Source organism: Halichoeres trimaculatus, unplaced genomic scaffold, assembly GCF_033239565.1.
Source record: "Halichoeres trimaculatus isolate MK-OKI-2021-1 unplaced genomic scaffold, fHalTri1.1 fHalTri1_scaffold_11, whole genome shotgun sequence".
Classification (NCBI taxonomy): Eukaryota; Metazoa; Chordata; class Actinopteri; order Labriformes; family Labridae; genus Halichoeres; species Halichoeres trimaculatus.
Window position 1 is genome coordinate 22,790,710 of NW_027437189.1, and position 103,223 is coordinate 22,893,932.

The following is a 103,223-nucleotide window of genomic DNA, read 5'->3' on the forward strand; positions in this document are numbered from 1 at the left end:
TAAGTGTTACTGTAAAGATTATGAAAAGAAAAACTGATCTCCAAGAAATATTTACACAACCATACAAATATATAGTATAAAGACACTGATAACCGAAACAAATATACTGAATATCATATGGCTCCGACTTGATTGAATATAACAATATTTTTGTAACATTTGTTTTTGTGTGGTATTTCTTTATACTTTATTATTAAAAAAAAAAATGAAAGCAATAATGGGAGAACTTTTATTTTTTGTATTGTAGTCTTCAACTCTGTACTTCAAAACAGATTGTGTTTTAATTTTCCTGTGAAGTTATAATTTTTGCACTTATTTTTCTTTACAAAAGAATTACACACATAATTTTTTGAGAAACTTTTTTTCTTTAACTGTTGTATTGTTTCTGAACAAAAATGTTAATCATGGCACTGAAGTATTTTGTAGTCACCCTTAAACTTTGCCCAAATCCTGGCCTAGGTTTTAACAACATAATCAAAAGAAAAAAATCACTAAAACACCCAAAGGTCAGCAGTGTGAGAATACATCAACCTTAAATATTAAAAAGCATCAGTATCAGAATTGGCGATAATGGCCCTGCATTTACTTGATATCAGATGGATACCAAAATTCCCAGTATCGCCCACCTCTTGTTATTATACAGAAAGAATTTTAAAATTTGAAATATGCATATACGTTTTATTTAGTTTTAGTCTCATCTGTTTTGCAAGATGTTAGATATTATACATCAGTGCATAAAGGAGACTGGACCTCAAAGTTGAGGCTCCACCCTGTTTTAAGTTTGGCTTCTAGGTAGAAAGAAAACTGAGTGTACACATATTTAAAATGCATTTTATTTTCCTTTACAAGAAACAAAAGCAGACAAAGAAATAAGATGAAAGGGAGGGGGAGTGGGAAAGCCGTATATAAAGAGATGCAACCTCTTGCGTCCTGAAAAAAATATGTACAATTCAAAATAATATCCATACAAAACATGCCACATACAATAAAAATGATCATTATATTTATTATTCATATTCCCTAAAAGTATCTCTGCTGTACAGATGCAACATCTTTTTAAAAAGTAGGTGAGGTTAAAAAAAACCTTCAATTTTGAGCAAACTTTATTAAATTATAAGATATGCAGAGAACTTAAATTAAGATTCAGAGAAGTTAAAAATTATTCAGGCTAAAATCCAGTGAGCGGCATAATGTCTCCTCCTCATGGTCTTCCCTTGAAATAGAAACATACCAAAAAATATATATATATATATTTATATCACTGCTTCGGATACTTGATCAATATCTACCACTTTAGAGAAGATCTCCGTTATACTATGAGAGAGTGCAATTCATTACCAGGTTAAGTATGGGGTTAACTTTGAGTATTACATCATAACATACATTAGGCCAAGTAACCATTTCACAAGGTTTACCAACACATTCACTTCTATAGGGAAGATATAAAAAAGGAAAACACTAACAATAGTCTAGGGAGTTCAAGATTTTCCATTCAAGAATATATCAATCCAATCGTGACCAATTAAGGGACAGGTTTTGGTAATCAACAAGCAGTAGCATAAATAAAAAGAGAAAATAAACACGAACAATATTACATAAATACAAATGCTATGCACCATTGTACTGCTGTACTCAAGAAGTGATTTCCATATCTAATAATCAACGACCCTCCACATGAATCCAAAGTTTTGTTGTCCCGCGGCTTCTCGGCACACTTGATTGGAGAAGTCCGGACATTTTTCTCGTAGCTATTTTAACAAACTTGTCTCTGAGAGCTTATAGCAAAAAACACTAATAGAAAAAACAGGTAAATGCAAAACACTCTGGTTCATATACATAAAGATATTAGTTTGCCATTTTACATATATTTATATTTATATTTATATACAGCTTTATCTTTGTTAAAATGATATCCAGTGGTTGATTTCTTCTATTTCATCTCTCTACACTTTGACTTTGTTGATTACAAAGGGGCTGGATAAAGAGTTGCTGTCCCCCTAATGCAAATACTATATATACAGTTTGTACAACTTTGCATTTTTAAATCATGTGAGGTCTTAGGTTAGGGGAAGGAGGAAACTAAGTAGTATGGGAAGGAGGAGTTTTTTAGTAAAGCTCCCTTTAAAGACTTTTTTTTTTTTCATTCATCTTACATAGAAATGAAACAAATGCCCTTTTTTCCAATAAGTCTTTCCCTGCCATCAGTTCAGCCTGGAAGAAACAATAACAGCACTAGAAAAAAAGCACACTACAGGGGAAGTAGAAACACTGCAGGCTGTACTCAGGCAGAGGAAGACTTACTACAGTAAAGTTTAACAACAGTCCACTAAATAATACAGAGAGGAAGAGGCATGATTTAGAAAGTTCAAGGTTGAGTTGTTGAGGGGTGTAAAAAGCATCTCATGGGACAGTAGTCATGCATCCACCTGCTGGTTTCAACAAGTGGAACTTCAATGTATGAAGCAAGAAGCAAAATGTGTACTTGATGTCTGACGACGTGGTCCTCTTTGAAGACCACGACGTGCTCGAGCCATTCGCTCACATTATTGTCGTTTGAAGCAAAACTGAGAAGGTGGATGTTTTTGTGCTTTCACACAGCTAACACCTGACGCATAAATAAAAAGAACAAAAGCTACATTAATATCCAGGATGATTTGGTGGCATATAGGACACCTGCTAAGCTTCTGATTGTGATTTTAATGCAATATCTTATCAAAACTGTCATATATTTCCTCTGTATAAACAATTCATGAAGAAGAATAATTATGTTGGCTCATTATTGTAAATCATCATCAGCATAGAGTAGATAGAGCAAACCTGCTGCTTAAGATTCCCTGCTTGTCCGAGAAGGCTAAGCCAATAAAAACATCCCCCCTCTCCCCCCCTCCCCCGTTCCACAGTAGCAGTTAACAGTTTTTATACAAAGCAGTCACTTCCCGCTATATCAATGAGGTAGACTGGGTCCAGTAACCCGCCATGGGACCACATAGTCACAACATCTGGTGCCTCTGGAGCCACAGATCAATAGCATTTCAGTTTTTATATTAACTTACATCTTTTTTTATTATTCCATCGATCATGAGGTTCTTACACAGAACCACATCGAGATTGTCTAGCTAGCCAAATATCCGTGTTGTCTTCATTGATGACATGATGGGAAAGTGCCTTTTCCAGAAGGTTGAGGGGGAGGTGTGGTCAGGGGGGACAGGCGATAGGTCCGACTTAAAACATAAAAAATGCATCATTAGTTCACGCTTAGTATTTTTAAAAATGGCTTTTTGTCGTGTATTAATATCAGAGGGTCAGAATCTTTTGGTAGATGTTGAGGATTGTTTTCCAGCCGCTGTAAGCTTATCGAGAACAGTCGAGGGGGGGAAGGGGGGAGGGTTTGGCTGAGGAGAGGGTGAGTCCAAACATGAAAGTTAGTGCCGCCGCCAAGTTGTTGTTGACGGAGACGGTTGCTTGCTTTTATTAATTAATGCTCTTCAAACCTTTGGCTACGGGTGTCAACGCTTTTAGTCTGTTGTTTTTTTCGATGAAGGAGACTAGCCTTCCTCCTCGTCTTTCAGATCAGCTTATGCACTGGCTATGTAGGATTCAAAGGCTTTGGCGCGAGTGTTGTGGCACCAGTGAGAGGGGAATTCTCCACACTCCTGTCCGTCTTCTGGTTAGTTCATCCACTTTCGGCAATTCCACGCTCCACAGTGGCAAGGGATCTTGTGCTGATCATCTTCAAAGTCAAACTGGTAGTCGTAGGTCAGCTGGAGTTGGAGAGAATATATATATAAAAAAAATTACCCTCAAAATATGTTAAAGATACAGGTGCAGAGTTTTCTGATGCAACGTACCTCTTCTCCCTTGGGGATCCTGCGGCTGGAAATAATGATGATTTTGTCTTCCTTGTCGAATGTTACAACCTCCGCAACACAGTTGGGGGCACAGGAATGGTTCACGTAGCTGGGAAGGAGAAAAATAAAACTCATTGAAAATGAAGACTGATTTAAGAGATTTATTCTAAGCAACCAATCACATGTGAGGTCTTACCGAGCCGGGCCACCTGTCAGAGTGGCATCAATCACTTGCTCGTTGTTGATGCGGAACATGTAGATCCCTCGGTTCTACCAGGAAACAAAGTTTTGAGGTCAATATTAACATTTTAATGCAGAATTCAATTTCTCCAACTTGTTTCCTTCCTGAAGTTCAACCCACATTCTTGTTCTGTGTACTTAAAATAAAACCCGGTAGTGTAATTAACTTACCTGGGACTCATAGATCTTCTCTCTGCGATTTGCAACCTCATTGCGGATGACCGTTCCAATGTACTCAATGACCATGGTGTGCTTCTCCAGATCTTTTGCAGCGTACAGACCCAGGCCCTGAATACGTGACCGTGCCAGGTACACATTATTCTTCCACTCAGTCTTCAGGCGGCGGTACTGGGACGACTTGGAGTGGACAAACTGCTTGCTGTATGGTGTGTTGAGTTCTCCAGTAAAGGTGCTCTGGTAGGCCTTTGATACACTGGTGCTATTTAGTGTGTGAGGCCTGTAAAAAACAAACAAACAAAAGAGATCATGTGAGCAGGTATGTGGTTGTTTGGAAGATGTTTTTGAAAAACACAAGAAAAAAAGATGCATTACAATGTTAAAACATAAAACACCTTAAAACTGTTCTGTGTGAGTACAAACTTTGTTTTTGTTTTTCCATTTGCTTCACTCATAATGATAAATGATGTTAAAAAAATCAGTTTGAGCCCATGGTGGTATGTTACAGATGATTTTAGAAAAACTCAAGTTTTACTCTGCTTCTTCATGAGTCTGCCAGAAACCAGCTAGTGATTTATTGCTGAACACAAACTGCATCTTTACCTCTTGCACTGTGTGGCAACTTTGGGCTCAGAACGAGCAGAGCCTGTGGGATTGATCATGAGGGGAAGCTCCATCAGAGGGTGGCGGCCATATCTGAACTGGTAGTTCTGGCAGCTCTCCACTCCAGGCAACTGTAAAGCAACAGAGTCCCAAAATCATGTTAAGTATTGCACTTTGATTTACAGTTAAATCTTTATCACAGCAAGCTTGTGAAGTTTGCCTGACTCGGCTTCAAGGCTGCATTCCAGCAACTCCAGGTATTAATAAAAAATGGCTTGTAAACACCTCATTATGAGTAAACGTTATAAATTTCTACTAATATAGAGTCTATGTTGATTCTTACCGACTCAGTGATGCGCATGACAGCATGAATAGTGAGGCCATACATCTCCTCCCCCTTAACATGCTCAGTGAACAGCTTCAACATGGAGGACTCATCTCGCAGTCTGGCCACCTCTTTAACCACCCGCTCCCAGATTCCTTACATCAGAAGATGGAGAATGAATTTTAATCAAAGATTCAGTAAAACACTTAGCAACTTGTTACAATCATGTTTGAGTGGTGTTTAAGTGCTTACCCTCTGGAGTTGATTCCCGATAGTGCAGATCCTCCATGCCCTGCTCCAAAACTCGCACCTCAAACAGCGGCCGATTTCCATCCTCGCTAATGCGGCAGCGATAGCGACAGCGCTTGTTGGGCACACGTGTGCTCCAGTAGATGCGTGTGGCCTCGTACCCAACAGGGAAAATAGCGGTGGGTGAGTGGAAGTTGGCCATTTGGGAAGGAAGCAGCTGACCAACTGCATGAAAGATGAGACCACCAACTCTGAACAGGTGGATTCGGTCACCTCGCTGCAGAATGCTGGCAATCTGCTTCACCTCATCGCGCTCGATGTAGACGCGTCGTAAAACAGAAAATGTGATGAGTTCGTCTTCACTGGGGCCCTTCAGCTTGTGCTGGGTGCACAACATGGTCTTGTCTTTGAAGAACATGCAGCGTGCTCTGATGGCACAGGCAAAGTGGTAGACATTCGGGCAGCGTAGTCTGTTGCAGCTGTTGGTGGCGCCAGTTTTCTGGCAGTATGCACAAAGCGTCCGCAATCCACGACGCAAGGCTACCTCCACATTGATCAAGGCCCCGCCCTGTGTTTCATACACTTCCGTAGACCACAGGGCACAGTTTAGATGCACCCACAGGTCCACATCAATGTTGAGCAGTCGGGCTGGGCCATCTGTGGCTCCGTCACCTTCGTCGTGGCAGAAGCAGCATTTACGTTTGTCCCGGGGCAGCTTATCCGGTCGAAGAGTGATGCGCAGGCGTTCCATCAGCTCCGACACCTCACGGCTGCTCTCTTTCTTCGAACCACCTTTACGTATTGAGATGACAATCTGGAGACGTTTCCAGCGAATCCCCTTCCATTTTTTCACTTTGGGAAGCACCACCTCCTCATCGGGGGACAGAGGCCTTCGCAGCTTGATGGCTTTAGGAGAAGACGCCATGTCGTTGAGAGAGTCTTCCGGAGGTTGAGCAGGTGCAGTTGCTGACTCCTCCTCCTCCTCCTTGGTGACAGGGCCTGGATGATCCTCAGCAGGAGCAGTTTGATCAGATCTTTCAGGGGTAGGTGAAGGATCTGTGACTGACTGTGGAGCAGCAGTGTCAGACTCTGAGACATCAGCAGGTGGAGCAGCAGCGTCAGGAGGAGGAGCAGCACTTGGTTCAGGCTCAGTTTTGATCTGGACACAGGTGGGACTAGCAGTTGTTGGGGATGGAGGGGCTGAATTTTTTGAAGGTTCAGGTTCAGTAGTTGGTACTGGGTCGGGTTGGGGGGGATCAGGAGTGGATGGTGATGGAGGTGGAGATTCCTCCACTGGTATAGCAGGAAGATGCCGCACATCCAGGTCACTGACATTGGTTGTGTAACAGTGCTGAGCTGGTTTGTCCTCTTTTTCGGGGAATTCCTGAGAGGGAAAAAAAATCACATATGAAATCTACAGCTTAAGAAAAAGTATTAAAAAGGTAAATAACCGAAAGAATATAAACAGATCTCAAATGACCTGTTTTATGAGCGCCAGAATGTCCACTTGTTTCTTGAGTGTACAGCCTGGAAGAGACACGTCAAACTGTCTGAGCCACTCATCCTGGCTGGGCGAAGGGCTGTCCTTTGTACACAGCACTCCTAGAAAACATCGTCACCTCATGTGAGTTCAGGATACTTGGTTTGTAACGTTGCAATTTGGAGACATACACCAGTCATATGAATACAAACCTGACTGTCCAGGTCCTTTCCCGGCCCCATCAACTCCAGACATGTCTGAGTTCTGTGGAGGGAAAGTCACCTCATAAGAACCTGGCATCCTGATGTTCAGCAGCTGGGCCATGGTCATCATCACATGGTTCAGTTTCTGGAAAGAAGAAAAATCAGTTCAGGATTATGTTAAAAAAAGATTCAAAACTTCAAGCAGGCTGAAAGAGTTTCTGTTGTCATACCTTGGCTGCAGCAGAGGACAACATGAAGGTAACAGACACCTCGTTGCTTTTGGCCTTGTCCCAATGGTTAGAGGTAGAAACTACCTTGCCATCTACACCTTCAAGTGGCTTGTTTTCTGGAAATGCTACGAAAGAAAATATGCAAATAAACCTTTAGTTTGTAACCCAACAGGATTTAATGGTAAAATAAGATAAACAAGACTTGATAAAAAACACAGAGGGTGGATTTATGGGAAAAAAGCAGCTTTTCTTTTAGGGGTCGGAGATTTGATTGTTGTGTAATACCTGGGATTGCAGTGCGAGGTATGACAGGGATGATGGGGGATATTGCTCTTTCTGTCTCCTCCTCTTTGGGCTCCCGTAGGTGGGGGAAACGTGGATTTGCATCTCCTACGTTACTTTCAGGGGAGGATGCTGGGATGATGCTTTCTGGGGCATCCTCGTCATCACTCTCCATCCTGTTACAAAGGAAAAAAGTAATTCCTCTATTCAAAAACAATAAATCTAAGTATTGTGGTTTGCAAAGAACTCTAGGGATTTGTTCTGTCATACCTGATGTCCTCATTCTGATTATGTGGTGGGGTGGGGAGAGCTGCTAGAATGTCGACACTCTTCACTTCCTCTGTAACAGAAAGCAAAGGGGAGAAATGACATATCTCCAGATATATGCGTGCAAGTGCACATCTCTCTTTCCTTTTTTTAATGTTTAATCCCTTATCATTTACCCATTGGTTCTTCTGTAGGGCCTGTGTCTTTCTGACCTTCAGACAATTCCTCCCCAGGTGTCACTCCATTTAGCAGCTTGTGTTGTACTGAGGGTGGGGGTGTTGGTGGCAGGGAGGACGGGGGTGTTGGTGGGTTGCTGAGATTACTCTGTGAAAACACAAAACATCAGTGTCATAAAGACAACTCCTCCAGCCTACAGGATACTGTACAAATGTTGTACCAGCTCACAAAATAAAACATTGGTGCATGTTGGAACTTGTGTTTACCTTGGTGAGCAGCTGAGAGTAGTAGTCTGGGATATTGTCCAGTACTGCATTTCCAAAACAACCTTTGAGCTGAGCTTTGCCATTAGCTGGGCTACTTCCAAAGGGGGTGAACAGATCCAGACTTGCAGTTATTGAAGGCTCCATCAGAGGCAGCAGAGACAGACCCTGAAATGTGAGTACCCATCAGATCGCATCATTAAAAAAGTGTTTTTAAAAAATAGACTTACAACATAAAAGGCAAAAGTAGTTCAGCGTTTTACCTGTTTGAGTTGCTTAATCAGGGCTTCTGCACTTTTCCCGACTTCTTCCTTTTTATTCTTCTTACGGGCATTGAGCCCTCGGTCTCCAGGTGTCTTATTAGTGCGCCTTGGCTTCTGAGCTGGGGGCCTTTTAGTCAAAGACTGTAAATCCTGCAAAAGTTAAGAAAATGCTGGTGAAATTCTTTCCTCTCAAACAACATGACAAGAGTAAAACCAATAAATGGACAAGATAAAAACATACCTCCATGTTTCTTGGAGTTCCCTGAAGTTTCTGTTCCAACATTGCCAACTTGCTGTTGATGTGGCCATTGATCTCATTGTGGATCCCTTCAGAGGGCCTCTGTGCACCAAGCTGGAGGTTTTTTGTTCGTAAGAGTTGCTGTAGAAGTTGTTGTCCAGTCTCAGATCTGGGGCCTTGACTTTCAGGGTCTCCAGCCATGTTCCCAGTATTAATAAAGCCAGTGTTGTTCCCAGAAGCAATTGTGTCAACCCCAGCTTCTCTCTTTATAGCCCCAGGATGAGCCTCAGCCACACCATCACACTGAACCTCTCTTGGTTCCTGTTTAATGTTCTGTAGAGTCATCTTGCACAGCTCGCCTTGAGAGGCTGTGTCTGAAACACTGCTGTCTGTGACATGCTGTGGTTGTTGATGAACGTCCATGCCTTTTTGTGGACCATTTGGAATACCTGAGGCTGTCTGGGATGTTTCAGTGCCAGATGTCTGAGCTTCTACCTTTAGACCTGGACACTGAAGTGGACTCTTGGCTCCAGGTGACCTGAGTGGGGAGGCTTTAACTTGGCTGTATGGACTCCCCCTGCCAGCTATAGGTGAGGAGACATGGGATGAATGGGGCGAGGCAGGGTGGGCTGGGCTCATGCCAAAGGGACCTCTCGGAGAATATGCATGGGATGGAGAGCCCTGCATGCGGCCAGCTGCAGCAGCCATCAGTGCCTGTGGGTTCTGATTAGGGGTGGGTGGACGTATTCCCATGGTTTGATTGAAGGTATGTCTTTGTGGATCCCCTGGAGAGTTGGGTAATGGCTGACGAGGAGATGTTGGCCTTATCATGCGTGCCTGGTCCACAGGGGAAGGTGGAACAGGTACCTGACCCCTCATCATATGTTGCATAATTTCCCCTGCTTGTGGCTGCTGTTGCCCAGGCATCATCATCCCCTGATGTATCTGAGGAGCAATGCCAGATTGCTGGCCCATCATGCCTGGTTGCTGCTGAGAGACAGTGGCTCCTGGCTTCCCAATGGCTCCATATGGCATCTGCTGGCCTTCCATCCCTTGCATCTGATGCCCAACCTGCGGCACCTGTCCTTGTGGCATGTGAGGTCGTAATTGGTTTTGCTGGCTTTGACCCATTGACATCCGAAGCATCTGTCCCTGTTGGAGCTGCCGCTGAGCAATCATGGCTTGGATGTGCTGTATCTGCTGGTTAGGGGGGAGATTGCGGAGCTGGGGATTTTGAGCAATAATGGCCTGTATATTGATAGGAGTACGGATCTGGCCAGGAGGTAGTCCAGGTCTCTGCGCCATCATGCCTTGCTGCTGAGCTCTCATCATGCCCATCATTGCCTGTTGTTTCTGTTGCTGGGCCATGAGAGCTTGCTGTTGTGGACTATGACCCATAACAACAGGCTGAGGCTGGCCAGGGTGGTTCTGGCTTTGGATCTGCTGCTGCATGCTAGGATCTTGTGACTGCTGTATCGTACTTTGAACCATTTGCTGTTGTTGTTGCTGCAGAGCCAAAAATTCTGGTTTACCTTCCTCTTTAACAACTATCAAACCAGGCTTGTCCACGCTGAGTGAACCTTGCCTCTGAAGGGAAAGCTGAATTTGCTGCTGCTGGTGTACACCAGTTTGTTGGTTCCCAACCACACCTGTTTGTTGCTCAGGTATAGAATGCTGCTGGGCCATGCTGACCTGGTTTAGCTGCTGTTGTTGCTGCTGTAACTGTTGTCTGCCCACGTCAGTTTGGTGATCATTCGATGAGCCTTGTTGGGAAATTTGATTTGAAGAGGAGGTCCCAGTCTGCTGTGGTGGTGTCCTTGAATCAGGGCTGAGGATCCCCCCCTCTTTGGAGCCTGTGTTAAGGCTATCAGTGGCTCCCTGTGGCTCCCTGTGGGGTGTGAGATTTCCAGCTGACGGTGAGGAGCTCATCTGTGGGGTTGAGGGTTGGGAGTGCCCTCCTTGCTCTTGACTTGTCTGACTAATCAACTGCATCATTGGTCTTTGCTGTGCCATCTGCTGTTGCTGCAGATGGGCCAAATTCTTTGCAACATTTTGCTGCTGCTGTTGTTGCTGTTGCTGAGATGCCAGCATGCGTTGGGCCAGAATGTTCTGTTGTTGTGGAGTCAATTGGGCTTGAGGTCCCCTGAGGCCAGGATGACCCGGAGATCCCACCATCCCCTGCTGTCCCATCATCATCTGGGGCCTCTGATGCTGTGGTACACCTGGATGGTTCCCCATAATTCCTGGTTGCGCTGCCATCATGCCTTGAGCATGGTTAATAGGCTGTCCTCCAGAAGGGGTCTGTGGCAGAGGAGCTCCAGACTGACCTCCAACCATACCTTGTGGAACCTGACCAATGCTTTGTGGATTTGCCTGGTTAGTCAGCATTACTTGTTGTGGGTTTGCTTGTTGTTGGGCCATAAGTGGATTCTGGATCATTCCAGACTGAGGCTGAGTGATCATGCCTGACTGCTGATTTGGGTGTGGTAACTGTTGCTGGCCCATCATCACCTGCTGTTGTTGTTGCTGTTGTTGTTGGAGTTTTGCCATCTGCATCCTGTGTTGAAGCTGTCTCTCATGGAGAAGTCTTGGGTCTGCACCTTGCATTCCAGGCCCCTGTGGGAAAAATCCTGTTTGAGCACCAGGCGGACATGGGGGCCTTACACCACCAGGTCCAAGAGCAGCAGGATGCTGAGGCTGGGCTCCACCCATGAAAGGTTGCCCTTGTGGCATTTTCATGGGCATTCCACTGTGGGGCATCATGCCAGGGTGTTGACCCATTTGAGGTGTTCCTTGCTGGCCCATGACCATCTGACCAGGCATCTTGGGAAACATGTGAGGAGGCCCCACCTGTGCGGAGTGACCTGGAGGAAGAAGACCTGAGCCCTGTTGATGCTGCTGCTGTTTGCTCCTGTACTCTGCAATAAGGTTTGTGTGCTCCTTCTGCTGCTTGCGGACCTACAGCAAAAAAAGGTTTGAATATGAATAGAAATACAAAGTTGCCTCTTATCTTTGCCATGAAAAAGTATGTAACAAAGTAATGTACACACCTGGTCGAGCTGTTTCTGAATTTTGCTCTGCTCCTCTGTAACCAACTTCAGCTTTTCTGCATCTGCCTCAGCAAATTCCCTGCCAGCCTTCTTAGCAGTGCGTTGCTTAGCACACAGGGCTTTACGTGATTTGCGATGAACCCCAATCTGCTCCTCCAAAAATTTTAACTGCATCTGGAGTAACTGCTGAGTGTGAAGGAGCCACTCTTCATATTGATGCTGCTCTGCATCATCTGTAACAGAAGAGTTTAACTTGATGCATGACATGCAACAGATAGGGGGTAATTCATTACATCCACAAAGAGTATGAGTTAAGTAAAATACATATTTTAAAAGAATTATATTCAGTTTATACAAAGGCAAAAAAATGAGACTTACTGATAATTCCTTGCACAAACTGGGGAGGGTTGGGTCTGGACTGGGTAGGATCAATTGTTTCTCCCTCCTGAAGAGAAAATGAAGCATACAAATAAAGTGACTTGGAAAAAAAAACTCAAGTGTTTATTAATAACTTCTGACTGGCAACAAACATACCTTTGATTGTCCAGATCCAAGCTGAGCTGGATCTGTGCCCGGAGCAGAGGCCAGCCTCTGAGCAAGCAGAGAAACTTGTTGCCTGAAGGGAGAGCCAAAATTCAAATGTGTAATAATAAAACTAAACAATCCTATTGACCCATAGTCTTTAGGCTGCACACATCAGATGAACTTGCAAACACAGATAATACACAAGTTATCCTGTATGATTCTATTCCTGGGTGCCAGTGGTGACGATGACAACTGTGTGTCAATAGAAACAGATTATTTGTTTTTCAGCTTTGTGCTACCCAAACAGAAAACTTAAAGATATAATTTAAACAACAACCTTACAAACTAAATAAATACCAAGATTTAAAAAATCCTACCTATTGATGCCAGTGGGAACGACCATTGGATCCTGTGCCAACACCCTCTTGATTCCCTTGAGTGCCACCACCTTTGCTTTGGCAATTGGGTCCATGATATCATCAGTGGCAAACTTGTCTAAATCTGCAAGAATGAGAAAATATTGTTGATATGGACAAAACACATTTTTGTACTGTATCTACTAAAAGAATATAATCTACTGAATGCCTACCTTTATCTGGGAAGAAATTGTTTGCCAGTGGTGACTGTTTAACAATTTGCTGAGGCTGCTGTTGATGACTGATACCTGGATGAATCCCTGGCTGCCCCATCCTCATCATTGCTTGCTGCTGAGTCATCACCATATGAGGAGGAGGTGCCATTCCACTTCCCATGAGCCTTTGCTGCTGTTGCATCATGTGGGGTGGACGAGGCACTATTCCTGGCTGAGCCATCATTCCTTGGTGTGGTGGTCGATGGTGCTGTGGTAGCATTATTTGCCCAGGAGTTGGTGGGTTTGGCTGTTGATTTGAATGGACAGGAAAATGAGACGGCATGCCTCCTTGATGGAGAGAACCGAGCTGTTGCTGTTGTTGCTGCTTCTGTTGTTCCTTTTTCTCATGCTCTAACAGATCTTGTATGAGAAGAGGCAGTTCACCATCTAAAGAGCTCTCAACCTTTGCCAAATCTACAGCAGGGGAGTGTTGTCCCCCAACATCAGGCAGTCCTAGTGGATCATCAACAATAGATGGAGCAGCTGAAGGAAAAGGTAACGCATCAGTTTGTCCTGGCAGAGGGTACTGTAGCCCCCCTAGTCGAACTGAACTGAGAGAAGCTGGCTGGTGTTCCGACTGAGTAGGCTTGGCTGATGATGTGTTTCCTCCAAGAACCACAGACATGGCTTCCCCCAATTCATCTTTAACAACAGTCTGTCCTGGCTGTTGTTGAGCTCTGTCATCTACTTTGGATGTATCAGCAGGCTCAGCAGAGGATGGTTGCTGGGTAGCAGCTTCCTTTGCATTGCCCATGGGTGCTGTAAGAGAAGTCCTCCCTGGTTCTGTCTTAATTTTCTCTTCTACTTTAACATGAACTGATCCAGAGGAAGATGAAGGTGCTTCACTCTCTGCCTCTACCAACCGCAGTTGATCTGAGAAGACATCCTTGGGGTCACCTTGATCCAGTTCAGGGTCAGTATAAGCCAAGAGGTCAAACTCATCACTGTTAAGCAAATCATCCAGATGTGGATCATTGGTCTCAAGGTTGTCAAGGTTACCCAATTCATCATCTCCTTTATCAGGGTCTAAATCTAAAGCTAAATCATCTTCGTCCTCTACACCACCATCTCCAGGAGCATCCCCAAGTCCTTCAAGGTCTGCCTCTGGCAGTTCTTCGTTGTTTTCTCCCGTGGAAGTCTGGGACCCTGGAACTAAGCTTGGTTGTGGGAGCTGATGCTGCTCAGTGCCAGGGATGTTTGGAGTGGAAGCAGTTGTCTGAGGATGCAGGTGAGGTTGTTGCGTTACTTGTCCTACAGACTGCTGAGGCAGCAAACTTGACAACCCACCTTGCTGTAACTCAAGCTGTGGGTTGCTTCCCCCTTCTGTTTGAATGCCACCAGTCTGTGAGGTGGGATGTTGCTGGACATACTGTGTCATCTCTTGTTGTGGGACAAACAGACGAGGTCTGGGCTGGGGCCCACGAGGCATGAATTGTGGTCGTAGTGGAAGCCTCTGTGAGTTGTGTCGTAATTCGATGAACTGTGGCGGGGGTCCCTGACCCATTGGCTGCATTGCCTCCCCTCCGTGTCCTTGTATCATATTAGGGTTAGCCATGCCTTCCATACCCTGGATGTTGACAGCAGGGTTTAGGTTGTGCCTCATGCTCATAGCCTCAATGCCAGGCTGAGGGAACCTCCTTGGACCTAGAGCCTGACCCTGCCACTGTGCATGGAACGGTGGACGGGGGAATACGCCTTGAGGCCTCATTGCTCCTGGTGGCCTGGAGGATGGACACCCACAAAAGAAGACATAATTTATATTCTTATATTATTCATGTTTACACGTTTTTGGCTTGTATGGATGGGGTCGATTCAAAGTCTTAATTACATCTTTAAGGTCAAGTAGGCATTTTGTTTATCTTTTCTGTTTGTAATGATTGTGAATCAGTTAAGGATTATCTTAAACTTAATACAGATACAGCTACTGACATGCCGTCTCTTTAACTGCATAAAATGTTGAGATAATAGAAACACTTTGTTCAACAAGTTTTCTAGCAGCTGGCATAAAAAGAATCTGTGAGAGCAGAAGCATGTCCAATTTTTTAACACAAATTGTAAATTAGCTTTTCTGAGCCTCTTACCTTTGTGCATTGGAATCCAAGATGGCAGGAGTTCCTGTAGGTGGTTGGCGATTCAATTTGTCTTCCATACCTCTAACAGCCATGGGAATCTTCCCTACAACAGAAGCCTGAGCTCCAGCCGTAACTGCAGCAACACGCTCCTGCACAAAGAGCAGTGAAATTAGTTTAACATATTATTTGTTGTAAATGTTGAATGTTTAGATGTATTCAGTGGTTTTTCAAAGCTGCCTACAATTTGTCTTAACTCAAGCACTTAACAGTTTGCTGACACTGTAAGGGTGTCTACCTGTGGATAAGGAGGTGGTGCTCTGTGGGCCTTGTCTTGCTGAAAGGCTCCCATATCCCCTCCAGCCCAGCCAGGAGACACATTGCCAGCAGCAGCAGCAGCAGCAGCTTCCTTCTCTTGACGAATAGAATTTCTTTGCATTTGTTGCCTGATTAAGAACTCCCTCAGTCTCTGGCGCTAGCAAGAAGAAAAGCACACTACATTAGCAACCACTTTAAAAGGAGAATGTAAAGATTTAAGAACTCTAGTTGGATGGGGTTTTTTTTACAACAATACCTGTCTGTGCTTCTCCAATTCAGAAGGGCTAAGGCCGACTAATGCAGGGTCCTGCACAGCTGAAATATCGGGCATTTCTTGAGTGCCTGGTAAAGCTAGCTGAGGGGGAACATCTGGTGTGCGTACAGCTTGAACATCTTGAGATCCAGAGGAGGGTTGCAACCTGGAGTTGAAATTGTCTGTCCCCATTGTCTGCTGAGGCTGTTGCTGTAACTGCTGAAGCTGACCCTGTAACATCTGACTCTGTTGTTGTGTTACTTGGAAGCCTCCTGTACTGGGGCTGCGGTTGAAGGTAGGAGGTGCTGATGGTTTCCCAGAGAGAGGATCCCCAAGGGGAGTGTTGGTGGGATGAGGTGGCTGGTTAGGATGAGGTGAACTTTTGTAGCTCGTAGCTCCCTCAGGGGCAGCAGAAGAGGGACGAGATGGTTTATGGACATTAGCAAAAGGGTCTCTGGATTGTGGCCTTGAAGGTGGCTGAGAACAAGGGTCTGGGGATTGAAAACGAGGAGTTGCAGGAGACTGGACAGAGTAACCATCATTAGAAATGCCACCAGGAGTGTGAGGGGACTGAGAGCTGCCCTGGGACTGTGGGCTGGAGGGCACTCTAGTACATATCTCTTGTTGACCTCCAGGGTGTCTTTGGGACCCAAGAGAATTATTATCACCTGACTGGGGTCTGGGGATTAGTGATGGCTGAGCATGTGCATCAGGGAAAGGGTGGGATGGAGACTGCCTGTAGCCTTCAGATGGATGGCTAGGGGAAGCTCCAGGGTGAAGTGCCCCACCCTCTCCTTGGTGCATTCGAGGTGTCATAGGTGCCTTAAATAAACCATCTCCAGACTCCAGCATCCCAGCAGGAGAGCCAGTTGATATGTCAGGTCTTCCCACTGAAGATGCACGTGGTGAAGGCGCGCTCATATCAGTCCTGTACTGCCCTGTGCTGACAGGTGAGGAAGCCATTGCAGATGGAGATGGAGATGAACCATAATCCGGCCGTACCATCCCTTGCTGGTTTCTGAACGGATCTCCATAGTGGGTACTGTGGGATGGAGAGAATATCGGGGACTCCGCCATCACTGCACCCCTTGAATGAGGGCTTTCTGGATGTCCTAGGGACTCCTGAGAGCCCTGCTGTGACTGTGGTAGATGACTCTGTTGCTGCTGCAGCTGTGATCTGAAATAGGGGTCAACCTGCTGAGCCCGTCTGGGGGTTCCAGGAGTTCCTGGTTGCATGTCAAAGGGGCCAAGACTGGCTGGCCGTCCCTGAGGAGGACCCTGTGGGCCGGAAGCGGGATAACCTGAGGAAGAGGCCTGCAAGGGGCTGGCCCCAGCGTGGGAGAAGGGGGTGGTTGGGTGGGAATGAGAGCGGGGTGACTGAGGAGGCAGCTTGGTCAAGGGGTCTGTCTGGATTTCAGCTGACCCTGGGGTCTTAACAGGTCCATCTGAGAAAAAGACTGAGGATGATCCTGAATCTGGAGGGAAGGGATATGGGCTCTCTGCAGAGCTGGGCTGGGAAGAAATCGATGCGGAGCCTGGTGGGGGGATCTGGAGGTGTAAACTGGGCCGTTCTCCTTTCACACGCCCAGACTCCAGTTTGACTGGCCTGCAAACCTGACTCTCTGCCTGCTTTGAGAAGAGAACAGACAGTACATTGTTTTTCAGCACAGCTACTATTAAAAGCATCAATTTTTCAGTTACTCAGACAAAACAAACGGGAAACTGGTGCTTTAATGTACCTTCTGTGCCTTGTTGATCCTCTGAGCTGCCCGGTTATCTTTGGCCTTTTGCTACAGAAAGAAATCAGGATGAGCAGATCAACAATTTAGGAACAAGTGTTTTGCTTTTGAATGGCATAAACTAAGTTTGAAATTCCTGAAGGGGTTCTAACTATTGCTAGACAATTTTATTTTCAAAAAATGTTCCTGTATTTATGCATTAAGGTGAGGGTACTGTAATACATGGCACAGTACTCTATCAAACAAATGTAAATAACAAACTGGCTTGAAGTTTAAGATGAACAGGCTGGTAGGAAATGATCATGTAGATAAAATAACTTCACATTTTTTGCTAAAATGGGAAACCTACCAGATATGGAACCTTGTCAGCAGCTGACACCTTCCTCCAAATCTTCATGATTTGCTTACAACGACTTGCCCAATCTGTGATACGAGATATGTCTTAACAACTGCTCTGTAACTCAATGACAATACTCATTTGCAGCATTTGTTTGACAATAGGTGGACAACATTGTTCCCCTGTACTCACCTGGGTAGTCTTTTTTGAGGGTTGGAAAGTTGGTGTTGGCATATAGCACGGGGGAAATGGTTGAGAGTTCTCCTAGCTCTTCATCTTTCTCCCAGCGTTGGAGACTGCGCTGGTTATAAGACAGCCCATCACCCTCTACCTCAGTAGGGGTGGGTGGGGACGAGGGGGTTGCTGGGGTTGAAGGGGTGGCCCAAGGACTCTCATCGCCTCCATCTGGACTGAACAGTCCCCCTCTGTCCCTGCATATCAGAGAGCATTGTTTCTTCTTAGGTTATGGCATTAAACAACTGGGTGAAAACATGACTGACAATTGAAGTAGAATAAAATTTTCCAGATGATCCAGTATTGGCCCTACCGCATGTCAAAGAACGGTGACTGAGAAAGGCCAGGAAAAGCATCCATCATTCCAGCTGAGGGCAGGGACCCTATAAAAGATTTCATACCTTGAAATAACTCCAGAATTTCACAATATCAGCTTTGATCTCCCAAAATGAGCCAAAAGCAGGATTATTTCATAAGTAAGCACAGACCTGAGAGGAGAGCTCTCTGTGGCAGAGCACTACGACTGAGTTCTCCCTTACTGCCCTCCAAAATGGGTTTTATTCCACCCAAAGAGGAGCCCTCTGATACTCCCAGGACCTTCCTGAAGAACTGCTCAGAGTCCTGACTCTCCACCCCTTGCGGAAGACCTGTTGCAACAGAACACCACCAGGTAAGGCATTAAAGAAACATCAGGTTATGAATAATACTACATACTGTGAATGTCAAAATGTTGGCTTAAAGAGTACCTTCACTTTTTTCTGCATCAGAGTCTTGAGGATCTGCTGAGGTCTGGTCCTTCAGCGATGAGGACAATGTGCAAGCTCCTAAAAATGTGTATTTTTAAATCAATATGCTGTAAGTTTCGGACCAATATAGAAACCAATAATATAAGTGTGACCAGGCTCTTACCATCTCCTTCGTTCTGAGCCTGGGGGGCCTCACCCCCTTCTTGCTTGACAGGGAAATCTTTTGCTGTTCGATCCTTGGCATCGGCTATTGAGAGAAGAACAAAAGTCATACAGCCTGCACTGACCTTTTCCACACCTAATGTCAAATGAATAAGCAGTTTTCTAAATGACAAAATTGAAGTCTGTGTTCTTACTCTCAGCAGCAGTCCTGACCCCTGACAGTGCTGGTAACGAAGGCCTGATCAGGCATGGGCCTGGTCTCTGCCCTTGGGGCATCATTGCAGCTTTCTTACTCAAGTCTATCAGTGTCTTCCCGAAGAAAGCCTCCTGAAATGAGCATAACAGATAATGACATTGTATTAATAAGAACACAGAGATCCAAAACTTCAACAAAAATAGGAGAATAAGGAATAGAAACCTGGAGGTAAGCTGGAAACATGTCCTCTAGTTTGCTCTTCTTCCGGCCCCGTCGTTTCTTGGCCTGTTCCTCACCTTCCACTGGTTTAGGATCCATTATGTTATCTATGTCAGGGTGTGGTCCTACACACATAAACATTAGATTCACTTTCACATGGTTACAGTATTCAAGACAAAAAATGCTTTAAATATTATTACAAAAAATGAAGATCCTCAAATCTCTAATGAAAGGCTGATGTGGTTTAAGTAGAGGCCCCATCAGTCAAAAGCTGAAAGATCGGTTTAACTTTCTGTAGCTTAAAGATGCTATGAGGAGGATCTGTTTCAACTGAAATGTATCATCTCCTTCTGCCAGAAGTCTCATGCACACTGTCGTGAAGATGTCCCTTTTACCCAGGCGTGTTTGTTTTTGGAACAAATTTTCTTTGTTTGCGACGGGTAAGGAACTTAGCAATACAGTTACATAGCACTGTTGTTTGAAACATGATGACTAGCAAATGTTCTAGGTTTGTGCCGTACATGAGTAGCAAGCTGTAGCCCTAGCTGCCCAATGCTACAATGTATTCAGAGGCTAACATGACAGCAACATACTGTCAGTTTGTACAGAAGTTTAGCAGCCGTCCACTGCTGACTGTTGGTAGGCATGAACATTATCGCAAACAACTTAGACCTTTTAGCCTTTAGCTGGGGCTGTATCACTCTCCAGTTTAGCTTTTTTCTGTCCTTATTCTGTCTGACAGTTATGGGCCGTTTACACAACAACGGTTTTAGGGTGAAACACATAAGTTTTGTTGCATTTCAGCCTCGCTTGTAGACGGAAATGGCGTTTAACCTGACCTAAAACGCAAACTTTTGAAAACAGCCTCCAGAGTGGGACTTTTCTGAAACGCTCCCGACACTGTTGCCGTGTAAACAGTAAGCCGGCGGTTTCAGTGGAAACGCTGACATCACACTTCGCCACATGCGCGCGCATACAACAGAACAACGGTACCGTTGTTTCAATCGTTGCAAACTACCGTGTTGTGCTTGTGTTGCTCAATCTGCTGTATCTGCTGACTGTCTTTCAACAAATGTGCATCTGTTGCTCCACTTCTGCACTTAGTATTCCCCAATACACCAGATGATCAGCTTAGCTCCACTTCGGAGGAGATCTCCCAAAAGCGGCTTCTGGACAAGACAGTTAAAGCGCCGATCACAGGCCTGGCATGCTTGATACAGCATTTTCAGTTCCTCTGCGTTTTTGTGTAAACTCAGATTTTTTTCACTGTGTTTTCACTGCTTTTTAGCATTTTCAGATGAAACGTTGTCATGTCAACAGGGCATTAGGCTCCTGTGTCCACCATCACTTCAAAATATATCTGAGAAGTTTTTTCAGCAGAGAAAAACCCACGCTCACTTCTAAACTTCATCAGCTGGCGTGATGTTGTCAAAGAGACTATGACGTGCCATAAATCAATCTGGTCCTGCTCAGCCTGATCGGTAAACTACGAAGTATGAGCTAGGAAGCATTCTGAAATAATCTACATTGGTGCAGATAATCTCATTTTAAAATGTGTATTACAATCAGACCTATATCTAGAAGGGAGACTTTTTCAAGATCACTTTGGAACTCCTCACAGACCCTTTCAGTAGTGTAATTTTATTACTGACTAAGACTAAATAATCAGAATCCTTGAACCACTTCATCATGTATCCATGAAATAAAAATAACAGCTGCACCGACCTTCATCAATGGTTCTCTCAATAGGTTGTCCATCAAGAGTAGTCTCTCCAGCCAGCTGGGCAAAAAATTCTTTCTTCATACGTGTGTGACACTTCCTTTGGCGCACCATAAAGCCTCCAATGCCTGAAATAATTCACCAATTGATATTTTGTCCACAATCAATCTGAATACAATAATTGATTTATTCATCTTATTATTGGATGGTTTACCAGGTCTGTAAGGTTTCCTCTTTCTCTTTTTGCTATCCTCCGTGTCCTCCCCTCCTTTTAGACCTTCACAGTCAGCGATCCCCTCAGTCCCTTCTGCACCTGCCTGTCCTGCACCGCCATCTCTGTCAGGGCTCCCAGGATTCTCCATCTTGGTTTCACATTCCATGGGCTCCCCACAGCCTACAAATACAGATTACAATTAGTTCTCATTAAAGTGTTGAATAAAAATGGCCCAAAAATGCATTTATTGTTGCTTACACACAAGAGGGTGAACAGAAAGAGAGCCCACCTTGTCCAGCCTCACCTTCTCCTTCAATCTCCCTCAGATCCATTCCATCATGAACTCCTTCAAGACACAGAGTGCCAAGACGGGAACGACGCTGCCGTCTCTTATGTAGGGGAGACATTGAGATGCTCCGAAGTAGGGACATACCCGACTCTGTCAGCCACACACCCTCCAACCGATAGAACTGGGGCTCTGTCAAGCGATAATAGCCAATCAGCTTGACCCACACAAAAAAGTACAAGACAAGACAAGCATAGATTTTTTTTGTGTAGTACATGAAATTGTAAGATCCACAAACCTGGCTCTTTGATCTTTATTGATGCCATAATGGCTGACTCTACTACTGTGAAAAAAGGCAATAGGCATAGGGAGAAAGAAACAGAAGAAGATATCATCAGTACATATAATGCCCTGGGTTGATATTTGAAAGAACAGTTTTCATGTCTTCCTTTTTTTGTGTGTCATTCTGAGACTTACCCACAGGTTTTGGAACATATGGGGTGCAGAATGTGCATGCAAAGCCCTCATCAGAAGCTTGTTCCACCTCATCCTCTGTGTACAGACTCTCACAGACAGCATGGACCCATCTGCACACACACACAGAAATATGTTGGTATGCATACTTTTCCTGACGAATCACACCGCAAATCAAAAGATGTTATGGAATAATTCATGCTGTGAAAAAAACATAAATAATCCATTCCCCTCTTGTCATCATTAGCTGCAGTTTCATGAATACCTAAGTCTGGTGTGTGGGTGTCTGTGTGTGTGTGTAGTTCTAATGAGCAACACCCACCTATCGCAGTACTGACACTGCAGCAGCAGCTCCTCCTCCATGAAGTTCTCCCTGCACACAGGACAAGTGACGAGGCTGGCACAGGGGCCACAGTGGGTATAGTTGTTCTGCCACTCACAGTGGAACCCTGGTGAGTTGGAACCGCACTGCACACAGCACACACACCTGCACAGACAGAGTGAAGCAAACTTTAAGAATTGTACAGCTTTAATCAAAGATTAAAAAACCACAGATGCCAAGGAGAGTGGTGTAACAAATTTTCTTTGCCTAAGGAAGCAAAAGACAGCAGGTTGGGTCTGTGAATTGCTAATGCTGGGCTGAGGCATGAGTGTTTTACATAATATGCAAATTTTAATGTTTTCATTTTCATTTGACCTCATTCAGAGCAGCGAAGTTGAAAGAACCTTTGTGCTTTCAAGAGTTTAAGATTTTAGGTTCTTTTACCATTTACACTTCCAACCACCCTTGGGAACGTTGTGCAGGGGTGGGTCCAAGCAGTAGGTGTGATAGCTGACATCACAATCATCACACAGCAGCAGTCGAGAGGGGTCTGAAGCTTTTCCGCATATCTCACACACGATACATTCCAAACAGCGCCAGCCCTTACGGAGCATCGTCTTGGTGATCTGTGGGAGATATCATGTTTAATTCTTCTGAATTAACAAAAAACATTGATGCCAAGTGATGTTCGATATCTAAAAAGTACTTACTTTGCTGTTAACACAGTAAGGATGGTAACACTGAGCACATTGAGCACAAGCCAATAACTGTCCCTCCATGCCTTTTCCAAAGCTGCCACACACGACACACATATCCTTGAGAAAGAGAAGGAAAAAACGTCTTTAAGTTCTTCTATCAAAAGTAACATCTGTGCTGCAGAATGACTTAAGATATTCCTCTACAACTAGAGCAGTACCTGTAGCAGGACAAACTTGTCAGTGTTTGAGAAAAGAACCACTGTGTTCTGCATTGTGTCATCTTCCTCATCCTCTTCCTCTTTACTAATTCCAGTGTCTGCAGTCATACTGAGCTGTAGAGGGAGGGATAGATAAATAGTTAGAGTATAAAAAAGAAGATTGAATTTCGCTAACAGACTATGTGAAGGCTAACAGACTATGTGAAGGCTATCATAGTGCAGCTTACCAAGAATGCATCTATGCAGGAAGCCATGGCTTTGAGGCGCGACCTTCCACCCCGTCCCCTTCCTCCACCACCGCCTCGGGGTCTGCGCTTCCCAGGAAAACTATTGCTTCGTCCCTGCAACCCAACAAGATACCAGCTCAGTCTCAATGGATCTTGTGGCCACAGCAAACTGTTGACCGGTATTCACATGAGTTTTTAACAAAACATACACGGTGTGACTGTACCTGCTTGACTCGTGAACGGCCCGGGGATCCTCTGCGTTTCACCTTTTCTCTGTCACTTCTAAGGGCTTCAAAGGGCAGTGAGTCATCAGTCTCAGTAAGCAGGTTATCCGGGTGAGAGTGACCAGCAGGAACAAGGTCAAGGTCCATGGAGAGCTGAGGATCAGGCTCTCCTGGAGAGCCCAAAAAGCCACTACTGCTCTCATCTCCATGGCTCATATTGGACATCTCATCTAGCAGCAATTCTGGCTTGACGTCTTGATCCTGCTCTTTGTCTTCATTTTGTCCTTCTTTCATCAGCTCATCGTCCTCCTCTTCCTCATCCTCCTCTTCAGACTGAGGTAGTGACCTCCCTTCCATGTCTACAGCAGAGAGGGCCTCCCGAGTATCCACTGATGAAGAGAGTGGAGGGGAGGACTGGGGATTGTGGCAAGGGTTTCTTTCCAGCTGGTTAGCCATGGGCAAATGTTCAGAGTTGTCCACAGGGGCTGGTAACTTTGGTGGATCCTTACTTAATGTTTCGGCAGACGACATGACAGAGCCACTGTGTTTTAACTCAGGCAATACTTTTTGCTCTGCAAAAGGAGTAGCCTTTTGTTTCTCAACCTCTTTCTCCATATCTTGCAGGCTCTGCTGTGACGCTAATGTCACTTGTTCTGAGGAGTTTGCCTGGGAGACATGTCTGACTGCATCTTCAGCTCCCTCCTCCACGACAGGTGAAGAGCCCCCCTGTCCTGCTGCTTCAGGTTCTAAATTTAAGATGAAGGATTTTTTTTGTTATAATCACCAATATCTTCAAATCTATCATTACTTACAATGAAAGTTTCTTGGTGTGCATTTTGAAATGGGCGCGTCCAAAATGTATTTAAGTTTACCTTTAGACTGATGAGAAGCAGTGAACACCTCAGAAGTCATTTCTTCAGCTGCTGCCTTCAGGTCCTCCTGCATGGTTTCCTCCCCAACATCTGGTGTCTTAACAAGTGCAGACTCCACCCCTGAAGTCAAACCATTTAAAATGAAATGTTAAAAACTGATATAAACAAGTCAAATTGTTTTACTGGTCAAAAACATTAACAACTAAACTTTGCAATGTTGAGTTCATTCCATGCACAAGTCATACTCACCAAGGACCATGGGTGACTCTCTGTCAGCAGTTTCTTCACCTGGGTCCAGCTCTGATGTGCATTTTTGTCCCTGTGTGTGTGTTAAGTCTGTGTGCTCTTCTGTCTCCATGTCTGTGTCAGTTTGGATTGTCATCTCCACCAAGTCCATGTGTCCAACAGTCTCTTCAGACACCTCTCTGGTTTGTACCTCTGCAGTGAAAGGTTGAGTGACAGGCTGCTGCTGAGCTTCCTTGCAAAGCAGGCAAATGCACTTTGCTCCTGGATGTTCCCTTGGTAAAGAACATTCACTGTGCATCCACCTAAGAAAATAAAACCAACATCAAAACATATTAATGAAAGAAGGGGGTCAAGTTTCAACTTAGCAGACAGAAAAAGATTCCCATCTATAGAGGCTACAGTCCTTGTCCTACTGCTTGCAGGATCTGCATGTGGTTCCTCACACTGTCCCCTCATTTCCTGACTATCAAGGTCAGTCAAAGCTGTCCAATTAAATAAAGGCATAAAAGCCCAAAGAGAAAGCTCCAAAAAACTTTACAATGACAATGTCTGTGACAAGCCCACACATAGTAGTTTAAAGTTCAATAAAATCATTGGCTCTTGTACGTTAAACTAACCTGTGGCAAACGCTGCAGCACTGCAGAGTGACAGATGGGTTGGTAGCTTTGCTGCACACGCCGCACATAGTGCTGCGGTGACGTTGGCAGCCCTCACATACGGCATAATTGTCATACCACTGGGCTGAACCTGGCAGCGTTAGTCCATGAACACCGCACTCCGTACATACACGACATCTCTGAAATATTATTAGAAGTTTATGTTTACAACATGCCAAACTTAAAAATCAAAAAGAATATAAAGCGATTCATTTTCAAATATCTAATAAAACATCAATTTCTGCCAAGAAGAGTTGGCCTTTAAAAAATGATGAGATGAGTAAGCTAGCTCTAACCAGCAAGTTAACTGGTGGAAACATCATCTTAGTACTGGCATGAATGACAAATCTGACTTACTCTGCATTTCCATAAGTCGGAGGGAAGACAATCCATAGCCGGCTGGAGACAGAAGGTATGGTAGCCCTTATCACAGGCATCACAAACCAACATTTTGGAGTCTTCTCCTGGTTGCCTAAGATTTGAAGATTCAAGATATTCAAAACTTAGAAAATTTTTTCTTCAGAGTTGACAACCTTTAAGCGCAAAAGTATATTACCAAAAAAGGTAACATTTTAGGTACAATGACTGAAATCCTCCATTGGGACCTAGTTTGTCTCACAAAGGTGTACACACCTGCAAGTCTGGCACACTTTACACTCTGGACACTGCCATCCTGCCCGCTGGATGGGCGTTGCACCAATCTCAAGGCAGGCTGCATGATAATGTAGACCACATCCCGTACAGAACAGCAAGTCTGTGAGCTCTCCTGCAGAGTCACATACTGCACACCAAGACTCTTCACCTGCTTCACAAAAAAAAGAGATGAATTAACTTTAAATAGAAAAACACTATAACAAAATACAGTGTTAAGGTTCATCTTATTTTTCTTATTTTAATTATGGGGAATTTCCTAGGGTTTGTAGCTAGATAAGTAGGCACCTTTTACAGTTTGTCAGCAAAAGGCCTCTACTGTGAACATGTCTTTAGTGTAGCATAAAAACTGACAGAAATGTTCAACCCTCTTACCCAACTCCTCTGCCTTATCTATGTGCTCTGGACAGAGGAGAACCAACTGCTTCATGGATTGGAAGGATCCACTGGCTGCTGAGCAGGGGAAGTGGTAGAACCGTGAGCAGCCCTCAGCGTGGCATCGAATGGTTGCACCCAGTCTTTTGCAGTATTCGCAGAGCTGAAAGAAAACAATCATAGCTAAGAATATATCTGTAATATATCTGTGATAATTCAGATATTAATTCTGAATATCATCTAATTTAGGTATACCAATGACCAACTTACCCGCTGTGTCCCTGAGATAACGGCCTTATCCACACTCTCCAGCTCCTCATTCTCCAGCCGCTTTACTCCCTCCGACCATGCTGCACACCAGTGGTGAACCCAACAACTCCCTGTTTATTGTAAGTCCAATCATCAGTATAATTCCTGATCATTAACAACTGTCAAATAACTTAACATCGCAAAAAAAAAATTATAAACTGTATTATGTGCTTTACCTGAGTCATCAAAGAGTGCTGCCAAACTGGGGGGTTGGGAAAATCCAATGGAAGACAGGTCATCGTTCCCAGGCTGTGGCAGTGGGGAAGTTGATGGCTTGAGGGTTTGCTGCTCTGAAAATTGCCCAAAATGTCTCAATTCTCTCTGTCCATGCAGGCTCCGCTCCGTGCAGTTACAAAGCACACATGCCCGGATGTTTCCTCTGTCACACAGCAAAAAAAAAAAAAAAAAAGCATCTGGGTTTAGTTTTTGCCAGGACAACAACAGAGTGCTCAGTGGGATTTACTCTTTGTGTGAAAACTTACATAGGTGGACTAGAAGAGGCTGCAGTAGCACCTGACATAACCTCAGCAGCAGGAGGGGCTTTGGGCTCCTCTTCAGAGGAGAAAAGCTGCTTTGAAGGGGCATTGTCATCAGCTGATAAACAAAGAAAGAAACCCAGAGTTGAGGGCAACAGTGTACAAACCTATGAAAATTAAAACCCTTTAACAAACCCAATTTATTTTGTAGTGGGGGTATAAATAAATAGTAATCTGTTCCCATTTGTGTCAATGTTCCTGATAAATTACACCAATAAATCTTTAGTTTTCGGGTTGTATGGATATCATTCACTTTTCTGCAGAAAAGAGTTTAATTATAACAAATGAAGCTGGGGCATGCATGAGGAGTTTATACACAGGGTGTATTACCTGTTGGTTCAGAATCATTCTCCTCACAGTTTGATTTCTGCTCGTCCATGCCCCGCGCAGATTTTGACCTCCTTGGCAGAGATCTACAATGTATAGAGTTAGAGCATCAACTTGTTAACAAAGCCATAAAAATAACTGTAAAACAAAGTTATTTAACTAACTGTGGCAGAGACAGTTAAATGAGGTTTAATATTACCTCATAAGGAAATAAAAACAACAGGAAAACTAATATCACCATCCAGTTGCATCTTTGATACTATGCCACTTGTGTTTTATATAGGGTCCTGTTTTCAAGAAAATGGATTTAAGCTCACAAATGGTTGCTTATCAAAATAAACAGAAAAAGCTTACAACAAGCCCTCTGGTAACCTCAAAAATACATCAGCTCTCCTACAAGCTGACAACACTTGGTATTTAAAATATGATTAACATTGGGGTGGAGAAACACAAACTGCTGTCTTGTCTTCACTTTGACGATCCCAATGAAAACCGCTCTTCAGCTTTAATGTGGTTAGGCTTTTTCTCAAACTCAAGATAAACACGCAAGGATTACAGGAGAGCAACCACTCCGAATCTGCTCCAACAACTCAAGTTAATATTTACCAAGCAAGGCATAATCCAAATCAAGGAAATTGTCGCATGAAATAGAGAAAAAACAAGAACTAAATTGATGTTTTCCTTCGTAAAACAGCCACAAATCGGGATACACAAAGAAAACACAACTTCCGTATGTAGAACTTCCTGTTGCAACGGGACTCCTCTCGTGCAGAACCTTTGTCTCTCGTATCATAGTTCCGCCATGAGATTTACGCCATTAACAGAAAAATAATAAATCAAACAATGGAAGACAGAACAGGAAGGGCTCACTTTTTTTTCCTACATCCAACTAACAACAGAAAGTACGGTCGTGTTTTGTACCGTTTAGCTTTGTAAACGTGCGATGCTTGTGGTATCCGTGTCGGTTGTTGGGCCACGATTGTCACAGCAAAATGCACTCGTGGTATAAAGAGCCACACTCCATTTTAATGTATTTCATCCTATTTATCTAAAAGTAAAACAATATAGCAGCCACGCGGGAAACGTCTGTGGCGTAATGCTTCTGCTGATAAAATACAATAAAGTGCGTTCAAATAATGCAAATTACAGGCCCAGCAAGGAGTCATGCTATTTGCAAGTAGATAAGTGAACGGTGCAACCATAAAATAAGCAATATAAAAAAAAAGGAGAAATTCCAAGTCTCATATTTTCGCAGTCATGGAGGCATTGTAAATAAATGACAAGAACGGCATTCTGTCGTAATGAGTGTATTTAGTACCCGATTTATTTGCAACTCACACACCAATGTTGCATGATATCTTGTGAAACCAAAGTCTGTGGAGATACATCTTGGTCTAAAACCACGGTAGTGTTTTTTTCGCTGGTTCAGATAGTAGTTATTTAATGCAACAAAAACTCATCAAAGAAAGTAAGTCACACCTTCACACAGCACAGCTCGAACGTGCACAGCGCTACATAAGCAGGCTGTACATAAAACGCCATCAAATATAATTAGCGACGAATTGAGCTGATGAGCAAATTGAATTCATCTTTGTAACGATGATCTTAAAATAAAACGACTGAAACTGCTCTCTCTTGTTGATTACAAACTAACCTGGGATCCTATTATTAAAATAAATGTAAGTTGTATTACGCCACAACGAACAAGAATCATAAAGAGGTACTCTAAAATGGAGTTGATAATGTCCTGATCAAAACTGGTGACATGATTGCCAAGTTAACATCTCCACATCCCGGCTAGCAAAGTCAACGTGCAAAGTGTTAAAATTAACTTCCACATAGCACGACATTGTTTCTTTTTGCAGCGAAAAAATCGACTAACAACATTCGCTTTTAGCTCTAGTGTCACGGTGAATGCTGTTAAGATTTCATAGCACAAGTGTTTCAAAGCTAAGCAGTATTTCTCGATGTAAACATCGACTTCAAAGGGAAGGTTCTGCCCAGCAATTAGCCTGGCCCATGTTGATAACGACGGACTGATACATAAAAGCTAACAACTACCGATGGTGACGTAGCAGCAAAGTGTCCCAAAAGGTGAACAAACTACGACAAATGTGTCCAGTGTCATGCACAGCCACTTGTGCTATGTACAATATCAACCGACCACTTGGTAAATAAAACATTGTAAACAACCACAGTGGAACATTTTCCAAACCAAGTTAGCATCCAGGTATAACGGCTAGTTCTCCAGCAATTACACATCCCCATCTGGTTAAAGCTACTAGCTAAATGTTGCCGAAAGCAGAGCTAACATTACCCGGTCTAAGGTCAGCGTTGGTGTGTCTTTAAGTATTTTTGTTGCAGTAAGTTCAAAGAGGAAATGCGAGTAACAGCTCACCTCAAAAAAACAATAACGTCTCCTCATACATCAGCAAAATCCAAAGAGCCACACAGCCTCCCGAAATGCTGCTGGTCGCTTCATTTTCTGTAGCGGACTATCGCTGCGGCTAGCCGGCTAGAGGGAGAGTGGGGGAAGTGCACGTCGGCGGAAGGCAGGCTGTGCGGTGCTGCTAGCTAACTCTCAAACAAGATAGATAATGCCATGGTTAGCAAGACAACCAGCAACTTGAGTGTGTGACGAGTGGTCGTAAGCTGTCGGGGGACTGCTAGGCTACGAGTGAAGTATTTAACAAGCCCCCAAAAGGATCCCGGGGTTCATGCAGCGAATATTACTACATCCATGTCTGTCTCCTTTTCTTGTGGATTTAGCCTAACGGCTAATAACCTAACCGTTCAGAGCTTCTGCTGTGTTCAGGAATCTAGCTCGCGGGGTCGTGAAAGCTACTCCAAGTTTGCACATTAAGTGTACTCGAAAATTACACATCCGGACGTTTATAATGGGTCATAAACATTTTCTTTCATTGCACTTTAGAAGGCTGCAAATATTATTCTACCTAAAATTGCTGCTCAACTTTGCACTGGTACCCTTGTATGGGTCACTAGCATCTTCTCGCTTCGTTGAACTGCGTTGCGTCTGAACACGGCTCCTCGCCAAGCACCTAGCCACTGCTACTGCTACCATTGCTAGCTAATAACAACTACGTCAAAAATAATACATGCAAAATAATAAGGACATCTTTTAAGGCGGAGGGTACATTACAGTGTGAACATTTTTTGCGCAACAGTAGACACGTTTTGTGAGGTTGATTATATTTTGACACACCTCGAGGTTTAATCCAGGGAGAGGGCAAATGAAATATGGTAGGTATTAGGTCATTAGATTTTCGGATTCATGGCTTGGAAGCCATTTTTCATTTGATTGTTTTGATTGCAAGACCGAAAGTTGCTCCGACATGCATGTGGATGATTGCACTTGTTCTGCTAATTGTCTATTGCGATCTAAGGGAAGTTTGAGTGGAGTCGTTAAGTGTGAACTTGTTGTTAAATAAAATTTAATGTGCACTTTCTTATTATTACTGGTCTTCCATTTGTGTTTGTATGTTGCTGTGCATTGCGCAATTCACAATAAATGAAAACGACCGGATCATTAATCTGTCATGTTCAGACATAAATCGTCGATAGCTACAAACTTGTTGAAAACGAATTTGTTCACTTTTAGGCTTTTTAGGCTTTCATCCACACATACTTTGTCGTTTTGCAACACATTGTTCATGGGCATGGGCTAATACCATTGTGAAAGCAATGAACGTCAAATAATATAGAGACTAATGGAATCGACAAAATCTATTGTTTATGAAAACGTTTACTGCCCAGGGAAAAACTTATGGTCAAAATATTAATAGAATGGTACGAGCTGTTGCCAAATTACTTACAAAGATTGTATAGATGACTCAGTTATTATTAAGATATATAATTAACGAACCCACTTCACCTCTTCTCTGTTGTCAATCTTGTGCATTGATCTTAAATCTCAACAAAAATTAACAAACTGGCAGTACAGTAAAGCTTGAATGTCATTGAAATGTTCCTGAGTAGCACTTACACAAAACAAGGTTGGGCAGCCATTTGAGAGGGTGAAAAGGTCACAGGATTACTCCACAATGTACTGTATTTTTTGTTTTGCTCTTTTGCAAACTGTTGCAGGTAAGTATCTTACTTTAGCAATAACTCAACTGTTACACTTAACATAGAGGTAATGTCAGCTAACCTCATATTGTCAAACTTCTATGGGACAGAATCTGAATGCCAGGCAGGGGTGTATTTAGTCGTTTGGGGGCCCGATGCAAACCCAGTCAATGGGGCCCTCCATGTCCTTGTAACTCATCTTCCTCAGAGCTAGACTGGCCTTCCCTGGGGGGTCCACTGTCTCTTTCCGAGAATCAAGGCATGAGACAGTGCTAATCTTGTACATGGTAACTTAACGCAAGTTCTGTACTTTTCTGTACTTTAGTTTGATTTCGAAAAAAGTGAATACATAATTTAGTCCACTTTGTCCTGGATTTGAAATCTTATATGGTCTATTGACAGCTTATTTGTCCCACAGTGGGGAATTTACAGAGTAACAGAAACAAGAAAGTATGAAGTGAAAAACATTACAATAGGTAAATATTGAAAAAAAATAATTTAGTAAAGAAAAAATATGTAAATATCAAGCACAACATAAAACTGGAAAAAAAAATCTACTGAAAGAGGTGATATTTACAGTTACCAAACTTGTCGGTACTAATATTTTAAAGTTAATGCATTTTAATTGGACCCACTGTCCAGTGAGTTATGTATCAAAAAAAGAGATTTTGAACAATTATGTAAATCAGTGACTCAAAAAGTTTGATTTTGAGAAAATTATCCTATTTCCTGGGCTAGATAAAGTCCTTAAAATCCTAAAAGTCTTTTATGTTTATCTCAGATCTCAGAGCAACATTGTTTATATTTCCAACTTGGTTGAAATAAGAAAAAAATGGGGAAAAGGGTGTTTTTTACCACTTTCTTCCTGAATCAAATTCTCAGATGTGTTGTAACATGGAACAGTCCATTGAATAAGAAGGGAGGGGGAGTGCCCAAAACGATCATTAAAGATTAAGCCTTTTGATGTATTTTGAAGCATGTGAAGTAAGATTTAGAAAAAAGAAATGCTTTCAATTGAAGAGAACTTCATAAATCAGTTTTTAAGAGATGCTTTGGGGGGCCCTGGGAATCTTGAGGCCCAAGGCATTTGCCTGTGTTTACCTAATTGTAGCTACGCCCCTGATGCCAGGACACTGCTAAAAGCAAGGATAGATTAAGAGGAACTCAAACAAGGTTGAAACAAGATCGGGTGCTCAAGTTAATAGAAATAAATTCCAAACTGTGACCAAGTTTTCGAGAGTTATGTATGTAGGTCATAAGAACCAAAGGACCTATAAAAATGACATACACAATGAATTTTGTTACCAGATTCAATGTCAAGCAGGTGTAAAGACAAAAAAATATTCACAATTATTATGAGTAATTTTGTACACCAAACTCTGAATATCTGCTAACTATTCACTATTTCAATAGGCAAGATCACCAACCTCTGACCTTTGGACCAACCAAATGATAACAACAGTATAAGTAAAAATTAAGTGGGCCCTTTGAGCCATATATTTTATTATGGTAAGGATGTTTTTCAGGGTTTCCAGGGAATGGCCGTAACAAAGTTTTTCAAAAGACGTGTCTGTGTCTGTCCTCATACTAAAACTAGACCCACTATGTTCAAAAACCTTGGTGAGGAAATAATCAACTGTTAATATGGATTTTCAGTGTAACTCAAAAAACTTTTATTGCCAACATAGAAAAATGAATTCATTCAAGCAGCATAATGTTTTTAATATTACCATATACAATATTTATCAAGATAATGAGAGTTATCTGTGTTTTGTTTTTGAAAACAAAGAAAGTAACAATACTGCAGTGCTTTGATTCCAGGTCAAGCCCTGATGTTTAAGTAGGCCTGCTGCCCTCAGTTTGGATGTGCATGTTTCTCTTCTTTTTTTTATTTTTTATTTTTTTAACTTCTTTTTTTTTACTGGCTTGAATTTTAGCAACACATTTTAATGGTAAAATAAATTTGGTCATGTACATTGTGTATCAAAGCTTGTAAGTGCAGTGTGCAAGTTTTCATTTTGAAAATAGGTTGTTACTGGTCCCACTGACAGGATTAGTTAACTCCCCATTCAGCTTTAGCAAGATTGGATTAGATTTTTTTTTTTTTTTTTTTGGGTGGGGGGGTGGGTGGAATGGTTAAAAGGCAGACACTGATTGGACGATAGATGTAAATAGAGGGTGGTATTAGGACCACAAGTCTTTCCCATTGGCCAGTGAGCAGTGTGGTTGTTTTCCCATCTGCCTCCTGCATCTCAAGGATAATCCCCTACAATACCTCCACAGATGTTTACAACAGAACATAAACACTTTGGGCTACTTTTTATGCTCATAATTTTTCTGTTATAGTTAGTTTTCTGGACAATGTGTGATTTACAAGTCCTAAAATTTTGACTAGAGATGCTAAATTGAAATATTTCTTATAAGTACAGTTGTATAATATTTTCCTTGGTAAAACTACCATTGTAATGTATCCAGTTGCACATGGATGGGAACTTGAATCACAAATGTAATCAGAGTCTATCAATATATGTTTTTTACTTCTCTAGTTACCTTCTGTAAAGATATTTTGGAATGTTTAATCACAGACGCAACATGTGTTCTTCCACTAGGGGGAGTATAACCCTGTACCTTTTTTCATGCATACAGACTAACATGCTACAACATGTCCTTTAGAGTGTAGATATTTTTGAATTTTTTCGTTAAATATGCTTCATCATTAACAGCTGACTCGATGTATGATATACAGAGTGAAAGATGGAATGCAATTAAATCCAAAGCTTTGTAGACAGTAAACAAAAAGATGTTGTCCTGAATTTATTAACAGATTTTTGAAAATTTACCTTTTAGATTTTAACGAACGTAATTTAACCCCTGATAAAGTCTGAGGCTGACATTTAGTTAATGTAGAGGCAGAGTGTGAGGAATATCAAGCATGTCTGGGTCCCTAAATCCATGGGTCTTTACATTGAGATTTCAAAAGGTGTGTAAAAGTTAAACAAACAGAATATTTAACTACAACCCCATATAATTTTTCTATGTATATTTTACCAAACTGTAAAAACAAACCAGTGTCCCAGTCAAATTTTATGTACAAGTTAAAATAAAGACATGGGTTGCTTGTTTTAAAAAAATCACGCTTTAAACTGTTTTATTACATAAGGGCAATGTAATACATGTAGTGGAACTATTAAAATAAAATGAAAATAGAAGTTATATATTATGATTCAGATAGTACAAAAATAAAGATTCTGTTGTGGGAACAATCAATTCTAACCCAGTAGAATAAAACTTTCCACATATAAACTGAAATAATTAAACAAAATATTGTGTTGTACATGTTGACTATATTGCATTTTATATGAACACTATACATCAGTCTGCTCAAACAGTTTTCTCCTTATTTCAGAAAACATTACATCAGTTCTTTACACGCAAGTCATTGTGCTACAGCAGTGACAAAAACAATCAAGCAAGCCTCTCCAAATCTTTGGATTTATTGAAGAAAAGAACACAAAGTGCCATTGTAAGTTTATCAGAGTAGTGTAGTTTATTAGTGCAACATGTAGCTCTAAAGTTAAAGATTTTTAAGGATGAAGAGCATCTAAAAAGAAGCAGCCAACGTTGTACAGTAATCTAGCATACCAGTGCACATCTGATGTCTGTCTTTGCAAAGAGTGCTTCTCTTTTATTGCCGTCCTTAGAGGCTCACTCGTATTGTCTCTTTTGCTAACAATGCCATTATAGATACCTGTTTTGTCCTTTGTGTCAAAAGTGCTACATTGCAACCGAGTCTTGGCGTATTTGACTTCATTGTCTGTGCTGTACTGTTGTTGTGTTGTCTCCCCCCAGAAGAGCAACTTGAATGAAGAAAAGAGTCGCACAGGTCCAAATGCCCAGTGAGCAAGTCTGTGGTCCTCCATCAGTGCATAGCTGGATGCCAGCACTCCATCAACAAACACAGTCCCAGCTTCTGTCAAGGGTGCATACACTCCCACACTCTCCACCACTGACACTGAGACGATTTGAGATGGACGTACTTGACCCTCTGCTGTGTGGATGAGAACACAGCCTCCTATTTTGGCTCTGCTTGCAAACTGAGCCTGGTACTCATTCCTGTCCAGTCTGCAGTGGTTGTTCAAAAAGACCAAATGGTGTGTAGTGAGGGTCAGTCTTTGGCCTTCTTCTGTCTCCAGAGACAAAAAAGTGGACCAGCTTTCATGGTCCCGGTGCAGAAACAAGAGGACTTCACTAAACACGACCTGGCCTGTACCGGACAAGGCCATGACTCTGTCCCCAGGAGCCAATGAGGACAGGCTCTTTTGCAGTCCACCAGCAACAGTCACCCGGGCCCAGCCGGGAAAACAGCCACCCTTTTCCACTGCGACAGAGTGATCTACAGGAAGAGAAGGAGAAGAAAAAAAGGAGCTAAGATGAGCAAAAATAGACTGCATCTCTTCACAATTTGGATTTTCTGATAGCATTTCCCCCTAATATCATACTGATAAATATTTAATAATACAAATAACTTCCATAACAATGCACTTCAGTTATAGATAACAAAAGTGTGCTGATATATTTAAATTTCATCTAAAACTACTTTTTCGTGTAAAAATTGGTTGTTGATTAGGATGTTCACGACAATGCTTCTGAAACATCCACTTCATCAGTGTTTTTTTCACAAAGTTATCCGTGCGATCTTCTACCAAAGCTTCCTCTTTTCACTTACCAGCTTTAACTGAGCAGTGAATGTGGTATTTAGACTCATAGTGCACCCAGTCAAAGCCAGCCTCCACAGCCAGCTGGGCAAGGAGACCATATTTCTCGGTCTCTCTGTCATCCGTGGTTATATCCACTGCCCGGCCTTCGTAGTGCAGAGAGCCAGAAGGGTGGTGACCGTCCTCGTCCCAGGCCTCCGTCACACGTAGGTGCACCCCAGGCCACTGGTTCATCACTGCAATGGCTAGCCTGTTCAAACAGTCCTTGCATCGCTGAGGAGAGAAAAAAACAGAGGAAAGGAATTCATTTTGAGACATCGTTCACTCATAAATCAAACAATATGGAGGACACTGGCTTATATCTGGCTTAGCTTTCACAGCACAGATGCTGAGAACATATCTTAAAAATAAAAATTGAGAAAATGTAATAATTTTTTCACTATGAACTTCTTAGAAATATAAATTATTTTTTCTATCAAACATACATTTATAATAACTGATACCATTTGGGAAAATCTAGTTAAGGGAAAGTGTAGGGCTACTACATTGAGGCTTTTACACTCTTCCTCTTCCATCCTACAGTACAGAACATCAAGATGGGCATTTAGAAACATAGAAAATGTGCATATGCTCAGATGTTTTGTATCATATCTGACATGACATGAACAGGACTATTTAAAATATTTTGCTCAGAGTTTCACTTTGTAGAAACTTGAAACTTAATTTCTTTTTCATGAGCATTAAAGGCAAAATTAAGTAAAAAGCTTTCAAATGAAGGTGAACTTCTCTTAAACTACTTGGTCTACAGCAGGTGCCATGTATGGAAAAGTTATGCCTTGATTTCCACAAGCATAAGAGATACTCTCTGTCATTTATTAACAAGGGGCATTGCACTTTCTAAGTGTACCACAGGTATGTGGAGTATGAGCGCCTTCTGTACACCTCAATGCACAAGCTAACTTAAGTGCAACTCAGAGGGAAATGGTTACAGTGTTTCAACTGTCTCTGTCCGTCTCTGTCCCCCAGGTTTATTTGTCTGCTGGCATTACCACACAATACCTCCTCTACTCTGCTTAAATGCCATCCCAACCTTGCTCAGACAATCAAGGCACAAGAACAAAGCTACTGTAGCCAGTATGGCACATTCCTTGGCCTTTTCGACAGAGTGACAGAATAATCAAGGCCATTCTCTGTCTTTCCAGTTTGTTCCAGGCATGAGTGTCTCCGTTTCACCCCTGAGACATTTGATCAAAAATGTGCACAGTGACTCTTAACAGCACTGTGGGCTGTGATGTTATGGTGTCAGCATTGTCGCAAAGTAGCAGGCTAGAAAAATGAGGACATCAGCAACCAAGGTGATACATTCATTGTCATCTCCTGTACGTGTGCTCTCTTTCGACACATGGTGTGACGGGAGCTGAAACTGATGCAATGAAGCTTATTGTGCAGCTGAATTTACAACGAGTAGGCTGGGAAAGAAAGTGAGGAGGGATGGAGGCTTGGTGAGGAGAAAGCAGAGGGTCGAGGTTGGGACCAAAGACAGAGGGCAGAGGGTAAGAATGTATGGGCACGGACTTGGGAATGTGACAGCAAGAGTGAGAAAGCGAGAGGGACAGAAAACAAACTGGGCACAATTTTTTTCTTGCAATGCCATTGAAGAGAGGCGTTTCATTGTCAGAACTACAATAGTTGCTTTTCCGACGGTGCCATTACTTCAGCAGGCGGGAATTTTGTATAGGCGACCCCTCCGAGCCTCCAAATGACACACAAAGAGTGTCTTTCACATCTGGGTGAAAAAAAGAGGGGCACATGCACGTACACACACTCAAACTGAGCATCAGCAGAAGTACACATGTGCAGACGCAGATTTTAAAGCACGTACAATCACTCTGGAAGAGGAAGGGGCACAGATTCATATCTTTATCACTCACATAAAGCCGCAGCATCTGATGAAGCTGGACATCTGAGTGTCAGGAAAAACTGTGGTCACATTCAGCAAACAGGCATTCGAGGCATTAGAGATGGATACCTACCCCTGGTAAACATTAAGAAACTTGGGTTCAAAGGCCATACCTGGTTATTTCTCAAGGCGGGCACAGTAAGAATAGTTTTATTTGCAATAACAAAGACTTTGGTTAAATATTAAAGGAAGTGTTCCTGAAGGGGAACACATTCTCTTGTGGGCTAGTGTTGAATTACACCCTGATCTTCTTATCTCAAGAAAAAGGGAGGGGAAGTTTAGTTAAAACTTACACACTGTGTTGAACACTTGTTTGTGTGTAAGGGCCTGGTAAGGGCAGTTAGTGCAGAGTGTGTGGATAACAATGAGTGAGGTAATATGAGTTGATTTGGGGGTGCCATGCCAGGTGGCAGAGTATGAGGTCTGAACCGTGGTCTGCCCACTTCACCTGAAAATGTACTAACACGCTCAACCTGGGGAGATCAAACAAGTCAGAGCATCTTTCAATCCATCAATCAATCTCACTTTCCCTCCCTCTTTTTTAATTTAAGGCTTCAAGAAACCAGAGATCTCAATCTATACACCCTGAGCACATATCCATCTCACCTTGGTCATGAAGCGATCTGCATTGGTGTTTTCCTCATCTTTAAAAACAATATCCGGGTTGTAGTTGCACACAAGCTCATTGAAGCGCTCTGAGTTGCGAGTGATCTTTCCCTCTGCTCTCCCGCTGGCCCCCAGGTTGTTTTCAGAGAAGTTGGGGAAGAACTGCTTGTAGTGCATGGCTGTGAGCTTCCTGGACCTGGGTCTGATCCCATACCCAGGACCTGGTCCGCATCCCTGGACGAGCCATATGCAGGTCCACACAGCGAGCAGGCCAAGCTGTGCCAGGCGGGCCCACCAGGACTGCTTCATTGGGGGGGAAGGGGAGGGGTTGGGACTCCCAGGGGTCAGTGACTCAGGGTGCCTGTGGGAACACCAAAGGTACAGGTGTGAAAAAAGTGATGAGGTCAAAGGTTAGCCCAGTCCATTAAGTATGAGCTTTAGATGTAGCAAACTGTGATGCTGGAGCACAGAGACTTCTTTTTAATTATAATCACACTTAAAAAAGAAAAATAAACAAATAAAGTGGGTCTGACTTGGGGTTTATAATTTTTGGGTGATTGCTCAAGACAAACAGTTATCCCAATAAATGATATGATTAAGCTAAAAAAAACCAACAATTTGTTTTAAGCTCTAAAATAATGACAAATAGCAGGTTTGAGCTAAAATGTTTCGTCAAATTTGCCGCCTCAAAGCCTCCTGTGTCGTAAAAGTCATCTTCTCCTCAGGCACTAGTCCTGACGCAGGTGTTTTTCGTGGCTTTCTACTCACCGCGTCCCTCCTCACGCATTTCCTTCAACGACACACACCAAAGGGCTCCCTGCAACTCCTACGGACGCTGCTGTGACGCTCCCATCCTCTCTGTCCATCCACAAATGTTTCGTGTTTTTTTTCCTTCTCCTCTCCTTCTTCCACCGTCTTCTGTCGCGTTTCAGTGCTCCTGGCCACCTTGCACCAGCCATTGGGTCTTATTAGCGTCCGGACAAGATTGCCCTCCCTTCCTCTGCGCGCTCCCTCTGCGACAGCACACGCCTCCAATTCAACCTGACAAAGGACATATGATTACCCCCCTCCCCTCCACCCCAATCCTTACACCACCCTCAGTATTAAAGAGCAATACAAATACTATTACTTCTGACAACTTTTCCGCTTAAAATCTCATGTTAAATCAGTGACACCGGGCCACCCTACAGTTTGTACAACTTAAGAGTCACGTGACTGCACTAAAAAAACTGAGTTAAATAAACAGATCTTTATGCATGTTCCAACATGCCCTTGCTGCTGTTTGCTCATCCCACCCACCAAAGCGACAGTCAACTAAAATGACTCTTTACAAATGCTATTAATAGAAAAGTTGAAGGTGAGGGGCTAAGAGGGAACACATCATCCAGCCTTGACCCCCTCTGACTGTGACTTACAGTGCTGTCTTCCTGTGTTTTGGGAGCCAGCCTGACCCCCCCTGAACCCTTAGCAAATGAGGATCTCTCTGCTGGAAACACCCATGGCGATATCATTATGTTATTATTTTTATCTGTCTCAGAACAATAGCTGGGAGAGTCATAAAATGTGCCAGAGACTGCAAAAGAAGACACAGAGATGAAAGTTATCACCGTGTGTCTGTGCTCTGACATGTGTAATCTCATACGGAAGTGTAAATTAATGGCAGGTGAAAGGCTGAAGTGTGTCACCAGTCTATCTATGGACTCCTGGAAGAGTTGGACCTGATGTATCGCAGCCACTTTCTCCATAGTTACTTCAACTCATTTTAAGCCACAATCCACCCACAAAAAAGTTTAAATAACTCCACTGAAAAATGCAAATTCATGGAATGCCTGATCTAAGCAACACTTACATTTTTACTTTTGTGTTTAGTTGAAGCAAAGGTCACTGAGCCCCCACAGTGACCATGGAAAGGCGTCCTTGTAAGGGAACTTTCCAGAAGATCCCAGGATGTTGTAGGGAGGGGTGGTGAGGCGAAGCTGCATCTTCCTGTCCTTATGATAAACATGGAAGAAGGCAGGAGTTTGGCCTGAGCAGCACAGATGAGAGATATCAAGCTTCTTGACAAATGCAGGGAGCGACTCAATCAAGAAGAGCAACAAACACTTTCATATCTCTTGTCGCCCACACCGTGTCTCTTTTTAAAGCCGTGCAACAGAAGTGATTTTCATCTTACATGAAAGGGAAAGGAAGGAAGTAAACATCTGCTAGTTAGAGATGGAAATAAAGTCATTATTATTGGGTTTTATTTTGGTGGCCCCATCCTCTGGCTTCCTACTGCCTGCCTCTGGTCTTAGCATTTTACTCCCACATCTCAGGATGGGAGTACATGGCCGGGTGAATGCTTTGGTTTCCTGCAAAGCCAAAGCACAGAAAGGGAGAACTTTCCTGCCTGGTTTAGTCTACACAGCTTTTTTTCCCCCCCTTAAGAATGGACGCCTTTACTTTGCACCTGGGCTAGTGAATGTCAAGAATTTCAGAATCAAAATCCCTTTTATTTGCCAAGTGTCTTCAAGAATACAAGGAATTTGACTCCGGTTTAAACTGCACTCTCTCAGTACAATTATTGTGAATAAAAAAACACTAAATGTTACAAAAGTTTAAAAAAAAATAGAGCTTAAGTAGTAGAAAATACAGGGAGGATAATATTGGATAAAGAAATTTGTACAGAGTAGGAAAAAAATGTATACACATTTAAGTTAAAATAGTGCACTTAATAGATGTCAGAGAAAGATTTTTACCTAGTCTGTAACCCTAATTTTCTTCCCCTCTGCAATTTTATGATGACTGGTTGTCACATGTATGCTTTCTTTTTGTGGACAGTGATGGAAACTGACTTGCAAATTTCATCATGAATGATACAGTCATGCAGTCTAACCCTAACTCTTACCCCAAGCATACAAATCCTAACCATAACCCTATCCAGCACTAACCCTTACCCTGAAAAGAGAAAAATGAAACTTTGAGACAATGCTGGTTTGACATTTCAAGTGTTTCTCTTGTCTCTTGGAGCTGAATCAACACTTTGCATGATTGACTTCCTCAGATGGAGGCCATTAAAAGGGCTGGTAGAGGGAAAAGGAAAGTCAATGAGCTGACACATAGCCACCTTCCTCTCTTCTTTCAAACACACACACTGATATACACATATGTCCTTTCTTTCTGCCAACTACTGTGCCGCCCATTTCACTGTCTCCCAGCATGTTATCAGTGCAGGAAAAGGCAGGGTGGTGCATACTGATGTGGTTGCACACTCTGGATGATTCTTGGCCTATGCACTGTAACTGCGTATTTGTACTCGCTTTGCCTTTATAAGAATCCCCCTAACTGCATGTGTTATGTTATTAGCTCCATTTGCACTCCTACAGTAATGTAAAATATCAAAATAAATAAATAAAATCAATTTCTTTATGTTGATCTGTCTTGAATTATTCTCTGAAAAGATCTCAAAAGAGCTGAGGTTGAGGCATTGCTGCACTGAGGTGGACAATGGACTGAATAGGGTGGGACTTCCTGGCCCAGACAAGCAGGTCAAAGGTCAGGTATGATGCTATACATTGTTTTGTTGTCATGACCCAAAATAAGATAACAGGCACTATATAGATTACATACTACAGGCTCAGGAATGTCTCTATTATATTGGATAAGTTTGGCCTCAGAGGTTTCCCGCCCCAAGTTATCCATCCTGTAGGCCTATGCCAGTCAACTGTGTGAAATAAGTGTGCCGTGAGTGTGCACGCAGAACGTCAGGCAGCTATGGCAAACGGACAGTGTGACCCATTATCAGTTGATTAGCGAGCAAGTCTCGCCTTTTCCTGTGAGTGCTTCTGTCTTAGTGAGCGTACAAACAAGGGAATAACAGCTCCTAATGCACTTTGGCATGAACTTCAAACGGCTGACTGTCAGGAAAGCTAATCTGCGTCTTTTTTCCCCCTTCATTCTTATGTTTTGACAATAAAGATAGCCTATCTCATCCCGTTGCAAGCTGCCCGTCTCCCGCCTTGTACCCGATATGGCTGACAACCACTCCAACAGAGTGTGTTACCCAATGGGACTGCTGGGACACTTTGATTGCGACTGCTATCGTCCTTTATATTTTGCTGCAGGGAGAGGTGCTGTCGTTGTGTTTCTCCAACCTAAAACAAAGATCAATGTATGTAAAGTGGATTAACCATGTGAAAATAATAAAATCTACCACCTACGGCAAATACTCTGTGACTAATTTTGCTCAAAGGAAAGAAAGTCTTTACAGCGAGAGATAAAACTCAAATAACTCTGATTGGAATGGACGATGCTTGTTTGTATTTCTCTAGAAAAGGGCTTATGCTTCCTTTTTCTCATTCAGCACATGTCTAAGTGCTACCCTTTGTGTCTCTGCCAAGTCCTGTTCATGGGATAAAAGTGAATAATGCCTCTGAACTGCATTTCTTAGATGTTTTTTGAAACTCTGAATCATCTACCAAAGACCCAACTTGTGACAGCTTCTGTCTGGGTTTGTTCAAAATTAGTCACAAAATCTTTTTCCTAATGTAGGAATCCCACTCACACATGAGTTAAATGTGGCCTTATGTGTCACCTCCTCCAAAGGCAGGCAGGCAGGCTCCAGATGTGCCAGCAATGCTGCAGCAACATTTGTGTTCATTTCCTTTTAGTGAAAGGAAACGCAGAACAAAACAAAACCCAAACCAAATAAGCTTGATAACAGCATCCAACAAAAAAGAACAAGAAATGCAAACAAAAATCAAGCAGGAGAAATTAATCAGAGCTGAGGTTTCCTCTTAAAAAAGGAGAGGAAATGAACAGTAGGCATGAAAAAAGGGATGTAAGAGAGGAGGTGGGTGGGTGTTGAGGACATGAAGGAGCTGAGTGAACGTTGCTTTTCCGCCTGATTTGCTGACTTTTTATCTAGGAGTTACATCGGATGGGGGAAAGCGTGGGCTACGGCTGTAGTGGCGTCTGTGCTGGATGCCGCTGACAGACAGGCCAAAATAAAGCTTTCTTCTTCTGCTGATTAAAGACGTGCAACAAAAGGGTGGGGGGGGTAGAGGGGACAGACGCCCTGACCAGACACACACACACACGCACACATCAGATTAGTCTCAGTGGAGACAGAGTTCATAAAATGTAACAGACATGTAAAAGCATCAAAGAGGAGGGTTACAGTGAGTCACCTTGATGTGTATCGAAAAAGAACACAAACGAGTTAAAAACACATGACCGCTTTTATTGCTTTCTGTTAATGAGGATGATGACGGTTAAAAACTCTGCTCAGAGAACCTAAAAGGTAAACAAACTTTCTAGCTTTGAAAACAGTTGGTAAGATATTTATGTCTCATCCCATTTAACATTTCCATGCGTATTTACTGTTCATGTGATGTAGGGATCCCAACATGCCTATAAATAATGACACAACCCGTTCATAAAAATGGGTGTTCCCAAAAACAAAAAGAAAATTCCCCATTAGAGTGAAATGGATGAACCTCAGAGTGCTCCATGTAAATTAATGACAAGTTGAAGAGGGACTCACAACACAGAGGTTAGTGTTGGGTATAAGAGACACTGTCCCCTGCTGGTCAAACCTACAGCTAATAACCTGCTGATACAGCAGCACAGGCAAACGGTGACGCAGCATCACCCACAGATTTAAGATGAGAATAAGATTCAGCTGATGTACATGATGGATTTAAAGTTCTGAAAGCTGAAAACTTTCACGACACCAGAAAAGACTGCATAGGCGCGTTGTCACATTTGCTTATTAGAAACATCTTGAAATGACTCTAAACATCTTATGTCAACATCACAACAGGTGGAAAAATTCTACACAAAATTTAACAGAAAGCATACAAAAAAAGAAATTACTTTGGGTAGTTTAAAAAGCGGAATGCTGCTTATAAAATATTGCACTTCCCCAAACAAGTTCTTAATAATTCACAGTTTGATTGGTCAAAGGCAGAAGTTCCTCTGATTTGAGTGTCAAATGGCATTCAAAAGTCTTGCATAAGAAAAAGTGTAAAGCTTCCTTTGAGACTATTTTGTAAATCGTGAGTAATCCTCACTCATTATCTGACATCTGCAAAAGTAAAAACCCTGTTTATCAGAAATCACCACAGAAAGTTCTATCAATTCAACACGTAAACTCAGGTCATAAAAGCTCCAACACCGACAGTATCACCTCACTCTCACATTCCCTGTGTAATATTCACAGCGACAGATATACAGGCTTCTCTGAGTCCTTTTCTCCTGCAGCTTCCTCTCACTAACCAACCAAACACTGGAAGAGAATGGACCACATGGAAGTAAGATTCACAATCCTAAAATAGTGTTACAACCTAAGAGAGGAAAGTGCGAGGGGAAAAAAAGGGAGAGCACTCAACCAACCTGAAACAGGAAGAGGAAATTATGTCACAGCTACAATGTAACATTTCAAAATAACTCTGCTGATTTTCCACGTGTGTCAACAGAGAAACGGCAGTTCGCTGGATCCTCTTTTCATCAGGTGTCATGCTTTGAGGGGGATTGCTCGATAAAGTCTGCTACAGCAGGACTGCCGCAATGATTCGAATCCCCTTTCCTCTTGTTCTAGTTATAACCGTGACTCAACTAAATGCTTGAACCAGCATTTTCCATACAGCCATAGAAAGTCACACGATTCAACCCTGATATGTGGGTCACATCAGGAACTTTTACGGGACATCACAGACACTTAAAATTTTCTCCAGTCTCGACGTATGTACCAACAGGCAGAGAGACTGAATCACGAATGCCTTTCATCCAAAAGGTGCAGGTTTGAAGTGGCTCAGGATGGGCAGTGGGAGCTTGAAAAGTCACTGGATTTTAGACAGTCCACTGGCCAGGAGGAGTCTGAAGGGGACCGTGGAGCGTGACACAGTTAGAGGCAGTCTGTGGAGACCTGCAAAAAGGAGAAAAACAGACTATAATCATTCACAATCACAAGGCGGAGCTCTAAACCTGCAATGCTAAGAAAATAGTTTTTAGATGAAATAAAAAGTCTATTAATCACAGAACAAAGGTGAGTTGTGAGCAATGGGAAAGTGCATGAGAGCTGCCATGGTGCACAGATGCTATCTGTACTGTGAGGAAGCCGACTGTGTGTATGTGCGTGTGTGTTGGCGTGTCCATGCTATGAGTGTTGTTTGTGTTTGGTGGAGGGGTAGAGGGTGTGTGTGCTGCGAGGGGTCTAGGGCGGTGAGCTTGAAGGTCCCTAAGGAGACCCGACTCTCCTCATGTCCCTTTACACTTTCCTGAAATAATTGTATTCTTTCTATCTGAGGAAGAGAGACCAGCCCACAGGGAAATGGTGCCAAAGGTGAGAAAACATATGACACAGCTACCCAAGAGCTACAAGTTTTAACACAACTCCAGTCTACAGACACAAATATAACTTTTTTTAAAAGGAGAAGTACTTGACCTCACTTAAAAAACGAAAAAGTAGACTTACCAAAGGCACGGATGAGCTCTCTCTGCACAGCCCAGGTGACTGTCTTGATTAGGGAGGCTGAGGTCAGACCAGCAAACAGCATGTTGTACAGGAAGACGATGTAGAAGTTCCCAAGCCAGTTATACCGACCAAAGTCTCCCAGTAGATCAAAGCGTGTGATCCCTAACACAAAACAAGAGATGGAGGCAAGAGAACATGCTTAACTGGAGGAGGAACAGCTGACGAGAGGCCTTACCTGCTGCTGCTGCAGTCTCCATGGCACATGCACACACACACCCTCTTGTGGCTGTTACTAAAACTACAAGTGAAATGTTGATTCAGCAACTCCCGGTGTCACACAAAATGAGTTGTGGCACTGTTTCCACACAAAGTACCTTACTGTGCATCAAACAACAAACAATCAAAGTAGATTGCCAGGTAGTTGTGCTCATTTCAAAGTGAAGTTTCAGATCACTTTTCTAGATTTCCATGGCCTCCTTTAGGCTGAGTCATCACCATCCACAGGATTACTTTTAAAGATTCTCATTTGGAAGTGATTTATGTTTTCATTAGAGTAATACTTCATGGGACAGCAATGTGGGGTGAATCAACATCATAAGTGTAACTCATTCATTTATGTTATTGAGCCTGAAATTCAATACAAAAAATCATACACCAAGTTAAGTGCTACAACTCGCAATCTTTTGATGAAGAACAAAATTGGCTAATATCTTGAGTTGTGGTGATGAGGGATGTAAATTATGACATGAAATGTTTTAATGATTTTCAGACCATACTGCATTCTTACCAAGTGTGCGTGAAAAGACTGGCAGTGCTGAGCTCAGGATGAGCAGTGAAACACAGTTTGCAATCATCTGAAACAAAAACACAAAAGGTAAACAGATCATAGGAATTTGTGCCTCACTCTGAGCTCAGATACCTGTTAAGTTAAGATGATCAGGTACCTGTGTAAGATTGGTGTCCTGTGCTCGGGGCAGGAGGCCAGTGAAGAGAGGGGAGCTATAAAAGCCCACCACTGAGGACACCATCAGATAGCTGACATTTATTATCAGGAAAACATTCAGGAGGTGATAAAAATAAAAGTGAATTCATCCACCATTTCTGAAAAACTTTTAATAAGCATAGAACAATATCTCATACTGGTCAGATTTTAGGGACAGTCTGAACTCACAGTTCATGTCTGACTCAGCAGCTTGCACACACTCATACAAAAGGTGAAGTGGCTGAAAGGATACAGAATAAGCACAACTTGAACTGCAGCACCCAGTGAGCCGAACATAGAGAAGGAGGCCATCCCGAGGTGAGGGTCCTGCAACACGGGGAGAAAAACATCAGTGTAAATAGCTGATTGCCTGAAACTCAATGGCCCTCATTTATCAATCTTGGTGGGAATTAGCGCCGATCTGGGAGTAAAAAGAAGCTTACAGCAACGTTCACATGTGATTCATGAAACGTGGGTATCAGGGCAAATCACAGTGTGCGACTGATCAGGTACTGATAAACGTGGCAGCTGAAAACAATCGTATTAACGCCCCTAAATATTCAAGGTTCAGATGGCCGAACCCACAGCATTTACGACATGGAGGGATGCATTACGGAAAAAAAGGTAACTTCTCGGTGCTCAAGATCCACAACGCCATAGCAACAGAGGTAGAGAGAAATGACGCCGTGTTGTTTGCCTGCAAGGAAATCACTGTGGTGATTCAGCAGCGTGGATGTGACAAACTAAAATACAGCAGAGTTTTAAACATTTAATTTACACATCTTTCATTTATATCTTAATTTATCAACCCTGATAACTGACTATTAGAAGCCAGAGTATTGTTATTCATTTCCGTTCAGGTCCAGAAACTTGAAAAGTTTGCTTTTAAAAATGTGTTTGAGCTCTGAAAAAAGCTGCAGACTCCAGCCTGAATCTGTCACAGACCAAGGAGGGAGTGGAGCTCTTACCAGGTCTGCGTCAGTTTCAGACAGAAGTGACAGACCAACCTGCACCGTGTCAGATACAGATAATGAAAAGCTTTCAATACTGCAAACTAGTTCATCTAAAAACTGATCTAATTAACTTCATTTGTGGTCGTTTTGGTGCCTGGACAAGATGTGTGTCCATCATGCCCAATTACCCACGGATAGACCGGGGTATAATGATTATTTGCACCACGAGGAGAGCAGGTTGTTTGTGATCCCATAAAATGTGATTCCTGTAAATGAATGCCTTTTGTTATGAAATAGTCACTTTTTTACACACTGTTCATGTTTTTTATGATATAGGAGTGAAATAATCCTCTTCACAGTAAATCCTGTAATCAATATGACTTCCTTAAAAACTCCAAGCTAAAAGTTTGATCCAGCGTCCTCTGAATGTTCTCTGCAGAGACTATATCTTGGACATGACAGTGTATTGAAAACTAATAACAGCCTCACTATTTTTTTTAATAAACTGATAGAGGAAAACACGATTTTTTATATATAGGAATTAGCTGACAGCTCACACTGTTCTTTTATAACGATGTATTATATCAATTGGCAGAAGAAGAGTGAAATGTTAGTAACAGTCTTGGTGTCATATCTGATTCAACGATCTGAATATTGATCTAACAACATCAGTTTTTCTGTCTGAAAATGTTTTGCACTCATGTAATCTAATAACTCTCCTCCATAGACAGATGTCTCTCACTGCATCCTGCTTCCCACTGACATGAAAGTTGTTTACGCGAACTCAGACCTGGCTTGGGATTTGAGCGTACCAGACACCCACGTTCAGATTAATAAAAGACAATCTGTGCCTGGAAATGAGCGTACACCCATTGTTGGGCACATTTGTTAAATGAGGGTCATTAAGTGTGAGAAATGTTTTTGGCAAAATCCTCACCTCCATCCCTCTCGGCATGGCCGTCTCATCCAGGAGCAATTCCAACACATTGAAGCAAACCATCAGCACACACATCACCTGGAAGAAATAAGTGATAACGATTAGCTGTGTTTATAGAAGGGAGCTAAAACAGCCATTTAAAGAATCAGTAAGTAAGTCTATACCGTCAGAGCAAGGAGCACCAGCATTGCCAGAGGATAGCCCAAGTTTCTCTGCCAAGGGGACGCTTTCCTGCGTGTTTCTGTCAGGAATAAGAAAACTCATAAATGAGTGTAAAAAGACACGTGACAATGTTATTGTTGAGCAGAGAGCAGCTTGCAAAGTCAGTCTTACCCAGGGCAACACGCTTGCTCCGGACAGCTTGATACTCTTTCTTCATCACTTCCAAATTTAGCTTTACCCAGCATGATGTACGGCTGCCTACATTTAGACGGAGCACATTGTAGACACAAAAGGTCAATAAATCAGCCTCAAAGTGAACATTATAATATGGAAATGGACTTTGTTCACAGTGCTGCACTCACAGTTTAGCTTTCTGGAGAGGGCGTCCTCCTCAAATGTAGCGCAGTTCAAAGTTTCATCAACATCTTCCAACAGCTGGAGGAAATTGAGAGATCAATTTGAGAACCACGGTACACAGTCATAGAGACACAATGACAGGAAAGGCTGATTTAGATTCAGTTGGATTGTTTTTTAATTATTAAGTTGATGACTGACCCGGGGTTTGACCAGTAGGCTGCCAGTCACGCTGAACATTCGAGACAAGCCAAAGGGAGTGCACACTGAGGATGGAAATATACAGGTGGTGACTGAAAAGTTGCATTTACTTAGTGCCAAGTATTGAGCTGATCATTTCATTGTAATTGAGATTTACTTACACAAGAGCATTACCACTCCAAACAGAGAGATACCAGAGTACAGGTAGGGAAGGTAATACTCCCACAGGTCTGAAATTCATAAGAGGGTGTAAGTGGTTTTATTAAGACTGTAAAACCGTTTATTCATTGAAGGATACCAGTATCATACGTGTGACTCACCGTAGAGACTTTTCCTGGCTACGTTGTCATGGAGGAGGGCTGATGCAACCCACACAATGCCCAGCACCAGCAGAGCCAGCAGCAAAAGCAACACAACTGCTTCATAAACTCTTGCCATTACCCCCTTTGAAAACAAAAAAGATACTCAACCATCTAATGATAAACTGAGAGTCTTTTGTAAAAAGTTTTCCTGTGTTGGGATGTTACTGTGAAGGGATTTCAAAAGGCGTACCTTTTTGGATCCAGCAAATCCTTCAGATTCAGTGAAGAAGTATGCAAAGGGCATGAGGAAGACGAGGGACAAGTTGGAGAAAAGGAAAACAAGGTTCCACAATCCTGAAGAGAAAGAGAAATATATCAAACACAGAAGTTTTAAGAACAAAAATCTCTTAAAATCACAGAGAGGCATTTTGCGAGTACCGCTGTCCTCCACTGTGAGGTGTAGTCCTTCCATACAGTGGAGCAGGACCAAACTGACCATGTATTACGACAAAAAAATAACTTATGACTTCTTAAAGAGACAAACGTCTAAAGTTATGTTTAAATGCAGTCATTAACCTTTCATATTCAGAATATTAGCAATAACCCAGTTGCGCATGGCCATGTTAACACCAATAACCCTTTTTAGAAACCAGTAAAGTGCTCATGTTCCAGTTTTCAAAAACCTGAAAATCACCCCTGGGTTACTCCTTTTCTAACCCAAATATTTGGTCATGTATACGCCTATCAGGATATCCCCATCTAAATCAACATTAATTTATGTTTTGCGCATGTTCTGTTCGCAAGGAATCTTGGTCTTTTGAGTACAGGAAGTCTGCCGTGCTGCTGCTGCTGTTATTGTCGTTGATGTTGGTGCTATTGATACAGAAAAAAAGAAGCGGAAATGATACACATTGACATTGACACACATGCATCATGTTTTGATCAGGGTACCATGGAAACCAGGGCTGAACAATTAATCAAATTTAAAACGACATCCCAATGTAAGACAATTCAATTTTCAAATCGCAAATGCTGCAATTAAAAAAAAAAGAAAAAAAATGCATTTTAATATGCATTTTCTTTAGTTTGTGTTTTGTTACTGATGAGAGATCAGCAAGATTTTTAGACAATTTCTATTTAAATTTATGTTCACACAGTAATCCTTCTTCATTTCATAAAAAAGTGCGCTTGACATGTTGAAATATTTCAGTGGTTGAGCCAGAAATTTGGTCTTATTAACAATTCTGCACCTTATTTTTTGTGAGATACATGGAAGAGAGGATTCATATTTATTTTTTATTTCATTGTTCATACCAGGCCTGTCGTTCTGCAGCGCTCTTTTTCTCCTTTTCTGATTTTATTTAAGGAAATTTATCATAATTTTATTACACGTCTACATGGCTTGAAGTTAAATCAGTCAATATTCAACTGTGATTGTAATAGTTAAATCAAGATGTGTTATTCTTATCAATTCATACTTCAATTCATCTCATTTCATCATAACACGCAGGTTGGTACTAGTATTCTTTGTTGTGTTGGTCATACTATAGAACGGCGTATTGCTTGTGTTCAGTAAATAATGTAGAAGATAACCCCCCCCCTCCGATAAAAAATGGCATGCTAAATTGCAATTGCAATATTGGTCCAAAAAAAACGCAATTAGATTTTTTTCTGAAATCGTTCAGCCCTAACAGGATGAACCCTGTTTTCTCACGCATGTAAACAGGTTATTCAGAATGTTTAAGAAACCCGAATATTGACTTTAACCCAAATATTGACTGCATGTAAACATAGCCAATGTTACAACCCCAGTCATGTAGGTTTTGTTGTGTGTGTTAGCATTTGTTTTGTAGTGGAAGCTTGTTTAATGTTATTTAACAATTTGTTAAATCCTTTCCTTTTACGTATACTAAATTCCATTCCTCTATATCCTGGGTTCAATTTTTGTTACTTCTGTTTATAATACCTTTAATCATCTTTAGGGTTGTAACGGTCAAAGATTTGATTCTAACTAAAGGCCTGGTTAACTCTTTAGTCTTGGAAACTATCGACTTTTCCAGTTAGATCATTTAAATGTGTTACAGTAAATAAAAATTGCTGTTATTGGAGGGACCGGATGAGGTAAACAGCAGGTGGTGAACAGTTGGACCATTACTAGAAATACATGCAAGGTCACACTGATGTGTCTATAATAGTGATCTGTTTGGACACAGGCCTGTATTGTATTGATTTGGAGCTTATTACCAGTGATCCTCATTTAAACTGAGCTAGTTGCACAATGTAATGCCCTCTGGATCTTTTAAAGTCATCAGCTGTTTGGTGTTGTGGATGAATTAAAAAAAAAGTACCACGAATAAGAGATCCATTGAGCCACTGCATGTAGTAGCTTTGTGGGAAGGTAAGCAGAACCTCATTGGATAAAATGGAGATGGGGAGGAGGAGAACGGCACAGACTGCGACTGACAGGGTGAATGTGCACATCCACAGCCTGCAAAAGGAAGAAACACAAGCAATCAGTGAAGTCCCATTTGTGAATAATGTTTATAAACCTGATCCTGAATCACATTCTGGGTGAAAGGCTAGAGTGACCCAGGACGAGGTAATCCAGTGCCAGCGTGTAGGGACAAAGGGCGCGGTGACACTGGTGTTCCCTCATCCCAACAAACGAGCAAATAACAACACAGGTGCAGAAAAGACAGAGTGATAAATCCACAGAAGAGCGGCTTCAGGGCGCTACACATGTCAGGTTAACGTGAGGTATTCACACAGACACTAATCATGGTGAGAGAGTGAACACAGATTCCTGTGGGTCGGTCAATCATTACAAGTTTTCACTTACGCAATTTTGTTGACAGTGGCATCTTCAGAATCATCTGAAAGAGGGAGGAAAAATATGATTAAAGATGTTATACAACAGATTAAGACTTATTGGTTTAACATCTGTGGGGTTTCAACCAACAAAACCAACTTATTTTCTGTGACTACTCAATAGAGAAGCCTTAAAGACAAATAATTCAAAGGGCAAACAGGTTAAGAGTTGAAATGTAAACATACAACTGTGAAAACATCAGCACACACCGAGAACACAGTGCACATCAAAACTCAGGACAAATTTTAGCCAGGGTTAGTTTGAGACCCAAAAATAAAAATAACTCCTTTTTTCATGAATGTTTTTGACTGTGCCTGCCCTTCTCCACCTACTCATATTTTCTTCTTTTGCTACCACTACTTATTTAGGCTTTAGTTTGCTCTTTTTTGTACACTTTTGTGTAGGTGTGTATTTATTTGACTCTTGTTGGTGTAAATGTGAGCCTGCCCCCAAAGGCTCGGAGAGATTAAATAAAGGTAGAATGGATAAAAGCGTCTGTTGTTTTTAGAAAGGTAAAAGATGGGTGCACTACAGCAAAGATACTGTGTATATGTATGAGAAACCTGTGGTGGGAGCCCATGTGAGGAGGAGTGAAGTTTCTCTGGCAAGTATGGACTGAATGAAGGGAGCTCATGTTAGGAACAACATGTTCAGTAAGACCCTCATAAGAAGAGAATTTGGTGTGAGGAGAATGACGCAGTATGAGTGCCAGAGAGAACAACACCCTGATAGTGTTACTCTACAGTCCAAATACTTCCTAAATCTCTCAGAATCTGTTAAGTTTTAGTCAACGTGCAGCTGTTGTTTTCTTTAACTCTGCATGACACTGAAACTTCTTTTTGTGCAAAGTTTGGCAAAGGTTTTAAAGATGAAGTCAAGCCTTAGGGTTAAAAACCAGTTCTAGGCTTTGAAGAGTCAAAAACAACTCTGTCAAAATATTGCACAATCATCATTTAGCTAGAGGGCACAACTGCTCTGCTGTTTCTGATGCACAGACAACATCTACAAGAGGCACATGCACAGCAGGTTTCCCCCTTTAAAAATTAATGACATAACAAAGGAAAAAAAAACTGCTGTCCCTCAGATTCCAACCTAAGAGAGCATGCAAGTCAGAAATCCAACATCTGGATTCAATTGTGTAGTTATTGGATTTATTATGTAATGGTTTGGCAGTCAAACTGCAGAATGTGGAACTTATTTGAGGTCCTCAATTAAATATAAAGTTGTTCCTTAAAATTTAAGAAAACAGACACATTTTACATAGAAATGCATTAGGGTAGTTCAACTGATGAAAAAAAAAGAAAAGTCAGCTATCAACTTTGAAACTGCAGTTACAAACATACTTTCAACATGTTCTTCAGACAGCACTAGTGTCTGAAACTGAGGAAAGTCAGATTTTCTGTGGGGTGTATCATGTATGCTTGTAGGAAAGAGCTCCTTAAACGTGTTTTCAGCTAACTGGAGGGGCCCTGAAGCTACGAGTCAAAAGTGAACCTCTGTTTGTCTTGTAACAACATTCTTGACCACCCCTCCACCACCCTGATCCATAGAGACACTGCTTGAGGAGGTGGTTATGTTACATAACATGCCTTCTGCACCTCTGGACTGCGACAGTCAAGGTCCACAGCCCTGGGTTGAGAGTTGTACGCCCGGGCTTTGTTTACATGTATACAAGCAGACAAGATGGCAATGGTTTAAATCCAAAACATAGATGTCTTGGGAAATCTCTTTGCCTTTCAACTATTAATACATAAGTTTAATACTTAGTGCACTATACTTATGCAATGACTGGGGTTTGTGAAAAGGCAAAATTTACCTTGACTGCAGTATAAACTACAGAGCTTCAGTGATGCTTCAATCAGATGATATCACCCCACGACTTTCTTTAGCTGAGCAGACTTGATATTCACAATACTACAGGGAGTTTCAGAGCAGCACCTGTTCTTGCTTGAAAAATGCGGCCTACATACCGTGTGGTTAAAAAAAAAAAACCTGTATGCTGTCTCTAAGCTTGTCAACGCCATCAATTCCCCTCCCGGCAATTCTCCATTCTAAGCCTCTGATGCGACTCTTTCTCACAGAGTAGTCTTTGTGTGGTGCACCCTTTAAAATCCAAGAGAGTAGCTCTCAAACTTACCCGTGACAAACTCTGCAGCTTTCCTGAAGTGGGTTAGTATGAGGTAGGAGACCATGTAAAGACACGCAAACAGGAGTACACAGATCTGCAGAGAGAAAGGAAACAAAACTTGTGTTTGACTCTTTCACATTTCATAGTTGGAGGAAATGGATAAAAAGTGGTTTCTTGTATTAGTAGCTGACTGTGTTGAAAAACTGTTCTGTCCTGTCTTTTTTTAGGTTGGCTCTCAGCATACACAAACAACAGGTTGCGAGTTGAAAAAACTGCAAGCTGCCTAGATGTTTTGAAAAAGAAAAGAGTGGCAGATGGAGTCTGAAGATGACCAGTTTATTCCCACAGAGAGCAAAATAGGGGACAGTGATAAACTAGGAGGGATTAATACGACTGACAGCTCCCCCTTACTGGGTGTGACCATCATTATCCGACATAACACTTAACCTACCAGCAAATTTAGGCTTAACCCATATTCACTCAGCAATCTGTTGTCTGATCTCAACATATGACCCCTTAAACAGAAACTCATCCCTCAGATGAATTCTGTTTCTGTACACTCCATTCAGCTTGCTTCAGTTAGTCAATGCTCATACACACAGAAGAACGCCAAAACCCGACGTGACTCAAATGTTTGGACCTTCCAGGAGAAAACAAGTGACGTCACAGCCAAAAAAACAAAAAACAAAAGGCCACATCCTTAAAAATGCTGTCAATGTGTTTTAAGAATTAGAAAAATAAGTGACAGAGAACACAAGTAATACCCTCTGTCACAGCATGATAGACTTTAAGAATACAAAGTTCCCAAGGCTGTGGTGTTTTTTTTGTACAACAGTTAACATAAGAGTTCCCTGGACTAACTTAACATGTCTGCTGTAAGACTAAAACAAATGCAAAGGCTGTTTTTCTTTCCTGTGAAAATGGCTAAAAACAGCTAATGAAATTTGTGTAAGTCCAATCACCAACTCTTTCGGAAGACAAGGGTACATGATGTCGAAATGACCCTGTGGTAGTCCCTGTGACATTTACAAAGCTTACGCTCTGGTGACAGATTGCACCATCATATGACTTCCATGTGTTATTGGACAGATTCATTGCATCAGCTAAAGAGTGGAAAGAAGATGCTCTACCTGACATGAACAAAGACTGCACCAATCCCAAACCAGTTGCATGATGTAGATTTCCTCCCCACTGATCGTTGGCTTGCAGTGAATTTTCCTGAACATAACCTGCTGCAGTTACACATCAGATCACCCCTAACTTTTTCTGAGGAGTGTCACAATAAGGCTGTCAGGATAACATCTTCTTCGAGTGAAACACTAAATTGTGAAACCGTGTTTCACAACTAGAAATCAAAGAAGAGACTGATATGGATTCAGCCTTTGTTTAGGATGTATGCCTTCTTAAGCTAGGAGTGTGAAAACCACTGGGTCACCAAAATAATTAAAATTCGTCTTCTACGGATTAATATTGTCTGATATTAATTTTCAAGTTCGGTCATTCGTTAACAGAGAGATCAAGTGTACCATAGTGTCGGGCTGACAGATGGGGTGATTATGTTTTAAGACAAATACATTGTTCAAACGTTTCTGAGTGGTGGCTCGCAGGGAGTCTGGTAAGAGGGGCAGGATGTTTCATTTGTTCCTGAGGGGAGAACATCAACAGAGAGATTTTTTGGAAAATGACAGAAATGTGACAACAGACTTATGACCACAAAAGAAGTGTCATGATGCTGACAAGGGCATCAAGAGTGCAATGAAAACTGAAGTACTAAACTCTACTGAAGTTATACAGGCCTCTATGTGAACATCAATACAATACATGGACCCAAAACAACAGAGACCCTTAGGTCCGTTTAGGGATGGGTACCTTTCACATTTGAAACGATACGGTACCGATGCCCTGTACCTGGCATTCGGTACTGGTACTCAGCGGTACCAATTTTCGGTACTTTTTTGTGTTTCTGAGGTAATAAATACCAATTTGTTTAGTAATAAGATTTTTTTTTTTGACTACACATATTTATTCTTCATTGAATAACCTTGCAATGCTGTGTTCATGTCCAGCATGGAAAATTGGCTACCCTTTCACTCCCTCACAGTAACAAGTATGCATTTAGATACCTAAATATGGTACCTTTTGATTTTACATGAACCGGTACCCGGTACTTTTGACAGATTACGGTCGGTACCTATAAAAGTACCTCATTTGGTACCCATCCCTAGGTCTGTTTCTGTATCGAAAGACTGTATTTCTTTGTTTCACCCCCCAAAAAGCATAACAGGGTGTTTCAAATGAGATAATAGGATCCCTTGGACACAGCAGAATAACAAATAACCCCACCTCAACACACACCCTCTCTTTGTATTTGTTCCCTGTATGTCTTGTATTCTCAAATGCATTTAATTCACATTTTGTTCCAAACTAACACAAAAGTTAATCCTTAAGAATTTGCATTTTTCATTTTGTTAACAGGAATGTTAATTTGTCACACACACACGCTGCCTCACATACCAATTATAGCCTGTTTAACTAATCTGCTTAGTCTGCAAAATTGTTTGATCAATTCTGCCTTGTTTCGCAAAAGCTTGCAAGGGTTTATCCGAAAACCCTCCAAAAAAGAAGTGGTGAACAAAGAATGTGTATTTGGTGAGAAATAGGTGGCGTGGCAGATTAACACCCATGTAGACCACAAGTATACAAACACGTGCTCATTGGCAAAGCTGGGAGCTGCCAGCACACAACAAGCCACTGAAAAGAAGGTTTAACGTAGCCCTCAGTACAGAGAGGCATCTTTGTATTGAATGGAGAGTCCAAGGGCCAGGAGTTCAGGCTGAGTGTTTAAAATTCGCTCTGTTACCTAAACATCATTGTGCTGATTCAGGCACAAAACAATGTCTCTGATGTTTTCACATCTTGCCTAATCTTGCAGCTTTTGCACCGATTCAAAGAAGCAGGAGGTTGGCAGTGGCACAGTAAATCCCCTGGAAATGTCAAGTGAACTCCCTCCCTCAGAGTGGGCTAATTCAGGGGCACCCAGCCTCTTGTCCAGCTGAACACGTTCAGAGCAAAACATGATATTCTTTGTTTACAAGTAAGAGGATAGATTAGGCAAGACTTATTCTAGATTTATTGACCAGCCAGAAATAACTTAAAATGTTTCATGGGCAAAGCCATCCTAATCCAAGAGCGGACAGGCAAGAAGTTTGATCATGGTACTGGAATGTGTGAGCAAATATTTGATAACTCAGTTGTACATGCAACTGAGTGAGGTAGTCTGTTCTCTAGAAAAGATATTAAATGACTTCAGAACCAATGTGCTTGGATTGCAACCTTAAACCACAGCCGTTTTATAACCTTTGCTTTAAGAGACAACAACAAGGCGAATAACTATGATCAAATAAAATGACAGACACTTAATGCCTGTTTTTTTAAAGATACTGCAGAAAGTGACTGTAAACACAAAGTATACTCGTCTTAAAGTGCTCTGAAGCTTGCATAATACCCAAACATGTCTCCTCTTTGTGCAGGTGTGTTAATGTGGGAGGATGAAGGCTGTTCCACTTCTTTATTTATCATGAGCTTTTATTCTGCAGATCATTGATCCTTCTTCATCCCTCCAGGCACAGGGTGTAGGCTCTGGGTGTGTACTCCAAGCTCTACTGTTTATCTCATCTCTTGTGGGTAATATCTGTAATCTATCTGGCTACACTTGCCTGATGTGACCAAATCAAATGGTTCACAGTGTTTGCACCAACAGTTTCCCAGTATTTGAACAGGTAATTTCCTTGCCTGACACACTGCAGGTTGCTCAAATAATGTTAGAAATTGAGACCAACACAGATATGTGTCTTCCAAATAAGGCGAGAACTGATTTGTAAAGAAACACTGTTAACATGATCAAAACGCCTCTCAAGCTCAAAGTTTTTCCATTGTTCTGTCCTGCAACAACAAACTAAATTGAGTAGCATTATTATGTAAATGAGCTCTGATGTCCCCTGGCCACTGAGATTACTGCAGGCCTGGCCTTTGCAAAGTCACGTGACTCTAGAGCAGGAAGCCCAGACTGTCTCAATAACATTGTATTTTAATGCACACACTACTTTGTTTTCCAAATATTTTTTAATCCAAAGACCTTTGAGCAGATCCCAAAAACGTCTGGATACAATGAGGCAACTAGAAAAGAAACAAACATGAGAACATGAATTTGTTCAGGGCTGACGTTTTAGATCAGTGTCTTGTATAGGATATAGTGTTTTAGATGAGCCTTCCTTTAATGTTGAAGAGTCTTAAGAGAAGCCTAGTTTTTAGGGATGCACAATATTATCGGCTAAATATCGGTATCAGCTGATAAAAGCTTAAAAACACGTTTATCGTATCCGCAGATATGAAAATTCCTGCGGATAGTCACAGCCGATAAGGTGCTATTCAGTTAGGATTATTATTATTTTCCATCTGAAAAATAAGCTCCTTAAATAAAATGTAGCACTTCATTTATTTGCACTGCAGAGCTCTGTGTCTGTCACCAGGTTGTTACAGTGGCTCTAAAATAATCAAATGCAACTTGGTTATGTTTAAAAATGCATTGTACATTTAAAGTTCATGTGATGTAAAGAAATTATTTTTCTGTATTTCAATACTGAATGTCATGAGTTTGAAAAAATAATACATTTCTTATTTATGGTAAAATCAAATGTTTTTTGTCTTGTATTATGTGTGTTTCTTAAACAAATAAGACCGTCACATTAAGAGTAACATATAAATTCCAGTACAGGATAGACTTAGCTTTCTTTACAGTGAAAAAAACAAACAAACTTGTGATTATCGGTATCGGTATCGGCCAAAAGGGGTTTCGATATATCGGCATATCAGATATCGGCAAAAATCCAATATCGTGCATTCCTACTAGTTTTGCATTTGGAGAGTCCCTAAAACAAGTACTTACAATGTTTTAATACTTAGCCCAATTATTTACTTAGAAAAGTTACATTACTTTGCAGGTTTGACTTTTTGCTTACATGCTTTGTATCAAAAGCAGTTTAAGTGGGAATGTAATATTTAAAGAACACACTATTTATATTTATCACTCTGGATGTTGCATATTTTCATCAAAACTGTAAGCTTAGATCTTAAGTATCTGTACATCTCTTCTGTCAATATGATAGATTTGTGTAGCTGTAATCAAAATCAAAAAGAACCTGTCAGCAATCCGGGCTCATATTCTTGAATTCTAAATGAGATTATCGATGACAGGCTAAGCCTGAAGCCCTAGAGACGAAGGGCCAGATGATCAGCATGAGTGAGTGGGTGCGCTGAGAAGTGATGCTGAGCGTGGTCAGCCATAGGCTTGAGAAGAGCATGTCTTAACAGCATTAGGTCAATAGCAGAAAGGGACGATGACATTTTAACAACATGGGCCTTTTATAGGGCAGTAAATAGTACTTCAGTAGTAGTATTTCAATGTAGAGTGTAGAGAACAGTATCAGAGCCCTGAAAGTGGAAAACTGGAATATTACAGGGTATGACCTTTTTGAAATGCAATAATGCAGAAAATGCCAGCAAACAGTCTGTTGGCCTGATCTACACAGCTTGTTTCATCATCTCCTACTGTACTATTACTTTTTGGACTTTATTTTGTCTTATCTATGTACAGTTAAGCAAAACCAGGACAAAATGATAAGTCAAACCCCTGTTCTGAAGAAGTACCTAACATGTGTAGCCTAGTTTGTCATTGCTGCATATGGTACATGTTATCAGTAATATCTCTGGTACTATGTGGAAAACTGTCAAAGAGATCTGGCTGTACTGTAAGGGTCTAAGGTCAAGATCCATGTGTCATGCTGTAACTTAGCCGATCTTTCTGTACAGTCTGAAGTACAACTGGCCCTCAATGTTAAGCGTCAATCGCTGCGAAAAAAAACAGCACGTATCATCACTGGTGTAGTAAAACTAAAAATTGTGAAGCAGAAAGATTAGTACTATGATAAAGAATGATAGTGTGAGACCAGGAGGATTCAACGGATGTACTCCACTCAGATGCTGAGTAAGTTGTTTGATGTTCTTGTGCATAATGACCGGCTGTATCTGTGCGATAATTAACGTCCAGAAGAACAGCTGGCTTCAACTGCAAGAAAGAGCTCATTTCAAACAGTCAATACCCAAAAGATACGTTGAAACTTCTGTTATGGGTACTTTGGTAGATGTTGAAATGTTTAACTTTGGCAAATGACATTAAAGGGTTAAACTAACGATTGGACACAAAAACAAAATGAGCAAGTTGCTAATTTATTAACGAAGTGAAAACATTTGGCCCACTTCTCATGTGACTGTTACAGGCGACCCTCATATGCATATTAACCGACGGTTTACAATAGCGCAGCGTTACTTACTATTGTCTCCCTCACACGGTTGTGGAAAAGTTGCTCTCTAACCGACACGTCCTCCGTTTCCATTCTCCAAAACCATAACCGTATCCTCAGGCTTAGAGACGCTGGTGTGACTGGGAAAATGTTAGCAAGTTATTAAAACACGGGTCATTTTCTTAGTACCGCCGTGGCAGCGTACATGGTTAACCCCCGCTGTATTACATCGGTAAAGCTCGGCTGCTGCTTCACTCAGCTCTGATAACACAGGAAGGAGGGGCCTGAAGGGGGCGGGGCCACAGAGGAGAGGAAGGCCGGGGAGCCGGACAGGTAGCTGGGTGTCAGTCATCACAACAATTATTAGTTTAGCGTCATCATTCTATCCATGTCATTCATGTACAAAGGTGTGTATACATATTAAACATACCAGGGAGGCTAATAAAGGGTTAGACTGTTCATGACGTGCGTATGTATTCCATTACTTTGTGCTCGTTATGGAGGCCCATTTTCATTTATCCAAATGCTGAGGAATAAATGAGTAAATCCTGACCAAGGAACTTAACCTTTTTTTACTCGATTACGTCCATCATAAGCCACTTGATTAATCATAAAGACACACTCAAGGTTGGGTTTATTCAAGACAGCGTTTTATCACAAAAAATAACATGTAGGAGCTGAGTTACAGTGCAAAATATTTCAAAGCTTCTAACCACCATTTTGATACACTTTATGACATCAGTATTAGGTCACCATAACACACACACTAAAAGACTGAAACCCTTAAGGCCTTATCTGTCCTTACTGCAGGTACTTCTCATGTCTATGGAGGCACACACTCTCCTAAAAATACATTTCTATTCTGTTCATTTCAAGAAAAAACAAGTCCTACTTTTAAGTTAAAATACTATTTCCTTGTTCGGGATATATATTTGTCACACAAGTAAGGTTTGTTGGGAACTTGTTTTATGGCACATGCTTTGATTAATTTTCGTTCAGTTTATGCTTGTATGGCAATTTTTTTCCATTTAAAGAACAAAGAGGCATCAAAGTACTATGTGCTATCCCTCCTAAATGTCCCTTTAAGGCGCTATCAGCTCACATGATCAAAGGGACTAAATGTTGATGTGAGCTGTCCATGACTTGACACTGCAGCATAATTTCATGATCCAAAGTCCAACTGTTGCAACAACGTGCACCAAAAGCTACACGGAGAGGATTGGAAAGGATTAATCGTTTATAAGGATTGAAACTGTGTTCTCAGTAAGTAACATAGTTAATTTTATACAAAACAGGTCATGATGAACATTTAAAAAAAAATTACATGAACAAATTGCTGTTAGATTAATCAAAATCCAGTCTTTTAAGAAGAGTTGTTATTAATATACCAGTTTTGTTCATATTTTGTCTCCAGAATTGAATATAATAACATGTAGACTGACAGCCAGCTAGTTTTCATACCGTGTAGTGACTTAAAATGACAATGTCAGTAAAAAACAGAAGAGATAAATCCCTCTTATATAATGTATTATTCAACCCAGGGAGTGGATCAGAGAGATTAAAACTCCCCTTGAGTGCCCTGACAAAGATGCCAGCAGCACACAGGAAATAAAGAAGCTAAATCAAATATGAGATGTGATGAAATTTCTAAATTTTATCTAACAGATGTCAGCAGCTATTATGCACCAATAGGCTCCTCCTTAAAGTACTCTAAAAACACAGACAGCTTTGTTTTCCCTGAATATTCAGTTGGTGTATTTTGGTTTTATATTTCTCAAATTATGAGACAAGACTCATCTTTTGAATAACTTCATTGCAGGTACTCTTTAAGGATGATGAGTATACACCTTTATGAAGAGGACTGATCAACAGGAACCAAAGGATGGGAAAAAGTGTAATGGTGACCTATGCCTTATGGGCAGTAGGTGGGCCGTTGGGTCTACATCATTTATACTTAGGAAGAGATAGCCATGCTCTGCTGTGGATGCTAACCCTGGGAGGATTTGGATTTGGCTGGGTCAGAGAGTTCATTCGTATCCCTGCATATGTTGCAGAAGCCAACCAAGGCACAGAAAAAGAGAGAAGGAGGCAACCATCTATTGGCCCTGTCAGATTTGCTGGACAGCTGTGTGTCGGGATTTACTTTGGCACCGTGGCTTTGATAGGGCTGAACTCTCTCAGGTTCTTCTATTTGATCGTTCTTCCTCTATGTGTGGGTGCAGGGGTGCATCTAGTGTCCAGTGTTGGACAGCAGACCTCTGATCTTCAAAAAACATTGACCACTTGTCTCTTGACATCCCCAATATTCTATGGCAGCACCTTTTCACCTCTTCCTATAAGCCTGGCTGCGAGTGTGACTGCTGCTCAGCATCGTAGGTTCAAACCTCCACAGACACCTGGAACGACACAGGAACTAGGTGAAATTATCATACAAATATAACAACACTGTGATACTCACTTGTTTACAGCTGTCTGAACTGTTAACACTTACATCAGTAACCCCATCTGTTTTTTATGCAGGCCCAAGGCTTTACAAGCTTGGACTGGCCTGGCTGGCTTTCTCTGCTCCTCTGGGTTACTGTATTTTCCACAACACCACAGCCACATTGTACTACCTGTCTGACTGTGTAGCAGCACTGCTGGATATCTTCTGGTTTCTGCCTTGGCTCAGAAGTGTATTAGAGTACATACTTTTGATGCCATATCGGATATTGTGCATTTTCACTGGAGGGGGGTACTATGAGGAGGCCTGGAGGAAGGTGCTGGAAATATTGCTGAAAGAATACACTGAGAAGGAAAAAGAGGCGCTGCAGGTGAACAATATAACAACTCTTGAATAGAAAAAAAGAGGATAAGACATATTTCCAGGGACTGAAGTTTCAATTTCATGTTGCAGGTGTTGTCCCTGGAAGTGGAGGCCTCTCCAGAAGAGATATCCCGCACCTACAGGGAGCTGGCAAAGAAATGGCATCCAGACCACAACCCCAGCAAGGATGCTGAAGCAATGTTTATGAGGATCCAAGAGGCTTATGAGGTCCTTCTTAGACACCACAGGCCTCGACGTTTCAAATAACTGCCCTTTATTCATTACTGTTGTATATAATAGTTTCTAGGGGGCAGTGAGGTTCATAATTGTATTATTTCCTCAGTTGTTATTTTTATGAAAACATACACAGAAAAAAGACAGACAGACAGACAGACAGTACTTGCATTGTGTTGACATTTTCACACAGCTGTCTGATTGGTTACTTGGCAGAGCCGGTTTCAAAGAGCAATAGGCTGCCATCTTGTGGTGCTATGGAAGTATCATCACCATAAATATTGTCATCACAAGAATTTTACGCATAATTTGATGTGTACTTGCTTCTGTAGTACATACAAAAACAATTTCAGAGCCCGTTTCCTTACAGTTTGCGTAGTGAAAACTGAATTTTATTATTCAAACATCTTGTTGTGATGTAAAGGACAGACGTCAAAGAAAGAGGGAAAGATGTTATACTAACACGCCCACTGCACTCTTATCTTGCATTTCCGGGAGAGGATTTTTTAATCATAAATAATATCTTAATCCAGAATTGACTCAACTAAATGTAACATGCTTCATGGCCTGTGTTTTCTAATAAAAATGTACATGCGCAGTATACTACGTCAAGTCCTATTCTGTGCCTATAAGTTCTTCTAAAATGGAATAAATGTCATCTAATTTCTGCCACCTGTTCCTGTAGCTGTCATGCATCGATGCATTCGACGATCATTGAATCAAGAGCTCTGTTGTACAATTATTCGGTCTGTATCCCAGCATGGGCCCGGAAGTTGTTTGGGATTCCCAGGTAAAAAAAAAAAAAAAAAAAAAAAAATCCCGGAGATGCTGTCGTCGCCTGGGAAAACAAACAGCTATCCAGACAATTAAAAAAGAAAACACCAGTCGGTCGCCAGGTAGGGAAGAGGCTTGTGGACTTCGCCGCAACGCTCGGTAAGACCATCAATCTGCCTGAATTTGAAAGTACGGCATGTTTTTGAGTAGTTGGTCGGGTGAATGCCATTTGTCGTGTGGTCGGGTGCCATAGCAACGGCTCATGAGAAACATTGTACAGCTCAGGCCACTTTGACGTGCTCGATGCTGGATGACAGCAGCCTTCATGCGGATCATTTGGACAGTGGCAACTCCTGCAACAAATTGCCGTTATGTCTCGCCGCTGTCTGGACCGTCTACGAGCCGACTGGTGCTGTAACGGAGCTTAACCGAGCAGCTAAAACAAGTAGCCACTCACGGAATGAATAGTTATTTGAGAATGTAATGCTATACGTTTTTATTTTTTTAATATTTGACCATGTCGGGCAGAAAATGTTCATATCGGCTCTTGGAGGCGCACGTCCCTTTTTTTTTAAATCGCTGTGCCCTGGTTTGACTGGCGCGTCTCCCGGCTGCATCAGCGCCTGTTGCTCCCCATGCGGGGCCAATGCCAGGATATTAATTCTCCCTGCGAGGTGTTGTCTCCGCCCCCCCTCTCTCCACTGTCTCCTCTGCTCATTGTTGTCATCCATTAGACCAAAAGGTGCAGCAATGGACATCTGGGTCTTTCTCTTTCACCATAAAATCAAATAGAGCCCAACCTGAACTACTGTCACACAAAATGATGAATTTTATGTCTGTAAATGTTACTTAAGACCGCCTGAGTCTCACTTTGTTGTCTGCTGGGTAACCTGGCTGTGGAAACTACCGAGAATTTTCCCTCTAAATGTTTTATTGCTTCACATGCAGACAGCATGGCTGGGGTTAAAAAGGATCTAAATGATCTAGACTTAAAAACACAAAAAGGCCGTATCAAAAACACACACAGAAGCACACACGCGCGCGTACACACACGCACACACACAAACACACACACACACAGGCAAAGAAAAAAAATTTAAAGCATACAGACAAGCAATTTATATATATATATATATATATATATATATATATATATATATATATATATATATATATACATATATATATTTGTGTGTGTGTGTGTGTGTGTGTGTATATATATATATATATATATGTATATATATAAAGCACAAATAGGATAGATAGATAGATAGATAGATAGATAGATAGATAGATAGATAGATAGATAGATAGATAGATTTGCCAATGTTTATATCCCTTTAACACAATGCTTGAGAGCTCTTAATTGCAATGGTGCTATCTTGCCCTGAAATCCTTTCCAGTCCTTTACCACGGGTTCTAGTTTAGATTTCTACGTGGGAAGGTGTTCCAGTAACTTGTCTGATGCTTTTAGTTTTAACTCCTCCTCTGAAACTCTTGGTTGTTAACTTTCTCTTCCTGGAGCCTCTCATATTCATTTTCTGACCATGTGCTGAAGAAAGTACATGAGACAAAATCAGCAGAACAGAGCCCAGGGTGACCAGATTACTTCTGTATAGTGAATGTATTATAAGAAGCTTGAAGCTGAAATTGTTAAGTTGTTTGTATCCCAATTCTTGTACCAAACAACATCTGGTAAGTATATGTTACATGGTTGATATCAAAGTCAAGTTAAAAAGTTTTGAATATATTATTTGTTATTTTTCTGTGACAAATATTTAGAGAATCAAATCTTTTTTTTTCTTTTTTTCCAAAAGAAAGAGAGTACAAAAGACTAACTTTTTAAATCATATTTCCTCAGGCATCTGGTGAGAGAATGAATGCTGATGACTGCAATGGACGCTCATTTGCACAAGGTAGGTTGGTGTCCAACTGAAAAACTACCATAGTTTTTTGTGTGCAGTCTCAATAATTCAGTGTTTGCTTAAATAATGTGAGAATATTTATGTTTCAGGTAATGAAGGAGAGTTGTCAACAGAACAGGATTTTTATGGTGGATTGCAGGGCCCTGCAGTGAGGTCCCCAAACAGTCAGCAGTCTTCACCACATCGCTCTGTCAGTGGTCAGTCATCATTACAGATGTACAATCTGCACAGATTCTTCATTAAAATGAAATAAGGAAGTAAATGAGTTTACCTTCATTCTCTTTCTACACAGCCAACTCCATCAAGGTTGAGCTCTGCAGCGATGATGAGTCACCGGGTGCTCCTCAGGCAGAGAGCAGAGAGGCTGTGAGGGACGAGAGCAAAAGGGATGGCAGAGGGGATCCCATGGAAGAAGGGGTGACTGAGTATGCTGGGCCTGGAAGGGAAAGAGCAGGTATTTACAATGAGATGATCAGCTCAAACCCTGCTTCACCTGGACCCATCCGGCTGCCCAATGGGAAGCTCCAGTGTGAGGTGTGCGGGATGGTCTGCATTGGTCCCAATGTTCTGATGGTGCACAAGCGAAGCCACACAGGTGAGCACAAACGAACACAATGTAAAGGAAAAATTGCTATCAAATTTGATATCAATAACTAAAGGCACTGTTTCTGTGTGATCCTCTGTTCATCCAGGTGAGAGGCCATTCCAGTGTAACCAGTGTGGGGCTTCCTTCACACAGAAAGGGAACCTGTTGCGTCACATTAAACTGCATTCAGGAGAGAAGCCTTTTAAATGTCCCATTTGCAACTACGCTTGTCGTCGGAGGGATGCCTTGGCTGGACATCTGCGCACACATGCAGGTAAAATGAGGCCTTGATTGCATTACAACACAATATTGTTCCTTAAAGAAACAAGGTATAGAGTATGTAAATGATGGTGTGCCATGAAAGTAGGGATTAATTAGAGCGGTCCATTTCTCACTTCTGTGAATCACAGGGGAAACAGACCTACTTCACCACAGTGTAGGGTAAAGCACGTGAAAAATATGACATTTAACTGAGAAACAGGAAATCCTGTTTTTGTGTTTTCAGACCTTGAACACACTTAACAGGTGTTCAAGGTCTGAATTGTACAGTAAGTCTTTGATCGATCTTGGCGGGCTTCATAGGTTCAATTTCAGAGAAAAGATTCTTACCGATTCGGATTTCGGTGAATTGACGTCAATCACTCTGACGGGTTGCCAAGATGAGATGTTGCGGTTAAGATGAAACGATGGGGTTGAGGGTTTGGCGTTTCTTTTACAAGCAACAGAACAGTTTCGGTAATTGCTGATCAATGGGGAAATCCATTATCTCACCATTGGCAGAATTTTCATATTCCCACTCATTCCCTCTATTTATGTGTAAATAACCATCAGCAATGAATTCAGCCACATACTCCACACACGATGAAATCTTTGCTATTTTGTATCCCCAAAATGAGGCGGCTAATTATGTTGCTCTTGACTGCAGTGTCTTCTCCAACGGTGGGAAAACCTTTCAAGTGCACCTACTGCAGCCGCAGCTACAAACAACAGAGCACACTGGAGGAACATCTGGAACGCTGCCACAGCTATCTGACCAGTCTGGACCACCAGGCAGCACTCAACTCACAAACAGCACATGGTAACAAATCACACAAAGATTAACTTAACATATCCTCAAAGTACTGATGAAGGGCATTCAGACTGAATTACAAGTCACACATAATGTGAGGGTCAATAAATCAAGGTGATGTATGTTTACAGGTGAAGAGCCAGTAAAAATAGAGGCAAGCATGAAACCAGAGCTCCAGCCTCCAAATGACAAATTCCAGATTGTGGACAGACTGGCTATAAGCATCACCAAACGCAAGAGGTCAACACCGCAGAAGTTTTTGGGTGAGTGTTTCTCTTTTAAAATAGGTAAGGTGAGGCGCTGACATGACCAAGTAGTTAGGTTGCGTGCCCCGTGAGGTAAGTCCTTGAGCACTTAGCCAGTGTTTAAGTCCAACCTGTGGTTCACTTCTTGGGTTTTACTACCCATTCTCACCCTGAATGAAGGCACAACATGCGTGATAATTTAACTTTAAAAAACAGGGAAGGTGTATTTAAAAAAGGCACTTACTTACTTTTCATCCTTAAACTTTGAGTTGTTCATGTTTTCTTTTTTGTAGGTGAAAAGCACATGCATCTAGACCTACCTGAAGCACCTTATGAATTGTCCTCTGGCTCTGAGAAGGAGGGGGACCTCATGAGCTCTCAGCCTGCTGGAGAACCTGCTGGTCTGGCTGGTTCACATCTTAAAGGTGAAAGAGTCAAGGGGGAGAACCATGAGCCACCTGCACTGTCTCACCTCCATCCTGCCTTTCTGTCAGAGTTACGCACAGTTATGGGCTCCATCAGCAGCAACCTGCCCTCCCAAGGCTCCCGAGTCCACAGCGGAGGAGGACCAGCAGCAATGATGCCTCTTGGCGTGGCTGGTGAAAGCCGTGATGACCAACCCCCAGCCCACAGCCACACCACCTCACCTAACGGCTGCCCCGACTCTACAGACACAGAGAGCACAGCAGAAGAGCAGAGCACAAGGGCTACTGCCCCGACAAGTACCTCCAACAACCACCACCTTAACCACTACCAAACCCCAGCACTTCCCCGTAACCATTCCAGCCCCAGCCAGGCCAAAGACTTGGACCCTGGGTGGGAGAGGGCATGTCCTGTACCCACTGTAATGAGCAAGAGAAACTCCAGCTCCCTCCTTTCTTCTGGGGAGGTCATACAGGTGTTGGACAGGGATGGCCAGCCAGTGCGCTCCTTCCACTGCCGCCACTGTCGCATCCTCTTCCTGGACCATGTCATGTTCACCATCCATATGGGCTGCCACGGCTTTCGCCAGCCATTTGAGTGCAACCTCTGTGGCCACCGCAGCCAGGACCGGTACGAGTTCTCGTCTCACATCAGCCGTGGGGAGCATCAGGTGGGCTGAGGGGAAGGGTCAAAGGTCAGGGGAGGTGAGGTGACTGCTTCTCCTTAAATGGGCTCACGTTTGTTCTGCACCAGGTCTGTTGCTTTTAATTGCTAGCTTAAGTACAAATGGTTTTATTTTAAGATATCTATTAAACTCAAGCCGATGAAAGATTTAACCCTTTCACTGCAACATTTAAAATTAGATAACTAATTAACTGAAATTACATCCTATTAATGATTGCACTCCCTTATCTAATCATCAAGCAAAATGACCAGTTTTGCTTCAAAAGTGCCTTCTTTGAGGATTTCCTCTTAACTTTGAAAAAAATGGAGGGGGACTGGTGCTCAAAAAACTTAACTAGCCATCTTTTCTAAGTGATTTTAGCTAGTACTTTTGACGAGGGAGTTAAGAAAAATACCTGCATACATTTTAAGGAGGATGTATGGAATGTTCAGTCTGCACTAAGAGCTTGTTTTTGTGAATGGAGATGGTATTTTGTACAGTTTGTCAGGTAAGTTTAATATGCACTGAGAGCTTTGTGCCTCTGGGTTAGGGTTGGGCTTTTGTCACGGACAAAGCACAGGAACGGATTGCCTTAATGCCTACAGTAGCAAGCTGCTGTAGGAAAACATTGTTTACAGCCTGGTGGGGCAGTGTGTGAAAATGTTTGCAGCTGCTCAGAGAGAAAAAGACAAAAAGGAGCATTTAAAGGGAGAGAAACTTGAAGAAAATTGCCAGAGGGTAAACTGGTTAAGATCGATAGTAGGGTTTCTGGATTTTAAAGCAAGCCTTTAGGAAACTGGTGCAGATCAGACCCTGAGCCAAGTAGTGTACAGTAAGAGCTGACCTTTATGGCCCAGGGTGCTTTACCTACATGGGATTGAACATTTACCTGCTTATATATGAACATCTTTGCAGAAGCACTTGATGGCTTTACTATTTTCTTCTCTGTAATTCTTCTACTGCACTGATAAATTGCATAATATTAACAACAGTTGATCCGTCAATTTGCAACACCGGTGAAATTTGAATGGGACTGGCCTTCTACAAAACCTCACAGCTTTGCACTGGTTCTGTAGTCTACACTCAAATTATTTTTGTAGTTTTGTGCTCAGCAGTCAGTGCTGAGAATTTAATCAATCTGCAAAATGTAAGTGATTTAACAAAATAATTATTTAAAATAGATCAACAAATCAGTTGGGATCTGTTCAGTTATCACTTGTGATTATCTATTTTGTGTTGTTTGTTTCAGCCTTGGTGTATTTAATCAGCTATATTCCAAATCTTATCCAGCATATTCCTCAAGTCCATGAAATGTTACCTCCTGCTTCTTTATAGCACCCAAAAACCTTATTGCTACCGTACGGTGAGTTATCAGATAATGTTAATGTTGGGAACACGAATGAGACCAAACTCAGTATTCTTACTTGTTCTTGTGGGTTTGCTGCTTCATAGTTTTTATTATTTTTCTTTAATTGCAGGCAAAAATATACTTGAACTGTTTGAGAAAAAAAGCTATTTGAAATGCACTTGGTTTGATAAGTAGAGACGTGTGTGTGAATGGAATATAGCATGTGTGCTTGACATTTTCTGCTTTTCCCTGAATTGTGAATTATTTTTGAACTGTGAAGTAATTTTAAGAAGTGGAAACGAGGCATGGGTTTTTGTCTCCTTGTGTGAACTCTCAATGTCTCAATGATATTTTTGTGAATGATGTAACATGACAAAACACTTTACCTCAAAGTTAAAGATGTTAAACTGCCTCATTACTGTATTTCAAAAAAAGTCACGTTGCTTTCCAGGATGTTACTGCAGTCAGACTTGTGTGCCCCTCGATATTCTCAAAACTTTTTACTGTCAATAAAGTTCAATTTATTGTAAGAGTGTTTTTCTCTAATTTAATTCCGCTTCTCTGTCCTCGTGAGTCTCTGTCCCTCCAAACCCCCAAAATGAAAAAAAAAAAAAACAAAAAACAAAAAACAATAAGCCTAGGTTTTTGTGTTTCCAAAAATAATATTTTTGATAACACATCATGAAGGGAAGAGAAAATACTTTTTATCTCTGCCAAAAACCTGCAGTACAGTTAAATCAAAAATTACACTTTCAGATGTGGAGCTTGTTGAATTTAAATAGCCATGAGTGATAGTGATAGGGTGCGCCTATAAACCTTGGAGTATAACATTGTATAATAATTATATTCGTTAGAGAATTATTTAAGTTATGTACAAAGGTTTGTATGATGGTGTATGTATGTAATATGTATGTAATTGTAACATTTAAATCACAACTAATATCTAATGCATTTGCAGCAGTAGGGTAGCCCACAACTAAAGGATGGATGTATATCACTCTCTTGAACTTTAACTACTCACTGTTTAAAAGCTGACTTATTCTGTTTTAATAAAACAATTATCAAAAACATCACTTTTCCTGGATTTCAGAATTTAGAAAGATTAATTTAGAGCACAGAGCATAAGGGTAAAAAAGATTGATAGTTTCCCCGTATAACTAGATTACAGACCTTTTAAAAGATAAAGAAAACAAATTTTAAAGACATTTTAAATTAAATAACTCTGTGTCAACAATCCAGCTGTAAATAACTCCACTCATTTTGTTACATGTTAATGCTCACTTTTCTGTATTTATGAAGGGTTATTTTTTTTAAATTCTGTGAATCTTTATTTCCTGATACAAACCAGTGTGAATGTGCAAAATTATATGAATTTTTTTAATCATCATTATGTAAGATGATCGTTAGTGCAAACAGGGGACCCCTTTCCCATTTGAAATTAACATAATCATTCAAATACAATATTTTTTCTAATTTTATCAGATTATAGATACTTAAACAATACAATTTTCAGGTTGTGAAGTTTTCACTTATATTATATATATTGTGAGCCCGATTCAAAAAATGAAAAATATGCTCAACTAAAATCTGAAGTAAAGGTGTTTAATGCTGAATTTTAATCACTGGTCAAACTAGAAATAATCTTAATCTTACAGACTAACATACTTAGTGAGGAATCTAAATAAAAACCGACAGGTGACAAACAGCACCACCATCCTGAAACTTTGACTATTTTAAACATGACCTTTTGTGCTGTGTCAAAAACCTTTGTTGTGCAAGTTTTAGGAACATTGTGACCTTTTCCCTGTCTGCAGTGGAAAACCTGTTGTGTTTGCTTCAAATTCCAGGTGCAACATAAAAAGAGTAGAAAAAAAACACAGTGTAAATAAAATATTGTGGCACAGATGACAGACACGGTGCTGCCTGAATAGTCAGTGTCGGTATAGATTTGGTGATTTATTATTTTATTCAGTTCTCTCTGTTGTTCCCTTTAGTTGAATTGAGTATCTTTTGTTTTGTTTTTATTCTCTTCCTTTACTGTTGTTGTTACTCTTGTTAAGTGTGTTATTCACCCCACCAGTGCTTAAAAAAGAAAAAAATTAAGATTACGAACATCAATAGTGTTAGAAGGTTGAATCAATTTCAATTTGGTTTTAATAAATGCACTCAATAAAAGAGGTCTTTAATTCCAACTTGAAGGGATTTATGAAAGTTTTGAACCTTAAGGTATATGTTTTTTTCAAAAACTCCTGCACCCAACACAAGCTTTTTATTTTATCTTTATTTATTTTTTTTAATTTGCAGCCTTGACGTTAACATTTTATGAACAATAGTGACACCACACCAAATGCACTTATTCTCATTGGGTTTAGTGATTTAGCCAGTGCAACAAGCAGGCTTACTGTGTGAATATGTGGGCTAAGGAACCATTTCAAAGATTTTTATTTACCACCAGCTATAAGAAGTCATTGGTCTTTGACTGATTCCCTCAGAAATCTGTTTATGCACTCCTCAAGAAACAATTTTGATTATTTGTCAGTCAAGTGAAATCCTTGAGGAGTTGGAATTGCATTTTTTTTTCTTTTCTGTTTCCATACTTTTGTTGAATTTTGAGGGTTTAGTAATCTTGCCTTTGGATTTTTGGAATCATAGTTGAAAATCTGTTTTCTTATTAGATGAAGTGATTCAAAGAAGTAAGGGCAGAGACCTAAGTAAGACCCTCGGTTAATTGACCAAATTTAATCAAAGAAATGGCTTTACATGATGTGGGTTTACTGTTATAGTTTGTTTTGGTTTTGCTGCTTAATTTCTTGTAGTGTGTTGATGATTTTGCTGCAATGTAGCCTAATTCACACTCCAAAAATTGTGTAAAATGCTGATCATTATTTTAGGATATAGCTGGGTGCCAGATGCAAACAAGGGGATAAACTGTGAAAAATAGCGGCAGTCATCTTTTGTTTTTGTTTTTCCTCTTGTCTTCGTATGAATCAAACTAAGTTTATAACACTATATCTTCAGTTGTTAGTGTTTTCTTTCTATCAGTGTAAAATCAAAAACATTAAACAGAATCAACTTTAGAAGTATGAATTTTTGCGGGGTATATGATATCTCTGTTTCTAGTTACTCTTCAGCTGCATCTGGATTTTCCGACTTTTGACTAGAAAAAGTGCGTTCGGAGAAAAAAAAAAAAATCCATCCCGTTTCCACAAGGTTTGGTTAATCTTACATCACTCAACAATGGCAGCCTCTGCAGAAAAGCCACAAGTGAATGATAAACGTTGTCTAAAATGATTTTCAAGATTAAGTTATACGCATACAGAAAAGCTGGTTCTGTATGTAAGAAGAGTGGTGCTTATTTGATTAGCTAATATGTTAGTGGTTCGGCAGAGAGTCATTGCAAACAATAGCCTATCTGAAATTAAGTCTATAATTTTGATCTGTCACAAGAGCTCTCACTCAGCGAACCTGGTCTACTTCATTTTAATGTGCTAAAAGACTGGAGTTGTCACTGTTTAAATTCCTCACCAGTTGCCACAGCATTACCTTGTCACTGACAGCCATTTTTATTCACGGCCGACGCTGTACATCTGTAACGCTCTGAAGTCGGGGTTTTCGACTCGGGAAATCCTGACCTCCGAGCTGTCTGGAACGCAGCATTCACCCTCCTCGCCTTCTCGTCTTCTTCTCCTGTTTCCGGTGGTGAGTCAACAAGGAAATAACCTGCTGCACTATAGCCTCCAACCGGAGTGCTCTGTGCTGGAGAGCATACATGAGCCTTTTCAACTAAAATCAGAATTATTGTGTTATTCTTGTAAATACGTAAAACGTGCACTTAAGACCCGATAACGTTAGAGCGACCGAAACATTTGTCTAAAGTGAATGAAAAGTTACGAAGTTTCTGCTAGCCGCTAAAGCATCACTGGTACTGGTGTAACAGCGATAAAACAGCCACAGCTTCGTCGTATTGAAACAGAATGACAACAAAAGCGTTTCAAATTAATATGTGTTAAAAATGGACAAAGTGAACCTTTCTATGTTGAATGCAGAAGACGATAGCCAACTGTTTACTGTAAGACACCATATCTCTAAAGCACTGTAGGACACATGGAGAGCTAGCATAAAACCTAGCACATCCAAAATGCAGCAGTACACGTCTGACACTGAAACTTTAAATTCTTACATTTTTTTACTTAAAACTAAACTGATTTCTCTTCCACGAGTCCATTGTTACTATTTCCTTAAGATGAATAATGAAAAGTTTGTAATTTGAGTGTAATGCCACTAGATGGCAGTAGTCTACAGCTATCATGTCTGCAAATAGGTTTCGTGAAGAATTGAGACAGAACTGTTGTGATGATGATTTATGGTCAAACACACGATGTCTACTACACAGTATCACTTATTTAAGCTTTTACATTTTATTTTTTATGCACCATGGCTCCTGAAGTCTGTATGAGTGATCCAAGTTAATTTGACAGCTGCTTATGACTGACATTTTGTTTAAGCGTTTGGGGTTGTTGTATTATTATTTTTTAACCCTCTTTGATGTCATAAAAGTTCATAAAGGCTCATTATTATCGCTATTTTCTGGCTGTTATGTAGATGGCATTACTTCCTATCATACTATCTGAACTTATTTCCTTCAGGATCTCAGTGAAAGAAACCAGCTGAAACAAGAAGTCCCAGTGAACAGAATACTACATTGAGAGGACACCTCAAAAAGTTTACCACAGACTCCTGCTATCTGAACACAAGTGAGTACTATTATGCATTTCTACCTTGAGTTGCATGCACAAAATACTGTTCTGTTCAGATGACTTCTATCTGCCTGTTTGCCCTGTCTCACAAGCCATTCATAAGATTTAATCATTGTGAATTTGCTGTGTAAAAGAAAAAACCTGTCTTGAACCCCAAAAATTAAAAAAAAAACACAAACACACTTCCAAGTTGCTTGAAAATGTGTATCTGGTAGCGTATCATAATCAAGACAATTATCCTATCAGGCTTACACACCCGTTTGTCTTTTAGAGGTTCCAGATGCCAGTAAATATCACGAGTAACAGCCTAGCGGAACAAAAATGACATGCTTGGTGTTCAGAGGAGCTGCTCAGTGCAGCTGTACCCTGAAAGGCTACAACGTGCACATGATATTAATTAATTCTGTTAACGGTGCCATTTAAATGATACAAAGAATGTGTTTATTTCCCAACAGCTAAGTGTCAACCAAGGACACACTCAGGTGCACTCAGAGTACAAGTTATCTTTCACAGTCCCCTCACATGATTTTTTTAATTTTTAACTTTGTTATCTGCTAAGTTGTGTAGTACCCACACAATATTTGTTTAGGAACTTTTTTTAGGGTGCAAAATGTGCTGAAAGGTTCCTGGCACAGTTTTTGGGACAGTCAAAGCTCTGGAAGCAATTAGCCCTCAAAGCCAGGGTGAATATATTGCAGAGAGACAAGGGTGGATTGAAGGTTTATCGTGTGTGTGAGTTGGTGAAAAAATTGTGTTTTGGGAGCGAGAGAGAGGGAGTTTGGGGTGGTTCTCTTATGCAAGCTGTTCTCTGTAGAGAGCTGTAGATTGGAAGATGTGTGGCTCCTGTGGTTGGCTGTCCCCTGTGTCACTGCCTTTAAAAAACACTTGCCAAGAGAAATGTCTTCTTTACAGGCTTTGGCTGCCAGATGCTGGGGATAATGGATAGGACTGCAGCAGGAAAGATGGAAAGGTGTGTGTGTGTCTGCAGCCAGACACACAGATATTGAAGTGAGCGTACTCAAAAAACTGTATATGCACACACTCACATGCACATTCACTTGCTTTGTGGACAGGGATCACCATCATGCTGAAGTAAGGTGTGAGTAATTCATCCTCGAGTCGCTGTTTTACAAACTCCCCACACACACACACACACACACACACACACACACGCAGAAAGTGACACACAGGAAAAGTATTAGTTGTAATAAGTCGTGTCACACTAAGCTGCCTGAATGAGCGTACATTTTCAGCACGTCTACAGATGCCAGAGGTGCCACATTTTGTGTGAGTGCGCAAGACGCCTTAGGAGGGGATAGTAGTCTGTGGAGCTGTGAACCAACACATGGGGCGCCAGTGCGTGAATGCGATAGTGTGTCTGCGAGCGGGAGAGCCAGTGACACAGGAATGTGTCATAGTTCCTGCAAGCCACTCAGCTCCTAAACTGCAGCAAATAAACATTCCTCCACTGCTGTGTCAGTGCTGAGCCCTCGCCCACTGTCGCTGTAAAACACAGCTTGTAATTAAAACCATAAACTGAGCGTTTCTCCCTTTGTCTCCAACGGTATTACTACATTAGAGATAATGATCCATCCTTGGAGAATTTTCTCAGTGCTGTTTATGGTCTCAGAGATGGTATGTTGTGGTCCAGACGATGTCAGAGTGGGCCAGCAGATAAGAAAACAATCAGAGGCATCTTTATGTTGCAAAACAGATTCATTTAATTTGATTTGGTACAGGGAGCTGGCTCAAATTATGTTACATTTAGGCAAGCCAAACAGAACATGATTTAGTACAAACCCTTGTTTCCAACATTTAACTGTTTAAGATACATCATTTGGATGAAGAGTGTGAGTATTCAGTAAAGTCAGACACAGATTTCCGCAGTCTATCTCAGCCTGCTCTTTATGAAATGAATAGAAGTAATTTTCATCCTTGCTGACAGGTGAAATCATGCACAGACTCATGGTTCCACCACAGTTCGTGGTTTTGTTTTTTTTCATGTGGATCTTAGAGCTGAAACGTCACTGTGCTGTACACATACATTGTCAGATGTCTGTAAACAAAATCCACTGCCGGTTGTCCTTGCCCTAAAATCTTCCCCTGTCATTACAGCTGTGTTTACAGGAGGACTAGCACTGTTTGCTAGCATGTGATCTCCCCAACAATGTATGGTGGTTTACAGTCACACTGTGACGCACAGTTTTCCACCTGAAATGTTCAAACCGAGTGGGACCCTTTTGGACATGTGACTATCTGTTTGTTGTCTTCTGTCTAGTCATGCCAGGTTAACCATTCACAAATGAGTGATTGGGGAGTTTTCTTTTTGGATAATTGTTCTCACCAAAATACTGCCTTCGCTTTCCAATTTGTTTGGTACTTACAGCTGATTGCGCAGTGCTTGAAATGGACTGTTGATTACTTGTAGGTCCTAAATTAGAGGCGATGCTTCGTGGTGATGAGGTGTTTATCTCTGCAGCCTTGGGATGAAAAAATGCCTTGTGTGCACAAGGGTGTGGGAAAAAGTACTGATTCAGCAGTGTAACGTTGTCCTGATTTGTATGACCCCATTATTGTATTTCCCACCAAAAATTGATAATTTGATTTGATAGAAGAGCGGCTATGTGAAAAGATCTTCCTCCTAATTTAAATCACTGAGTTTCTTCTACATGATATCTTGTGGTACCAAAATTAATTTGAAACTTTACCTTCCTGGGGTATTTTGTACTTTTCAGAGTGTGATTAAATGTTATGATTGTCCAGTAGTTTATCAATTATTACAGTATCAGTATATCACAATTTTATCTTTTTAATGGGCCATGTGTTGGGTATCGTGGGTTTTTTTTTCATAACACACCTGAAGTGAATCATGTTGTAGCTTAGTGTATGGCAATTGTGTATCATATCATATCAAAGCAGAGCAGATCATATCATATTAAAACATAGCATAGCAGAGCATATCATAGCATGTACTGCAGCAGACCCTGTGTCTCCTATCCCTCATGTGCAGAGTTGCATGAGCTGAATATCCATCTATAATATCCCCATTCATATATCGTTATGCTTGTGTTAGGGAAACTTAGCAGGGATTTACAACACATGTATTCTCATGTGAATGGTGCTGGCATATCACAACCGCACACACGCACAAATACCACAAATTTATATCCCTCCCACCTTAACTGCAGGCCTCGCGCTCTATCTTGCTCCACAGGGGCACAGAGCCTGACCACAGACATCACACTGATTGCTCACCATGGTAGAGTGGTCTGTCCACATTCCCACCCTGATTCACTATGTGTAGAAAACCCAACAACGGAAAACAGCGGTTTGAGAGTGTCTGGAGGTTTGCGGACAACGTCAAGCGTCCGTCGTGTCTCTCCTAAATCTATCCTCCTCCGCATCCTTTCGACTGTTCTGCTGCAAACATGGAAACAGTCAAACACAGACCCAAACTAATGTCTGTGGAATGTTTCAGACTGAAGCAAAGAGGGTTTAGAAAAAAAAAAAAAAGAGAGGACACTTGAAAGCATTTCTGCATGCTGTGATAACCTTCCTATTCTCCTGTGTGACAGGTTGTGGCAGGTCGGTGGATGATGAAGTGATGGAGATGTTAGGAGGCCATGGCCATTGTGATGCTGGGTGGCTGTTACTCTGGAACTGCCATCTGCCGAAAAGGTCAGTTGCTAGGGGATGGTTCTCTTGGACCGTGTCTGCCTCCCAGCTGCCATGCTCACTCCTACACACACACACACACACACACACACACACACACACACACACACACACACACACACACACACACACACACACAATCACTCAATATGTATTCATTGTTAGCTTGAATCTGAACTAAATTTGAGTAAATTGGATCCACAGTTTTGTCCGCCTTTAATCAACACAGTCATTTTCTATTACTTTAGGTGAGGTTAAGTTGATTATCATTCTTCATAAAATATGTGTGTAACCAGGCTGTAAATGCATATCTTATTACATAATTGCCTTGCGGTCACTCAATGGCACCAAACAAATACTTCTTATTATTACATGAGCAGTGTGAGGGTGTTCCTGTCATAACAATACTCTAATCAATTTAACCTTGGCTCATAGCTGAGTGATGGGATTACAATAAAATGTTGATGCAGCTTTGAAAATCAAACCAGTGTTGTGAGCCAGATCTCTGCCATGCCTCAACAGCCATCGCAACCACTGTGAGCAGCCTATCATTCAGTGTGGTGATCCAAACCCAACGCTGAATTCTTTATCATAACACCCGTCGAACTGAAGCTAACTCCACCCGTACGGTGGAAATTTCCCAACAGCTGAGGAGGAGTTTTAATATCCGTTTGCTTTGCCTTTATTGTGCCATATCACGTTTGCTGTGTTACTTTTATTCTGGCAGGTGGAAACTTTTTGTGTTATAAGTGTCAATCATAAACCCTAGCAGGGTCAAACATTGCTGCTGTGTTTCTCATCAACAAGTTACTCAATTAACCAAATTTTGACCCTGCATTCCCTGTGAGTTATGAGAGAAATTAAGTGTGCCATAAGGACAGGTGTAACTTCTTGTATTTGCTTTCAAAAAAGGGGGAAACATTTGATATGAAACAAGATTTAATATGTAAAAGTAATGCAACAGTCAAAGCTAAGGCTCTCATTACAGTAAGTATTGCTGCATTGTGCTTATAATGTTATAGATAAGATCATCTGATCAGTAGTAGCCGGATGCTAATGGTTGATTTTATTACGGTGTCAGGAATACAGCAGCAAATGCAAATCAAATCTAAATAGATTCTAATCATGACCATCCCACCTCCTTGCTCTCCTTCCTCCCCTGACCTGATTCTCTCATCTCCAGCCTGTGCATCTCCACCGCTCTTCCACAGGCAGTGACTTTTGTGTAGTAGAGCAGTTGTTTTTGTTTGTGTCCTTCTCACCATGGCTGCCTGCTCGCCGCCTGGCAGCCCCGTGTGTCAAAGGTGGCTGCAGCAGAACAGACTGTGGGAACAGCCGGTTAGCCTCCCCTGGTCCCCTGCTCCCCAACCAGAGGGGCAGCCATCAATCCAGCTCTCCCCCTTGCTCACTGCACACACAAATGCCCAACCAAACACACACTCACAAAAAAAAGGCCTACGACGCTCACACCCTCTCCCAATAATCCTCGGAAGCAATTTCATCTCGACTCGGGTGGCGGCCCATTGTCGCCAGCCCCTTCAATCTTTCCTTATTAACTCTCGCTTTGTCCCGCATCCGAGCTTCTGGACTCATCTCTCCTACATTCCGATCGGTGCTGCTCCCAGCACTCCCAGGCAACCTCCATTCGCTAATCCCGCTGCCTCCCCCACCAGCCGCCCCACCCCGAGGAACTCTTACTGCTTTTTTTTTCCAAACCTGCCGATCACCTACTTACTGAGTAAGGTAGGGGCATTAACTCTGTGGGTTTTCTGAAGGCAGAGTGTGAAGGCGGGGTGGGTGAAGGAGGAGGCGGCCACAAAGTGACTCCAGCCCAGACAATTAGAACAATGAGCCGGGCCTGTAGGGGGCTAACTCGCTGCGTCACGCCTGGACGGTGGGGTATTTTGTCAGTTTAATGAATTGTCCGTCAGGCCAGGGCCACATCGCAGGCTGTGCAGGGAGAGGCCAGCAGGGACCCAGACACTAAGTCGGTATTTATTACACTGCCTTTGTCACTAATTGAGCTAATTATCACTGACTCCTCAGCACTCCCACAGGCAGCACCCCCTCCACTCACTCTCCACCAGCTCATCCACATCACTCTAACTCCTGTTATATGAACCCTGCCTTCCCTCAAGTCCTCTGAAATCTTGCCCTCGACTTTTTGAGAACATCTCTGTGTCACTGCGATCATCTCCACTCTGTGACTCTACAGGTTAATGTCATCGTCACACTCACATATTCAAGCCGCATCAGGTGTTCCCCACTGTTATCTAGTAATGTTAAAGTCTCTGATCATCTTTAGTCCTCACCACCCCTATAATCTTTTCCAGACTGCAGGTGCACTGTTTCACTTCCTTTGAGATGCTGATCAACCTCTTTAAAGTTGATTTATGACATAATTTAAGAAGATTTCAGATGTAGCACCTTTACCTTCCAACATTTTGAATATCATCTCAGGAAATTCCTCATCCTCCCTCTTCCTCCAACTTTTTTTGCTCTCTTCACTGCTCTTTTGGTTGCCTGGGTGTGTACCAGTGGCCTCTTTTTGCACCCACTGTGCTCTATCTGGATGACCCTGCCTGCTCCTGTGCTCCTGTGGGTTACAGTGAAATCCTTCCAAACTCTAGTGGTTAGCAAGATTGCCAGGGGTCTCTAGGTTTTCGTTACTCTTCATACCATTTCTTTATTTCTTTTTTTGACATTAAGCAAATGAAGCAAAACATCCAATGCAGTAAATTTCTATAGTGTATGGAATAAGTGGCTGTCTGGGCTGGATAAGCAGGAGCCAACTCTGTGGTGGAGGGCACAGATGCAGGGATGTTTTGTGAGCTGAATAAAACGGCCTCTTTGGTGGTGTTAATAGGATTAAGCAAAGGACACCCAGGGACAGGCTTATACGTTCACTTGGTTGGTTGTCAAAACCTTCTCGAACACAGAAACTACAACAGACATAATGGCATCTTTTGACACATTCACACTCAGGAGGGCAACTTAATTGAAAATATAGACTTTATTGTTCTATCATACAATACAAAACCAACTGAAGCCTAAACTTTTGATTTAAATCTAAAACCTTTTATCTTACATCTCTCTCTATAACAGTATAAAATCCTCAGAAATAAATATTTTATATTTACACTAAAAGAAAGGTAGATATTCAGTGCATGAACACAAGTGTTTGTTCTTTTTTTTTACAGGAAACAAGGAAGGAAGTGAGTTCTGTTTCTTGAAAGAGTTGGTTTTGTGTCAACTACTTTATACTTAAAATAGAAAAGGGCACAAAATCAAAGCATCTCCTGACTTGACACTAATGATAGAGTATTCTCCAACCACTGACAGGTCCATAAACCCAGAAAACTTAGAAATGACATCATTATAAATATATTCATATATTTAATATTTACAGCATTTTGGTTCTCTTAGCTGATTTACAGTAGCATTTCTTTTGCAGCGGCTGCACTCTTAGACCTTTTGCTTATTTCAAACCTGCTACGTTTATGTGTTTACAGTTATTTTGTGTCTTTTTTGAGAATTCAATGCAAGTGTTGGCATGGCACTCATTTAGAGATCACTGTGAGGCTGCAGAAAACGTTTAGCTAATTCTTAAATACTGACTCCTCACATTGACAATGTACATCTAGCTGTGCCGTGGTATTCAGTGTACTGATAATACATTCAGATTACGTCGCCTCGGTAAGATTTGCTCCATTGTTCTGTTTTCCTTGGTGAGGTCTCATCCCCGTCATACAACGTCAGGATCACCCTGCGGTGGCAAGTCAGTGTGGCATGTCAGGGTGATGTGTTCATCTGCAGAAACCTAAATAAAAGGGTGAGTGTGGTGAGGAAATTACATGTGGAGGGGCTGTGTTCATGTGCTGCGTACACACGTGACGAACAGACAGCCCATCCTCGGAGATAAACTACACACAGTTTTAGAGAGTAGCCAAACCTTAGCAAAAACTACATGACTTTTTGTAAATGTAAGCTCCTTACAAGGTTTACAACCATGTTTGTGGCTGCCTGGCCCCAAGAAATCTGAGTAACTTTGTATCGAGATGCTGCCCTCTGTAGGGAGAGGAAGAGGCTCTTTACTACCCTGACACGGCAGCTGATGCTCCACTGCATTTTTCTCTCCTACCCCTGCTTTTTTTTTTCTTTTTTTTTAAAACAGTGTAAACTCTTAAAGACACAGAGGATTTTAATTCTACATGGATGGTTGTGGTTTTTAAATAATCCCTCAATACTGTCCAGGATCAAAGGCAGTTAGCAAGCACATATACTTCCTCTATACCCTGTTCACATATTTGTGCTTTTCATCACCTCGTTTTCCAAAAACGCTGATTGATTTTTGTGCCAGAGAATTCCCTGTATCAGTTTACCCGCCTCGAATCTTTCTATTTTTAACCTAACACCTCCAAACACCTGCTTGCTAGTGGCTTCCTCAGCCAGCTACCTGTTTAGCTAAAAAGCTCTTTGCAGAAATACCTGTGATCATAGACACTGGTGTAACGTCCGTGTACTGGTGCAGTTCAAGCAGCTGACATGGCAGCACCAGTGGAAGGTGCAGTTACAGCGTTCGGTCACACTTTCAGTCCGGGTCTTAAACCCACGTCCACAGCAGAGCAGCTCACACCCGTCCAGGCCTGGAGAGGAGCTGTTGCATGTCCTCCCAGAAGTTCCCAAAGCGCCTGTTTTGCCGCTGTTAGAGCAAAAGTTTGGTGACTTCTCAAAATAGACAAGGTCCATGGCAGAGGGTGGTTTGTGGGCAGGGTTTTCAGGCTCCAGGTGTCGAGGGTCAGCTCTGTGAGAGGCACGATTGCTCCCCTTGTTTGCGTAAACAACCCGGGATGCACCATCAAAGCGGTCCTTGAGGAAGTCTCCCACTGTGCGGAAGCTTGGCAGGCGCATCCAACAGGTACGCACGGTGCAAGAGCCGGACATGCCATGACACTTACACTCCTGCCGCATCTCTGACGACACAGTCTGTGAAGAGGAAGAGCAGAAACTTGTAAAGAAATCTTCCCAAGTTAAAACCAGTTCTGATCCAGATCACCTGACTATCAACCACTCACCATTCTTCCAGCCTCATTGTTGTGTAGGTTGGTAAGGTAGCGCAGATCTCTGCCTCTCTCGCTGGAGTCCACAAACTCACGGCTGAACATTCGTCCAAAGTCCACATTGTCACTGCAGCCCCCCCAGTGCCAGTCCGGCCCCCCAGGACCTCTGCGCCGATAATCACAAGTGCACGATTCAATTGCCCCTTCTGAGCAGGAGCGGGCCACAGCATGGGTCACTCCTGCACTGGTAATGGCAAATACAAATGCTGTCTCTCGGCAACCTGACAAAACAAAAACAGAACACATCAGAAACTTATCCAGAAGCAAGCCGTACTTTGCCAATTATTTGCCCCAAATTGTAAGGTATTTGCAAACAAAGCCATTTAGATGTGAACAAGAGATTCCATTACACCGGGCTCTAAACAGTCCAGATATCGCCTGGCAAGACAGAACACTCACCACGATTGATAATTTTGCCAAAAACTGCCGGGCTGTGGGTGGTCGGGCAGTTCCAGCGCCGGTTGCGGAACTGCCACTTGCACTCCTTTATGGCGGTGTGCAGTCCAGCGGCGATGGCATGCAAGATGCCAGGATTCTGCCGAATCAGCCGGCGCTGGCGTCGACTCAGTAGGGCCAGGCTTGGGTCCAGGACCAACTGCACGTTCTTGGAATTGGTGAGGAGGTTGGATGAGGAGGCCACATTGACAATGCCCCTGGCACAAGAAGAGGACAAAGGAAATCAGAGTCAAGGAGCTGGAAGTTTATTCTGGCAGTTTAAGAGGATCCTTCTGTGACGCTCTTAAATGGATGCTCCTTGGCATCTCATGAGTGTCTGTGCCTTTAAAAGAACAGTTATATCCAATATGAACAACTACCCATGTTGATCAGAGTTTCTATCATGGTAAACTACATATAAGTATAGTGTTACTCTTTATTAACCACTTGGATCAGACTAAATGTGATGGATCCATGATTAAAATATGACACCGTATTGTTTTTGATATACAGAATCTTTCACTCTGTCTTTGGATGAACAGGGTATGACACATCTGAGTGGCCTGAGTGCACAGGTAATCCCACTGGACAGGTTAGCGTCTCTCTTCTCCTGTGGAAACTATTTTGTGTGCCGTGATATGAAAGCAGAAGAGTCAGACTCGTGCATAGAGAGGCCTCATGCTTAGAAATAATATGAAGGTCTAGTTTAACCTGCGAACAAGCTGGTCCAAATCTCTCAAGGGATTTAGCAGGAGGGATGTCAGGTGGATGTTGAAGTCCACCCGACAAAAGAATTAAAAAATCTTTCTGTTTGCTTGAGTTTTTATAGCTTAAAATAAAACACAGGATGATTTTCAGAGAAATAATAGATCTATTATTTTCCTGCATAATAAATGAAAAATATTCAAGTTGAAGGATTTGTTTCTTGGCAGCATCTGTATCTAAATATGGCTCCACTGTGCTTTTTCTGCAGCTGGAGTGTGCTCATTTGTGGAGATAAGGTTGCAGAGAGTGTGACTCTTAGTGCACATGCTGTATCATTTTCGACTTGATGCTTGGAGATTTTTTTTTCTGTCGAGCTCTGTGTTAACCGCTTTTAAATTCTCGTGCAGTGTAAAGGCTGTGTCTCCTGTTAAGCATTATCATCCGGAAAGGCGGGCAAGTCTTGGCCTGTTAGAGGGCTGACCCAGACAGTTGTGTGGTGAGGCCTTAATAATATAATAATGTCGTCTTCTGGGTGTTTTCTCCATTCCTCAACTCCGCGGTGTCTCCTTCTGTTTCTGGATGTTTTCATGATTTTCAGCTGACAATTTAAATATTTGGAAAGCTGTGCCTTTTTTGCTCGTATTCTGTCTATCTCATGCCACCGCAGAAACGACAGGATCTTTCGTTAAATCATTACGTCCACAAAACCCAGCCCACAGTTTATAGATTTTTAAACAAGCGAGACAATGCACCCACTGACGCGAAACCATACAGATCCGAATTTAATTTTGTTTTCTATAACAAAGAATTGCAAAATTGGCAGTTGTAGGTCGTTGTATTGACAGAGGGTAGTACAGTATTAAATTAACAAGACCCTGGATAAGACATGGGATGGGAATCAGCTATGTTATGAATCCATATTAAATTTATCCCACATTGCTCAGAAAATGCAGTATCGCGTTCAAACCACACCGACCCAAAGTTAGAAAAGTGGAGAGCAAATTAAGTTTACCAGAAAAAAATGGTAAAACTGTAATTATTGAAAAAAATATATAATTCGTTCATTGTTTAACAGCCTGTTGAAGCTATAATGTCTCGGAGTGGACGATAAATTAAATAATTCACAGCTGAGCTCACGTGGAGTAATTTGGAAACGAGTGCGAAAAAGCCACAAGCCTTAATATCATGCGGTTGCTTTTTTTTCAGGGGCTGAACAGAAGTTGTGCGCTGTGCCAAAACTAACACATTATTTCCAGCATGCAGCATAGACTGTGGTCACAAAATAAAACTCATGCCATGGCGCAGGGTCTTCCCCCAATTTGAACCGTTTAAGTCTAAAAGTCCTGAAGTTAGGATGCTGCAAGCGACTGAATGCAGCATCACAAAGCTGTATCTGGCAGACTCACCACCACCGGCCGCTGTTGTTGACGGCTCCTGTGCCTGAGAGCGAGGACACCAACAGGATGCACGCGGCTTTAACTCCTAACAGCAGCGCGAGACTCCTCATTTTGACTGCAGGTCAAATATAAGGAAGAAAACGTCAGTTTACAACTTGTCTTCTTGTGCAAATTTAAAGCCTGGTTCTAAATTGAGTTGACAGTTAATTATATAAAGTCTGCAGACAAACTTAACCATTTTTTTTTACATCAAAAGTAGCATTAAATCAACAAACCAAATCGAAAGAAACGTAAACAAGAGTCTGGCATTGCATTTTTTTTTTCACTCAGTCAAAATTAAACATGCTTTAACCCCAGATGAATAGTGTCCAAAATGACCATGCTGCAAGGTGCATAGACTCACCACGCCACAGTTTGGTGAGAGGTGTTGAAAGGTGAGCGGAGCAGGCAGCCCCTAATTGACTTAAATGGATCTTGAGTGTAGACAGGTTGCTAAATGATGTGAAGTGTCCAGACAGGATGCGGCTGCTGCTGCTGCAGTCCTCTTCACTCTGTCTCTCTCAGTGATGCTCTGCACGGCGCATTGAACGCGTGGGACAGTCCCGAAGACTTGATCCCCTCGGTGACTGATAGGCAACACATTCTTCTCTTATTGAGCGCTACGAGGGGAATAAAAAAGGGATTTGCTGCTCTCATCTCCCTCTGTTTTTTTTCGGAGCCTTTTCAATAGGATTTGAGGGAGGGATAGTTAATGCTCTTCATAGGGCGCACAATGAATAAGGAAACACAACTGGGCAGAAAAGAAAAAGGAAGAGAAAAAATAGGGCAGTCCACAGTGTTGCGCATATTATAGTGGAATCTCACGGTCATCACAGAATCGATGCCCCCACAAACGCATGCAGCTGAAAGTTTTTTTCTCCTACTGGCCGAGCGCTTTCTTCAACATCCAGCCTTGCAGAGAGGAGAGGAACTCCTAAAGCAGTGATGTGTTGGTGCAGATGCTGTGGGTGCGCCCTGGTTTGGTGCTCTGCCGCTGCTCAAAGCTGGTGTCACGGTGCAATACAGTTACAGCGGAATATGAGCCATCCAAAACTGGCCTTTTTACCCGGTGGTTGGATTAGCCTACTCCCTAACCACATCTCCTCCTCCTCTCTCCAAATGCGCTCTCAAAATGTGCAGTGACTAAGTACATTTCGTCTCCTTCCAACACTAATCCCTCTACAAACACAGCCTCGTTTTACATTATTACACCTATTTAATCATTGGTTAAATTTCATGAGGTGCTTTCTACGAGGAGCTCCGAGACGGATTTAGTTGGAGCCCGATAAACAAAAGTGTCACCAGTGAGACGCGCGCACACGCACATCGAAACTTTCATGCAAAAAGAAGCAATAATAAGCTCTTAGTTGTCAGAGAACCCACACTGCCTGCTGGGCTACTTAAATATTTTCTCGAAAGCGCCGGGGATGAAATACTGTCTTCAATCAGAAGTTTGATGTATGATGAACCAGGAAAGGATGGGGGAAGAGCTGGAATAAAAACCATTCCAAACATCTGGCCAGCAGACCTCCCTCGACGCACATGTAGCGCAGTGTAATCACAGCTTGAGCCACTTTGCGGCATCTCCATCTAACCCCAGTCTAGGAGCAGGCTTCAATGTCCCCAAACCTCTCCGTATATCGGTTCATGGGCGAATGTTTCATTATGTGACATTTATCTGCTAATTTGCATGCTCCACATTAGTCACTGCAGCGGTTGGAGCTTCAGTAATCTCTCCCTCTTTCCTCTCCATCTCTCGCTGTCGCTCCTTCAGATTTCAGATGACAGTAAAAGGAAGTGGGCTTTTGTAAAAGGGCTTTAATGACAGCCATCCTACGTGTATACTGCAGCCCTATGTGAAGGTGCTCAAACGGGTTTCCTGGAGCAGTCATGCGACACCGAGCAGATTAGAGCTTCAATCCGGATAAAGGGGGGCCTTTTATATACAAATCAACTTCAAATCACTTTTTAAGCCACTTAGATATACACGCCAAGGCAGAATGCTAATGCACTTTTCATTGCCGCAGCTTAGGGAATGGAAGGAGATTAGATGAATTGGTGTCACTATGCGAACCGGGTTCGAGGGGGGTTTTAACTTAATTTTAAAAAAGCAGCACTCATGCACCTTGCTTGTTCTTACTGTATTCTTTATTTATTCATTTATTTTTCAACAATCTGTTTTAAGTGGGGATTATGCAGAGATTTAACTTTTCACGGAAAGAAAGATGGACCTGTTGATTCAGCAGCAGTTTGTTGTGCGTAATTTGGTTCGTTTTGGTTGATTATATGCTGAGCTCATCAAGGGATCTGAGCATCTGGGTTCGTAGAGCTTAAGGTATTATTGAGCATGAAAAATATCTGGATAGAGGATCTAGATTCTGTTTGGTGTCCTAGAGCATACACAGAGAATTAAGGCCTGCTACCTTACATGAAACATGTAGCATCTCAATGCATCCATTGTATCCGCCGTTTTTTTTAAGGAGTATGTCATAATCTGATAAATAGTCACAACAATTCAGACATGTCATTTCAGTAATTTATGCAAGTTATTCTATTCTCTGAAATAAAGACCTTGCGTTGACAAAGTGAAAGTTGTTTCAAACACAACAACAAAGAACAGCCGCTGTGATGGAGGTGGGAGGAAGGGGAGCACATGACTAAAAACAGTATTGTTGGAGGGTCTGTTAGCGGAGACGCCTGCCTGCTGCTGCCTCCCTGTCGTACAGTGGAACCAGCAGCCCACCCCTCCCCCTATTCATCATTTTACTCACCATTTATGAACAAAATCTGCTTTGACTCTTCATGTTTTGTTTTATAAACCCGTCTTTATGTTCGTATTCAAATAAACGAGGGATATGCCACACATCTTACTTACTCTTCAACACAAAGACTTACTTATATTTATATTAATATGTTCTATATAATGTTTGTATGATGACGTTACGTGGATTAACTTTGGGGGATTTGACAGATTTGCGCACGCGGTAGAAAAGGGTGCTCGTGCGTAAAAGTTTGGAGACATCTTTTTACGCGTGAACAACAATCACACTCTTAACTAATAAAATGATCAACTGGTGATACAACTTTCATATTGGCCAATATTTGTGCAAACAGCCGCCTGTAGAGGCATCTCCTCCCCTCCCCTCTTTCTCCCCCCTCCCGTTTACTCTCGCCCCCGAGCTTCTCTGTTCTCCGTCCTCATTCTTCGGTCGTTTGGCGGTGCATCGATAATACTGCACCCTTCCTCCTTTTAAATAATCTTCTTTTTTCCAGCACAGGAATTTATCTAAAGCGTTTTAATGTCACGCCGCGACAGACGTTTGAAAAAATGGAGCTATCAAACAAACTCCGTTGGGACCAATTCCTGATTTTGGCAGCAGCACTTCTGTCACCTGCGTTAACGTGAGTCCACATGAGAGCGCCAGGAGAGTTGATGTAAATGCGGATTTTGGTTACAATGAATGCGACAAAAGTTGAGGAGAGTTATTGTGTGTGACTGTTTGTTTTAAATATATAACACATTTATGTTGGAAGTGAAACATCTGGTGTGGCAAGCTGATTTGTTATAGTACTGAAACAATGGAATCAATGTTTGCTAAATTTGTAGCTTTTTAGAAGTCTGATCAATGCCACAAGAATTCATAAATCCCTCTGTTTTTATTTCCTGAAAAGATGCTTTTAGTGATGTATTCTGCCTCTGGGAACTTTCAGCGAGATGATCTGTTTGGAATTAAATTTTTCCCTGCTGTAAGCAAAATCAGTTGAAACAATGGAACAAATAGTTGTGCAATTGATTATCAAATTTATTGCTCAGTGTATTCATCAAGTCTCTCAGGGATTAGATTTATTTGGGACTACATCCTTCTTAAATCTTTTTTATCCTCAACTGTCCATAACATCTTGCTACATACCTCCCTGGATTTCACTAATGAACTCCTTCCTCACCAGCTATGATGACCCCCCATCATCCTCTAACTCTCCCCTCATCTCACTCCCTGCAGGGTGCTGTGTAATGATATCCTCAGCCTGAAGGTGGCAGGAGATCCAGTGCTAACCCCCAACTCAGTTTGCCTGAGGCTGGCAGGCCTAAGTAAGCGTCAGATGCGAATGTGTGTGCGGAGCCCAGACGTGACGGCCTCCGCTCTGCAGGGCATCCAGGTGGCCATCCACGAGTGCCAGCAACAGCTCCGGGACCAGCGCTGGAACTGCTCTTCCCTGGAGGGCTTTGGAAAACTTCCCCACCACAACACCATCCTCAACAGGGGTGAGAGCCTGGAGAAGCTATAGATGGTCAAATGAGATAGCTTTAAGCAGAAACGAAGGACTCTAATAGAGCTGTACTGTGTTTCCTTGCCAACCTCTTGAGTATGTATCTCCTGCTCCCAGGTTTTCGTGAGAGCGCCTTCTCTCTGGCTTTGTTGGCAGCGGGTGTGGCTCACTCTGTGGCCTCGGCCTGCAGCATGGGCAAACTGCGGGGGTGTGGCTGTGAGGCCAAGCGTCGCCAGGACGATGACAAGATCCGGCTGAAACTCACACAGTTGCAGCTGCAGACCCTGCAGAAGGGCGGGGTAGGCCTCGGCATGGTACGGTCATTACCCCCGGAGCTAAACAGTCACCATGGCGACCTGCCCACTAACCTGCGCTCTAACCACCCGTCTGCCCTGCTCAAGCCCTTGCCAGATGAGCTGATCTCCATGCAGGAGACCTGGGAATGGGGGGGCTGCAGTCACGACGTTCGTTTTGGGGATCGTTTTTCCAGGGACTGGCTGGATTCCAGAGGGTCTCCAAGAGATATTCACGCTCGCATGAGGATACATAATAACCGCATTGGGCGACAGGTGAGTGATATGCTTTGGAGTATAGTGCCCTTTCTCTGAGCCACAGTTTGTCCTCTGGTTCATCTTTGCTTTCCTCATTTTCTTACATCATATATCCTTCTCTACGCAGATAGTGGCTGACAACATGAAGAGGAAGTGCAAATGTCATGGCACATCAGGGAGCTGCCAGTTTAAGACTTGCTGGCATGTGTCTCCAGAGTTCCGGCTTGTGGGTTCTATACTAAAGGAAAAGTTTCTGTCGGCCATCTTTGTCAACTCCCAGAACAAGAACAACGGTGTTTTTAACCCTCGGACAGGAAATGGTGCCAGTGGGAGCACAGGGGGACCCAACGCAGGGCGTCGCAGGAGCATGTCTAGAGAACTAGTGTATTTTGAGAAGTCCCCTGATTTCTGTGAGCGTGACCCATCTGTGGACTCTCCGGGCACACAGGGACGCATCTGCAACAAAACCAGCTACAACACAGACAGCTGCAGCTCGCTTTGCTGCGGACGTGGACACAACATCCTGAAACAGACACGCAGCGAGCGCTGCAATTGCAGGTTCCACTGGTGTTGCTACGTGTTATGCGAGGAGTGTCGCCTCACAGAGTGGGTTAACGTGTGCAAGTAGATTCCAGTTCTCCCAGTCCCAGCTGCCTTTACCCACCCAGGACTCAAGATGGCGAGCCTGTCCCTTCGCCCACTCCTGTTGTTTGAGTGTTTGTTTTGCTCCTTGTGTAACTCTGCCAGAGAATCTGTTTATCCTCCCCCTTTTCCTTTTTTTCAGTCCATCATCTGGGATCTATTTTCTCTTTGTAGCCGCTGTTATTCTCATAATGCCAAGTCAGAGATTGAAGAGGTGACTCATGTCGTTTGTCTTGCCATGGTCTGTTTAGACGCTGCCCTCTCAGCCATGAAAACGGCGTATAGTCCGTCTTTTGTATCCCACACAACAAAGAGAAGTAACAGCAGTGACGCATTTCTATTTTAGTGTCTACCTGTGGACTTATCTTGCTGGACAGTAGCTTTGTATTTTAATGTGTACATGTATATTTGTAAATGTATTATTATTAATATTATTATTGAGTGGGACCCTTGTTTTTGGTCTTAGATGAAGGCACACTCCATGTTCTGATGACTAGAGTGGCTTAAATTTAGTATCAGATAACAACAAGTGTGGCGGTCAATGCACTGATGTATCACCAATTTGATGCCAACCTCCACGGATGTAAGGTACAATAACATGTATCAATATCTTAAAAAAGCAGTCCAGTTTAATGCTACACAAAATCAGCAATTTGAATGGAAACTATTTTTTCTATTCATAGTAACAATTTTGTTTTTACTTTTTTTATATCACTGCAATCAATTGAGGTGTTGTCAGTTAGCACCTGATGATAGGTATCACATGATGAAAAATCAAAAACGGTCTTTCTAAACCATTAAAATATGGTTATTTATGCAACATTTAATGTGATATAATTTATACAGTATGAGTTTCCAAAAAACAAAGTTAATACCTTTGGGTCAAAGAAGGGTCAAGTCCTCCCCAATGTTTTGATACTGAAGCCTTATTAGCATGCAGAAAATGCAACGCCTTGAAAGATGCAAACATGCTGTCAGTTTAAAATCATCTCTTTGAAACACTTTTTGCACATGTAACCTCTTTGGAAACTGTCCAGACAAGGGTTTCATTTACACTGACAAGGTAAATTACATTTTTTGTGGCTTACAAACTTTAGTAACATGCACTTGAAAAGTTTCTGTCTTAAGCAGCAGGACAGAAAGAAAAAGTCAGCCTCTCAAAGCTTGTAAATTTGAAATCACAAGACGGGAAATTTGATATGACATCTGTTTTGGAAAGAATAGTAATTCCTTAAAGAGAGTGGTTGCTAGTGTTTAAGCTGATTTGATCCCAAATCGATATTTCGACAGCAATCTGCTTCCTCTTTGAATAACTGTGATGTGTGTCACTTTCCTATGAAACCATGACTGTGCTCTTGTTATTCTGTTCTTGCTTTCGTTTCCATCGGTTGGATAACTCCTTAGATTCTTCCCACATGTAGTACATGTCAGAGTGAGGGATGGACCGGCTTTAGCTCTGAACTGATGCTTGAGAGTGTGTGTGTGTGTGTGTGTGTGTGTGTGTGTGTGTGTGTGTGTGTGTGTGTGTGTGTGTGTGTGTGTGTGTGTGTGTGTGTGTGTGTGTGTGTGTGTGTGTTTTGTGTAAATGGGGGGCAAATTCTACACTTCAGAACTGGGAGGTGAGAGCCTTTTTTTATAGCCACTTCATGCAGAGAGAAGGTCTTTTTTATGGCTGCAGGATATTGTTTCCTTCAAGTATGACTTTTATTACTGGAGAGAAGCATCGAGAGTGGAGAGTGGAGGTGATTATAACGGTCTTTGCTTTTTGAGGATCTGAGGGGATCATCTGGATCGTCTAAGGTTCATAGCCGAAGTAGGGGCTTCACCAAACCACGTGGAGCACAGTGTTGTGTGTTACCTGGGAGACAGACGACACAAAAAACAAACACAGGCACATAAACACATGCATGCATTTATGTACAAAGACACTTACATAGAAAATCTGGCGCAGATGCACAATCAGAAACATGCAGACTGTTGCACACAAATGAACTGCCAGACAGTACTCCTGGTGACCTGAGTGATTTGCAGGTTCAGTCTAGTTGCACTGCAAATTTAGCAAAACGCCAATGTCAACACCTCAGTGGATTTATAATCCAGCATTCCTTGATATATTTGATGATCTAAGCCGTTTCCTTCCTTCCATATTGGATTTATTGCAAGTTAAGTTGTGTTTGCATGGACTTGGGTAAATGTCTCTCAACTCCAGAGGGATGACAGTACTTGATAGTATAGTTTTGTGCCTGTTTGATATTTAGCTAGAGAATAAAGGAAGACAGCGACGGGTAAGGAATGATAAAGAAATGGATTTCTGGTTTGCATTTCTTCATTCCTCTATCATTTCACCCTGGAGCTGCTGCAAAAGAGAATTTCCTGTCACTGTTTCTCCCCATGTGTGAGACAGAGGTTGGTGGATGGCCTGCAATTGCTTTCTCTCCCTTCATGCACTCCTTTTGCTCTCCCCCTCATTGCTTCAGACAGAGACACATGCATAGCAACACATTGACTGCCCCCCCGAGTAATGACAACCAGACTGGGCTGAAATTAAAGAGAGGGAGGCAGAGAGAGAGGAAGCTAAGAGAGATAAAAGTTACCCACTTTGAGTGACAGGATGATTATATGTATAAAGTAAAGCGATTTAGTGTGTTTAGCTGGATATAAAGATGGAGAGATAGATCCTTGCTGTACGTATAGCACGGATGCACAATCAAAGGACAAATGGGGTATGGAGAAGGGGGTGAATAAAGTGTACTCTGTATAAATACATGCCTCAAAACATCTGCTTCCCAACTCCCCTTTCATTTTTGATGTGGGACAAGCAGAGAAGGAGAGCGGGAGAGAGAAAACACAAGGAGCCAGCTACCCAGAACATCAAAGCCCCTGTCTCAATGCGCAGGCCCTCATTAGTTCAGCTAGCAGAACCAACGAGACTTGTGATTGTGTTTGCTGGGGTGCACGCTGGCAGACACTTCAGAGGAAAGGCTCCTTTAAGTCATAACTCCACACCCCACCTCTCCTGCCACCACCCGAGCCCGCTTTAACCCCCCTTTAACCCTCTCAAAAAAAAAAAAAAAACAACAACTCCTCGCTCACTCAAACTCTGCAGGCGCCCCCACTATCCACTCCACCCCATAATCTGGTCTGCAGCTGCAAACATCTGCTCCCCTCTTTATTCCTCTGCCCTTACCGCTGAATTGATAAACACATCTATCAAGAGACCACTAACTGACACACAACAGAGAGGAAGAGGGAGGCAAATGTTGGATGCACCTGTGGCTGAGGAGCTGATCTCAGACATGTCACTCAGTCAGTATGGGTTGGTTTTATTTGATGGTTAATGGGTTAAACCCACACCTTGGAGGGAGGTGGAGTTCCTTCCTCACTCCCACATACTTTATCACCTTTAAAATCACATGAAAACGCTGTGTCATAGCATGAAATATACTGTACTTTACAAACATCAGTAATCAAGTTAGCAAACTCCCGTAGTATTAATTAAGTCTAAGTTATTTTGTCTTTGTCACCTTATCATCTGTGACACTGATGAGTGTTGCCAGGAAGTATCACTTGGCATCCTGTTACAGTCAGCCATTTACTTATTCATTAGCATGATTCCTGTTTTAATTATTCAAGCATGATTGCATGCAGACTGTCTCTCTCTCTCCACGTTCATATCTTTATTTGATACGTATTAGGTGAAAACAACTAGGACAAAGCTAATAAAACAGACACAATATCAGAAAAGTCTATTTGCTGGATGAACTGAAGTGCTGGACTTGCTGATAAGCAGTTCATCTCAGAACAAGCAGACGTCATGTCGAGTAAATAATATTTTTTTCGTAAGTAAATGGTTTATAAATCAAACTTACACTCCATCTGTGCCCCCAGGTTTATTTTTTTCCAAGTCATTGGTGTCAAACGTGAGGAGAGGTGCTCTTGACAAACCCAATTACCGCGAGAGCACACAGTGCCACAACCTTTAGTCATCGCGAGACTACCATCCAGCCCTTTGCCTGCCTGAATCCAGCTGGTAGCCTGCCTGCCGTTGACGGGTAAGTCAGAATGAGATGTAAAAGGTGAAAATGCACGAAGATATAAGCCTGTAGCAAAAGAAAACGCGTTGTAGTCGTCGCTAACGTAACGTCTTGTATTGGCTTGATGGAAAATTAACGACCGTTACTCGACGACACCAGGCCGACTGGTGCGCTTGTCGTGACTGTATGAGGGCATTACACCTCACAAATTGACCCGAAGATTTTTTCTTTTCATTTTACATATATATTCTTTTGTTGCTGCCAGCTGTCCACTCAACTAATTGCTATTTGACTCAGTGTTGAAGACGTTATGTGGCTCATTCAAATGCACCACCTCCTTGGACTGCAGCAGCAGCAGCCGTCTTCCCCTCGCGTTATGACAGATGTACATGGATGTGCGGCCACTGCAGCTGTGACAGGCTTAGCTAGCGGCTAAAGCCTGAGAAATAAAACGGAACAAAGGTCAATAACAGTCACAGTTACACTTCTTTTGGTGGTCAATGATACAAAAACTCTGCAAGGACGTGCAGAAGATCTCTTTTGCGCTTTGAAACAGACTGCATATCTGCTAGCTCGTGTTAGAAAATCCCTGGTGACATTAAATGCACCTCAGGTACAATATGTTAGCACAAGTGCACAGCAGAATTAGCCTCTTAAAGAGGATGTAGCATTACTACAGCCATACAAAATACAAGCTAATGCTTCTCCTCTTACTGCACGAGAGTCTATGCTATGTTTTCCCCTACATCTAGCTCTTTTTCATACAGTTTGATTTAAATTAAACGTCACAGTGTTGACATTCAACATTGTGTTGCAAGCAAACAAGCAGTGTCAAAGGCTGTTATTCTGCACCACGTGAAAGTTGATCCTATTTCCACATCTAACTCACAATAGTGTAAGCAAAAGCCTGTAAGTCAGATCAGCTGCCTGTGAGGTGTGAATTCTTTTTCCAGCTTTCCTCTCAGGTGGCTCACACTCTTTCAATGTGGTAATGTTAGAACTGCTGCTGTAAAGCCACTCTGTCTCGTCCTATTATTTTTGGTTTTGTATGCTTTAGCTTTGGCTATCCAAATATGATTGTTGTTGATATGCATGGAAAGTGGTCTCATCAGTTCGCTTTGTAACAGTCTTGTAGCAGCTGAGGTGAGAGCCGCCAGTCATCATGGGAAACATATTTGGCAACTTGTTGAAGAGCCTTATAGGCAAGAAGGAGATGAGGATCCTCATGGTGGGGCTGGATGCTGCAGGAAAAACCACCATCCTTTATAAGCTAAAGCTGGGAGAGATTGTCACAACCATCCCCACAATCGGTGAGTGAGAAATTAATTACTTACTTACACCTGTCACTATCTTCCTCCAGCTTGTGTGACTCATTTTGATTTGCTTTTTTTCAGGCTTTAATGTAGAGACAGTGGAGTACAAGAACATCAGCTTCACAGTGTGGGATGTGGGTGGCCAGGATAAGATCCGTCCCCTGTGGAGACACTACTTCCAGAACACCCAGGGTGAGCATAAGCAGCATTTAGATGAGATGCACATCAACCGTGTTGAAGTGAACAAGGCTGTACAGCCCTGTGGCAAATTCTGCTGCATGTGCTCGCCCCTGCACCTGAGGGCAACTCTGACTCGTACTTCCAATGAGGTCATTTGCATACAGCCTCCAACTCTTTGAAATCATTGTAGTCTTAGTCATGTTCAAAGCCTTGACAACAAATAGACATGATTTGAAAAAATCATTTTATTAGTTTCTGGGCTCAACATTGTAACTGGCTAGCTAGCTTTAATGCAGTACTGACAGACTCCAAACTAGCTGATTGCACGTTTTACTGGCATGCTAAAGCTAGTTAAAACACTACTTTAAGATATTATACAGCATATGAAACAATATAACATACTTTTACATCATTATCATGTGAGCCTGGGGTTTTATCAGTGATTATTTTGATCTCGTCAACAACTGCTACAGCAATGAGATTGTATAAACACCTTTTCAGTTAACATGACAGTCCTCTACAAATTTGCAGTCTAGGTTTGCAGGACGATATGGCCGAAGGCTCTCTGCTTGTTGTGGCTGTGTATGGTTTTCCCACATGCTACTGAGGAGCATGTTTGTAAATGAATAAATCGTGGAATTGTTACATTGCCACTCAAATACATCTTTTTACTTTAGACTTCAATCATCCAATCAAACCAAACAAGAGTCAATGCCAGAATAGGCTGTTTGGCATTAGAAGAGAAGATTTGGCAAATTTTTTATGGTGCTCATCCTACAAACGCATGTCCCTTACAGATTTGGCCTTGTTTAGTTAGAAATAAACAGGCTTTCCAATGGTTTAAGATTCACAACCAAAAATCATTGTTACAACAAAGAGATAATCTACTAGAAAGAAATATCCTTACTTTTTGTGCTTCATTTATGTTTATGTTAGCATTACCACAACACAGGGCAAACAGGCTTACAAATAATCACACAAACCTACTGACAATGAAGGCAAGCAGAAATGTGCATAATAACACAAATTCTCTTCCCGTTTCCCCAATGTTAGTCAGAATGCTGTATTTAATCCTAACTGTTTTCCAAATAAAAAGTAACAGTCCCTGTCTGTGCAGGAACAGTGATCTTAAAATGCCATCAGCCAAGAGGACCATTGTGTCATAAAAGTGATTTGGAATGAGCTGTAATCTAGATGTATGGCTGGCTTTGCCTTATTTGATGATTTAAACAACAGAAGCTCTTGTCTTCTTTTGCAGGTTTGATCTTTGTGGTGGACAGCAATGACCGAGAGCGTGTGAACGAGGCGAGAGAGGAACTGATGAGGATGCTGGCTGAGGATGAGCTGCGGGATGCTGTTCTTCTTGTCTTTGCTAATAAACAGGTATCAGTTCTTCCTTTTTTTTCCTGCACTGTTGCATCCATCAGCCTTACCAACCAAAGCCTCCTGAGCAACGCGCCTGATGTGATTCTCTCTAGGACCTGCCCAATGCTATGAATGCTGCTGAAATCACAGACAAGCTGGGTTTGCATTCCTTACGCCACCGTAACTGGTACATCCAGGCCACCTGCGCCACCAGTGGAGACGGTCTCTACGAGGGTCTGGACTGGCTGGCCAACCAGCTGAAGAACAAAAAATGAGAGGTCAGGTCAGTTGGGTGGGGAAGAGCCTGGGTGCCAGCTCCAGGTAGAGGTTTAGTGGATCCATTGTGTTTACATGGAGAGGCAGTGCTGAAAAGCTCCCAGGGGGTGACTCTCAATGGCTTCTTTCCCCAAAAATACTTTAACTTCATCTCTTTATTTTGATTAATTTCTTTGGATCTGCAGTGAGCTTTATAAATATTATCAACCAATGTAATTGAAGTTGACCTGAAATAATTCAATTTTGATGGGCAAATTACATAAATACTGGGATTTAGTATCACGATATAACAGTGAAGCATATTTAAATCTCCTACATCACAGAATTTATGACCTCCATCACATTTTAAAGTGTTCGGATGGCAGGACAAGCTTCCTTCAGATGCTTGTAGATGTAAGTAATAATGAATGTCTATACAGGAGAACTACTACTGTCTCAAAATACTATCACATGTGAAAACAGTAGACTTGTGTGAACTCAAATAAATGTGAATTATTTTGTTTTTTTTGTCTACACTAATGTTTTACCTTTGAGGTATGTGCAGAACTCAAATTTTATTTTGTAAGAACTTTATTTGACATTTAAATGAAATGTATTTATTTTTATCTTTTATTTATTTTAGCAAACAAAACTGATGACATACTGGATTGTTAAAAAGTGATATTTTTGTCAACTGTGTGCATTTATTTATTTATTTTTAGTTTTCTCAGCATTACATGGTCTGTCTCCCTTTATATTGCAACGTGCATTAACTGCTAAGGCAGCTGTTGATCAAAGAAGCCCTAGTATTACTGTATATTCCTGCTTCCCAATCTGCATGGAGATATCCCAGTTCTGGCTCACGGGTTTGCGAGAGCTGTGACGTACCGCAGTCCGCTGCTGTAAATAAAGACTGTTCTTGGTCGAGTTGCCTGGATCAGAAAGGGTTAAAATAATTTGTGAGGTGTCAGCGAGGTGTGATATGTGTAGGAATACAGATGCCAGACCAGGCTCACTGTACCAGCTCTGTGGCTTAGAAAACAATGCTGCTACCGGCCTGCCATTTGGAGAGCGATTTATCAGAGCATGTGATTGGCAATATCAGAGAGCTTTGTTTTGAATGTTTTTTTTTCTTTTTGAAATCCATTTGTGCGAGCAGCTGCATTATATCCATCAAAAGAACTCACATAGCTTGTAATCCTAATTTTCCCATCCCTAATTGGCGTGACATTAAATGTGTTTCATGTGTTAACGGTATTTCTGTGTGACATGTTAGCACAACATAATTCTAGATGCATTAACACTGTACAAAATCTGATGTCTGTTTTTTTCTTAATATTTCTAATAGGAGTGTTTAGTTATTTTGGACCAAAAGGCAAGTGTTGCTTTTCGTGTCGATTTCTTTCTTTGCTTACTAGAGCAGACAGTTGTCTTTTAAGTGTCTCTAAAGTGTTCACACAAATCACATAAATTGAAAATATAGGGGAGAGGATGGTAGTAATACTGCATCATAAGGCATGTTAATACTGTACAAGATCTGTAATAAAAGTCAAATATAATAGCCTGTTTCTTCAGACTATATTTGTTAGTCTAAATTACTGCTGCTGTTGGAACAATGCTATACTGATAAATGTCATGGATTTAGTGTAAAGTTTACCGAACAACCTTCTAATATGCAAAAGCATGCTTTTCTATGTCAGCGCCACTGTATATATGTTTATGTAACATGAAAAGTATACCATGGTACTTGCAGCTAAATTGAAAGTGTTGTTGATACACCTGTAGATATTGGGGTCAGTGTGTTGGCAGATATGTTAAACTGACAGCAGCTTGTGTGTGATGTGCTCTCTATTACGTTCAGTTTGGTGTGAACATTGTTTTTGTGGCCTTATATTGCCGGTGGTTAAGTTCTCTTTGATAACAGGTTTGTATGTAGGAATGTCCAAGATTCAAGTATTTTGCCTCCGATCAGTAACACTGATGCACTCACAGTACTGTTGTTACTTTATGTCCTCTCAATGATTATACTGGAAGATTTTAACTTGAAAAAAAATGTAGAAAATCAGAACTGCAGAACATTCCACTAAATAATGTTGATTCAAAAAGAAAGATGAAGAAGAATTTATTAAATGCAGTGAAATATTATCAAGAGAAGGAAATGTAAATGATACTGATGGGTGCAGAAGTGTTGAGTGATTTAATGGTTCCTGGCACTACATCAATTGATCAATCAATAAAAAAGACCAAAACTTATGTTTTCTTTGCCTTACTCGTTTTTTCACTTCTGTCGTGTGTACTTGTGTCAGAATTTGTCTCTTTTTAGCATCGACACATTAACACCAAAGCATGCAAAATAGCATTTTTCTTGTCTGATTTCTCCGGAGAACATACCTCTACTTCTTCCTTAAAGGGATTGTAAGACTGTAAGGTGATCTTGAAAAAGCCTGATCCTAATCCATAACTGATATGAGATTATTCGCACCAAAATTGGCAATTCCTGAATATTATTTCCCAGCTTCCCCGTGGGGTCAGATAAGACCAAATTGATTTATGGTATGTCAAATTCTCTGTGATAGCACCACATCCACTGATGAAGTTTAGTGGTAGAAGAGAAATCTGTGTTTCTGGTTTTTGGTTTTATTTCTGTAATGGGGGACACTAGA

At 41.9% G+C, this 103,223-nt stretch overlaps 8 protein-coding genes and 2 long non-coding RNA genes across 20 annotated transcripts; 4 read left to right on the top strand and 6 right to left on the bottom strand.

Moving 5' to 3' along the window:
* Window positions 1-986: 986 nt before the first annotated feature.
* On the bottom strand, window positions 987-30,730 carry kmt2d (lysine (K)-specific methyltransferase 2D). 6 transcript variants are annotated; one of them, XM_074681568.1, is made up of 55 exons: window positions 30,634-30,730; window positions 27,683-27,765; window positions 27,299-27,410; window positions 26,993-27,195; window positions 26,778-26,887; window positions 26,508-26,670; window positions 26,115-26,286; window positions 25,839-25,953; window positions 25,443-25,621; window positions 24,829-25,127; window positions 24,580-24,699; window positions 23,708-24,453; window positions 23,484-23,597; window positions 23,257-23,370; window positions 23,051-23,155; window positions 22,785-22,966; window positions 22,341-22,505; window positions 22,022-22,131; window positions 21,843-21,887; window positions 21,548-21,736; window positions 21,259-21,438; window positions 21,050-21,172; window positions 19,328-19,449; window positions 19,104-19,236; window positions 18,911-18,994; window positions 18,748-18,825; window positions 18,490-18,648; window positions 18,315-18,384; window positions 17,960-18,198; window positions 17,780-17,853; window positions 17,431-17,481; window positions 15,695-17,320; window positions 15,419-15,595; window positions 15,133-15,272; window positions 13,010-14,772; window positions 12,798-12,921; window positions 12,430-12,511; window positions 12,274-12,340; window positions 11,896-12,128; window positions 8,849-11,803; window positions 8,608-8,757; window positions 8,348-8,512; window positions 8,081-8,228; window positions 7,908-7,977; window positions 7,641-7,813; window positions 7,356-7,480; window positions 7,135-7,270; window positions 6,923-7,044; window positions 5,446-6,826; window positions 5,212-5,348; window positions 4,869-4,999; window positions 4,260-4,545; window positions 4,045-4,118; window positions 3,849-3,957; window positions 987-3,761 (listed from the first exon to the last, which is right to left on the bottom strand). In XM_074681568.1, the coding sequence occupies exons 2-55, from the start codon at window positions 27,729-27,731 to the stop codon at window positions 3,669-3,671; spliced, it is 15,072 nt and encodes a 5,023-aa protein (XP_074537669.1). In that variant the 5' UTR covers window positions 27,732-27,765; window positions 30,634-30,730; the 3' UTR covers window positions 987-3,668. The 6 variants fall into 6 exon arrangements, with proteins under 6 accessions (XP_074537669.1, XP_074537672.1, XP_074537671.1 ...); XM_074681571.1 differs by lacking the exon at window positions 30,634-30,730 and adding an exon at window positions 30,078-30,520 and having other exon boundaries at window positions 26,115-26,283; XM_074681570.1 differs by lacking the exon at window positions 30,634-30,730 and adding an exon at window positions 30,078-30,520 and having other exon boundaries at window positions 21,843-21,884.
* A 4,173-nt stretch (window positions 30,731-34,903) lies between these two features.
* On the bottom strand, window positions 34,904-40,067 carry dhh (desert hedgehog signaling molecule). Its single transcript, XM_074680517.1, has 4 exons — window positions 39,815-40,067; window positions 39,047-39,407; window positions 36,492-36,753; window positions 34,904-36,158 (listed from the first exon to the last, which is right to left on the bottom strand). Exons 2-4 carry the CDS (start codon window positions 39,353-39,355, stop codon window positions 35,350-35,352), a joined length of 1,380 nt encoding a protein of 459 aa, XP_074536618.1. The 5' UTR covers window positions 39,356-39,407; window positions 39,815-40,067; the 3' UTR covers window positions 34,904-35,349.
* Window positions 40,068-44,263: 4,196 nt separating this feature from the next.
* lmbr1l (limb development membrane protein 1-like) lies at window positions 44,264-62,037 on the bottom strand. Its single transcript, XM_074682332.1, has 17 exons — window positions 61,780-62,037; window positions 55,400-55,484; window positions 53,233-53,266; window positions 52,742-52,881; window positions 50,644-50,747; window positions 50,412-50,535; window positions 50,253-50,321; window positions 50,092-50,156; window positions 49,899-49,971; window positions 49,708-49,794; window positions 49,539-49,615; window positions 49,375-49,452; window positions 47,738-47,811; window positions 47,447-47,537; window positions 47,290-47,356; window positions 46,503-46,664; window positions 44,264-45,953 (listed from the first exon to the last, which is right to left on the bottom strand). The coding sequence occupies exons 1-17, from the start codon at window positions 61,840-61,842 to the stop codon at window positions 45,868-45,870; spliced, it is 1,479 nt and encodes a 492-aa protein (XP_074538433.1). The 5' UTR covers window positions 61,843-62,037; the 3' UTR covers window positions 44,264-45,867.
* A 1,568-nt stretch (window positions 62,038-63,605) lies between these two features.
* On the top strand, window positions 63,606-64,822 carry dnajc22 (DnaJ (Hsp40) homolog, subfamily C, member 22). The gene is made up of 3 exons (XM_074681746.1): window positions 63,606-64,166; window positions 64,270-64,562; window positions 64,646-64,822. The coding sequence occupies exons 1-3, from the start codon at window positions 63,632-63,634 to the stop codon at window positions 64,820-64,822; spliced, it is 1,005 nt and encodes a 334-aa protein (XP_074537847.1). The 5' UTR covers window positions 63,606-63,631.
* On the bottom strand, window positions 63,735-75,514 carry LOC141799496 (uncharacterized). Its single transcript, XR_012599241.1, has 5 exons — window positions 75,367-75,514; window positions 69,893-70,486; window positions 69,709-69,806; window positions 67,760-67,924; window positions 63,735-64,145 (listed from the first exon to the last, which is right to left on the bottom strand). It is a non-coding gene; the product is annotated as an uncharacterized LOC141799496 (long non-coding RNA).
* ikzf4 (IKAROS family zinc finger 4) lies at window positions 65,572-72,343 on the top strand. The gene is made up of 8 exons (XM_074681745.1): window positions 65,572-65,722; window positions 67,425-67,479; window positions 67,578-67,685; window positions 67,781-68,083; window positions 68,181-68,348; window positions 69,000-69,152; window positions 69,275-69,406; window positions 69,682-72,343. Exons 2-8 carry the CDS (start codon window positions 67,440-67,442, stop codon window positions 70,488-70,490), a joined length of 1,713 nt encoding a protein of 570 aa, XP_074537846.1. The 5' UTR covers window positions 65,572-65,722; window positions 67,425-67,439; the 3' UTR covers window positions 70,491-72,343.
* Window positions 75,515-75,547: 33 nt separating the features above from the next.
* wnt10b (wingless-type MMTV integration site family, member 10b) lies at window positions 75,548-94,779 on the top strand. Of its 5 annotated transcripts, none has more exons than XM_074682221.1 (6): window positions 75,548-76,577; window positions 77,493-77,588; window positions 80,156-80,258; window positions 91,953-92,215; window positions 92,338-92,789; window positions 92,899-94,779. In XM_074682221.1, exons 3-6 carry the CDS (start codon window positions 80,185-80,187, stop codon window positions 93,397-93,399), a joined length of 1,290 nt encoding a protein of 429 aa, XP_074538322.1. In that variant the 5' UTR covers window positions 75,548-76,577; window positions 77,493-77,588; window positions 80,156-80,184; the 3' UTR covers window positions 93,400-94,779. The 5 variants fall into 5 exon arrangements, with proteins under 5 accessions (XP_074538322.1, XP_074538324.1, XP_074538327.1 ...); XM_074682223.1 differs by having other exon boundaries at window positions 77,493-77,550; XM_074682226.1 differs by lacking the exon at window positions 77,493-77,588 and having other exon boundaries at window positions 76,493-76,577.
* Window positions 78,368-89,271, bottom strand: wnt1 (wingless-type MMTV integration site family, member 1). 2 transcript variants are annotated; one of them, XM_074682228.1, is made up of 6 exons: window positions 88,316-89,271; window positions 87,922-88,027; window positions 85,775-86,028; window positions 85,331-85,596; window positions 84,744-85,241; window positions 78,368-80,319 (listed from the first exon to the last, which is right to left on the bottom strand). In XM_074682228.1, the coding sequence occupies exons 2-5, from the start codon at window positions 88,020-88,022 to the stop codon at window positions 84,750-84,752; spliced, it is 1,113 nt and encodes a 370-aa protein (XP_074538329.1). In that variant the 5' UTR covers window positions 88,023-88,027; window positions 88,316-89,271; the 3' UTR covers window positions 78,368-80,319; window positions 84,744-84,749. The 2 variants fall into 2 exon arrangements, with proteins under 2 accessions (XP_074538329.1, XP_074538328.1); XM_074682227.1 differs by lacking the exon at window positions 78,368-80,319 and having other exon boundaries at window positions 83,209-85,241.
* Window positions 94,780-94,838: 59 nt separating the features above from the next.
* On the bottom strand, window positions 94,839-97,396 carry LOC141799844 (uncharacterized). Its single transcript, XR_012599266.1, has 3 exons — window positions 97,283-97,396; window positions 96,684-96,814; window positions 94,839-95,271 (listed from the first exon to the last, which is right to left on the bottom strand). It is a non-coding gene; the product is annotated as an uncharacterized LOC141799844 (long non-coding RNA).
* Window positions 97,341-102,813, top strand: arf3a (ADP-ribosylation factor 3a). The gene is made up of 5 exons (XM_074682229.1): window positions 97,341-97,465; window positions 98,575-98,757; window positions 98,842-98,952; window positions 100,199-100,323; window positions 100,419-102,813. The coding sequence occupies exons 2-5, from the start codon at window positions 98,610-98,612 to the stop codon at window positions 100,578-100,580; spliced, it is 546 nt and encodes a 181-aa protein (XP_074538330.1). The 5' UTR covers window positions 97,341-97,465; window positions 98,575-98,609; the 3' UTR covers window positions 100,581-102,813.
* Window positions 102,814-103,223: the final 410 nt, after the last annotated feature.

Excerpts from the sequence above, each read along its gene's own strand:
- dnajc22 (XM_074681746.1), top strand. The coding sequence starts at position 63,632 with ATGGGAAAAAGTGTAATGGTGACCTATGCCTTATGGGCAGTAGGTGGG. Across the intron at positions 64,167-64,269 it reads TGGAACGACACAGGAACTAG|GCCCAAGGCTTTACAAGCTT; the intron begins GTGAAATTATCA and ends TTTTTTATGCAG. Across the intron at positions 64,563-64,645 it reads AGGAAAAAGAGGCGCTGCAG|GTGTTGTCCCTGGAAGTGGA; the intron begins GTGAACAATATA and ends TTCATGTTGCAG.
- wnt1 (XM_074682228.1), bottom strand. The coding sequence starts at position 88,022 with ATGAGGAGTCTCGCGCTGCTGTTAGGAGTTAAAGCCGCGTGCATCCTG. Across the intron at positions 85,597-85,774 it reads TGGCAAAATTATCAATCGTG|GTTGCCGAGAGACAGCATTT; the intron begins GTGAGTGTTCTG and ends TTGTTTTGTCAG. Across the intron at positions 85,242-85,330 it reads ACAATGAGGCTGGAAGAATG|ACTGTGTCGTCAGAGATGCG; the intron begins GTGAGTGGTTGA and ends TCCTCTTCACAG.
- wnt10b (XM_074682221.1), top strand. The coding sequence starts at position 80,185 with ATGGAGATGTTAGGAGGCCATGGCCATTGTGATGCTGGGTGGCTGTTA. Across the intron at positions 92,216-92,337 it reads CAACACCATCCTCAACAGGG|GTTTTCGTGAGAGCGCCTTC; the intron begins GTGAGAGCCTGG and ends TCCTGCTCCCAG. Across the intron at positions 92,790-92,898 it reads ATAACCGCATTGGGCGACAG|ATAGTGGCTGACAACATGAA; the intron begins GTGAGTGATATG and ends TTCTCTACGCAG.
- lmbr1l (XM_074682332.1), bottom strand. The coding sequence starts at position 61,842 with ATGGAAACGGAGGACGTGTCGGTTAGAGAGCAACTTTTCCACAACCGT. Across the intron at positions 50,322-50,411 it reads AGCCAGGAAAAGTCTCTACG|ACCTGTGGGAGTATTACCTT; the intron begins GTGAGTCACACG and ends TATGAATTTCAG. Across the intron at positions 49,795-49,898 it reads CCTCTCCAGAAAGCTAAACT|GCAGCCGTACATCATGCTGG; the intron begins GTGAGTGCAGCA and ends GTCTAAATGTAG.
- ikzf4 (XM_074681745.1), top strand. The coding sequence starts at position 67,440 with ATGAATGCTGATGACTGCAATGGACGCTCATTTGCACAAG. Across the intron at positions 68,084-68,180 it reads GCACAAGCGAAGCCACACAG|GTGAGAGGCCATTCCAGTGT; the intron begins GTGAGCACAAAC and ends CTGTTCATCCAG. Across the intron at positions 68,349-68,999 it reads ACATCTGCGCACACATGCAG|TGTCTTCTCCAACGGTGGGA; the intron begins GTAAAATGAGGC and ends TCTTGACTGCAG.
- dhh (XM_074680517.1), bottom strand. The coding sequence starts at position 39,355 with ATGAAGCAGTCCTGGTGGGCCCGCCTGGCACAGCTTGGCCTGCTCGCT. Across the intron at positions 36,754-39,046 it reads CAGATCGCTTCATGACCAAG|CGATGCAAGGACTGTTTGAA; the intron begins GTGAGATGGATA and ends TTCTCTCCTCAG. Across the intron at positions 36,159-36,491 it reads TCACTGCTCAGTTAAAGCTG|ATCACTCTGTCGCAGTGGAA; the intron begins GTAAGTGAAAAG and ends CTCTTCCTGTAG.
- arf3a (XM_074682229.1), top strand. The coding sequence starts at position 98,610 with ATGGGAAACATATTTGGCAACTTGTTGAAGAGCCTTATAGGCAAGAAG. Across the intron at positions 98,758-98,841 it reads CACAACCATCCCCACAATCG|GCTTTAATGTAGAGACAGTG; the intron begins GTGAGTGAGAAA and ends GCTTTTTTTCAG. Across the intron at positions 100,324-100,418 it reads TTGTCTTTGCTAATAAACAG|GACCTGCCCAATGCTATGAA; the intron begins GTATCAGTTCTT and ends GATTCTCTCTAG.
- kmt2d (XM_074681568.1), bottom strand. The coding sequence starts at position 27,731 with ATGGACGAGCAGAAATCAAACTGTGAGGAGAATGATTCTGAACCAACA. Across the intron at positions 21,737-21,842 it reads AATAAAGATCAAAGAGCCAG|AGCCCCAGTTCTATCGGTTG; the intron begins GTTTGTGGATCT and ends ATCGCTTGACAG. Across the intron at positions 19,237-19,327 it reads TGTTTCCAGCTTACCTCCAG|GAGGCTTTCTTCGGGAAGAC; the intron begins GTTTCTATTCCT and ends TGCTCATTTCAG.